Genomic DNA, 144,179 nt, shown 5'->3' on the forward strand with positions numbered 1-144,179 from the left:
ATAAAATAAATAAATAAATAAAATAAAACGCAAGTGAAAAATGTCAATATAAGGCTAGACGGAGGGGCTCATGCCTGTAATTCCAACACTTTGGAAGGCCAAGGCAGACCTAGAACTTTGTAAATCTGAGATTTTGCTCTATGACTTTGTGGATACTTTCTACTAATACCACCTACACAAAATCTTCAACCAAGAATCTCAATTGCATTTATCAACTTGTGTACTTAGATCATCATAACATCTAGATTCATTTGAAGGAAATTTATTGAAGTAAAAGAAATAAGAAGAACTTGATAGCACAAAACAAAGAAAACCCAGAGAGAGAGAGAAGTAGAAAAACCAAACACTGAGTCTTAATCTGTTCTGCCACTAGTCAGCAGCCTGCACAGAGCACTTTAATGTATTATCTGTCCATTAGTTTCCTTGTTTATGAAAGTATATAGTTCCAAAATAGTTCTGTGTTCTGATTTTTGTCTCTCCAAACCACAACCAGTCCCCTGCTCCCTTCTCTCCTCCTCCTCCTCCTTGTTCTTCTTCTCTCTCTCTCTCCCCCGCCTTTCCCTCTCCCACACCCACCCACCTCCCAACCCCTACATACACCTAGGACACCTCCAGCATAGGTTACTACCAATTTTGCTGGGTTTATCTCCTTCTGTCTTTTCCGCTTTGATCTGAGGAATAGCTGAGATTTAGGACAGCAACAAGGTGTACCTCCTTCCAGGTTATAAAACAGGATTTATGATTAGGCTCAAGGCCCCTTCCTAGTCACTCAGTAAAGTCTGTGCACTAGAAAACTGTGGTAGCAGTTTTCTGAGCATTAGAAAACTATGGTTCTCACAGAGGCTGGATGAGTCAACACTGCCATCTGGCGGCCTCTTGGAGGGTGATGTGGAGCCTGGCTTTCATTGAAGAATGAAGGTCCCTTTGATTTCCTGAACCTCAGCCAACTCTCCAGCAGGTTCTCACTGCAGAAGAGATCAGGCCATTGGTCAGCTTGAGGACAAAGTGGGAAGATCACACTTTCGATCACCTATACTTTCTAACAATCAGCCCTGTGGACATCTGCTCATGCCCCATGCTGTTTTAAAAATATTTTCCCATTATAGAAATATTTTTCAAAGATTATTCAGACAAGGGAGAGAAACTTGGCAGCTAAACTCATTCAAGAGTGGAGCAGATGCACATGAAGCTCTGTCTGGCGGAGGCACAAGACACCGAGCCTGGCTGGGAGGGTGCTCATGACAAGAGTGGGGCCACAGGCCTCTCCTTTCATTGGACATAGTGGCCATACAAAGTGGCTGCCTTGAAATGCACCCACATACACTATGGATCCTCCCGGTGTAGGGAGAAAACTAGCACAGTATGTCAACAGATAAATCAGTAGTGATCCTGTGGGTGAAGCTATGCACCCATATTCTTCGTCCTGCTGAGCAGAACTCAAGGGTGAGACACTTGTATTCCTAACTCCACTTGCCTTCAGGCTCCTCCAACATTCCAAATTGCCCATGGACAGAGCTACTACCCCTCCATAGAAGTGACAACTTGAAATAAAGGATTTGAAGCTCCTTCCCATGTTTAGACCCAGGCCTGCTGCTAGGAACTCCAGAGCAGGGATGGAAAGAAGTTTGCACTGCTCACAGATTTAATGTTTCTCTCACAACCAGACGTAGGCAGCAGGATGGATTTTCAATTAACACCAACAAACGGATCACTCCTGGGTCCTTTAAACAAGTTCCATGTCTCTTTATAGGTTTTAGGTGCCTCCTATGTGTCCAAACTTTGTATAATGGATATATAAGAAAAGTAAATGGGAGGGGCAATATTTAAGAAATAACAGCAAACAATTGCATTCATATTTAATATAAACTAAGTATCAGGTTAATAGACGCTCAGAAGAAGTTCATAAAATCTAGAAAAGTTGGGAAAATCTCAATAGAGAAAATAAAACTTGATCTGGACTTTAGGAGTATGATTTATAAAGTTCAAGAGGACAGTACACGAAGTCTGAAGAATGAGAATATCACACCCACTTAACAAAGCAGCTGAAGAAGTATGTTGAAGAGGTAGGGAGTTGGGTGGGGAGGCGAGAATGGCGTGGAGGGATCTGAAAACTATCAACCTTAAATAATGAGATTCAGAAAATATGATTAAGTAGAGGGTTAATTCGAGTGCAGAGCTTGAGAATGGCCACCTGGAAACACTGGCTCTAAACCAGTAAGGTTAATGTTTCAAAGTGGGGAAGTTAAGGTTTCACTTAGAAATTTTGGCAGGATCACATTTTCCATACAAGTCCAGTGCATTCGCCACAGCAATTTGATTGGTTACAGATTGCCGCTCATCCCAAGATTACTTTATTACTCTGTGAGGAGGAGTAGTGATTTGAGGGGTCTTATATCTGGTGCCCTTTTGTCTTATTTACAGGCAGAAAAAAGGCAGAAGTTGCGCCTGCATGCCACATGACTCAGGCTGCATAGCCACGTTTCTTTCAAGGCTCAGAATAATTTAAAGTTCCAACAGCTTTAAGTTTGAAGTAATTTCACAAAGTGAAGAAGAATGACTTGGACTTCATGGAGTAGTGAAGACCACTGATAGGTACTGAACAACTCTGGTGGGTTTGCACTCAGACAAGGGAGGCTAAGATGCAGAAGGTGCAGTGAGGCAGCAGCCATCTGCTCTTGTGCTGCTGAGCAGAGCATGATGGGCTGTCACCGCTCATGTGTGTTCCTTACCTGCTGACTCACCTGGTGGCATGGCTGCACATGGGGTCCCAGCTCCTGAAGCTCCTGTCAGGCCCTTCTGCAACTTCTCCCAAGCTCTTGGGCCAGGTGCATGTCTAGCCATGAAAAAGGAGGCCAGTACCTGATCACTGAAGTGAAAGTTCTAAGGTAGTGGGACTGCCACAGGTGTCCCCCATGGTCCCAGGTCACAATCCAGTATGTTGACCCTCCTCCTTTTGCACCATCACCCCTTTGACAGCCTGTGCTATGGGTTTTAGGCTCTTAGCACCAAACAGAAACAGGCTCACATAGATCATCTAATCAGCTCCTCTTATGTGAGGCCAAACTCTGTGATAAATCTTTTTATGTCTCCTAGGGCTTCTGATTGAACCTGTCTGATGAAGAGTTAAAGAAGTTCTCAAATTGTGTATGCATAAGAATCACCTGGGATTTCTAGCTCAGAGACTGGGACAATAGGTCTGTTGAACCTAGGAGTTCATTTTGAACAACTGCTCTATGTAATTCTGATACAGGGAATCTCCCAGTTACAGTTTGAAATTCACAAATACAAGGAATGAGAGACCTAGAATCAGAAAGCATTAATACACTTTTGGGCCATTAAGTGTTCACCCAGGTAACAGGTACAGAAAGGCAGAAAAAGGAAAACTATCAGGGTAATAATTACGCTTTTTTTTTTTTTTTTTTTTTGGGACAGGGTCTTGCTCTGTCACCCAGGCTGGAGTGCAGTGGCGCGATCACAGCCCACTGCAGCCTTGACCTCCTGGGCTCAAGTGATTCTTCCAGTTCAGCCTCCTGAGTAGCTAGGACTACAGGCGTGTGCCACCATCCCTGGCTAATTTTTTGTAGAGAGGGGGTTTGGCCATGTTGCACAGGCTGGTCTCAAATTCCTGGGCTCATGTGATTTCCCCACCTCAGCCTCCTAAAGTATTAGGATTACAGGCGTAAGCCACTGTGCTTGGCCAAGACATTTTGGTAAGAAATACTATTTTCCTACTGAATTGTCTACGTTCCCTTGGGTAGGCTTGCAGTCACCGTGACTAGAGCAGGAGCTATGGCCGCATGAGAAATATGGAGGCGCGAGAGTGGTACCTGGCAGTCACAGGCTCAGTATTGTTTCTAACCTCCCAAGGCAGCATAGCCCCACTGAGCAGACTGCTCGAAAGTATTTATGCAATCTGTCTGATAGTTAAGACAAATCCAAACATCTACATGCATTCCGTGTGTATAAATGGAGTCATGGCCAACCTCTCAAGCAGTTTTCCATCAATCATTTGTAATATTACCAGATACTTCCAATCCCCTTGCAGGCAGTAATGAAGAGAAAGTCTCTACATAACAGCAGCTTCTCACTGGAATCTTCAAGGCTAACTCTTAAGAATGAATCATACTTCTAATCTTTATCAAAGGTTTTCTTTTCACACAAGGAATGTGCCTGAATGATCTGTAAAAGCTACCCAAATAACTAGTAGCCAGGTTAGCTCTAGGAGCCATATGCCAAGCACATTCTGGACTGTCATGTTGACTCCAAAGCTGAGACCATGTTCAACGTCTACAGCAATACTGGATTAAAACTGTTAGCTGAAGGTTGTAAAAAAAATCATGAAACACTAATTATGTGCCATCAATCATTACTCAATTTGTAGAACTTCCCTATACACCTTGGGAGGTGAGAACCTTATAGAAAATCCTAGATACACAACTTTATATAAACAGAAAATTCCAAAATGGGAAATCCTTTAGAATGAAGAATATACCTAGTGTATATAAAGAAGGAAAAATGTCGATTTGAAATGGGATAGTCTACAGTTTTTAGTTGGGACATTGGGATAGTTAATTTTAGGTGTCAACTTGACTGGATTAAAGGATATCAAAACAGCAGGAAAAGCATTACTTCTGGGTTTGTCTGTGAGGATGTTTCTGGAGACTGGCCTAGGAGTTTGTGGACTTAGTGCAGATCAGCCTGTGTGAGCAGGCACCATCCAATTGAATGGAGCCCAGATAGCACCAAAAGGCAAAGGCAAATAATTCACTGTCTTCCTCCTCGAGCCAGGGACTTAATTAGCAACCCCTCACACCCAACTCCTTATTTTCAGGACTTCAAGGGTTATACCATCAGTTTCCCTGGTTGTGAGGCCTTCAGACTTGGACTGAGCCATGCTGCCAGTTTCTCTGGTTCCCCAGCTTGCAGACGGCCAGGCATGGGAATTCTCAGTCTCAATAATTGAGTGAGCCAATTTCTTTAATAAACCCTTTCTCATCTCTCTCTATATACAAACATATCCTATTGGTTCTGAGTCTTTGGAGAATCCTCATACAGACACTGTAAAAGAAATATGAACCAGGTGTTACCACTGTGTCCCCAATGCCTGTGATAGTGAGTGATAGTATTGATGTTTGTGCAATAAATGTTTACAATGTGTATCTACTAGAAGCTTTTCATATTTGAATTAAATTATTTATAAAAGGCAAAATAAACAAAAGTGGTATCTAAGATTAACCACCAACTTAGTAAAATTCCATTTACACCACAGGTTGTTCTGGTACAAAGCAAACAATAACTCCCATGTTACGTATAATTTGACTTGTTCAATAACAAGAAAAGTACTCAAATTATCATAATGGAGTTAAAATGTATTTAATAGATCTAAAACAAAAACTTTGGCTCTTTCAAAACTTAGGTCTCAATTATAACATTACTAAAGTGCTTGTAAAAATTATCCCAGATTTCCGGCTAAAGCTTGTATAAAGGCCTATTTTTTTTTTTACAATTTTATTTTGGTTGAAGATTTTTCTCCAAAATAGCTATTCCAGACCACTTAACAGTCCCAGAAGTGAAAAATCTTAAGATATTTCATTTATAACCATTAGAGTCTTAATAAAACCCTAGTAAATACTCTCCCTTCTGGATGGTTTAAAGGTCCCTTCAGGCAAGCTGGCTGAATAAACACCAGAGCCCTCTTCATAAGTTTGCCCAAAAGGTCAACTTTTACAGAGAAATTCCTAGCTCATTAGGGTAAGGGAAAACTAACATGACCTGTTTTCATTACTTAAAATGCAAAAAAAAAAAAAAATCTTGGAAAAATAGAAAAGGGTGGGAAAAATGAAGAAAATTAAAAGAAATTCTACTTCCTATATCTGTCCTGCTTAGAGAAGACAAGTTATAGCAAAATGAGTTACTTCAGGTTTCTCTTTTAATAAACAAAACCATCCAAGCTACAGTTCCAAAGTACAAAATCAACCAGTTCTGAACTGACTGGTGATAACAGCACACAGATCAGTCCTTCCTTAAGGGAACAGTCTCCTCCCTGATGCCTTCTTTGGTCACTATGCAGATCCGGAGTGCGTCCCCAGTGTACACGTCTCTCTCAGCCGCAGAAATGAAGACATCTTTCACCAGCCGCATGGCTCTGTCCAAGGACAGTGGAACATGCTCCACATTCTGCATGTTCTTAAAACCAACCTGGTGGGACAGGAAACTTGGGTGAGATGTCATGTGACAGTAAGCACAAAGGAAAGGTTCAAGTTTCTTCCAATACCCTCATGTGTACGAGGATTTGTGATGAAAATACTACACAAAATTAAAATGTCCCTCAGACTGAATAAAGACCCTTCCAGACCTGGATGAATTACACACATCAGAAATCTGACAAGGATTCCCTGGCAAAGCTCCCACTCTTGAGAAGCACATGACCTAGAGAGGTGGACATATACAAGCAAAGTGATGAGAGAATTGTTATAACTAAGAAGAAAATAAGAGCCAGGAGAGACCCAACAGATGTCCACTAAGTCTCCTAGAAGATAGGCTTCAGCAAAAAGCACTTTTAAGTAGGTGAGCGCTGAAGGCTACACTGAAGAGCATAGAACATTCCAGACTGAAGATGTGGGATGGAGTCAGGAAAAGCACATCTTTTCTGAGAAAAGCAGAGTTAGGGTCTGGGTGTAGTGGGGTGACAGGAGACGAGGTCAATAAGCAATAAGCAGAGGAGTAGCTATATATGACCATCCTTCAGCAAACTGAGCAGGATGAATTAGAGAAGTAAGCTTGTAGGCAGAAAAGATGTTAGGAAATAAATCCAATAATCTAATAATGTAGGTCTGAATTTAGCCAGCAGTAATCAAAAAGAGGAACAAATTAGAAATACAGGTGACCTTTGAATAACACAGTTTCCAACTGCTCAGGTCCACTTATATATAAATTTTTTCAATAAACATACTGAAAAGTTTTTGGAGACTTGCAACAATTTGAAAAAACTCAAGATGAGCCAAGTAGCCTAAAAATATCTTAAAAATTAAGAGAAAGGTATGTCACAAATGTATAAACTACATGTAGATACTAGCTATTTTATCATTTACTACCATAAAATACACATAAATTGATTATAAAAAGTTAAAGTGATCTCTCAATGTTCTCCTTTGTTTTTCATTGTGTTTGGTGCAATATTATAAACCTTAAATAACAAGTGACCCAAACAAAGTGCTATTAGTGATGCTGGAAGTGCTCCCCAAGAAGCAGGGAAAGTTATGACATTACAAGAAAAAGCTGAATTGCTTGATATGTACTGTAGATTGAGGTCTGCAGCTGTGGTTGTCCATCACTCCAGACAGATGATTCTCCTTGTAAACAGATGATGTAAACTTACAGTATCAACAAATACAGTATTGTAAATGTATGTTCTCTTCCTATGATTTTCTTAGTAACATTCTCTTTCCTGTAGTTTATTTATCGTAAGAATACAGCACAAAATACATATGTAAAATACGTGATAATCCAGTTTACATTATTGGCAAGGCTTCCAGTCAACAGTAGGCTTATTAGTAAAGTTTTCTGGGAGTCTAAAGTTATATGTGGATTTTCCAGTGCTCGGGGAATTGGCGCTCCAATCCCTGTGTTGTTCAAGGGTCAACTGTCTGCTTGGGAGTTCAAGTACAGTATTGGGTAACACAGAAAGGGTGGGTAAGAGGGAGAAAGGCGTTTTTATGATCTTCAGGTAAAGATGGCAAGAGAATTAACCACTACAGACATAAAAGAGTTGGAAGCCATGAGAATACAGGAAAACAATCAAAACCATGAGAGTAGGTAAGGACCCACAAGAAAGTAGGGAGAACACAGAGAGAGACCATAACGTTTCTGTAGGACACATCTGCCAAACTCAAACAGTAATTTATAAGAAAGTCTTTATACCTTGGCTCTCCTAAGCTAATGAAGAGGAGAACTTGGAGGAAAGCACTTCAACTGAACACCATGACAAGCTGGACACAGTATCATTACCTGGTTGTCAAGCAGGGGCTGTAGCATGGCACTTGCTGAGCCTCCAGCCTTGAAGGAGTCTCTCTGGTAAGACCCTACTGGGTCAAAGCTGTATACAGCCCCCTTTCCTTAAAGAAGAAAACAATATTCATAAGGATGGCATCCAATCACAATCCCAAATCATCGCAAAAATAAATCAGGTCAAAACGTGACACAAAACAGACTATCACCTCGGCTAAAACTTCAGGGAACAGTTGGAACACAGTCACTGTTGCACTGGTGACAGCTGCAGCACACACACTGTTGCACAGGTGACAGCCAGAACACAGTCACCATTGCACAGGTGACAGCCAGAACACAGTCACCACTGCACAGGTGCCACCCAGCAGACAGCCCCAATCCCTGTGTTGGTGTGTTGTTCAAGGGTAAGCTGTATGCTTGGGAGTTAAAATACAACATTGAGTAACACAGAAAGGGTGGGTAAGAGGGAGAAAGGCATTTTTATGATCTTCAGGTAAAGATGACAAGAGAATTAACCACTGCAGATGTAAAAGAGTTGGAAGCCATGAGAATACACGAAAATAATCCAAGCCATGGGAGTAGGTAAGGACCCATAAGAGAGTAGGGAGAACACAGAGAGAGATGGTAAGGTTTCTGTAGGGCACATCAGCCAAACTCAAACAGTAATTTATAAGAAAGTCTTTATTTCTTGGCTCTCCTAAGCTAATGAAGAGGAGAACTTGAAGGAAAGCACAACTTATGTATATAGACAGGTCCAAGGGACACATCCGCAAGACAAAGTAAAATGAAGATAATTCTGTAACTTGTAAAATACAATACTGTTTTTGTTTAAAAGAATAAGAAAACTATTTGTTTGTACAAGCACAAAAAAGTCTGGAAAGATAAATAACAAACTGTGGTTGGTCATCTTTGAGCACAGAATTAGAGGCAAGAAAAGAAGGGAATTAATTCATATGCTTCTATATTGAGTTTATTACAAAGAACACAGGTAATTCTACAATTTTTAAAAAGGCCTGTTAGAAAAACAACTGTGTTCTGGGTATGAGAAATCACGAGTCATTTACAAGGTATGATTTTTGAAAAACATAACTGATTTGGAAAACACATTATATACCAGAACTCAGTACCCTGGGAGATGTGATATAGGGACAATCTCCTTACTAACCATGTACAACTGCCACTGTTAGCTTTGTATGTGTTCTACTACAGAACTGCGTAAACTTGGCCAGGCGCGGTGGCTCATGCCTGTAATCCCAGCACTCAGGGAGGCCAAGGTGGGCAGATCACGAGGTCAGGAGTTTGAGACCAGCCTGGCCAACACAGTGAAACCCCGTCTCTACTAAAAATACAAAAATTAGCTGAGCATGGTGGTACGCGCCTGTAGTCCCAACTACTTGGGAGGCTGAGGCAGGAGAATCGCTTGAACCTGGGAGGCGGAGGTTGTGGTGAGCCGAGATCACGCCACTGCACTCCAGCCTGGGCAACAGAGCGGGACTCGGTCTCAAAAAAAAAAAAAAAAAAAAGAATTGTGTAAACTGAATTCTTTGAGGAAGAAGGCACAATCTGAAGTCACCTAAGAAACTGTGGGAAGTATTTTTGCTGGAAGCAAGCTTGGGACAAGACATGAGATCAGCAGGCAATCCACTAACCTCAATACACAAAAAAAGAAAGAGATGTAAGGTGTAAAGGCAGAAAAATGATTGTATCTCTCATGAGGATGGCAGGCCACAAGTAAACTGAGGCCCAAAAGCTTTACCCAAGGAAGGAACCAATCTCAGAAAACCACACACAACAAATTTAAAAAAACAAACCAAAGAAAAGGTGGGCTATGTCCAAGAACATAGCTTTAAAGACCCCCTAGCAGAAGCAAGAGAGACACTAGTAAAATCAGTATAAAACAGCAAAAATCAATAGATAAATAAAAATAAAAATAAATGTAGAATGGCATGAATCTTGACTACAAAGTGCTTTTCCTCATCAAAGTAAAATCCAAAAAGCACAATCATTTCAATGTAAAAAATAAAACCAGACAAGTCTTAAAAGAAATACAGCTAAGCTTTGGATGGGAGAAGTTTTTCTAACAAGGCAAGAAACTGAATATCATAAAGAAATGATTGACAGATCAGACTGTATGAAACACAGAAATTTCTGTGTAGCAAAAGGCACCACCCAAAAGAGACAAATAACACTCTTGGAAGCATCTATAATATTACAGACATTTGACACAGTTGAATGTAGTTCTTGAAAATCAATAAGAAGAAAACTAACCTGCAAATAAGGAAATGGGCAACGGTTAATATATGCATCAGTCTCCAAAGAGGAAATTTATAAAGTCAATAAACATATGAAAACATGCCCAAAAATATATATAAATGAAAACAATAGACTGTTCAATGGGCAAAAATATGTTTCAAAATGTGTTAATTCTAATACTGGGAAGGTTACATAAAATCCGGTACTCGGGGTCCTGGTGTGTCCTGCAGAAAGGGTACAGTCAACAAAATACAAAAAAAAAACTTATCTGATCCAATATTTCAACTACTCGAAGTTTATTCTAGCAAGACAAGCATAATTGGAGAAGTAAACAAAAATGTATGTACAAGGATGTTCATCATTTTGTTTATATTAAGAAGACAGGAAGCCAAAATGCCCTTTAGAGGACTGGTTAGGTAAATGATGGTATGTGTTACAGCAGCAAAAACAGAAGAAAAAAAATTTTTTAATTAAATACAAAAATCATTATGCACATAGCTTAGATCTTCTTGATAATACATAATGTATAGTTACAGAAAAACAGATACCAAAGTCCTACTTACATAAACCTGCATGAGTGTACGTATAAACATGTACTGATTGTTTTCACTACAGAAAAACTAAAGCCACTTTTAATTTGGGAGAAAAATTTTTAAAAGGCATGAGAGCAGCTAAGAGATTAAAGACAGGTTAGTGCAGACAGCGGTTGACACCAAGGGAAAGAGCTGTGGACCTTGCTGTCCTGAAGGTTTCAATATGGAACACTGCTCTCCATGTCCCTGCATCCACCAACACAGAAGACAGTAAAGGAAGTCTCCTGAGACATTAGCAGAGGCTCTGGACTTAAGGGACCAGGCTCTAGAGTGGCAAAACACATGAAATGGAAAGCTGATGTAAACAAAACATAGACCTTCAGCCCCCTTCCTCCTCCGAGGCCTAAAAAGCTGCCAACCAGGCTTCTCTTCCTGTAGTCCCACTTCACCCCAGGAAAAAAGATTAAAGAAATTCTTCATCTGAAGAAAATGCTGCTTACTTAAGCATCCAGTTAATGGCTGTCAGTTGACAAGCCAGGTCAACAAGCACCTTCATAATCAAATTTTGGTACAACACTCTTCAATGTGAATGGACAGCAAAAAAAAAAAAAAAAAAAAAAAATCAGAAATTTGAAGGAAGCCTCTAACATAGAAGACAGAGGTCAAAAATGAACATACAACATGAAAAAAAAAGCATTCTGATGAAATACAGAAAACTGCAAAGAAAGTAAACAGGACTTTTTTTAAAAAGACAAAAAATAAGAACGAGCTCTTGGAAATTAATGACACCAGAAATAAAAGCAATCAGTAAAGGATGAAAAGCTAAAATTAAGGAAATCTACATAAAGTAGAACAAAAAAGACAGACATGGATAACATGTGGAGTCAAAAATAAAGTGCCGGGTCATAATCCAGGTGGCTGTGGAGAAGGTGAGAAGGGGTAGGGGAGGAGGAGAGGAAAGAAGGTGGAGAAAGAGGACAAAACAAATGAGAAACTCTAGGCAAGGAACATCACTATACAATTTCAGAACACCAGGGTAAAGAAAAGATCCTAAAAGCAAAGTCTCAAAAAGGTCCCGTTTTGTTTTTTTCAGAAATCTTTTAGAAGGTAAGCCTCTAAAATAAGGAAATAAATCAAGAAAGAGGAGAGCACAGGATGTGGGGGAATCTCAGGATGGCAGTGGTCCATCCTGGAGCAAGGGGAAAAGGGATCCACCTAGTATGTGAGGTCTGACAACCAGATGAATTGTACTCAGAGAATGTACAAGGAACTGACAAAAAGTTTAAAGAAATCTGAGCCAATTAGAGATAGTTAACTTAGGAAAAAAATAAAAACAAATTACACAAGAAAGAAAATATTAATGCATGCTACTTGGCGCAACAAAGATCAATATCTATCTAGTCATAATAAAAACATTAAAGGTCTATGTTACCAAAAGTGTAATGTGTTAAAGGAGGATGCTAATGAGGAAGAGGACACAAAAGAGCTAATAAGAACCATCATCTACCAGAACAAAACACCAAAAGATATCTCAAAAGAGTGCAGTACAAATACAGAGTTTTGGAAAATGGAGGTAAGTACCAGGAAATACAGGTAAAAGAGCTGAAAACTGTCTTAGGGCAATGAAAAAAAAGTTAGAGGCCTGCTTTATTATTCACACAAATTCCTCTATAAAATAAAAATTAGTTTAAAGAACACTTAAGGCCGGGTGCGGTGGCTCACGCTTGTAATCCCAGCACTCTGAGAGGCTGAGGCGGGCGGATCATGAGGTCAGGAGATCGAGACTACGGTGAAACCCCGTCTCTACTAAAAACACAAAAAATTAGCCAGGTGTGGTGGTGGGCGCCTGTAGTCCCAGCTACTCGGAGAGGCTGAGGCAGGAGAATGGTGTGAATCCGGGAGGCGGAGCTTGCAGTGAGCCGAGATTGCGCCACTGCACTCCAGCCTGGGCGACAGAGCGAGACTCTGTCTCAAAAAAAAGAACACTTGAAAGCCAACCAGACAGACAAGCTTAGAAAGACAGTTCTAGAGACACCTGAGGTTGTCACCAAAACTAGCAACACTGTTACATGGAAATCAAAGAACAGGGCTTTGAAGCGAAACAAAAGCCAAACCTGAATCTTAGGTCTGCTGCTTAGTAGATATCAGCTTTCCCAGATTAGACTCTCTAACTCTCAGAAAAACTCAAAGGGTGCTGTCTGGCCTGCTGAAATTCAATGGCAGCTATTTTTAATGTTGCTAAAATCTGAATCTATTAATCTGACATTAAAGCCAGGCATAACGTAGTCAAAAAAGACACCAGAAGCATCCAGCATGCTAAGTTAGGCAAATTAATTTGTAGCTAGACTCTAATTACCCAGGTTAAAGGTAATTCATTTCTATTTTTACTATTTCTACACTTTACTTTTTCTCTTGGTTTTCAAGTAAGGTTGAAAGCCTTAAAAAGAAATTGTGTCAACCTGACTTGTCTACACCTAAACCATGGCAGCTAAAATGATCAGAATGTTCCCCGAGGCTGTGTATGGGGGCGGATGTTGAGTCAGAGATCGCGCATGCAAAGAAAACGCTCACGAAACAGAAAGGGATCGGAGTCAACACCCGAGAGGCAGGGCGCTGAAGTGAAGCTTGACCCTTTCCTCTTAGAATTTTCCCTCACAAGATTTAGGGTCCCCAGTCCCCTTGCTTTCTATCTGTGTCCAACTGAGACGCTCTGTGATGTGGCCAGCTGCATGTATTACCCTGGAGGCTCTGACCCAAGCCAAGGCCTGCCTTGAACATTCCCAGGCACTGATAATGTTGTTTAGGCTATTGCTTGAAACACTGAGAAATTGCCCCTGTTGCTAAACACATAGCAACTATCCCTGGCCCCGAAACAAATTCCTTCAACACTCAAATCAACTCCCTCACCTTGGACACATCTTTTCCTGCTGTCTGCTGAGAGGACTGCTGCAGCACTAAATGCTTTTGACTGATTACCCTGAGATTTAGTGTTCTGGAACCCCAACTAGGTTCAGGGCAGTCCCTTACAGGAATTCCTCTGCCCCCACTTTTAGGGCAACTTCAGCCACAGGTTCAGCCAGAAGGAACACAGAAGATGGGCTTCCTCCAATGATATCCGCGTCTAGACACTTCTGTAACTTCTTATCTCAATGGACTACTCTAAATGGTGACACAGATCTGTCCTGGGAGATTGTACTTGTATTTGGTTTTTAGATGCAACCAAAAGCCAATCCAAATGAGAACTGGTGGAAAACACTGGTGCCATGTGGGGTAATGCAGCTCTGGATCAAAAACAGGATGGAATATTAAGTAACAAGACTTAATATTCTCAGGGAATCCTGGTCTGACTCTGACAAAAAATCAAAGAGGTGTTTCAAAAAGTTCTGAAAACACTGGAGTAGATGCTTATTATTAATTACCCCAAATGACTTCTAAAACCTTTAAAGAACTTTTTTGAAGTGTATTTGTTAATAAAAAAATTTTCAATACTCAGAATCACGTTTAGGTCAAGCTTTCTAGGTCGATTTCTTTCTATAAGATAAAAATGCCTAATTATTTACTACTAACTCATGCAAGATCCTGAGAAAATAGTAAAACAACTGGCTGCTCAACATTCACTATTAGAGCTTTAATACGACTTTGGATGTCATATATTAGCCTCAGTTTCTTCATCACTTTCATTATCAGAAATGAAATGAGAATTGTGTCAGATGGTATTTATGGTTCTTTTCAACTCTAGATGGAGATACACACATCTAGGGAATAATAACTCCTCCCCCGACCATGTTCCAGAAAGAAGGAATTCTACCTTCTTCATCAAGTCCACCGATGATGTTGTAAACATAGTATGGAAAGAAGCGCCTTGAATACAGGATCGTAGACAGCATTGCCGCAATTGCCCCCGTAGTCATAGCCTTATTATTAGAATGCTTATACATCTGCAATTATCGATAAAAGTCACAGGCATGTAGAGGCAGAGGCCATTATAGACTAGAACAATCAACAGTATAAAGTGAATAAATAAATGCATACCACAGTGAAAGGGGAAAGCATGCCTATTTCCTTCATGATCAACCAACACAGTATTACTAACATAAAATTTTAAGGGAAGGAATGCCAAGTTTGCCCTCAGCTCTGTGGTTTAAGGACTGTATTTTCCATACCACCCTTATCTCAGGTATTGCAAATCCAAGAGCTAATGTGCATGAAAGGGCACATGAAGTGGCCTAAGGAAGATGGGTTTAAATCCATCTCTCTCCCTCATTCTGCATATAGACCGGGGTCAACAAACTACCCCTGTAGTTTGGCTCAGGGGCCAAATCCAGCCTACCCCCTATTTCTATGAATATTGTCCGTGGCTGCTTTTTCACTACAAAAGCAGATCAAATGGCCCATAAAGCTGTAAATATTTACTATCTGGTCCTTTACAGAAAAAATTATGCCAATCCCTGATCAAAGCTAAATGTAAGTCCCTCTCTTTGTGGAGCAGATCTCTGTGAGAACAGAAGACATAGGGCAGCACTATTACTCTGCATGATTTTAATACACAGCAGTGGTCGTGATCCTTAAAACACCTACAGTAGAGAACGCAAGCATCCAAAACAGGGTCTTAGCATGATAATACAGTGACTGCAAATCCTAGCTTTACTATACCGTTGGGAACCCTACATTATCCACTGCTAAAGAAACTTTACAAAAATTATAAACATAAAATGAATTCAAGATCACCAATTTTTGTTAACCATATAGCAAACATCTCTAATGAGAACCCTAATGGCCAGGCATAGTGGCTCACACCTGCAATCTCAACTGAGGCGGGAGAATGTTTGAGCACAGGAGATGAAGGTTACAGTGAGCTACAACTGCACCACTGCACTCCAGCCTGCGCAACAAAGTGAGACGCTGTCTCTAAATAAATAGACAGACAGATGCCTAACTAGCACCATAAAACTAAACAATGACAGCCAAAACACTGAAAAATGATTAGAAATGAACTACAAGTAACGGATAAGTTTTTTATACAGGAATGTCTTTCCGATATAAAAAAAATTATTCATAGGCCGGGCACAGTGGCTCACTGCTGGCCTGTAATCCCAGCACTTTGGGAGGCTGAGATGGGTGGATCACCTGAAGTCAGGGGTTCGAGACTAGCCTGGCCAACATGGTGAAACCCCATCTCTACTAAAATACAAAAATTAGACGGGGGGGTGGGGTGGTGACAGGTGCCTGTAATCTCAGCTACTCGGGAGACTGTGGCAGGATAATCACTTGAACCCTGGAGGCAGAGGTTGCAGTGAGCCAAGATCATGCCATTGCACTCCAGCCTGGGCAACAAGAGCAAAACTCTGTCTCAAAAAAAAAAAAAAAAAAAAAAAATTCATTCCATTTCATTTCAAAACCAAGCACCAACATTTATTTACTTCACCACCTAATAAAGTATGAGAGAAAAACTTCAGGAAGGGGTGTATATTATGTTGAATTCACCATTCCTTGTTTTATTAACAATATCATGTTTACTTTTGTCTTCTAACGCCCATTTATAAAATAAGCATTAGGAATTATCATATAAATATGCCAATAAATGTAAATCACTATAGCTTTCAATGTAAGTTTCTAAAAAAGCATTAACAATTGATAAATACTGAGTGAAATCCTTTCTACACATTCAAAAAGCATGGGTCAGTTAAACAAATACATTATATACTCCAGTAACCACTCATAAGTGTAAATCATCTCAAGTGTTATTCATGAATAGGCAAAACAGAATGGGATCACTCCTGACTTCTGGCAGCTGGCTAGCAACTGAAGCCTGTGAGGTGACAGAAGTTAATGGCGCATGTTGTGCCTCTCATCCAAGCTCCTGGCTTATTCATTCTTTCGTATTTCTACTCATGCATCCTGCCAACTAAGAGCACGGCACTGCAAAGAGGAAAAGGTTGTCAACTGATGGTGATGCAAACCAAGCTCCTGTGTCAAATCTTTCCTGGGCTCTCTCCTGCCACAGAAATTGATTTGCTTTGTTCTTCAGGGAAGAGTATCTTCAGAAGAAGAACTCCTCCCAGGCTCCTTCTAAAAGGGTAGAGAACCCTTCATATGATACAAGACTTTAACAAATGGAATGTGCTGCTGTTTCACATTATGTTACTTTAATGACCCTGCATTAATGATATCATTTCATTTCTAGCATACATTTATAATTCATCTACTAACCTAGTGACTCTCTAGCTATTTGACCAACAGTCATGCTGTAGGCTTAAAAGAATTTAATGAATTACTATTAATTTAAAATAGTGTAGAAATGTACAAAAGCATCTACCTTTAGTCTTGCTTCAATAATCTTTGTCAGCGTAAGACAGTCTCCATGAAAACCGCTGCATCCAATGACTGTTTTGTCTGTTCTGTAAAAAGCACATTTCAGAAAATTGAGCTGGTTAGATAGTAGAGCAAAACATATCTTTGGCAATTTTAAATTTAAAATTCTGATTCCCATTATTCCCTAAATGGTAATGGGACAAACAGCCACTTATTCCAGATGAATTACAGGTGGGACAAAGACTTTAAAAATGCAACTATGAATGGACTAAATAAATCATGGGTGAATTTTTTTTACTATCTTGGGCTGAGGAAGATAGGTAGGTAGGTTGATTGACTGATTTTTGAGATGGAGTTTCGCTCTTGTCACCCAGGCTGGAATGCAGTGGCACAATCTTGGCTCACTGCAACTTCCGCCTCCTGGGTTCAAGCAATTCTCCTGCCTCAGCCTCCCGAGTATCTGGGATTACAGGCACCCACCACCACACCCAGCTGATTTTTGTATTTTTAGTAGAGATGGGGTTTCACTATGTTGGCCAGGCTGGTCTCGAACTCCTGACTTCAGGTAATCCACCTGCCTTGGCCTCCAAAGTGCTGGGATTACAGGTGTGAGCCACTGCACCCAGCCTCGTGAAGGTAGATTTAAACAACACAATCCAAGGGCCACACAGAAAAATTTCACACATTTGACTACATAAAATTCTACAGGGAAATTTATGAATAGCTTTTTAAAATCCTAAGAAAATATATTAGTAGCATCTACCACCAAAGTCTAATTTTAATTCTACAAAGATTCTTACAAATAAGAAAAGCAATAACAACATAAAGGAAAGATGGGTAACATTCTATGAACAGACAAGTCACAGAAAAAAGAGACATTAAGTCACCATAAACATAAGAGCCTCCATGTTACTCAGAAATCCAAATCTAAAAAAGAGACTATTTCAACGAATTATACTGGCTAAAAATGCCTAACTAAATGCTGGAGAGGTTGTGGAACCATTGAAAACTGATTAACTTGTTAGATGGTCAATTCGGTGGTATCTATTAAAAATTTAAATACACACCACTTTCAACAATTCTATTGCTAGAAATCCATCTTGTCAATATACTTATGCAAGTATGCAAAGGGATGCTCTAGACTCACCAGTGAGTACTCATTTAAATAGCACCCCAAAACAAAACAAAACCTAAATGTCCATCTGTATGGAAAGGATTAAAATTTGGTACAGACATACAAATTCAACTGTGTACTTCAAAAATTAATTCCTAGATCTTGATAGGAATCTATAAAGAAACCTGAACAGTATTTTGAAGAGGCCACATAATTCCTTTTGGAAACTTATGAATGACTCGCACAAACCATACCTGTCCTACTAGAAGAGCAGCTGACACCTCTGGGGTCATCACTAACATCACCTGATCTATCCCTACCACCAACCCCACTGCACTGAGGTGAAGACGTCCAATCCCCTATCAGGCTTTACTGCCTTTACTAACAAGATGGGTTGACAATACCAACAGGGAAAGGCAGAAATCTTAGAACTTCAAGATGCTTTTCCCAAATATCCAGGTGCATCAAAGGAATGGGAGTTTTCATGCAAAGAATACAGTCTCAAATAGGTTTGGAAGAGGCAAGCTTAGTTCTAGGTCAGCCCCACAGGACATGAGATGAGGGATATATATAGGCATTCGTTAATGCTGTATTGTTCTTATTCTCTATAACTGACATGTTTCATTAAAAAAAAAAAAAAAAAAAAAGATGCTCACTTCAGCAGCAAATGTAACTAAAGCAACATTTAAAAGATGAGTAAAAGCTAGTATGAGGATGGTATCCATAAAGTTGTTTTAAAATCTTATTTCTAATATTTACTACTTTCAAGTTGTACAAGTGTCGTCCTTGAGGAGAAAAAAAGGTAACACGAGCACCATAAACAGAAAGCAGAAAGGGGCTATCAAAAGATGCAAGTGGAGAGAAAGAGAACTGGGAAGATGAAAACAAACTTCATTGCTTTTTAAGATGTGGGCCATCCCTGGGACCAGGAAAGACAACGTATCTTTTCTTCTGTACCTACTTCCTACAATACAAGGAGCGTCCGTCCAAAGGACTTAAACCTCATAAGTCCCATTCCTATTACAGTTCAAGTTTAATTAACCCAGGAATTCATGACCATTTATAAGCATTTCCAAAACTGTTAAATACAGACCACTGCTAATCTGCAGTATGTACTCAGGTGATTTATGCAGGTTTTTTTTTTTTAAGTTTTGGCTTTATTTTCATGTTTTACGAAAAACGTAGCTAGCCTATTAAAACTGAGCTGTGGATACAATTGCTTAGGATATTTCTAAAATGAATGTTTCAGGTAAAAAAAAAAGTGGGGAGGCAGATTTTAAAAAAATTTCATTTAATGGATTAATGGTGCTGTGGTTTGAATGTTCCCTTCAAAACTCATGTTGAAATTTAATTGCCATTGTGATGGGAGTTGGGACCAGGTGTTTAGGTCCTGAGGGCCCAGCCCTCACGAATGGACATTATCACAGCAGTGGGTTCGCTCAGTCTTCTTTCTCTCTCTGGCCTTCCACCATGTTAAGACACAGCAGGAGAGCCCTCACCAGATGCCAGCCCATCAATCTTGGATTTCCCAGCCTCCAGAACTGTAAATCAACAAATTTCTGTCCGTTATAAGTTACCTAGTGTGTGGCATTCTGTTACAGCAGCATAAAATGGACTAAGACAAATGTATAGATGGAAAAAGTGGTGAAGTAATTTTAGTAAAATACAAACAGTAAGATCTAGGTGATGGCATGTGGGTTTTCATTATGAAACGCTCTTACTTTTGCTGTATATTTGAAATTTTTCATGGTAAAATGCTGGGGTGAACACATTTAGGTTACCAAAAGCACTTTTGGTACCCTGAATATAGCAAATATTATTAAGACTGCACACTGAATTATTAGGAAACATTAACTTAGAAAATGGTTTTCTAATAAAAATGCTCCCAACAGCAACTTAAAAACTCATGAAACAATCATTTAGAAGTAGAAACTCTCACAGCATTAAATCATTACAAAGGCATTGTGAAATGTCTTTAGAAATATTTACTTACAATTTGTAACATTTGGGGCTATCCCGCGTATGAACTGAAAACCCTTCACTCAATCGAGTATCAGAAGCAACAATTGCAAAATCTTCTCCAGCAATTGCCAGTACAGTACTGGGGAAAAAAGAAAAAAAATTAATTCTCCAGGGTGGTAATCCTATCTCTACAAATAGAAGAATGCTCCATAGCACATAATGGGATAAAATACTCTAGATGTCAACAAAAACATGATTCAAATGGGAAGAAGAAAGATGAGTGGGAAGAGAATGAATGCCTGGCTACGAGTTGCCTGGGAAAAAAAAAATTATTAATAAGCCGAAATCAGGGCAAAGTCTCCTTGGCAGGAGGTAACAGAAAAGCCAATGAATTATCATCACCAACACATTAAATACTTACTTGCACAAGGTACTACTAATACAGAACAACTAAATACCACATCTGTGCCCTTGAGGATCAGGTATAGACAGCGGTACTACAACGCAAGCTGTATGAGTTTAGAGAAGATGGGATTTTTTTTTCTTTTTTCATTTCTTTATATCCAAGTCCTTATATAATGCCTATATAATGCTTATTTCTTTATACCCAAGCCCTTACATAATGACAAATAAATGGACAAACAGTAAATTTTTCCCTCTGTGGCTGCACAATTTGACAGCTTATCAAAGAGACTTATAGTAGAATTCCAAAAGCAGACTGCCTGGGTTCTAATTGTGGCTTTCCCATTTAGCAGATGAGACTGTGGGTAAGTTACCTCTCAAAGCCTCAATTTCATCATATATACAACAGAGATCACTTCAGTTGCTACCTCATTAGGGTGTTCAAAGGATCAAATATATAAAGCCCTTACAGCAGTCCCTGACATATAGCTGGTCCTCTAGTAAGTGTTAGCTGTAAGTGCTATGGCAGTGGAGTATGACTAAGCACCTGGGCTCTGGAATTACATGAGACAGTAGCTCTTGCTACTTACTAGGTATGTGATCTTGGGCAAATTCTCCAAATGCAAGTTGATGATAACAGTACCTGTGTCACAAGGTGTGTATATTTGGGTGTGTATATTTTAATGTACAAGGCTTGACTGATAACTATAACCACTGCTTCAATGCAATAGTGGAAATTAAAGGCATGGTGCCTCACAGATGTAAGCACTCGGGAAACTTAAGCCACTATTTTTACTGAGGAGGGATTTGTGCTAAAGCTCTCAAGTAGAAAAGGATGGCATTCCAGGTAATACAAACAGCAAGCAATGGCAAAAACAGGTAATAATTCAAATAGTACATACATTCAAGCAACTCATTCAGGCAGCCCTTTTTGCATAAGCACATGTAGTGACGTAAGGTTTATGTGATGGACAGGGTTCCTACTGTAGAAAATCCCAAATGCCAAGCTAAAGATTTTGGAATTTTAGCAAGAAATCTTGCAGGTATTCTGAGCAAGAATGATCTGTAGTTGTAACTACTCAGGAGGCTGAGGTGGGAGGACTGCTTGAGCCCAGGTGTTCAAGGCTGCAGTGAGCTATGATCGTGCCTGGGCATTAGAGTGAGACCTGGTCTTTAAAAAAGGAATGCAAGAGAGAGAAAAGTTCCATTTATAAAGTGGGGTTTTAGGAACACTACTCTGAGAATAACATAGTATATGAAATGGGACGGAAACACCGTTCTAATACTACTAATGCAATAGTCAGGTAGCAGGGTGAACAGTAAATCCAAAATCATCACAAACACACAAAATAGACAAGTTTTTATACATACGTAAATGTTTTAGGAACTGGGAAAACCAATTATGACATCCAAAATTTAGAACTTAGATGAGCAGAATGATGGCATAATTATAAGAAGTATTTTAAAGGAGAGGAGAGGAGGCCGAGCATTCTGGGTCACACCTGTAATCCCAGCACTTTGGGAGGCTGAGGCGGGTGAATTGCCTGAGATCAGGAGTTCAAGACCAGCCTGGCCAACACGGTGAAACCCATCTCTACCAAAAATACAAAAATTAGCTAGGCGTGGTGGCAGGCGCCTGTAATCCCAGCTACTCAGGAGGCTGAGGCAGAAATGCTTGAACCCAGGAGTTAGAGGTTGCAGTCAGCTGAGATCACACCGCTGCACTCCGGCCTGGGTGACAGAGTGAGACTCTGCCTCAAAAAATAATAATAATAAAAAAGGAGAAAAGGAGATGGAGGGTAATAATTAGCTTGCTTTTTGTTTTGTTAGCTGTCTTGAGTTATCTTGAGAGAAGAAAAACCAGTTAGAAATGTTTTACTGAAGAAGCCAGAATCGAGGGACTCATGAGAGGCAGAAATGGAAAACCAGATTTGGGAGTAATCCTCCCAGCAATGAGACATGAAAGAGTGCTGAGCGATAAACAAGGCGGCTAATGACTTGTTTAACTACATTTAAAGACAGAGTAGAAAAAGAGAACGAGGCCTTATTTTGTGGAAGCAAAGGCTGCCTGAGAGCCAGCTGCAGTAAACACTAAAGAACAATGACTGAGAAAAAGTAATCAGAAAGTTCTAAGTAATTTTTAGGGCAGTAATGGCTTAAACTGGATTACAAGGGATTAAAAAGTGAGTAATGAGTAGGGCACACTGAACACTGAAAATTCTTATTTATAGAGAATAGCCTCACGAAACGGGTCCAATAACCCTCCCTACAATACACAACTTAATTAGTCATCACAGGAAGTGTTAAGGTGTATAACGGAAAAGCATCCATAAACTCAGTGGTGAAATAGCTATGAATTAAGTCCTGGCTCAACTTCACACCAGCTCTCTGACCCTGACAGTTTAACGTCTGATATAACCCTAGGATGCTAATACCATCTAAGATTCACTTTTCATAAGGATTAAATAAGATGACGGCTTGCAATTTACAAAATGCATCTCTCTTGAGTCTCACCAAAAACAATGAAGCTAAGGAAGACAAGGAAATTTTGGTTCAAGAAGTTCAGAAGTACCCAAAGTGTCCTTTAGTGGCAGAACCAAGGCAAATATCAGACTTTCATTATCTTTCTAACACACTCCAAAAATGTGCATTTATATTTCAAATTTATGAGGAACCAATTAACATTTTTGCTTTGTTTTTAAAATTTATTTTTGTAGAGATGGGGTCTTGCTATGTTGCGCAGGCTGGTCTTCAACTCCTGGCCTCAAGTGATGATCCTTCTGCCTTGGCTTCCCAAAGTCCTGGGATTACAGGTGCGAGCCACAGTGCCCAGCCAATATTTTTTGTTTTAAGAACCATCGGTTCGTTCAAATTGAGTGTGTATATTTTAATGTACAAGGCTTGACTGGTAACTATAACCACTGCATCAATTTACAGCTCTTCCCTGTCAAGAGTCTTAAACAGAGCATCTTTCTATAACCCTAAATTTCTGGCGTGCCACCACGGAAAATTATACTACTCAAGATAAAGCTGGTAATTAAAATAAAAACCAAAACTTGAACATAACATACAAGAACACACATACTAAAAGGTCCATCTTCTGAGTATTTTGTTTTCCTGAACTTAAGCTAAACGTTAAAAAAAAAAGCACTTATCTATGAAACTAAGTTTGCTCAGCCAATCCCACCTTCTATTTGAAATAAAACAAAATGATTAAACTGCTACAATTAGAAATAACAGAAATCAGGCGGCTACAATTTTAGACGTTTCGGCTACCAACCCAGCTATGCATCTAACAACACAGACCAAACAATCCTAACTTCTAAGTTTCAGACGCTAAACCTCTACCCTCGCCTGCTGGCACAAGAAACGTGTACATGAGGTCCAGTTTTAATGGTCTTCCACAGAGCAGAGGCTATGTTTCAATTTCTACTTTACTTTCTTACAGCAGCAAGGAGCATGGAGTGACGGTCCACATAAAAACTCAAATGACAGGACTGTAACGGGAAACCCTAAAAACCAAGGCTGTATCGCAATCACCAAGTAAACTTGAGCAAAGCGAGCCTGAAGAGGGAAACACAGGGCATGAGAGGATGGCAGGGAGACCGGCCTTGTGCGGACCCAGTCAGCTCAGGGTTCTGAGGCCTGCAGGGGACCGGGGCAGCGCCTTCACGGCGGTGACTCCTAAATAGGCTTCAGCAGATGGGGGAAGGGCGAAAGTGAAAGCGGCAGCTCTCTGGGGTTTTTACCCTCCGTTGAAAACGTAGGGCGAAAATCGCAGCTGCAAAGGGCCCGCGGCTCTGTGCGGTTCCATCCCCAAGTCTCTGCCAGGAGCCGAATACATGGCTGTAGAGGACAACATCGCACGGCTGCGCCTGCGGATCCGACACCTGCTGTCTCACGGCGAGATGGCTGCCTTGACCGGACGTTACGCCACTTCCGGCTTCTCTTGAAATTCGCTCCCGGCCTCTCTATCTCGCGCTAGTCGTTGCTCCTGGAGGGCTACACGGCCGCTTGTCCCTTTGGTAGTTGAGTCCCGCCCATTCCAAAAAAGCTGACAGAGATGTAAAGGGTTTTTTTTGTTTGTTTTTTGGTTTCTTCCCGCTAGAAGAAAACATTGGAATTCACCCCAATGGACAAAAATTTAAGTCTGACTGTACAAAAAAATTGTCAGAACTATGGCGCAACGGCAACTCGAATAACGGCGGGAGCGTTAATTGTCCTGGCTAATAAAAAATGTATATAACATTTCGTATCCTTAAAGAGCTCACAACCTCACTGATAATAAAAAGTACAAAGAAAACAAGCAGTATAACATATGATTACGCCACAATGAACTACAGAAGGGAAAATCAAGGCGTGCTGAAGTCCCACTAAGAAGCAACTGCGGATAGAGCCATGTGACAACAGTGCATGAAATGGGAGTGGCAGAACTGAATATAAATGCATGTGTAAACACAAGCCGTTTGTTTTGCTTAGTGTTCCTTGTCATTCTACACTCTTGAAGATCAGCTAGCGTTCTTGCTGACAGGTAAGGAACACGCGCTTACCGAGTGCCAAGCACTGCTCAGGCATTGATTCTGTCAATCTCTGTCAAACTCCCGACAGCCCACGGGTAAGCAGTGTTATCATTATTCAAGCTTACAGAAAAAACTGCGGGGGAGAGGTCAGGTAACTTGCCAAAGGTAACGCCGCTGGTTGCTTTAAACAACAACAACAACAACAACAACAAAACACACACACACATATACACACACACGCCATTTAAAAATCGATCTTTCCTAAGTCCAGCAAGGGCCAATTAGAGACGGCTGTGGCACGGCGGCCCCACCCCGGAACTCCTCAAGAGCTTCGCCCCTCCTTACCTTAAGCTCTGCGCCTATGGAAACACAGGAAGTGACCTATGCCCACACTTCGCATGGCCTCGGCCCTAGTGGGAGCAACTCGCTGAAGCCGAGGGCAGAACTGGCGGAAGTGACATTATCAACGCGCGCCAGGAGTTCAGTGAGGTCGGGCAGGTTCGCTGTGGCGGGCGCTTGGGCCGCTGGCTGTTTAACTTCGCTTCCGTTGGCCCGTAGTGATCTTTGCAGTGACCCAGGTAACAGCTTGTACTCTTTTCTGACGGTTCGGGCGGAGGCGACCACTGCATTGAGGCCATGGGAGCAGTGGTGGAGAAGAAACTAGGAATTGGCGCGCGTGCAGGCCCCTGGGGGGACGTTCCTCCCTCTCGTGCTGCCGCCGTTCCGGCCTGTAACGGCCACTTGGCCGCCGCTCCCGCCTGGTGCCCTACTCTGCCGTGTTGCGCAAGCGGCTTCCCATCGTGCGATTGTGGGGCTCAGGGTACTACTGGCTGGCTGGGCGGCGGCAGGCGGGACAGGACAGTCCCTTGCATCGAAGACCCTAAGTTTACCCTGCCCTGTCCTGCCATCCGCTTCTTCTCCGTGTTAGAAGCAGATTCACCCTGATCTGTGCCCGCCTGTTTTGCTACCAACGTTGAGACTTACTTTGTCAGAAGCCTGAGACAGCGGGCACGGTAGCGCTTAAGATATAATACACACCACTTTATTTACAGGGTCTCCCATCTCTCGGTTCAGGCCATCATGGTTTTCTAAATCTCTAGGTAGGCTTTTCTGTGAAAAGACTGTGCTTCATTTAGTTATACAGACACTAGAAGGCTATGCAGAATTAATTTGATTGCCTGCAAAAAATATTGGATTTGATGTTTCCATTTCCAAGAGATGAAGATACCCAGCAAACAACTTTTCTGAGGATAAATTAGTGCAGTAATCACTGTGTGGTTTCTTCTGTAGACTTATTTGCAAAAAGTGGCCTGAAGCCACCGAAGGTCCTGGATAAATCTCTAATCATACTTATAATGGCTTTAAATTCTGCCATCATTATCTCTTGCCTCAACCTTAGATTCCTGAAACGGAACTTCCAGCCTCCAGTTTTACTCCTCTCAAATTCATCTAGTGTTGCCAAATTAGATCTATTCGTACTGCACTTCCAAAATCCGTAACTGTTATTATTGCCTATGCAATAACATTTAAAACTCCTGATAGTATGAGCCCACCAATATGTGCTGTCTCATCTCCTGCAGTGACCTTCTATACAGTCATGCTAAGCTTGTCGCCTGCATACTGCATGCTTTTTCAATCTGTTACCGCTTTCTGCTTGATTTCTCTTTTGTCTGAAGCCCTGATTTGTAAATTCCTACTCACCTTGTGAGACCCAAGTTAGATGGTCCCTGCTTTGTGAAAACACTGCCCTCTCTTCACAGTGATTGGCTGTTAGTCTATATTGTCTTCTCTTCCACGGGTGCATATGGGCTCATTCATGATCACATACTGCATTCCAGGCATAGTGCTAGATGCAGAGATCACAAAGACATGTAGGCTGGTTTTTGCATTCAAGGAACTTAGTTTAGACCATACCTGCTATTATAATACTATGTTTTACAGTAATTATTTGCATAACCTTCATATTGAACACTTTGATGCCAAGGACTATATCCTCCTATCTTTATATCCTCATCTGCAGCACTTCTGTTATTGTTATTATAGGATAACTGTCAAAAAAAAGTATAATTTAAAAAATATCTGATATATTTATTTCCAGAAGTAGAGCTTGCTTTCTTTTTTGGTCTGTTTTTCAGCGATGAGTATGTAGGATAGATAGTCTTTGGGGGCCTTTGCCCTTTCAAAGTGATCGTCAGAGTCTTTCATACATTCAGCAAATATCTGAGTGTCTGTTCTGTACCAGCACATGCTTGAAGTACATATGCCTGAAGGATCTTTGGACATATAATTTGTAACTTTGAGACCTCTAAGTTCTATGTGAGAATATGTTGGTATAAACTCATTTCAGATGTGTCGTGAGTAAAGCGATGATGATTTAAGAAAAGTCAGATAACAGGCATAGTTTGCATTAATGTGTTCTAAAGAGGTAAGGTTATTACATTTATAAAAATTCAGGGCTTTATCTCTGTGCAGCTTTTCTCTTACAGTTTCATTACAGTAGGAGCTTGATAAATGATTACTCTGAAGTATATTGGATTGAATTTAATATTTACTTAATTTTTTGCCCAAGACATTGTAGAGGATGTAAAATTGGAATATTTAAAGATCTGAACTTTGCCTAACAGTGCTGTGTATACAGTGCTTAGTAAATATTCTGCTCTGATATTACATTTTGCTTAGGAATTAGTTTTCTAGGTGTTTTTCCTCAAAAGTTTTTAATGCTGGTTATGACAGCTCGATTTTGAGCATTTTTCGAGTATTTAAACATGTAACAAAATGATTTTTGTTTTGTTGGCGATTTTACATGCAATCACCGGTAACATGGAAGGAATAAGACTTTAGGATTATAAGGTAAAAACAAATGTATTCCAAAATAGCTTCATTGGTTTTCATGTTTGTGTTTTGTATAGCCATAGAACTGGCTTATAGGACCGTACAGGCTACCTGGATCCTTAAATTAAACTTAAGACTTTTTTCCAAAGCAGCATCACTGTTTCTTGGTGTGTGAAGATAACCCAAGGAACTGAGGAAGTTGCTGAGAAGAGTGTGCTGGAGATGCTCTAGGAAAAAATTGAATAGTGAGACGAGTTCCAGCCCAAGGGTTTCTGGTTTGCCAAGAAGAAAGTGAACATCATGGATCAGAACAACAGCCTGCCACCTTACGCCCAGGGCTTGGCCTCCCCTCAGGTAATACAGCAGGAGGGAGAGAATAGGGAGGGCGGAAATCTGAACTGCAAGAGATGGTATCAAAAGGCAGGGAAGGGCATTTAATGATCTGTTTTTGAAAATGATTGAATATATTTTTTAAGCCTTATTTTGTTGAGAAGTTCTATTAGGCTTTGAATAGGCACAATGGTGTTTATTTGGGGAGTCTGTTTGGAAGCTAAGTTATATATTTATAAAACACCTAATATTTTGATAAACACATGAGAATGTTCCAAATGATTATATAGGGTCTTTGATTTTGAAAATCACCCTCACCAAATTATTTTCTAGTTTTATTTTTCCCCTTTTACATTTGAAGTTCTCAACCACCCATCTACTTTAAAAATTTTTCAGCCTGGGTGTAGTGGTTCACGCCTGTAATCCCAGCACTTTGGGAGGCCAAGGTGGGGGGATCACCTGAGGTCAGGAGTTCGAGACCAGCCTGGCCAACGTGGCGAAACCTCATCTCTACAAAATATACAAAAATTAGCCAGGCGTTGTGGCGGGTGCCTGTAATCCCAGCTACTTGGGAGGCTGAGGCAGGGAGAACTGCTTGAACCCGGGAGGTGGAGGTTGCAGTGAGCAGAGGTCGTGCCACTGCACTCTAGCGTGGGAGACAGAGCGAGACTCTGTCTCAAAAAAAAAAAAAAAAGCAATAACTTTTGTTGAAATATAATTTACATACAAAAAAACTCATTTTAAGTGTCTGTTTTGATAATTATATAATGTATAAGTTACAGAACATTTCAATTACCTTAAAAAGTCCCTTCTTCCCCTTTATAGTCACTCTGCTGGCCCCAGGTAACTACTGAATCTGCTTTTCAATGCTGAAGATTAGTTTTGTCTATTCTAGAATTTCATATAGATGGAATCATAGTATATGCTTTTTTGTGTATGTTTGACTTCTTAGCCCAATATACTGTTTGTATATCAGTAGTTAATCCATTGTATAGCTAAGTATCACTCCACTGTTTGGATGTTCCACAGTTCATCCATTCTCCAGTTGCTCACATTTGGGATCTTTCCAGTTTGGAGCTATTATGAATAAAAGCACTGTAAACATTTGTGTAGACTTTGAATGCACTGTTTTTACTTCTCATGGGTAAATACTTAGGAGTAGGATTGCTAGGTCCTATATTGGTGTATGTATAACTTTATAAGAAACTGCCAAACTGTTTTCTGAAGTGGCTGTATTGTTTTGCAGCATAAGAGATTTAAGTTGCTCCACATCCTAACCAACACTTCGTGCTGTCAGTCTTTCTACTTTTACTCTAGTGATTGCTTAGTAGTATCTTATTGTGGTTTTGATTTTTATTTGCCTGATTACTAATGTTTCTGAGCACCTTGGCAAGTGCTCGTCAGCCACTCATACACAGGCCCACCTCACTTTACTGCACTTCACTTTACTGCATGTTTGACAAATTGAAGGTTGTGGTAAACCTGTACCCAGCAAGTCTTGGCGTTATTTTTCCAACAGTGTGTACTCACTTCATGTCTTGGGGTTAGATTTTGGTAATTTTTGCGGGATTTCAAACTTTTTCATTATTATCTGTTATTGTTATCAAACTTTTTCTTTTTCTTTTTTTTTTTTTTTTTTTTTTCCAGACAGTCACTCTGTTGCGCAGGCTGGAGTGCAGTGGTGTAGTCTTGGCTCACTGCAACCTCCATCTCCCGTGTTCAAGCAATTCTCCTGCCTCAGCCTCACGAGTAGCTAGGATTACAGGCATGCACCACTACACCCAGCTAAATTTTGTATTTTTAGTGGAGACGGAGTTTCACCATGTTGGCTAGGCTGGTGTCAAACTACTGGCTGCAAGTGATCCATCTGCCTTGGCCTCCCAAAGTGTTGGGATTACAGGCATAAGCCACTGTGCTCAGTCAAACCTTTTCATTATTATCTGTTATTGTGATCAGTGATCTTTGATGTTACTATTGTAATTATTATTGAATGCCATAAACTGCACCCGTATAATACAGGAACTTAACTGATAAATGTCTACAATCTGACCAGCCATTCCCCCATCTCTCTCCCTCTCCTTGGTCTTCCCTAGTCCTTGAGACACAACAATATGGAAATTAGGCTAATTAATAACCTTACAGTGACTTTTAATTAAGTGTGGAGATGAAGGGAAGAGCTGCACATCTCTCATTTTAAACCAAAAGCTAGAAATGATTATACTTAGTGAAGAAGGCATGTTGAAAGCTGAGACAGGCTAAAAGCTAGGCCTCTTGCACCAAAATAGTTAGCTAAGTTGTGAATGCAAGGGAAAAGTTCTTAAAGGAAATGAGAAGTGCTGCTCCAGTAAACCCACAAGTGATAAGAAAGCAAAACAGCCTTATTGCTTATATGGAGAAAGTTTGACTGGTCTGGATAGAAGATCATACCACCCATACATCCCCTTAAGCCAAAGTGTAATCCAGAGCAAGGCCTTAACTCTCTTCAATTCTGTAAAGGCTGAGAGAGGAGAGGAAGCTGTAGAAGAAAATTTTGAAACTAGCAGAAGTTTATTCATGAGCTTTAATAAAGGAGAGAAGCCTTCTCCACAACATAGAAATGCAACGTGAAGCAGCAAGTTATCTGGAAGATCTAGCTGAGATAATTGATGAAGGTGACTATACTAATATACTAAATAATGGATTTTTAATGTAGATGAAACAGCCTTCTACTGGAAGAAGATGCTATCTAGGACTTTTATAGCTAGAGAGGAGAAATCAGTGCCTAGCTTCAAAGCTTCAGAGGATTGGCTGACTGTAGTTAAGGGCTAATAGAGCTGGTGACTTTAAGTTGAAGCCAATGCTCATCTACTGTTCTAAAATCATAGAGCCCTTAAGAATTACGCTAAATCTACTGTGCCTGTTCTCAGTAAACAGAACAACAAAACCTGATGAGAGCACGTCTGTTTACAGCATGGTTTACTGAACATTTTAAGCTCTTTGAGATCTACTCAGAAAAAAAGTTTCATTTCAAAATATTACTCACTGACAGTGTAACTAGTTGTCCACAAGCTCTGATGGAGAAGAACAAGGAGATTAATATTGTTTTCATGCCTGCTTAAATAATATATCCATTCTTCAGCCCATGGATCAAGGAGTAATTTCAACTTTCAATTCTTACTATTTAAGAAATACAGCAGGGCATGGTGGCTCATGCTTGTAATCTCGGTACTTTGGGAGGCCAAGGTGGAAGGATCACTCAAAGCCAGGAGCTCGAGACCAACCTGGGTAACAAAACAAGTCCCTGTTGCTACAAAAAAAATTTTTTTTTTGAATTAGCTGGTCATGGTGGCATGTGCCTGTAGTCCCAGCTACTTGGGAGGCTGAGGCGGGAGGGTCACTTGAGTCCAGAAGTTAAAGGCTACAATGGAGACCCTGTCTCAAAGAAAGGAAGCAGGGAGGGACATATGCTGTAGCTGCCATAGATAATGATTCCTCTGATGGATCTGGGCAAAGTGAATTGAAAACCTTCTGGAAAAGATTCACCATTCTAGATGCCATTAAGAACGTTCGTGATTCATGGGAGGAGGGTGAAATATCAACATGAATAAGAGTTTGGAAGAAGTTGATTCCAACCCTCATGGATGACTTTGAGAGGTTCTAGACTTCAGTGCTAGAAGTTACTGCAGGTGTAGTGGAGATAGCAAGTGAACTAGAATTAGAAGTGAATCTGAAGATGTGACTGATTTGCTGCAACTTTTTGATAAAACCTGAACAGATGAGGAGTTGCTTCTTGTGGATAAGCAAAGAAAGTGGTTTCTTGAGATGGAATTGACTCCTGGTGAAGAATTGATGACTTTAGAATATTACATAAACTTAGTTGATAAAGCAGCAGCAGGGTTTGAGAGGATTGACTCTAATTTTGAAATAAGTTCTAGTGTGGGTAAAATGCTGTCAGACAGCATCCTATGCTACAGAGACATCTTCAGTGAAAGGAAGAGTTAGTCGGTGTGGCAAACTTCGTCAGTCTTATTTTAAGAAATTGCCACAGCTACCACCCTGATCCGTCAGCAGCCATCAACGTCGAGGCAAGACCCTCTGTCAGCAAAAAGATGATGATTTGCCGCAGGCTCACATGATTGTAGCATTTTTAGCAATAAAGCATTTTTAAATTAAGGTATATGCATATTATCAGACATAATGCTACTGCACACTTAATAGACTACAGTGTTAACATAACTTTTGTAGACACTGGGAAATAGAGATGGTCTGGAACCTAACCCGCAGTATCTCTGAGGTATGCCTGCATCTTCATTTGTAATATGTCCTTCACATCTTTTGCCCTTTTTTATTATTTTATTTGTTGATCTTCTTTTATGGAGTTGTCAGAGCTCTTTATTATTCTGTTTACCAGTCCTTTCTCAGATGTATGTATTGTAGGTATTTTTTTTCCCAGTCTGTGGCCTGCCTTTTAATTTTCTCAGTGGTGTCTTTCAAAGAACAGAAGTTTTTAATTTTTCCGAAGTTCAGTTTATCAATTTTTCTTCATGTTTATCTACCATGTGGTATTAAAGAAGAAAGCAATATGTATAAGAATAGCTGGTTCTTCCATAATTAATGTTTAATAACCCCATTATTCTCAGAAGGCATCTGTCTTTGCACATCTCACCTGCCGTTCCACCAAGAAAGTTCCACAAACACTTAGCAGCAGCTGGCCTAACCTATTTTTCTCCTTGCTTTCCACAGGGTGCCATGACTCCCGGAATCCCTATCTTTAGTCCAATGATGCCTTATGGCACTGGATTGACCCCACAGCCTATTCAGAACACCAATAGTCTGTCTATTTTGGAAGAGCAGCAAAGGCAGCAGCAGCAACAACAGCAGCAGCAGCAGCAGCAGCAACAGCAACAACAGCAGCAGCAGCAGCAGCAGCAGCAACAGGCAGTGGCAGCTGCAGCCGTTCAGCAGTCAACGTCCCAGCAGGCAACACAGGGAACCTCAGGCCAGGCACCACAGCTCTTCCACTCACAGACTCTCACAACTGCACCCTTGCCGGGCACCACTCCACTGTATCCCTCCCCCATGACCCCCATGACCCCCATCACTCCTGCCACACCAGCTTCGGAGAGTTCCGGGATTGTACCGCAGCTGCAGTGAGTACTTGGTGTTTTATGTTTCCTCTCACTTAGGAGTCCCTTTGAGTTGTGTTCCTGCTCTGTTTTCAGATGGATCCTTTTATTAAGGGAGGGAGTGGCACTAACAGTAATTGTGTATCAGAATTTGCTTTATCTCACACTTGGGAAAGGGAAGCAAAGCTCTTAGTCAGTGTCCTCAGTAAAAGGCTCTTAACAGGTTTAGAAATGTGGTCATTTGGCCGGGCGCGGTGGCTCACGCTTGTAATCCCAGCACTTTGGGAGGCCAAGGCGGGCGGATCACGAGGTCAGGAGATCGAGACCACGGTGAAACCCCGTCTCTACTAAAAATACAAAAAATTAGCCGGGCGTGGTGGTGGGCGCCTGTAGTCCCAGCTACTCGGAGAGGCTGAGGCAGGAGAATGGCGTGAACCCGGTAGGCGGATCTTGCAGTGAGCCGAGATTGCGCCACTGCACTCCAGCCTGGGCGACAGAAGGAGACTCCGTCTCAAAAAAATAAAAAATAAAAAAAAAAAAAAGAAATGTGGTCATTTGTGTTTACATACCTGAGCCAATAAAATTTAATCTTTCACTGTTGTTATTATATTATAGGCATTTCCCTGTATCTGATATCGCTAAATCACAATGTTATGTAGTCTCTTTCCCTTATGCTATTTTAGGTCTTTAGTCACAATATCAGTATAATTTCTGGTAGTTCTTGTTTTTTGTTTTTACCATGGGGGCTGCATATAATCTTTGAAGGTTTGTGTCCTTCCCACAAAATGAGGATGACTGTTCTTGTCGTAAATGGATTTTTCTACCTAAATGAAGTGGGTTCTATATGTAACAGTGTAGTAGGGGTAGGAAATAATTTCATCTTCCTGAAAAACCAGCAATATTTCCAAATAATCCCAGTCAATAAGAAGTGTATAGCTTTTCATTTTAGAAAGCTTATGACCAAATTAAAAGGTTACTTGCAGTCTCTGCATCTCATCTCAGTTTTCTTGTACAGACACCTTCCTCCTTCATACTCCCTTTAGATCTAGTATTTCCTATTTGCATTTATTCACCTTGTTACATATGTGGTTGTTGTTTATAAGCTATCTCTGATCATTTTTGGAACTAAGTGTGTGTAATCGTGGATGCTGACTTTCACCCAAAGACCTAAATCTTGCCTCCACAATTTTGTTTCACCCCCCCACACAATTTTAAAAACAGAGTAATTTTAGTGATTTTAGAGAGAGCCCTTTTTAGCTCACCCTTATCTATACCGCTCCCATGCGTCCAGCATGCTTGTCTGACTCCCAGGAATATTTAAGTTTGCATTTCTGATTTAAATAATAAATTATAAATAGTACAGTCAGGTGTTTGTTTCTTGCCAGTGCCTTTGTTGTTCTGATACTCCCCAGAGCATCCAGTCATCCCCATTCCTGAATTTCCACTATCTACTAAGAACCCTCCTGGGTGGTAATTCAGTGCCCGCTCAATCTTGTAGGCTTAAGAGGGATTAAGGTAAATATTTAATTAATGAAAATATATAAGAATACATTTAACAATTATGTGACTAAAGTTGTGATAGACATACTAAAATCTACTTGATATAGTTCATAAGTGGACAAATGCTAAAGGCAGATGTGTATACAACGGTGATTGGAAGGCAATAAGATGATATGGAAACGAAAACATTCATTGTGTGGATCAACCTAATTGGCTTTACAGTTGTGTATCATAGACTGCCATTCTCTTTTGAAAAAAATTATGAGCCATCAAGTTTTCAAAAGTATTGCCTTTTGACAGTACAAGACAAAGAACCAGGAGCAACAATGACCTAAAACCTCTTTGAACCTACGTCTTTGAAATCTGGACTCAATATTCTTGGGATGCTGATTTCCAGGGCCATGCCAGACAGTTGTTGAGCAGTTAATTGCATTCAAAGGGCATTGCCCATTTCAAGTATATATACTTTCATAAGCAGAAAAATGTACAATGAAAATGTGGGTTTGTTTAAATTTTTATTAAAATTTCTAATAGAGTTGCTTTTTAGTATGTCTTTATTCTTGTATAAGTTATTCATTAAATGATTTAAGAACACTGAGAAATGAAAGGGGTCAGTGGACCCAGATGCCTCCGTTTATCCTTATTTACTGAGAGTTAATTAGAAGAGAAAGCAGGGTTTTGCTTTTTTTTTTTTTTTTTTTTTTTTTTTTTTTTGCTAAAGACACTTAGCTCTTGTTTTTCAAAAGATACTTACTTTGAGAGAACTGGGCAGTTCATGCCTGCTTGTTTTCATTATAAATAGTGACTTAGGAGTAGGGTGGTGGTGGTGGCTTTTCAGAGCTCACAGATGAGAATTGAGTTTGTCTGTGAGAAGGCTAAGAGCAGGCTCTGGAGACAGACAGACTCAAATCCTGGCTCCTCCACTTGGGAGCCATTGCATCCTGAGCAAGGTGCACTACCTTTAAGCCTCAGCTTATTTATCTAAATGTGTGAATACTGGTAACTTCTACCTCAGTGCATTATAAGTATTAAATGGAATAATCTATCTAAAATGCTCAACATGTGCATGATACTTGTTAAACAATAAATGTGAGCAATTAAAAAAAATTAAAGCCTGGTTGAAATAATGAGATGTCTGCATAATTTCTAACACCTCATCCAATGAAAGTTAAGTAATTTAAATAGTTGTGTTTTCTTTTTAAATTTCTTACAGAAATATTGTATCCACAGTGAATCTTGGTTGTAAACTTGACCTAAAGACCATTGCACTTCGTGCCCGAAATGCCGAATATAATCCCAAGGTTAGATTTAATGGATTTCTTTTTTTTTTTTCTTTTTTGTGTTTGCCATGTCTCTGTATTTTAATGTATTTCACGCTGTATAACAAATGTCTGTAGATCAGGCCAGGCACAGTGGCTAATGCCTGTAATCCCAGCACTTTGGGAGGCTGAGGAAGGAGAATTGCTTGAGCCTAGGAGATCAACACCAGCCCAGGCAACATGGCAAGACCCTGTCTCTTAAAAAATCGGCCGGGCTTGGTGGCTCACACGTGTAATCCCAGCACTTTGGGAGGCCGAGGCGGGCAGATCATCTGAGGTCAGGAGTTCAAGACCATCCTGGCCAACACAGTGAAACCCCGTCTCTACTAAAAATACAAAAATTTGCCAAGAGTGGTGGCATGCGCCTGTAATCCCAGCTACTTGGGAGGCTGAGGCAGGAGAATCACTTGAACCTGGGAGGCAGAGGGTGCAGTGAGCGGAGATTGTGCCATTGCATTCCAGCCTGGCAACAGAGCGAGACTCCGCCTCAAAAAAAAAAAAATCTGTATATCAAAGAGTTTGTGTTATGCTTATTCCTTGACACCAACAAAATGAAGATCTAAAGTAAAATGTGCATTGTTTTGTATCTTTTATTGAGTGTCTGTGATATAAGAATCCCTGGGAATACAGCAGTCTATAAAATAAGCTAAGTTATATATATATTGTATTGGGATCATGTGAAGAATTTTGTATATGTATAGGGATGATGTTTGCCAGCTATAGTAGGCAAAGTAATTTGGATAAACATTAGCTGGGTTGAGAGAAGTGTTAAGTAATGGACTTAGGGTGCATTTTAAAATGCTTGAAACATAATGCCTAAGATCTGAAAGATAGCTAAGGGTCTGAAAATCACTGTTTAACCACTCATAATGAGTCTGTATGACATGTACCATTCTAAGAATTAATCTTTCATCTATTATAATCACATTTACTTGAATACAAATGTAAAGTAGAAACAGAAGCACTGGTGTTTATTGAGAACATAACCAAATTTTGCAAACATTTCTCTTGATGGAATGCTCATGTGAAAGAACATACAGATCTTGGTATAACTTGGTAGTCACAATTGATTATTTTCTGCTCCTTATGCAAAGGAATATTCGTTACATGTGGTGTATGCAAATCCTTTACAGATATACAGGACAAATATTTTGATAACTAGATGTACTATGTCCTTCCTACCAGTTGTGATTTTTTGTCAATGGGTAGTTCTCCTAACAAAATTGAGCAGTTTGGCATGACCTCACTAATTATTCTCTCTGACCATTTTAGCGGTTTGCTGCGGTAATCATGAGGATAAGAGAGCCACGAACCACGGCACTGATTTTCAGTTCTGGGAAAATGGTGTGCACAGGAGCCAAGAGGTAGCCGTAAGAAATTCATTCTTCTGGCCTATGGGTTATGAATGAAAAGGTGATATCTCATTGTTTTTAGGTTATTAGGTTAGCACTTTAACATGTTATTATTGCTTTCTTATAAAAACCATTTTAATAAGATTCTATTAATTTTATTTTTATTTATTTATGTATTATTTGATTCTATTTAGATAGCAGTGATTTCATTTTCTTAAAAATTAGATATGGGCAGGCGTGGTATCTCACCAAGGCAGGCAAATCACTTGAGGCCAGGAGTTCGAGACCAGCCTGGCCAACACGGTGAAACTCCATCTGTACTAAAAATACAAAAATTAGCCAGGCGTGGTAGTGGATGTCTGTAGTCCCAGCTACTTGGGAGGCTGAAGCATGAGAATCGCTGAAATCTGGGAGGTGGAGGTTGCAGTGAGCTGAGATCATGCCACTGTACTCCAGCATGGGAGACAGAACAAGACACTTTCTCCAGAAAAAAAAAAAAAAAAAAAATTAGGTAAGCTGTAATACAACATCAGAACTATTAATAAAATTCCCTTTATGTGAAAAATGTTGTAAATAACACAAATACATCTTGAAATGGAAGAAAAATGATAAGAATGAAAACACTTCTAAGCTAATGATGTAAGGGCTTTGCAGACCTTACTGGACCTGGCAGCGTGACAGCACCACGTGTTGGCCACAGAAACCTGCCGTCTCACTGGAACTAGCTTTCATTATGAGTGTTTGAGTTGTGCAGATCTTAAGGAATGCACCCATATTATAAAATGTCATTGCCTATATTCTCCATCTGAAGTGATCCTGTCTGAAGGTTAGTGCTCTGGGGACCTGACTATTCTAAACAGAGCTCATATACCTGGTAGGAGTCAAAAACTAGGGGGAAAATTAGTGACATTAGCTTCATAAATGAACTGAACAAATAAACTAAAACTTTTTTTTTTTTTTTTTTTTTTTGAGACGGAGTCTTGCTCTGTCACCCAGGCTGGAGTGCAGTGGCGCAATCTCAGCTCACTGCAAGCTCTGCCTCCTGGGTTCACGCCATTCTCCTGCCTCAGCCTCTCCGAGTAGCTGGGACTACAGGCGCCCGCCACCACGCCCGGCTAATTTTTTGTATTTTTAGTAGAGATGGGGTTTCACCGTGGTCTCGATCTCCTGACCTCGTGATCCGCCCGCCTCGGCCTCCCAAAGTGCTGGGATTACAAGCGTGAGCCACCGCGCCCGGCCACTAAAACTTTTTAAATGAAAGAGTATTAAATGTACCTGGAGGTATCAACACATAGAAGGGGCTGTGGATGTCTTTGCTTATTCTGAAGTTTGAAATTGTCTTTCAGTGAAGGGAATGCCATTGGTGTGGACATTCTGGCTCCTGGTCTCCGAGTTTTTTCAGAATGCAGGACAAGGATCTGTTCTTACCTTTCACTTCCCCTTGGCCACAATATGCAGTAGTAACCTTTTTAATTAAGAGCCTTTTTGTTTGCTTGTTTTCCCCTGCATGGAACATCAGAAACTTTTGGTTTATCAAGGCAAGCTTTTCATGCAGCATTTAGCCTTTTTGTCCCAGAGCATCTGAAAACTGAATATTGTATATCTAGTTGGATGACTATTTCATCAAGACAAGAAACCACCAGTAAATTTACCTGAAAATTAAAAGCATAGCATATATATGTATGCTTGATTTTTGTTCTTCCTGATCCCCTGCATCTGATAGTCTTTTAACGGTAATATTTTGACATTCTTTTTTTTTGTTGTTGTTGTTTTTGAGATGGAGTCTCACTCTGCGCCCAGGCTGGAGTGCAGTGGGGCGATCTCGGCTCACTACAAGCTCCGCCTCGTGGGTTCATGCCATTCTCTTGCCTCAGCCTCCTGAGTAGCTGGGACTATAGGTGCCCGCCACCATGCCCGGCTAATTTTTTTGTGTTTTTAGTAGAGACGAGGTTTCACTGTGTTAGCCAGGATGGTCTCGATTTCCTGACCTCATGATCCGCCTGCCTCAGCCTCCCCAAAGTATTGTGATTACAGGTGCGAGCCACCGTGCCCGGCCTGCCTGCCTGCCTTCCTTTTTCTCTTTTCTTTTTTCTCTTCTCTTCTTTCTTTCCTTTTCTTTCTTTTTTTTTTTTTTTTGGCGGAGTCGCCTAGGCTGGAGTGCAGTGGCACATTCTTGGCTCATTGCAACCTCCACCTCCCAAGTTCAGATGATTCTCCTGCCTCAGCCTCTGAAGTAGCTGGGATTACAGGTGCCTGCCACCACGCCCGGCTAATTTTTGTATTTTTAGTAGAGATAGGGTTTCACCATGTTGACCGAACTGGTCTCGGAACTCTTGACCTCAGGTGATCTATCTGCCTTGGCCTCCCAAAGTGCTTGGGATTACAGGTGTGAGCCACCACACTTGGCCCACATTCTGCTTTTCTTATGTAAGCTCTGAACTGCTAAGTCATAGTTTTATTCAACAAATGACATAGGAATGTCTATTCATGATGAGTCTTGGTATAAAAGAGGATAGAATTAGTGAATACATTGTTCAATAATAAATCTCATCAACATTTTTTGATCAAAATGAAGTTTGTTAATTTTCTTCTCAGTAGAAATGCATGGGCTAAAATACATAAATAGTGATGATTGATGACAGTGATAATTCACAGCCATAAAATCTAGGGCTACAATAATTTGGCGGATTGAAAGGTCATTTTGGCAGGCCCACAGTTTTCTGTCAAGGATCCAGGAATACTTTAGAAGGAATTGTGAATGTCTGTCAGTCTTTTCTCCTATTGCAAGAAGGCTGACCACTTTACACTTTATTAGTTTACTGTTTTGGACTTTTTATAAGTTATTAGTTTAAATAAGTATTTTAGCTGGCTCTGAGTATGAATAACTCACTTTTTTCCTTTCCCTAGTGAAGAACAGTCCAGACTGGCAGCAAGAAAATATGCTAGAGTTGTACAGAAGTTGGGTTTTCCAGCTAAGTTCTTGGACTTCAAGATTCAGAACATGGTGGGGAGCTGTGACGTGAAGTTTCCTATAAGGTTAGAAGGCCTTGTGCTCACCCACCAACAATTTAGTAGGTAAGTCTGAAATGTATTATGATTGCCCTTGGCAACAGTTCATTTATAATCTAAACATTGTTCAGAATAAAACACATGCAAAATATTCAGTATATGAGAACAGTTGACATGGTTATAGTTGTATGTATTCTTGCATTGTCTTCCTGATGTTCTCAGTCATATTTATCACCCTTACCAGCCTCTGCTTCCCTTGGCACTTAGCGGTACCCATAACTCCCCTTTACTGGAATGAATTTGATTCTACTTCTGTATGTTTTATCATTTTATTGCTGAATACACTTGGAATGCATGAATTGAACCTAACCTTTTGTATCAATTTTTTTTCCCAGTTTGGATCTTCTCTTTTAGTCAACATTGTGTCAGATCTACCAGCAAAGTGTGAAGTTGAGCCATAGGAACAACTTTCTGTTATCTTCCCTGCTACTTGCAGGTGAAGACTCACAGGCAGGCAGCCCTGCCCACCTCACTGCTTCATCTCATGGTCTTCTGGTGTCTGTTCACAGGCACATTAGTTATGTGTGCCCCTTGGGCTCACTTGGTTCCTCCTGCCCTGGGCCTTTGCACTTGCCGCTTTTATGCCTAGTACACTCATTGCCCTTTTCACCTAGGAAGCTCCCACTTGAGTTCCGTATGTCTACCCATTGCACTCTTCCTCAGAGAAGCCTGTCCTGAATTTTGTCTTAGGTCAGACACAGAGAAACAGAGGCATCCTGTTTTCAGTCTCTCTGAACTGAGAAAAATGAGATTACTAGGTTTAGAAGAATATGTACCAGGCCTGGCCTGGTGGCTCACGCCTGTAATCCCAGCACTTTGGGAGGCCGAGGCAGGCAGATCACTTGAGTTCAGGAGTTCAAGACCAGCCTGGCCAACATGGTGAAACCCCGTCTCTACTAAAAATACAAAAATTAGCTGGATGTGGTGGTGCACGCCTGTAATCCCAGCCACACAGGAGGCTGAGGCAGGACAGTCACTCGAACCCAGGAGGTGAAGGTTGCAGTGAGCCAAGATCGTGCCACTGTACTCCAGCCTGGGCGACACAGCAAGATTCCGTCTCAAAAAAAAAAGAATATATACCAATAGTCCATTCAGTCAGACAGCTTAATCAGGTATAGGTTAATTCTCAGGCTAGTATATAAGTTTGATTAAATTTCCTGACCACAGTTGACAGCTAGAGAATATTTCACTTTAAGGAGGTGAGATATGATTAAAAGTTAAACTGTCAGTATCGGATCTTCGAAGTAAATGATTATTAGGACTGTAATAGTAATTATTAGGACTGTAAAAGTAAAGGATTATTATCTGCATTAGATATCATTATATCTAATGATATAGAGACTGCAGACATGACTACAGGGCTCTTTTTCTTAAATCAGAAAATCCAGATTCAATAGAAATAGGGTAAAGTGATAGGAGGACAAATAGCCTCCCATCCAATGGTTATCAACAGATGACTACAAGTCAGCCTCACTTGCTTTAATTATTCTATCCTTTGATGCTGTTTGAAGAACTGTGCTTTACCTCTTGACTGGTTTGCTTGTTTATTCAGTATTTTTCCTTGTACAGGTCCTCATTTTATCTAAAAGCACACAAAGCTCTTAATTTCTAAACTGTTTTTGCAATTTTCCTTCCAGTTATGAGCCAGAGTTATTTCCTGGTTTAATCTACAGAATGATCAAACCCAGAATTGTTCTCCTTATTTTTGTTTCTGGAAAAGTTGTATTAACAGGTAAGTTATAACAGGAAGTAGTATCTGAAAGTTCGTAAGTGTTGTGAGTATGGCATTTTCTCAGTGCTGAAAAGAAATTTCAGTTTTGGGACAGTGGGGGCTAGCTTCTTGTACAAAGGCTTCCCACCCAAAGTCTGACGAGAAACCTGCGCACTAAAGGCACAGTGAGAGCAGGGAAGTCTGACCACAGCTCTGCAAGCAGACTTCCATTTACAGTGAGGAGGTGACCATTGCATTGAATAAAAGATGGTGTTTTCACTTGGAATTAGTTATCTGAAGCTTTAGGATTCTTCAGCAATATGATTATGAGACAAGAAAAGAAGATTCAGAAAAGAGTTTAGTTGAAGGTAGCAATTGGGAGAAGAAGATTCAGTTGTTATCATTGCCGTCCTGCTTGATTTATGGCCTGGTTCAGGACCAAGATGAGAAGTGTGAATACATGCCTCTTGAGCTATAGAATGAGACGCTGGAGTCACTAAGATGATTTTTTAAAAGTATTGTTTTATAAACAAAAATAAGATTGTGACAAGGGATTCTACCATTAATGTTTTCATGTGTGTGCCTTAATCTGACTGGGTATGGTGAGAATTGTGCTTGCAGCTTTAAGGTAATAATTTTACCTTCTTAATATGTTAAGTGCCATTTCAGTCTCTCATCTCTACTCCAACTTGTCTTCTTAGGTGCTAAAGTCAGAGCAGAAATTTATGAAGCATTTGAAAACATCTACCCTATTCTAAAGGGATTCAGGAAGACGACGTAATGGCTGTCATGTACCCTTGCCTCCCCCACCGACTTTTTTTTTTTTTAAACAAATCAGTTTGTTTTGGTACCTTTAAATGGTGGTGTTGTGAGAAGATGGATGTTGAGTTGCAGGTTGCGGCACCAGGTGATGCCCTTCTGTAAGTGCCCACCGCGGGATGCCGGGAAGGGGCATTATTTGTGCACTGAGAACACCACGCAGCGTGACTGTGAGTTGCTCATACTGTGCTGCTATCTGGGCAGCGCTGCCCATTTATTTATATGTAGATTTTAAACACTGCTGTTGACAAGTTGGTTTGAGGGAGAAAACTTTAAGTGTTAAAGCCACCTCTATAATTGATTGGACTTTTTAATTTTAATGTTTTTCCCCATGAACCACAGTTTTTATATTTCTACCAGAAAAGTAAAAATCTTTTTTAAAAGTGTTGTTTTTCTAATTTATAACTCCTAGGGGTTATTTCTGTGCCAGACACATTCCACCTCTCCAGTATTGCAGGACAGAATACATGTGTTAATGAAAATGAATGGCTGTACATATTTTTTCTTTCTTCAGAGTACTCTGTACAATAAATGCAGTTTATAAAAGTGTTAGATTGTTGTTATGATACCTTGTAAGAGTCATGTGATCATACTGTTTTCCACAAAGTTGTATTTGAGATATAATGCCTGAAACCATTTTGGTGTTTGTTCCAGTCAATATTTCATCGTATGCTGCAATGAAAACAGATTAACGATCTGAGAACTCACAGTTGCTCGGGAAATGTGTATTTATTACCTTCCATATATTGAGCAACTCCTGTTTTCTAGGTATTTTGCATACAGTGCCTGGAATCCTCACAAAACTTCAGTTAGGTTTTGTTCCTCTGTTGGAGGTGAGGAGATAAGGGCCCCAGCTGAGGGACTTGGCTAAGGTTACACGGCTAGTAAGTGGTAAAAATGAGTGAGTCCTTCAGGTGTAGAAGCTGGTGCCCTATCCACAGGCTGCCAACTCTGCAGTAACTTTTTTTTGCTTGTTTTGCAGTTTTTTTCTCATGGACTATCAGGTGGACATTTGTGGGTTCTTAGGTTTTATTGTTAGGGTGGTTTTTTTTTTTTTTTAATTGTAAAAGTACATCTTCAGCTGATTCAGAGGAATAAAATCAGAAAGGGGAGGTCCTTCCTTCCTTTCTCTTCTGCCTCTTTCCCCAAGATAATGACCAGATTAGTGGGTATCTTCTAAGCTCTGTTCTGTCTGTCCTCTGGGCATGGCATTTGATCCCATTTTTGGAAAAAAAAAAATGATAATACATTCAATTTTATAGCTTTCCCTTTTTTCAGTCAATATATCATAAACCTATTTCTATGATTGGGAATCTAGGATACTCTTCTTAGGTACCTTCACTTACTGAGCTATTCCTGTAATTATGGTCATTTACATGACCTCCAGTTTTTCAATATCATAAACAGCGCTGCAGGGAACATCCTTGTATGTGTATTTTTTGGATGAGTGCAGGTATTCATGTAGTAAACTTTCCTAGAAGAGGAACTAAAGACTATACATTCTGAGTTTTTTAATCAGTTGATACCAGATTGCAGTCCAAAGAGAACGGTGTATGAAATGCCCTTTTCTTGCATTTCCCAGTCATTAGTGATGCCAATAATGTATGGATTAATTGGAAAGACATATTCCAATATTATCTCCTATCTAAGAAAGAAGTATCTCTTCATGTATGCAGGTCTTATGTTCCTCAGTAAAGTTTTATAATTTTTTTCACACAGGGCTTTTATATTTCATAAGTTATTACTTCCTTAATTCCTAAGTATATTATCATTTCTGTTTTATTACTGGAAGTTTTTAACACTTTAAAATTTATTGTTACTATTTTTCTCATTCCAAGTTTACTGAACTCCTATTACTGCTGATTTAGTTGATTGCATTGAAAGTTCTAGGCATGTAATCATCTGTAAATAGTAATTTTATGTTTTCCTTTCCAACATTTATTTTTCCTATCAGTGCCTAGGACTTTAATGTATATAACTTAAAAAAAATCATCTCTTAACAGTTGTAGCTACAGATACAGGAAACCTAACAAATGTATAGCATAATGTATTATTCAAAGGCAGACACCCTTGCAGCCACCAACCAGGTCAAGAAACAATTTTGCTATCTGTCCTAGAAGCCCCTCCTTATGGTTCTATCCAGACACACACTCCTGGCTTCCCTCAAGTAGTAACTATTATCCTGACCCTGACACATTTAAAGATAATTGAAGTTCCTTGTCCATTTCTTTTCTTTCCAATTTACAGGCCATTTAATGTTTAGAGCTTCTCATAGTCTGGGGTTTGCTAGTTGGAAATTCATGGTGTAGCTTCCCTATTCTCTATTTCCTGCATATTGGAAGCTGCTGTATAATTCCTAGATCTATTAATTCATTAGTGGGTTGCAAAATGACATTTTACTCATTTCTTTTTCATTTATTAATTTGAATACTTTTATAAAGTGTTGTGCTCCATATAGCAGGATAAATACTTGCTTCTTTCCCCTTTTAAGTTTTCAAGATAAAATGAGTTCATATTAATATGTCCAATTCAAAGCTCATAGGGTTTTTATTTAACCAATTCTATATCCAATTCAAATTCAAAGCTCATAGGGTTTTTATTTAACCAATTCTATATCCAATTCACATTCAAAGCTTATAGGGTTTTTATTTAATCAATTCTGTATTATACTCTTTCTTCCACACTGAGAATTTTTAATTCTTAAAGACATAGGGGATGAGGAATTAGAATATCCCATAATTACTCATTTACGTATATACTTTATCATTATCTGTTATATGTGCAATTTTTTTGAGACACGGTCTCACTCTGTTGCCCAGGCTGGAGTGCAGTGGCACAATCATGGTTTGCTGCAGTCTCAAACTCCTGGGCTCAAGTGATCCACCTCAGCCTCCCGACGAGCTAGGACTACAGGTGCACACCAACACACCCAGCTAATTTTTTTACTTTTTGTAGAGACAAAGTCACTCAACTGTTGCCCAGGCTGGTCTTGAACTCCTAGGCTCAAGCCATCCTTCCACCTCCACCGTAACATTCTTTTTTTTTTTTTTTGAGAAGGAGTCTCGCTCTTTCACCCAGGCTGGAGTGCAGTGATGCGATCTCGGCTCACCGCAGGCTCCGTCCCCCAGGGTTCACGCCATTCTCCTGCCTCAGCCTCCCGCGTAGCTGGGACTACAGGCGCCCACCGCCTCGCCCGGCTAATTTTTTAGTATTTTTTAGTAGAGACGGGGTTTCACCGTGTTAGCCAGGATGGTCTCGATCTCCTGACCTCGTGATCCGCCCGCCTCGGCCTCCCAAAGTGCTGGGATTACAGGCGTGAGCCACCGCGCCCGGCCGCTCCATAACATTCTTAAGAGTAACAAAAATACTATCACCCATATGATTGCCAAAAACACTTAAAACTTTTTTCTTTTGCTGTGATATCTGAAATTGTCAAAGGATATTCAGTATCTGAAATAAAAAGGCAAAGCTGAATATGCTGCTTTCTACAGCAGAGGAGAGCTGCTGTGGCTGAACAGTATCTGAACCAAGCAGATCTTAAAATTTTGTAGGTGTTGAGAAATGGTGGATGCATGGACTGGCACCGTCTGTGGAGCCATGATTATGTAGGTGAGACTTGCTCATTATCTTGTAGTGTTTTAAAATGTCTTCACATTTCTAAAGGCAACTTGCTTAATGCATTTTTTAATTTAAATTTTTTATGTTGTACAGTTTATTTTAAATATAGTTGCTATTTTTTAACACAGATGCCAAGTCAGTGCTGTGAGATTTTCTTTCTGGTGATTTGGACCAGTTTGTCTCCCTCTTGATACATCCGTCCCAAATGGAAGGGCCCTGTAAACTGTTATGATCATTTCCAGAGGTTGACTGGGATATACACCGGTGACAGCTTGCCTGCGCACGCCAAAATACCTGCAAGAATGTCCACATCATCTGGTGATGTCCCCCAATAACAGTTTTTACCATAGAAAGACTGTAACATGTTTGCTTTAAAAGCCCTTAGCAGTCGTAACGTACTTACACATTCTGCCTATGAGGAGTAATACATAATTTTAGATATGAAGGCCCCACTAGTCCAGGTTTCCTTACGCCACTGTGCTTCCTACTAAGTGTTGGGACCAACTCTTGTCACTAGTTGATGACAACTTACTCCAGTAGCCACAGGCTGTGACACCATAGTTCTAGGTGATTCTCATAGATTTATCCATCCCAGGTTGGAAACTAGTATCCTCTAGCTCTTAAGTAGCTGATAACCTCCCCATGGGAGAAACTCCATACTGCGGTTTCCCATATGGTGTTATGTATAACTGTCTTACACAATTAATACAAATTGCATATATATACTTACATAATATGGACTACTAGGACAGAACTTTCTAAATTACAAATAAAATAGCCAAGTAGACAATTACATTAGCAAATGATGTTACCTATGAAAACGTGAGGATTTATGGTGGCAATGCATTGCAGTTAACAGGGATGTGTTAGGGGACAATGTGAGCCAATGTAGATTACGGAAATAAGCCTGAGAAATTTATCAGAATTAGCCGTCAGTATTCAAGCACTGATCAGCAGCAATGTGTCTTTAGGGCAGGCATCACTGGTGCTGAGAGAACTGGGAATTGTCCATTTTGAGCTGCTAGGGGATGGAAGAAACCTTAGTGTAGTCTTAGGAGCCACTTGCTTAAACAAATGTATCAGAAACATAATAGGCCAAGGGTCAGCCCTTTGAAAACTGACTTCAGGGCCTTCCTTTCCTCAGGCTGCTGCCTCCTAAGCCAGACCCTTATTTTGGCTTACATTCCATAACCCTTGTATATGCGATAGGGAACCTGTGTACAATGCTTGACATGGAAAGGGAAGACCATCGCCTTTTGCCTTTCAGTGTCTCATCTGTAAGCAGGACCGCTGGCTGACCAAGATCAGTTCTGAAGGTAGAGCCTCTTTAAATTCCAGTTCTGTGATCACAAAGCCACTGTTGTTCCTGATCCTGCCAACTGTGATACTGCTGCTTCAGAATTACTGGGTTTCCTGTTCATCATACTCACCAACCTGAGCTTTGGTATTTTTCTAATATTCTGGGCTTCCGGTACATACTAGAGCCTGTGATAATCAGCTAATGATCAGACAAGTTTGTTGGAGTTTTACCTAAGTATTTTTGTGTTTTAAAAAACTTAGGGTGGGAAATGCTCTCAGAATGAGATGGTTTGACTTCATTAGGCACATAACCCGTTTTTATTATAAAAAGAAATGCACATATAAGTAGAAAGAGCATTTTAGTTAGTCCCACCATTCGCTGGTAACCAGTGCACTACGTGTACATCTTTGCAGATGGCTGTGCACACATACACATAGTTTTACAAGAATAGGGTCATACCATGAATACCACCTGTAATGGTATGTCTGTTGTCAACATAGGTGTTATAATTAGGACTGTGTAGCCTTCCACTGTGGATGTACCAACATTTATTTAATTCCCTGTCACTGGACACTTTTGTTTCACTAATAAGTAGACACTGTGTAAGCAATCCCTCAACATCTCTGCACCTCTATTTTTGGTATAAGTCTTTCCTTAGGATAAAATCCCAGAAATTGAATTGCAAGGTATAAAAGATTATTAACATTTTTCAAGGCTTTAAGATGCCTTTACGGTGTATCTGTTACATCCTGCTTCCACACAAATTCTTCTGTATAGCCAGTGCCCAGGCTGCAGCTCTCAGCACAGGTGAAGACAGCCAGGATGCCCCAGTCAATGCTCTTGCCCAGTCTGTCAGCCTTCAGGTAGTTTAGGAGCTGAGGCATGACCTGAGAAGAGGGTGACACACAGTTAGAAAGCTACTTCACAGCAGGGAGCACTACTTTTAAGAGACCTTCTCAGCCAGGATGATTATAGGGATCTTGGTCTTTCAATCCTCATACAACAAAGCAGGATTATAGACATCATTATACAATTAACATGTTTAACAATCTAAAACTTCCTTATGACTTCAAAGCCCCTCTCACCTTTTGTTTGGTCTTTTGCATTTGAGAAAGAAGTTCAAAAGTGGCTGTTAATGAATTATTTTCATTACTAATATGCCACTCAAAAGGGCTGAGGCTTCTATTTGGGCAACTTTTACTTTGTATCATTGCAGATATTGTTACTCTCGACTCAAGAAACACTAATTACTAGTAATGAATACAGAAAGGACATCTGTCAATGTAGTTATAGAGGCCAGAGAGGAATCTTAGAAGTAGTCTAACTGAAAGAGTGAATAGGCAGAATAGCCACCCTGATATGGAATCACTTTATACAAATCCTGTCACCTCAATTTGCACATTGAGAGCTTTGGCACTAAGAACAAAGCAGAGTTTTGTGTATGGTCCTCATAATTCCTTTTATCCAAAGAAACAAACCAATATGAGTTATGACTTTGGTAAGGTTAGTGAATCCGTAACTCAAGAGCATTCCCACCCTACCCAAATGGATTTTGATGCTAACAAACCCTTTTGGGCATGGGAGGACATTTATCTTTAATGCTTCTATCCATTTGTTCTAAGAAATCCACAAACCAAGATTAAACAGTAAAGACTCCTCTCATAAAGTATGGAGTCAAAGACTTTAATTAATGGAACAAGAAAGGAAGGTATAAGTTATTTAAAATAACAAAAATTAACAGAGACACTAATAATAATGATATAACCACACTGGAGGTGGAGAGCAGTGTAGATATCCTCATCGTCACAGAAGTCAGTCAACAGACAGTGTCTGAAAACTAGGAAACAGAAAAAAACAAGACAGTTCCTTCCAGGGAACTAGCCCCAAGGTGAGGCAGGAAACTGATGATTTTCATTATAGGGCACCCTTCTGTACTGCCATGTTGACCCATGTGCACAAATTACCTTGGTGAAGTTTTTAATGTTTAAAAAACAATCATGGTGATTACACACTAAAATGGTCCTTATTTAAGGTCATACCTGGAATTCCAATATTCTCTTGGCACCACAGGGGCAATCTGGAATATCCTTTTCTTGAGGAATATTTTCACCAGAAATCCAGATGGGGGCAATACCTCTACCATATCTAAGAATCTAAAATCAATGAAGATCATGTTCAAATAATCAATACCTTACCTAAAAGTTTCCAATGGTAACATGCTATCTACTCCATGAATGTTCCTCCTCTTGATGTAGCACTGACCCAAAAGGCATGTCACAGTTCCGCCATCAGACCTGGCTATGCCAGTGTGCCATTAATGCCTTCTCAATCACCTCAAAGTGATTATTTCAGCTTATCTGACTCAGAGGGCATCAAAGTATATTTCCCAGATGATGCTTTTACTACCTAATGTTGGAATCTTAATCCTATGAATATATTGTGAAGGGACTAAGAATGAGCCTCTGCTCTGATTGCAGAATTCTGCCCAGAGTCTGTGCCTACCTTCATAGTTAAAAAATTTTAGGAGGGACAAATACCAAGTGAAACATAGTGTTTTGAAAACTACTACAAACATAAGTAAATTTCACTGTAATAAGCTTCCTACAGCAACTGAGTGGTTTTCTGTATTATGTCTAAAAGCATATGCGTTGCTAAAAACTGCCTTAGTGTTTAAGACCTAGATCTATTCTTCCTATAAACCCCTTGTGTATTTATTTGAACCAGTGACTGGTTTATGGGAATTTAGTTTTCTTTCGTGATTTACGTTTATGGTAGGGGAGGTTAAGGAGAAAATGTTAACACGTCACATTTTACAAGCCAAAGTTACCTGTTGGAAATGTGCAAAAATAACCTTTTTTCTTTTTGGGGGTGGGGCGGGCAATGGTGCCTAAACCTCTGTACTTTAGGCAATATCTCATTCATCTCCCATCCCTGATGCTTGCTTTAGAAAATGAACCCTGTTTGATAAACAGTATAACCTTTAGTCTTTTAGTAACTATTAAATGGATCAGCACTGCAAAACACCTTTCTACATGGCCCATCTGTGTGAGGAACTCCTCTAACAAGATAATAAAAGCCTGCTTTTATAGGCTCCTAAGGAACAGACTAATGTTGCTATGAAGTTTTTTCTTCTCACAGATTATACTCATAAAACATGGCCTGAAGAGAACATAATGAGGAGCTATGAGTTCCACTTTACCTGTTCTGGTTCAAGGGCTATCTGAGTTTTAAACTTCTGAAAAATTTTATCTTCTCTGGATTCATGTTTTGCCATGGAATCCAGTTCTTCCTCAAGTGCTTCACCTGAAAAATCAACGTAACTATTATGAAAAACAGGAGTAATCCCCACAACTTGACAATTCACACATGGAGAGGGGACCCACTTTTAATCAGAAAGCTTTCCCTATTTATTCACTTATTCAAGTTGGACCATCTGAATTTCCAGGTACTCCATGCAACTCTATTATATGGACTTCCATTTAGTGCATCTCCTTAAAGCTTCAAAATTACAGAATGGTCAAGGGCTTAGGACTGCCCAGCACATCACAGGACACCCAACAAATGTGAGCCCTTCTTATCATTAGTATCCTCAGCTGGTAGGCTCGCTCACTCAGTCATCAAATGTTCATTTCCGGCCTGGAGCAGTGGCTCACGCGTGTAATCCCAGTACTTTGGGAGGCCGAGGCGGGCAGATCACCTGGGGTCAGGAGTTCAAGACCAGCCTGGCCAACATGGTGAAATCCCATCTCTACTAAAAATATAAAAATTAGCCAGACGTGGTGGTGGGTGCCTGTAATCCCAGCTACTCGGGAGGCTGAGGCAGGAGAGTCACTTGAACCCGGGAGGCAGAGGCTGCAGTGAACCAAGATGGTGCCATTGCACTCCAGCCTGGGCGACACAGTGAGACTCCGTCTCAAAAAAAAAAAAAAGTTCATTTCCTGCTCCACATTCCTTCCTGGGATTACAGCCACCCTAAGCCACTGCTGTCCCCAACAGACCCATGTCTCTGAGTATATCCATTAGTCTTTGTAATGTACATTGAAATAGAACTGATACACCTTGAGTCAGAGAAGCTAAAATAACTGCTTTGATGAAACGGGAAAGGCACTGATGGTGTTCACTTGCACCATCAGGTCTGATGGAGGAAGTGTAGGATGCCTTCAGATTGATGTTCCATCAAGTACACGTGGAAAGTTTCAGTATAACCGTTAGGACACTGTAAACACTGTTCCCTCAGGCCCTACTGCCTCCTGCCAAGTCTCAGGTAAGACACAACTACCTCCAGGAAGCATTTTTCTTTTTAATTCTCCTTTTATTTTGGAAAATTCTGAACATACACAAAAGTGGAAATACTATAATGAACCGCCACATACCATTAATCAGCTTCAACACTATCAAGTCCAGTGTTTCCTTTCTCTGCCACTTCCATTACTCTGAAGTAAATCCCACACATATCACTTCATTCATAATTATGTACCCCTAGAAGGCAAACTCTTTATTTACCAATTTGAAAATGAGTCTGTTCCCAAGTATCCTACAAAGATGATTACTGAGTTTTTTTAAAGTATCATTTTGAACGCATTAAACATATCTGATGCAGTTAGTGTCCTTGTGGATGTTCAAACTGTCCATCTTTTGCAAGCAGGAGCCTTTTCATGTTGCTTGAGTTCTGACATGGCCCTAGTAATCCTTATCCTTAATCTTTGGTATGACCATGTTCCCACATTATATGAACATTTCCTGACCCAGTTCTGGAATCAACCACCTCTCCAAAGAGCCTGGAGTTCCTTTTAGTACTGATTGTGTCCTTTGGTACGTAGACACAATCAACATTATCTTGCTGCTACACCCAACATCTCAGTTCTCAGTTACACCAACATAATGACTCATTTCCTCGATCCCCAGTACACACACAACCATCTCAAAATCACAGCAACAGTCTAGTAACAACATGTTTATTCAAAATACTAACACTGTTACGTTCTTTTCATTCTCAGGGTATATTCCACTAGAGATATACTGTCCTATGTTTTGAAGTCACCTAGAAGAGTTCTTAGTGTGGTTATATGACTACATCAAGAGTTTTTTACTTTTGATGATTAGGGACTGCTTTTGAAAACTTACTTTACTCCATAATCTTAAAATACAGAGTTCCACAGTCACATTTACACTAACAAGGCATATTTGAAGTCCAGCTTTCATCCTTGATCCTCCTACTCTAGGGTCTCCCTTCTCCTAAAGGTAAGCATTTTCTTTATCATTTTTATCGTACAGGTATGAACACACGTGTGGCCCCTTCCAGGCAGTCTTCAGTGATGTCACGTGTTCCCATGGCACCTGTATTGCACTCTTATCAGTCATTACATGGACTTTAACTTCCCCAAGTATTATTTGGGCTCCTCCATGAGACTGTGAGCATCTGACCACTGGAGTGTTGTTTCCCATTATATCCCTGTTATCAAGCACAAGGTCAGGCACAGAGTAAGACTCAAACATGTTTTGGAAGGTATGACTGGTATGAACTACAAACCAATAAGCTAATGTTTTCATTTTGAGTCTATAAATCTAATTTTGTGGTGGTTTTGTGTATGGCTCAAGGCTCAAATTGTAAAATTTAATATTATGTGACCAAAGAGAGTTATATCCAGAACCTCAATTTCCTCACCTTCAAAATGGGGCAGTTTCTGACTTACTGGTCTGCTGTCACGATTTTAATGAGCTCATGCACAAACAGCCCTTTATATAAGATAAGTGCTGGATAAATGTTGGCTACTATAATAAAATAAGCCTCTAAGATACTTGGTCAGCATAAGTACTACCCAAGAGTATGCACCGTAAGTAAACTGACAAAATTGTGTATCTACAACTGGCCAGATGAAAGAGAAACTTTTAAGGGGCCCTTCTGCATGCCCGACACTGTGCTAGGCACTCCTCACACTATCCCGACCTGAGAAACAGATCTGCGACCCAGAGGAACTTACCAAGTCTCCAGCATCTTGTGCAGCCCTACTCATGGGACCATCTGGATACCCACCCTTGTCTTTACAGGGAGCAGAACACACCTCGTATGTGTCAGAAAGCAAAGTCCAGGAAGTATATTTTCACCTGAGGCAATATCTGAAAATTGTATGCTACAGCCTCCAAAGTGAGTCTTCCTCTCAGTACCTCTCTTCTAGACACACTGAGCCCTTTCTTCCAAGCATTATGTTTAACCACTTAATGAATGAAGTCCTGAAACTGCTTACCCATGCTCCCTATAATCTCTGAGTAATCTTCCTTTTCCACAACCTCAGGCATAATCTCATCTTCTGTTTCTATTACAATTTCAAATTCTGGAAAAAGGAAGTTGTGGTCTGGAATTATATGGTCCAGATGATCTGAAACAAAAAGGAAGCACTATTAGTAATCATTTAGTTTTGAAGAAAGTCTAATAATTTGCTGTCTCTAAAGTACTATATTCCTTATAGTTCTGGCATTTTAGATAAAGGGTCATAAATTAAATGCCTATATGGTGACATTATTCAGTGATTCAGACTTCACAGCCTCTTTTTTTTATAAAGGTGTTCCAGGTATGAGAAATTTTGAAGTACTATACCTTTCCTAATTTTACCTTTAAAGTTATCCTGGAAATATCTAGGTTGACAAAGGCGATGAAACTGAAGTGAGACAAAAAAAAAAAAGATTACTCACCTGGTTGTGCACAAGCCTGCTTATGTCCCAGTCTCCAGTCTAGAGTCTGATGCTCCTTGCTGCAGTAATATGCTTTGTGGCATCTGGAGCACGTTTTGGGGCCTAAACAGCCACAAACCCTGCAGAGATGAGGACCAGACTTAAGCTGGAGACACACTGATTCTCCTGTTTCTGGGGGAGGATTCTCAGAAGGTGGCTCATATGAGTAAAAATCGTTTTTCCTGGGTAGTTGATTCCTAAAAACTAAAAAAGAATGCAGAGAAAAGTTTTATCTTCAAACAAAACAGCAATTCACATATTTCATCCTCTACACGTAAAACTGAAAAGACTTCAAAAAAAAAATAAAATAAATGAAAGTTTTTGCTTTCAGGGATAAGCTTTTAAAATGCAGAAACTAGATTTCGTCCGGTACGTCCGGTACACGCAACTGAGTTGCCTCCTGGAGGTGGTTTGAGTTAATCAAATTAATAAGACTGCTCGTTAAGAACGACTGCCAAAAATACGAAAAAGCTACTGGGACCCATCTTTCCAAGACAATTTCTGTTATCTGAATTAACACCATACCTGGTACCCGCTGATTAAAAGCTGGGGGTACCAATGCGCGTGGGCACAGAAGCTTATGTAGTAAAAATGAGGACATCCCGGAAGGGCCCGGGGAGGGACCTCTGAGGATGGGGCGGCAGCGGTGCTTTCCGCCGTCCCCCTCGTCGCTCCCGGACGGAATTAACGCCGCGCACGCGTCGGAGGCATGGCCCCGTCCCGACCCCGTCTGGCGGCTCACCTCGCAGGCCGGCACAGCACGGCTGCTCGCGGCAGCAGAAGAGGAAGATGCAGCGGTGGAAGGCGTCCGCGCGGCCGGGCAGCGGCGCGTATACCTGCAGCAGGAAGGAGAGCGGGCGGCCGCACAGCTCGCAGGCCAGGGCCCGGGGCCCCGGCAGCCCGGCCGCGCCCAGCCATGCCGGCCGCCCGCCCACCTTGCTGGGGAACTGCTCGCTGCGCAGTCGCCACGCCGGCGCGGACTCGGCGAAGCCCAGCTCCACAGGTCTGGCCCCGGCGACAGCCATAGGGGGGCGCCGGCTGGCGTGGGGCGCAGCCCACAGCTGGGTCGGAAGGCGGAAATCGGGCGCCGGGCCGGAAGGCAAGAGGCGGGCACCTTTCCGGAAGACAGGAGGCGGGAACGCGTCTGACGAGAGCGGCCGCAGGACCCATGCGAGGGAACCGGGCAGAGGAAATCTCTCGGCGTTGGCCCCGCCCCTGGCGCCTCTGCTTGGGAGCCGCTTTCCTGGCGCCTCCGGGTGCTCTGGGATGGTTCTGGTCTTTGGGAGAGTCGCAGCTGGTGACGGCGCTCCGCCTACCTCTGCACATGTCCTGCTGTGGGCCTGCGGGTGGCCGCCAGGGAGGCAGAGCCCTCCTCAAACCTTCCCTGCTGGTGACCTCCTCAGGATGTGGGAAACCTGTGCGCTGGCCAAGTGCTACCCAAGAGTAGGCAGTGAAAGATAGTGAAGGTTGTTGAACTGGCAAAGTGAGGGTTGTGAAAGATAAATGAAGGTTGAGCAGGTAAAGTGAGGACCCTACAGTGGAAACCGAGAATCCTATGTGCCTGAGGGTAATGAAGAAGCCTCTGCACAAGAGTCTTTTCTGTCAGTCTTAAGGTCTCTGCTTTAATGTTAATGCTGGCTTGCTGTGCCTGAATTCCAAGGGAGGAGTGTATAATGAGGCATGGCCAACCCCCACTTCCCATCGTTGCCTGAACTAGTTTTTCAGGTTAACTTCAGAATGCCCTTGGGCAAGCACAGGGTCCATCAGTGGGTTGGAGGGTTTAGAATTTTACTGTTGGTTTGCAAAGGTCTGAAAGAAACGTACCTCTGTTCTCTCTAAGGACTTCTACTTAGGAGGTTTCGTTTACATAACAGGACCGTGGTTGTCAGCCAGGTCTCCACCCCCATAACCTGTTATGCCACAATACAAACCCCCATTCTGTAACCTCAAGATGGTATATAAGTTTCTGAACCCCATCTGGGGCTTCAGCAAAATCACTCTGGTTCTCCCCCATGCGCATGTTAATAAATTTGTATGCCCTTTTTCCAATTAATCTGCCTTTTGTCAGTTGACTTTTCAGTGAACCTTCAGAGGACAAAAAGGAAGCTTTCCCTTGGCTACTACAGTGGCTTTAATGGAAGTAAAGTCATCAACAACATTTATTTTTGACAAAATCACAGTTTAATTGGCAGTATATTTGTTTTGTTTTTGTTTTATTCGAGATGGAGTCTCGCTCTGTCGCTCAGGCTGGAGAGCAATGGCGCGATCTCGGCTCACTGCAACCTCCGCCTCCCGGGTTCAAACATTCTCCTGCCTCAGCCTCCCGAGCAGCTGGGTGGCAGTATATTTGTAATGGTACATAAAACAATGTCTGTTTTTTAATAAACATTTACATTGTAAACCAAAAGTTAATTCTCCATCAGTTTTTTTTTTTCTTTTTTGAGATGGCATTTTGCTCTGTGGTCACCCAGGCTGGAGTGCAGTGGAATGATCTCGGCTCACTGCAACCTCCGCCTCCCAGGCAAGCGATCCTCTTGCCTCAGTCTCCTGAGCAGCTGGAATAATAGGTGTGTGCCAATACACCCAGCTAATGTTCGTATCATTGGTAGAGACAGGGTTTCACCATGTTGGCCAGGCTTGTCTCGAATTCCTGACCTCAGGTGATCTGCCCACCTCAGCTTCCCAAAGTGCTGGGATTATAGGCATGAGCCACCACATCCGGCATCCATCAATTTAGAAAGTTTATTTCACCAAGGTTAAGGTTGCGCCCGTGACACAGCCTCAGAAGGCCCTGATGACCATGCGCCCTAGGTAATCAGGGTACAGCTTGCTTTTATACATGTTAGGGAGACATGAGACATCAATCAGTATGTGTAAGTTGTACTTTAGTCAGGTAAAGCGGGTCTTGAGGCGGGGCTTCCAGGTCATGAGTAGATAAGAGGCAAAAGATTGCATTATTTTGAGTCCTTGATCAGCCTTCCACTGAATACACAATTTAGTCTGGCTCAGTGAATCATCATTTTTACATAAACAATAGGGGAGGGGAAGCAATCAGATGTGCATTTGTCTCAGGTGCGCCTTAAAGGGATAACTTTGAGTTCTGTCTGTCCTTTATCCACAAGGAATTTCCTTGTGGGCAAATTTTAAGGGAGGTATGTAGCCTCTTATCTTGGCAGGTATCTTATTTAGGAATAGAATGGGAGGCAGGTTTGCCTGACATAGTTCCCAGCTTGACTTTACCCTTTGGTTTAGTGATTTTGTGGTCCTGAGTTTTACTTTCCTTTCACAGAAGTTATACCATAAACGTAATTGAAGAAAATCACTCCTTTCCCCTTCCCTCAACTAGGCCTTGACCATTTTAAGTAAAACTGGCCTTGAAGGTCAGTTAAAACTTAACTGTGGGCCGGACGCGGTGGCTCACGCCTGTAATCCCAGCACTTTGGGAGGCCGAGGCGGGCGGATCACGAGGTCAGGAGATCAAGACCATCCTGGCTAACACGGTGAAACCCCGTCTCTACTAAAAATACAAAAAATTAGCCGGGCGTGGTGGCGGGCGCCTGTAGTCCCAGCTACTTGGGAGGCTGAGGCAGGAGAATGGCGTGAACCCGGGAGGCGGAGCTTGCAGTGAGCCGAGATCGCGCCACTGCACTCCAGCCTGGGGGACAGAGAAAGACTCCGTCTCAAAAAAATAAATAAATAAATAAATAAAATAAAACTTAACTGTGAATGTGTATGTTCCCGGGATCTTTTCCAGTGAGAGATCTCTAAGCATCATTCCAAGCTTTTCTATACTAACTGGCCTATTTGTATGTTTGTTATTTTAGGATTCGTTTTGTTCATGTGTATTTTTATTAGGCAATCACCCATTTCCTCTAGGTTTCCAGGTTAATAGATTTCTCTTATTGGAATTTTAATTTATCCTCTCTAGTTTTCTACATATTTTTTTTTTCTTTGAGACGAGGTCTCGTATGTTGCCCAGGCTGGCCTCAAACTCCTGGGCTTAAGCAATCCTCACACCTTGGCCTCCCAAAGTGCTGGGATTATAGGTGTGAATTACTCTACCCAGCCTAGAATCCTTAGTCCTATATACTTTTGCTGTTTTTTTCATTGCCAACCTGAAATAATAAAAAGGGTCAGAATCCTATAAACCAAAAATAAAATAAGGCCCCCCAACCCTCTGAATGGACTTCCTCCTCTGACACAGATCTTTTACGATTTAACCTGTATGAACCCCAAAAATTGGAGACAGGTCTCAGTTAATTTAGAAAGTTTATCTTGCCAAGGTTGAGGACGCACGACCATGACAGCCTCAGGAGGTCCTGACAACATGTGCCTAAGGTAGTCAGAGCACAGGGTGGTTTTATACATTTTAGGGAGATATAAGACATCAATCAACATATGTAAAATGAATATTGGTCAGGAAAGGTGGGACAACTCAAAGTAAAAGTGGGACAACTTGAAGTGGGGAGGGGCTTCCAGGTCACAGGTAGGTGAGAGACAAACAGTTGCATTCTTTTGAGTTTCTGATTCACCTTTCTAAAAGAGGCAGTCGGACATGCACTTATCTCAGTGAGCAGAGGGATGACTGAATGGAATGAGAAGCAGGTTTGCCCTAAGCAGTTCCCAGCTTGACTTTTCCCATTAGCTTAGTGATTATGGGATTCCAAGGTAATTTCCTTTCACATTTCTCCCGTTTTCTTTTTTAAAATATTTTGGAGAAAACATTTTTGAAGAAAATAAGTTTCCATTCCCAGGTTTTATCTGCTCTCTCATGGCTAGGATGGTTTATTCCTAGAAGGGTAGGTCCTCAGTTATTAGGAAGGCTCATTTTTAGAAGGTTGTGAAGTCTCATGTCCTATGAAGAGAAAATCTGGGGAGGAAGGGAGAACAAAATTGATCTAGGCCACATTACTCTGAAGTCCATACATTAGTATGCAGGTATGAAAGTGGCTTATGTATGTAAATAGGTTCCCATTATTTTCTTCTGAAGTTTAAGTTGTCTACTTCAGTTCACAGGGCTGCATGAAAGTTAGTTTTAAGTGACTTAGTTTAGTGACAGCTTAGTTTTAAGTGACTTTAGTTTAATGACAGCTTAGTTTTAAGTGACTCCAAATTAGGAAAAATGGGGGAAAAAAGAAGGAAAAAAATTGAAAACATTATTTTGAAGACTTGTAACCCACAAAAATTAGAATTTGGTCCAAACTGTAGAAAATGATAAAAGTTGAAAAACATTAGGCAAGACTAGAACCTAGCAACAGGTGGACTATGGATTTTCTGTCTCTAGTTTCCCATTTATACTAAAGACAAATCATGGTAGGTTTGCCTTATTATACTTGGCCTAATTATTTGTATACAGTGCAGAAAGAATGATTATTTTTTAACACTGGTTTTTAAATTGGCTTTGATGGAACTTTGTTCCATAGAAGGTATTTCAGATAAGACTTTTTAAAAGCTGAGGCCAGCCATGGATTTGTGCCATCAAATACCTGTGAGTTGGGTGATCCTCTCCTCTTGAGGTTGCAAGATAAACTTGAGGCTCCTGGGCCTGTCAGAAAGTGACGTTCTTTACTTACCACAGGTCAGGAACCCTGTACGGGAGCTGTGTAGACCAAGTTATGAGGGCAGTTTTTCCAAGGGGGTTTAATTGGCTCCATAAGTCAAGTAAAAGACTTAGTAAAACAACCAGTTTCCCCAGTTGTGTCCTGTTACAAATGAAAACAGATTCTTAGTGCACTTATGCAAATAACTGTATTGTCATCAGTTAAGAATACTTACAAATAGTTTCCAAATTCTGGAGAAATCAGGTAGAGAGAACCAAATGTGCTCCAAATTTTGTTCATAGGAGTATACGTTACTCAATTGTTAAAAGCTGTAAATAGCCTGACCAACATGGTGAAACCCTGTCTCTACTAAAAATAAAAAAAAATAGCCAGGCATGGTGGCGCACACCTGTACTCGCAGCTACTTGGGAGGCTGAGGCAGGAGAATCGCTTGAACTCAGGAGGTGGAGGTTGCAGTGAGCCGAGATCGCACCACTGCACTCCAGCCTGGGTGACAGAGCAAGACTCCATCTCCAAAAAAAATTACCTTGTTTTTATAATCTTTCTTAAATGTATAGCTCACATTTATTTCAATGTTTAAAATGAGGAATATTTGGGGTCTTTATTTAGATGTTTGTTGATGTTTTTGTGACCAGAAATATGTTACAAGAACTTAACTCTTGTTTATATCAATCATCCCATGGTAAATTGGTTTTATTACCGGTAGTGTTGCTTAATGTCACAGTTTCTAAGAACCTATCCATGATAAATGAGGACTTATTGGACTTAATAGTACTGAACTGTACACATAAAAATGGTTCAGATGATAAATTTTATGTTATGTGTATTTTACCACAATTTTTAAAAATGAAAAAAAGAAATCCTGGGGAATGATATGTTCAAAGAAGGCTTTGAAAAGCTCTGATATATTTCAGAAATCTAGACAGCCACACAGGGGCAGGGCTCTGTGCATGGCCATGAAAGACCTGAGGCAGCTGTAATGTTTTACATCTGACTCTGGGGTTCTGTGCAATCAGAAAGTGAAGGCTAAAGCAGACTTGGACTGCCAGAGTGTTGAAGATGTGTCCCAACACATAAGTACCACAACACAAAAGTACCAACCTGCAGTGAGCTATATGATTGTACCATGACACTCCAGCCTGGACAAGAGAGTGAGATCCTGTCTCAAACAAAGAAAGGAAGGAAGGAAGGAAGGAAGGAAGGAAGGAAAAGGAAAGGGAAGAAAAAGGAAGGGAAGTGAAGGGAGGAAGGAAGGAAGAAGAAAGAAAGAGAAACAGGGAAAAGAAAGAAAAGAAAGAGGTGCTTTGGAGAAACCCACAAAAGACTTTAACACTTTAGTTGTGTTTTGAATACTTAGATCCAGCATACAAAGGAACAGAAATTATATTCTTCACAATTATGATTTTCTTTCTCTTTTCTTTCTTTCTTTTTTGAGACAGAGTCTCACTTCTTCGCTGAAACTGGAGTGCATTGGTGCAATCTTGGCTCACTGCAACCTCCACCTCCTGGTTTCAAGTAATTCTTGTACCTCAGCTTCCCCAGTAGCTGGGATTACAGGCATGTGCCACCACACCCGGCAAATTTTTGTATTTTTAGTACAGACAGGGTTTCTCCATGTTGGTCAGGCTGATCTGGAACTCCCGACCTCAGGTGATCTGCCCGCCTTGGCCTCCCAAAGTGCTGGGATTAAAGACATGAGCCACTGTGCCCGGCCAGGTCTCAGATTTTTTAGAAAGTTTATTTTGCCAAGTTGGAGGATGCATACCTATGATGCATCCTCAGGAGGTCCTGACAATATGTGCCCAAGGTGGCTGGGGCACAGCTTGGTTTTATATATTTTAGGGTGACATGAGACATCAATCAATATGTGAAAGATGTACGTTGGTTCAGTCCAGAAAAGTGAGACAACTTGAAGAGAAGGCCAAACAGGGGGCTTCCAGGTCATAGGTTGGTAAGAGACCAATGGTTTCATTCTTTTGAGTTGCTGATTACCCTCTCCAAATGAGGCAATCAGATATGCATTTATGAGCAGACAGGTGACTTTGGATAGAATGGGAGGCAGGTTTGCCCTCAGCAGTTCCCAGCTTGACTTTTCCCTTTAGCTTAGTGATTTTGGGTCCCCAAGATTGATTTTTCTTTTGTAAGGTCTAACATGGTTTCCTATGAGCATTAATTATTCATTGTGTATTTTATTACAAAAATAAGGCACAGATTTTTAAAAAACCATCAATTTCATGAATAGCTATATACACATAATTACACTGAAGTTCAACTAAATTTGGAAACATTCCAGAGTTTATAATAATTATTTGTGATACTTTAAAAGCTAAAGTATTTTTCCCATAAAACATATCAACATCTAAAATCACCCATAGAATGTCCTGCCATTTTTGTTTTTCTGGTTTCCTCATTTTCTGCCAAAGCCTCGCTGAGGAAATTGACTTTGAATATCCTTTTACACTCTTCTGTTTTAGAAAGCATTGTGGTGAAACATTGAATCATCATGGTCACAAGTTCTGTTCACATTCCTTCTTTCTTTGAATATTTTTTCCTAGTGGCCAATATTTGATTCTGTTGTATTATGGCTAAAAGGTAGGCATGAGAACAAAATAAAGACAAGAGGTCTTTGGAATAAGTGATCCAGTCACAATGAATCAATTTGCCATTGGAACATATTTTTACAAAGTCACTCTTCTGAAACTATTTAGCCATGAATTGAAAGAGAGTCTGTAACATTATTTTTTTCCTGGTCTAAGGTGAACAGCATTTTAGAGAATGAACCCAGGACACAACCACAGCACAAGAAAAAAATTTGATAAAAAAGTTTACACATATGTGTTACTACTGTAACATAAAGCATGTAAAGAGCATTTGTTTTGATTTATATATCAGTCTGTATTGTTTAATTTTTTGTGTCATAAATGCTCTTATTTAAAAAACAGGACTATTTAACAGTGTCAAATACTAGTAATTCATGGTATAAATAATTAAACAAGGAAGGGTCCAAAAAATATAACAATGTTTTAAATAAAGTTTTATTTTAAAGCAGTTTTTGACTTACATAGAAACTGCAAAAAAAAGCTGAGATTTTCCTTGTAGCTCTAACCTAGCTTCCTCTTTTATTAACATCTTCTATCAATGTGTCTCACATGGCTTATTAATATCCTACATAATTTGTCACAGTTAAGGAACAAATGCTGATAGACTATTATTAACTAAAATTCATATTTCATTTGAATCCCCTTAGTTCTGTCTTTCCCTGACCCAGGATCCCATCCAGGACCCTGCATGACATGTAGTTCATGTAGTCGTCACCTCCCTGTAGGCTCTTCCTGGCTGTGACAATGTGTCAGGCTTTCCATCTCATGATGACCTTGATAATATTGAGCAGTATTGGTCAGGAATTTTGTAGAATGTTCCCCATTGTGACTAAACATGGAATTTTTCTTATAATTAGACTGGGGTTATGGGTCTGGAAGAAGTAGATCACAGAGGTGAAGTGCTATTCTTGTCACTTTATGTTCTCAAGGTGAACTGTCACCTTTGATGTTCACTTGAATCATTTGGTGGAGCTAGCGTTTGTCAGGTTTCTCCACTGTGTGAGGTCATTTTTCCTCCTTGTCCATACTGCATGTGTTCTTTTGGAGAAAGTCACTATGCAGAGCCCACACTTAGGAAGTTAGTTTGCTCCACCTTCTTGATAGCTGAGTGTCTACATCAATTATTTGGAATACTTTTGCAAAGAGATTTCTATTCAAATCCATTTGCTTATTCAACTATGTATACAAATACAGACACCTAGATAATTACCTTAAGCTTTAGTTATTATTCAGTACTGCAGCCTTATGTTGCACAATTCATTCCTATGTTGGCTGTTGGTAGCTCTTTTTATTGGCTCCTATTTTTCTTTGGCATATTTTAATTTTTTTAGTTCTTACTTTCTGATACTTCAAGATTATCCTGGCTCATATATTTACTGTCCCAGCTCTAGTAGACATTTCTTCAAAGAGCCTGATTCCTTTGAGAATGGTAGTAAAACTTACGTCTGGATGCCAAATGAATACATTGTATCTTGTCTCTCATTAGCAATGCTAGGAAGTATATGTGTGTATCTAACCTATGTATACACACCTAATTATAAAGGTTTCTACGTGGAACTGTATGTGTCTATATTAAACCAAACACAAGTTTATGTTGATCTCTCCACTTGTGATCTACTAACACATGAATCATTGTAGCCTTCTCCTCTTGCTAATTGTAACCTTCCACTTTGACAGTGAGATAACTGGTTCCTACCATCTGTGACTTATGTAAGTCATCGTTTTATTCCAGATACAGATACTGTGGTTTTACAATTGTTCACAGTTATCCTTGTTGGAAAGAACTTTGTAAAATGAAATCTAATTATGAAGTATAGTTAATTTGCATTCAGCCTACAGATTCTATTCATTTTCAAAGTGACTTCATTTTCTTCATTTTTCCCTACACCTTCAGTGACTTTTTCCCTACATTTGTGTCTTAGCCCATTTTGTGCTTCTGTAACAGAATACCTGAGGCTGGGTAATTTATAAGTAAAAAAGTTCATTTGGCTCACAATACTGGTGGCTAGAATGTCTGAAATTGGGCAGTTGCATCTGGCGGGGCCTCAGTCTTTTTCACCTCATGGTTGAAAGTGGAAGGGGAGCAAGGGGGTGCACTAGAGATCACATAGCAAAAGTGAAAGCAAGAGGGAAGCCAAGGAAGCCAGACTCTTTTTAACTACCTACTCCTGCAGGAATTAATCCATTCCTGTGAGAGCAGAACTCTCTATTCATGAAGGATCCATCCCGTGACCCAAACACCTTCCACTAGTCACCACCTCCCCACACTGTCACATTGGGGGTCAAATTTCAACATGAGATTTTGCAGGGACAAACCATATCCAAACCATAGTAATTTGTAGCATAGTTAAATTCTTTTTCACATGATGTATTCTGTCCTGGGATACTCCACATCCTGAATATTTTAATTTAATTTGAATAGAGTTTGATTTACCCATTTTGCTGTAAAATTCTGTGTGTTTTGACAAATGCATAGTGGCAGGTATCCACTATTAAAGAATCACATGGAATCCTTCAAATCCCCACCCCATGCAGCCAGTGGCTTCCCATCTGTGTAGTTTGCCTTCTCCAGAATCTCATTAAATGAGGTCACACTGTGTGTATCCTCCTCAGACTGTCTTCTTCCCCTTAGCAATGTGCATGCAAGATTCACTCATGTCTTTGTGTGAGTTGATAGCTTGTTCCTTTCTATGGCTAAATAGTATTCCAGTGCATGAATGTACCACAATGTGGTTATGCATTTTGGGGAGCAAAACCTTCCTCTTCTAACTTTGTTCCAGGGCTGGAGACCTTCAATTAACTGACAATAGATACATTAGTAGGAGAGACAATACTTGGCTTCTTATTCTACAAGTATCATTGTGGGATAAAATTCATCAGATGGCAGGATCTAGTTTACAAAGAGGTAAAAATAGCCCAAAACAAGAAACAAGACTAGAATCTGATAACCCACAAGGGCTATGGCTTTCCTTTTTAAAAAAATTTTTTGAGACATGGTCTGGCTCTGTTGCCCAGGCTGGAGTGCAATGGTGCAATCCCAGCTCACTGCAACCTCTACTTCCTGGGTGCAAGCGAACCTCCCTCCTCAGCCTCCTGATTAGCTGAGACTACAGGCACATGCCATCATGCCCAGCTAATTTTTGCAGTTTTAGTAGAGGTGGGGTTTTGCCATGTGGCCCAGGCTGGTCTTGAACTCCTGTCCTCCAAAAGTGCTGGAATTATAGGCATGTGCCACCACGCCCAGCTGAGTTATAGTTTTCCATTGAAATATAAAATTTCTCTCTGTAGTAACCATCATTTTTGATCATAGATAATGTAAGATTATTCTTGTTTTAAAAATAAGTCTACCTTTGTTAGATTTTTCCTGAGTATTTATGTAAGTGCAGGAAGAAAAAGAGCTGACCACATAGGTGCTTTCAAGGTTCTTTGCTGGAGGTTTTCTTACAGAATCTCAGATTGGACTTTTAAAGGCCTTATTGAGGCTAAAAGCCAAGCCAAGAACATACTTTCAGATTTCAGCTGCAGTCATTATAGCTTTATGTGAATTCCTCTCTTCTTGATGCCCCCAAAATATCCCCAAATTCCTGGGCCTACCAGGAAATGACCTTCTTTACTAACCTGTAAGGCTGTGAACCCTGTAATGTAGGTACCAGGCTGGCTTTTCTCAGAGGGCTTTGTAAGCATTGGCTTCATAAAATTCAGCCTTAGTTCCTTAAAATTGTTGGTCATAACTGATCTCAGGTACACTATTCCTAAATATGATATTCCAGTAAAAGCCTTGATAATGTAATCAAAGTTTCCAATTATGTCTTGTTATAAAGTAAATAGATTCTTATTGGACTTTTGCTAGCAACTATATTGTCACGAAAATAAGAATATTCAGTAAGATTTTCAAAATTCTGGAGAAATCAGTCAGGAAAAAAAGATAAATGCTTCATTTCTGTTTACAAAAGTATAATCCACTAAATTTTTGTGAGTTATAGTTAGCTTAAGAGAAAGAGATTTCTTAAATCCAGAAACTAGAACATTAAAGAACCAGCAGTGCTCCAAAAAAGCTATAAAATTATAATCAATTTTCATCAGTTCATTCAGTGCCATGTAATCAATTGCAGTCTTGCTGGATCTTGGGTTAGCAGCGTCATGAATCCATCGATTTCTCAACTAGACTTCTGGAGATCTTCGCTGAGTCAAGTGGATGGTCTTAAAGTTATTTAAGCAATATCATCAGAAGCCTGCAACCAGAGTACCTGTCATGGGCTTTTCCATGAGTCTCAGAGGGAGTCCTGTGTTGGACACAAACATTCTGACCTGTAGCTGATTGCAGGAGCTTTCAGGAAAGTATCGGGGGAAATAATATCTAAATGCCAAAGAGTATGAAATGGCTGTGATGAAAGGTCTGATGAGAGTTCATTATACCACAACTGACAAGGATATTAGATTTTTTTGGTGGCATACAATGTTTAAAATAATAATTGAACTTATGACTCATAACACTATACCGGCACATAGCATGGATAAGGAGGGCATTGACAAATTTTCAGTAATTTTATACAATTTCTGAAAACATAACATTTCACCCATACAAATATAACCCAGGGATGGTTAGGTATCTCTTTTTATTTGTATATTTTATATGGTTTTTCTTATAAAAAAATACGTCCTACTTTACTTGCAAAACATGACCTCCTTTTCTTGTGTACTTTTCATAGGGTTGTTTCTAGTTTTTAATACTTAGTAATCTCTATTTTCCAGAGAAACTAGGAAGTAGACAATTTTAAACTGTCATACATTAGCATTCTATAGTAGATTAGAAAATGTTTGAGTATACCATCTCCCAACATCTAGAGGGATATGTTTCCACATTGTACAATTTCTCAGTGTGGTAGACAAAAATATGTTTATTAATGGGCCAAAATATATTTAGTCTCTCTGTAAAAACAAGGAGCCAAAACTATATAAACTTGAATTACTTATGTTCAGTAATTAATATTTCAGTATTATCTTTTTTATAAATGATCTAGATATTCAATGCAAATCTTTTACTTAGCTTAACTTTAAGGTTAAAAATTACCAAAAGTATTTTGGAAACTATTATTAGGCAGATTTACTGTAAAAAATTATTATTCAAATAATGCTTTTCATAAGAATGACAATTAGAATCAAATCTATAAGCTTTAAGATTTTAAGTATGTAGTAAGTATAATATTAGCTTATTTGAGTAGAACTCAAGCAGAATAGAAATTTGTTTTATATTTAATAGTGATAACTCTGAAGACATTGTTGTTTTATTACACCAAAAATATAAAATTGATCTTATTTAACTAAGTTTTATCGAAATTGTGTTAACTTGAAAAACATTTGGATCAGTTCCTACATTTATTGGAGTTTGGGGAATATTTATTTATAAATGCTTGTTTTTGTTTCTAAGCCAAGTTAGAACAGAGCACTTTTAGAGGATTTTATAAGTGAATTTTGCAATGCTTTCCGGAGTGAAGAAAAATCACATATACATAACATACATTAATATACAGACAAACACAAATAGAGGTCTCATAGCTTTCATCCTGAAATATTAGCCATGAATCAGGCATAAATATTCTGATGGTTAATTTTAGACATCTGCTTGATTGATTAAGAGATATTAACATAGCTGGTAAAGCACAGTTTCTGGGCATAAGTGTGAGGGTGTTTCTGGAAGACACTGAGATAAGGAAGATCCACCCTGACCCAATGTGGATGGGCAATGATATGGTTTGGCTGTGTCCCCACCTAAATCTCATCTTGAATTGTAGTTCCTATAATCCCTACATGTTGAGGGATGGACCCTGTGGTAGGTGACTGAATTATGGTGGTGGTTACTGCCATGCTGTTCTCATGATAGTGAGTGAGTTCTCATGCTCCGATGGTTCTATAAGGGGCTTTTCCCCTTTTGCTCAGCACTTCTCCTTACAGCTGCCATGTGAAGAAGGGCTCTTTGCTTCCTCTTCTGCCATGATTGTGAGGCCCCTCCAGCCATATGGAACTGCCATTAAACCTCTTTGTTCTTTTTTTTTTTTTTTTTGAGACAGAGTCTGGCTCTGTCGCCCAGGCTGGAGTGCAGTGGCGCAATCTCAGCTCACTGCAAGCTCTGCGTCCTGGGTTCACGCCATTCTCCTGGCTCAGCCTCCTGAGTAGCTGGGACTACAGGCGCCAGCCACCATGCCCAGCTAATTTTTTGTATTTTTTTGTAGAAATGGGGTTTCGCCATGTTAGCCAGGATGGTCTCCATCTCCTGACCTCATGATCCACCCACCTCAGCCTCCCAAAGTGCTGGGATTACAGGCCTGAGCCACTGCGCCCAGCCCAAACCTCTTTGTTCTTTATAAATTGCTCAGACTCAGGTATTTCTTCATAGCAGTATAAAAATGGACTAATACAGGCACCATTCAATTGGTTGAGAGCCCAGATAGAACAAAAAGGGAGAGGAAAGGTGAATTATTTCCTTCTGAAACTGAAACATCCTTCTTCCCCTGCCCTTGACGTTGGAGCTTCAGAGTTACACCACTGGCTTCCCTGATTCTGAGTCCTTTGTACATGGACTGAGCCATGCTACCAGCTTTCCCTGTTCTCCAACTTGGAGACAGCCTATCGTGGAAGTTCTCAGCCTCCATAATTATGTCAACCAATTCCCCTAATGAATCTTCTATCTACATATATCCTATTGATTATGCCTTTCAGGAGAACCCTAATGTGATTACAATAACACAAAATTCACTAGTTTATATGGGAGACTTGGTTTTTGCCTGTGCCCCATTTTATATTTGTATTATAACTGTTTCTGGAAAATGGAACAAGTTTTTATCTTCTTCATATGAGGGCTAAAGCTTTTTTCTCACCAATATTTTTAGACATTTTTAAGATTTTCTTTTATCTTGACATATAATCTTATGAAGGCTGAGAATTAAAATTTTTTTCTGTTTTACTTTTCAGGCTCAAGTGTTTGCTTTTGCAGATTCTTGAGCACGTTGAGAGCCTCCAAGGCATGGAGGGGGGTGCCTAAAGTTTCAGTGACTATAGGGAGTTGAGAGACTCAACTGGGAAAGGAAAGGTCTAAAGGAGGCAATTTGAGAGATAAAATTTTCTCAAAGGAGCCATTAAAGTTTTAAATAATTCTTAGTAAAGTCATGCAAACAGGAAAGGAAGTAGACAGGATTAGTTCCTTACTGGTGGAACACATAGTCAGCGGAGTTTTGGGAAGGGAGATTTTAGTCAACTGAGAAGTTCCCATGAAAGGAGCAAGATCAAGATCTGATGGAAGGGGAAGAGACACCGTGAAACAAAATCCAGGAATAACTTCCAATCCAAGAGGAGAACAGAGAGGCCTCAAAACTAAAGCTAGGATAAGAAACTTCTAGCCTGAGAGTTACCTTCCAGACAAAGAAGCCTGAGATTCCAACCCAGCTTCAGAGAGTACTCACTCAAAATGTTACTCAAACTTTAGGCTTTTTAATGACTTAGCCATGCATGCAAAAGGCATTCCCTAAGGTGGCACAGAAGACGGAGCCCCTATATCCAAAGATAGTCAAGGAGAAAGAAAGACCCCTGTTGGCAAAGCCAGTGGGCAAAGGCAACAAAAAGGAGACAAGGGTCCTAATGGGATGAGATCCTTTCCGATTTTGGCTTATACAGACTCCTGAGAACTGGGAGGATGACAGCCACAGATGGGGTACCAACATTTCTACTCATTTGATTACAAGTTCTCAGGCATCCAAAATGATTAACAAAATGACAATTTCTAGGGCTTCTGTGGGACAGTATGGAAGGTGTTTTTGAAATTTTTAATGCTGTCAACTGAAGAATGATGAAGTTCATATATTTGGAAAGGAGAGATTTCTTTATTTTTATGTTTATTTATTTATTTTTTGAGATGGAGTTTCACTCTTGTTGCCCAGGCTGGAGTGCAATGGCGTGATCTTGGCTCACTGCAACCTCCACCTCCCAGGTTCAAGCGATTCTCCTGACTCAGCCTCCCAGTTAGCTGAGATTATAGATGCACACCACCATGCCCAGCTAATTTCTTGTTTTTTTTTTTTTTTTTTTTTTTTTTTTTTTTTTTAGTAGAGACAGCGTTTCACCGTGTTGGCCAGGCTGGTCTCGAACTCCTGACCTTAGGTGATCCACCCACCTTGGCCTCCCAAAGTGCTGGGATTGTAGGCATGAGCCACTTTACCCAATGAGAGATTTATTTCCTGTAAAGGGTTACAGCCTGCAGGGTATTCCTTCTGACAGCCTAGGAAGTATAGCCTCCAGCCAGAAGCCAGAAACAGACACTTTCAAAGGAGAGGTAAAGGAAACAGTAATTTATGCTGAGTGGCATGGCCAAATACACATATTTAATAAGCTCTAGGAGGAATCATGAATATTTATGAAAGGAGAAATGCATGCATGTGCAATTGAGTTTCTTGCTTCTTCATGGGTCCCATGTACAAAAACTGGCAGTGTTAGCATGATCCCATGATGGAGTTTTCAGCTCTCTGACATTAAAAGGTGAAGCAGAGGATGTGAAAACTCGCTCTGTGCATCATATGTACGCTGGTGAGAACCTCTCCATCGTGGGTGGTCTCTTATCAGGCAAGAAAGGAGAGGCTGACATCAGTGGTGGAGCCTTTGAAAGGGCTGGTTTCTGTTAAATCCTTAGGGAAGAAAGCCTCATCATGGTTAGCAAAGGAGGGGGTATAACGATGTGCATCTGACCCCCATCATCCCATCCTAGCAAAGCTGAGAACTCAGTTTTGAAAGTTACTCTGGGGTCCCCTCAGCCAAGAGTGGGTCTGTTCAGTCAGTTGGGAGCTTAGGATTTCATTTTCATTTGTCAGTGCTAATGGGAAAGAGTATGCTGTCTCCATGGCAGCTGAATTTGCAGGAAACCCCTTTGAAGGGGTTAATGGCAGTTGTATTTTTCTGGGAGCTCTGCTTTAATTGGATAAAGTAAGTTCTGGTAAGATTTCTTCCTTTATCTTCGGTATCTCAAATGTTTTCATTTACATAATCTTTATATCAGCTTTGATGTCTGAGTGGATTCCCACACAGTCATCTATTGTAAGACTTTCTGATTCCTTTTTTTTCCTTTGGTCATTATGAATAGGGCTTCTGTAAGTAATTGCATGGTAGCTTTTGTTTGGAAATAACATCAAAGTAGTTGTCAAAATACTTAGGAATGTGATTTTTGGATTGTAAGGTGAGACTTGTTTAGCGTTAGAAAAAACTGCCCAACTTGTAATGGGGAGGAAAAAAATTTTCTATGTTTTTGGAATTCTTAGATGGGACCCTCTGTAAAAACTGACAGATTAAAATGAGAAAAACAGAAAAGTTTAAAAACATGTATACCTTATGGATACATGGGAGATACTCACAGAAAAATGAGTAAATCTCCAACAGGTGACTTTCAATTCAAGCATAAATACTATCTTTAACTTAAAGAAAGAAGATTTGAGGTGCAGTAGTGGGGAGTTCACCAGCAAAAGCACAGTAGACAAGGGTAAGGTTTGTTATACAGACTTAAGTCCAGGCGTTCTCCATTGATAAGACTCTTTAGTGATTTAGTTATCCTTCTCAGTGTCAAGAGAGGTAGCTTTTAAATGGGGATTTCCTTGATAGATGTAAATTTTCCTTACACAAGTGTAACTTCTACTTTGTTTTCAGAACTTCCTTTGTTAGAATTTTTTTCAAAATAATCAGCTTGGAATAATTCTTAAGCCAAAGGGACATATATTGGGGTGGCATATTCTGGTTTCCTACCATTATATTTTGGGGTGGCATATTTTGGTCTTACACACTGTGTTCCAGCAGCAATGAAAAGAGTTCTTGTTTTTTCTCCAGCAATTTGTCATTTTTTTTTTTTGAGACGGAGTCTCGCTCTGTCGCCCAGTCTGGAGTGCAGTGGCGCGATCTCGGCTCACTGCAAGCTCTGCCTCCTGGGTTCACGCCATTCTCCTGCCTCAGCCTCTCCGAGTAGCTGGGACTACATGCGCCCGCCACCACGCCCGGCTAATTTTTTTTGTATTTTTAGTAGAGACGGGGTTTAACAGTGGTCTCGATCTCCTGACCTCGTGATCCGCCCGCCTCGGCCTCCCAAAGTACTGGGATTACAAGCGTGAGCCACCGCGCCCGGCCAATTTGTCATTTTTTAAAGAGTTTAGCAGTTCTAAGACATATAGACCAGCTGTGCTATCTCGTTGTGGTTTTCAGTTCTCTAGTATGTTGAGTATCTTTTTGTATGTTTACTTGGCATCTGTAGATCTTCTTTGGTGAGGTGTCTGTTCAGGTCTGTGTGTATTTTTAATTGGGCTGTTTAACTTATTGTTTAGTTTTAACAATTTTTATATATTTTGAATACAAATTCTGAGATCTGTATTTTGCAAATATTTTCTTCAATATGTGGCTTTTCTTTTTGTTCTCTTAACAAGGTCTCTTCCAGAGTATAAACTTTGAATATTAAGAAATCCAAATTGTCATTTCTTCTGTGTATATCAACCTTTTCTGTCAGTTGTTAAAATTCATTACCAAACCCAGAGGCACATAGCTCTTCTTCTATAGTTTCTTCTAGAAATGGTATAGTTTTAGATTTTTAGTGTAAGGATGATTTTGAGTGATTATTTGTGTAAGTTGTAAAGTTTTCATCTACACAGATATCATTTCTTATGGCTTCCAATTAATCATTCTCTCACTATTTTTGGGAAGGACACAGGATAGTGGGCTCCATTAGAATAGATAGCTAGACATGAAGAGGAGGGGGAGCTCCTGAAAAAGGGAAAGCCTGGGAAGGCTCTCCCAGAGGGACCACCAAAAATTCACGTTAGTAGCATCTCTAGTGCTGGAGTGGATGGGCACTTGTCAATTGTGGGTAGGAGGGAGAAGAGGTACCTATGCAGAAAGAAACACCCTAGAACTCCTCTTAAGATGCCCCAATCATCATTCGTTCTGCAATAAAAATGTCAGAATATTGCTAGGTACATGCTGATAAGAACAACAAAGGGGACATTCTTAAGAGAAACCTGGCACCATAAGTACAGATTAGGGCAGAGAAGGACATTCAAAAGAGATGGGCAGGTGCAGTAGGTACAAACGTGACCGCTGTCAGCTGGCCTGCGATGGCGGGAAAGAGGCTGGTGCCAGAGTGGATTCGGATTGATCACCACACATGTACCTCAACCAACAGTGAGGAGGTCCCACGTGCCTAAGTGGGGCAAGTCGGGGACCTAAGGCAGTAGCAGGAAAACCAGACAAAGAAAACAGGTGGAGACTTGAGACAGAGGCAGGAATGTGAAGAAGTCTAAAGTAAAATTCCCTGCACAGGACTCTTAGGCTGTTTTCATGCACGATCAGCCCACTCCTCCCTATTTTTCTACAATAAGCTCTTTACACTGTATTTCTTTTGAATGAAGTTATCTGCCATGTTTGTACTGTCTCTTGGTGAAAATCTTTCTTCCAAGTTAGACAAGAACTGGGACATCAGCTCTCCCCAGTAATAGCTCCATTTCAGTTTGAATTTACAGAACTGATGGGGCTTAATAACTGGCGCTCCAACTTTAAGTGGTGCAGGAGGTGGCCAGTAGTGGACCCCAGCCGTCATACCGGGAGCAAGAGGGCCCTCCATAGTCCCCATCTGCCTGCATGTGGCATGCTGCCACGACACTGCCAGCAAGAGGGCCTGGCAGTGTCACCAGCTGCCAGCAGGGGTATACGATGACTACACTGTGAGCAAGATGGCCCTGCAGTGTCCTTAGCTGCCAGCAGGTGGCGCACGGGCACCACAACATGAGCAAGAGGACCCTGCAGTGCCCTGGTTGCCAGCAGGGGGCGTGATGCCACTACACTGGGAGCAAGAGGATCTTGTAGTGCCCACAGGGGCCAGAAGAGGGCTTGCCCCCACTACACTAAAAGCAAGAGGGCCCAGCATTGTTCCCAGCTGCCAGCAGGGGAGCCAGCCGCCACTACACTTGGAGCAAGAGGGCCCAGCAGTGTCCACAGCGGCCAGCAGGCGAGCATGCTGCCACTACACTGTGAGCAAGAGGGCCCTGCAACGTCCCTAGCTGCCAGCAGGCGGCGTGCTGCCACTATACTGTGAGCAAGAGGGCCCTGCGTGCCCTGGCGCCAGCAGGAGGTGCTGGCCACCACTGTAAGCAAGAGGGCGCTGCAGTTGCCCTAGGCGCCAGCAGGAGGCGCAGTGGCACAGCAACGTGAACAAGCAGGTCCTGTAGTGCCCGGCTTTTCAGATTACTGAGGTTCCATCCGTCTATGCGCCGCACCCCCGGCGACGTGCCTCTCTCTGCCTGGACCGCGTCCACCCCCGCCCCCCGCCCGGCGGCGTGTGAATGTGCACCTGTGTGCCTGCAACGCTCCCCCCAACCCCTGGCCCGGTGGCGTGCATGACTGCGCCTGCGCCGCACCCGCCCCGCCGGCGACGGGCCGCTGTGCATCTCTGCCCTGCGCCGCGCCTCCCCACGGGGGCTGCGCTGCCGCGCGTCTCTGCGCCTGCGCCGCGGCGCGCCGGCCCGCCGCGCGTCTCTGCGCCTGCGCCGCGGCGCGCCGGCCCGCCGCGCGTCTCTGCGCCTGCGCGGGCGCGCCGCGCCTCTCTGCGCCTGCGCGGGCGCGGTGCCTTTGCGAGGACGGAGCTGGGTTCGCCGCAGCACAGACCCGGAGGGCATCGCGAGGGCGGAGCTGCGTTCTCCTCTGCACAGACTCCGGGGTACTGCGAAGGCGGAGCAGCGTTCTTCTCAGCACAGACCTGGGCGTGCGGGCCAGGGGCACCTCGAGGGCGGAGCTGCGTTGTGCTCAGCACAGACCTGGGAAACACCGCAAAGGCGGAGCACCATTCTCCTCAGCACAGACGTTGGGGGCGCTGCCTCGCTTTGGGACAACTCGGGGCCGCATCGACGGTAAAATCCTTCCTGTTTGCAGCCCTGAATAATCAAGTTCAGAGACCAGTTAGAAGGGTTCAGTGTGCAAAATGGGAAACCAAAAGCCCCTCTGAATCCTGCCCACCAAAGTTCTCCCAAGCGAAGGCAAGGGGCCACAGTGCCAGGTCCACACTGCAGCTTCGAAACAGAAATGCAGCACTGCTAATGCAGACATGACACCCAAAATATGACACCCACATTACTCATGTCACAAGCACCTGTAATGCTAATGCACTGCCTCAATAAAAAAAATTAATGTAAGATTAGCAATCCCCATGCTGCTGTGCAGTCCTCACACAGTAATCGTAATAATCCACATTAACAAAGTACATACAAACTTAGTAAGGAACCTAGGGTTAGGATTAGAGTTGTCGTCAGGGCCCAGGTTAGGGTTAGGGTTGGGGTTGGGGTTGGGGTTGGGGTTGGGGTTAGGGGTTAGGGTTAGGGGTTAGGGTTGGGTTAGCGTTAGGGTTAGGGATTGGGGTTAGCGTTAGGGTTAGGGTTAGGGGTTAGGGTTAGGGCTTAGGGTTAGGGCTAGGGGTTAGGGTTAGAGTTGGGGTTAGGGTTAGGGGTAGGGGTTGGGGTTAGGGTTAGGGGTTAGGGTTTGGGTTGGGTTAGGGTTAGGATTAGGGGTTAGGGTTAGGGGTTAGGGTTAGGGGTTAGGGTTAGGGTTAGGGGGTAGTGTTAGGGGTAGGGGTTGGGGTAGGGTTAGGGTTTGGTTGGGGTTGGGGTTAGGGGTTAGGGTTAGGGCTAGGGTTAGGGTTAGGGGTTGGGGTTAAGGGTTAGGGTTATGGTTAGGGTAGGGTCGGTTTAGGGTTAGCGTTAGGGTTAGCATTCTAATTACAACCTGGGAGAGGAGGACGTGACACCCAATATCGCAAGGAGTAGAAACACCCTTGTGATACTGTTCTTAATCTTCAGGGAGGAAGAGGATGATATTACTCGAATACAGACAGGTGTACGTCCTCTGTACAATGCTGGTGTACACCCGTCTGTGCAATAGTTGACAATTTCCAGAGGGGTAGATGATATTACTCACAATATGGTAAACAGGCTTTGAGTCCACCGCGGGTCCTAAGAGCCAGGGTTGCAGAGGGGCTGGCTCTTATGCCCCGCCTCGCGGGGGGCGCCTCGCCCCCGTGCGATGGGGGTCCTAAGAGCTCGGGGGGCAGAGGGGCTGGCTCTTACGCACCGCGTCGCGGGGGGCAACTTGCCCCCCTGCGATGGGGGTCTTCCACCCCATGGAGATTCTATTCGGATCAGTATCGTCAGGTGGGTGTACACCTATTGCGATATTGAAAGTAATACCATGCTCTCTCCGTCCCTGGACATTAGGAACACTATCGCAGGTGGGGGTACACCCACTGCGGTATTAGGAGTCATATTAGTATTACTTGTTACTCGTTTACAAGTCACGTTAATATGAATTACCAATATTAATGTTAAGAAATAATTGCTAGTGAAAAGTTTTCGGGTTATTAATATTAATTATTAGGAGCTAATATTACTGTGTTCTAATGAATATGATGAGTCCCAGTTATTAATATCGGGCGTTATTAATAGTTAATAATTTATTGTTATCGTCAGTATGATTCTTCAATATTAATTATCATTGTTATCGGTATTGATTTTAAAAATTATACGATCAGTTATTAATATTGATAATTATTAATATCAATTAATAATTGATATTATTAATTTTGATAAGTAATATTTCGACCTTCCTCACAGTATTATTGGGAGTCATATCATCCTGTGGCCCTGAGGAGAGAAGGCATTTCTCTTTCTGTCTACTGTCTCTGAAGAGGAGGAGGAAGTAAAAGTTGAAAACCAAGAAGATTGAAGTCAGTGGCAAGACCAGCCACTGCCACTGATGAGGCGGCCTGAGGTGAAAAGATGAACCCCCCCCTCCCCTACTCTAAGCACATGTGCTCTGAATCCATCGGGAGCCTTTCAGGTGGAAACTCTTAGAGTTGTAAGCCCTGAGAAAACGCCTAGGAAGTCTGTCTTCCTTCGGGGCGCTCGGCTCTTAAGACGCGAGTCTTCTGACGCCCCTGGCCGATTAAAAGCAACCTCTTCCTTCTTGAATCCGGCGTCTGAGGGGTTTGTGTCCGCGACGAGTCCTGCTCCAGTTTTTGGTTCACATGACCAGGAATCGAACCTGGGCCGCAGCGGTGAGAGCGCCAACTCCTAACCACCAGACCACCTGGGAACTTCAAACTTCATGGGAAATAGATTGCCCAACATTAAAAGTGGGTTGGCCATCACAAGTAAGCCTGGACAGGTCCCTTGTTTCTCAAGTGTGGCACAAGGTAACTGGGAAAGGATACCTAGACCGCTTCCCATACATAGACACTTGGTGACAGCTGGTGCTAGACCCCCCACAGTGGCTAAGAGGGCAGGCAGCAGCAATACTAGTAGCCAAGGGACAGACAGCTAAGGAAGGATCCCGCTCCACCTGCCCAGGGAAATCAACTCCTCAAGTTCTTTTTGACCCAACATCAGAAGATCCATTGCAGGAGATGGCACCAGTGATCCCAGTGGTGCCCTCCCCTTACCAGGGAAAGAGGCTCCCCACTCTTGAGCCCTCAGTGCTTGCGCCTCCGCAAGACAAGCATATCCCTAGGCCACCCAGAGGAAACAAGAGAGGAGGTGATGCCTCGGGAGAAACCCCTCCCTTGGCAGCTCGTTGATGACCCAAAACGGGGATACAGATGCCCCTGACAGCAGCGGTATACTGGGATAGATGAGGATGGTCACGTGGTGGAGAGGCGTGTTTTTCTCTACCAGCCCTTCACCTGTGCCGACCTTCTCAACTGGAAAAACCGTACCCCGTCCTATACCGAAAAGCCACAAGCTCGAATTGATTTGCTCCAAACTATTATCCAGACCCACAACCCCACCTGGGCTGATTGCCACCGGTTGCTCATGTTCCTCTTTCACAGAGATGAAAGGCGGAGAGTGTTCCTAGCAGCAACTAAGTGGCTAGAGGAACACGCACCAGCTGATTATCAAAACCCCCAAGAGTATGGAAGGACCCAGTTACCAGGAACCGGCCCCCAGTGGGACCCAAATGAAAGAGAGGATATGCAAAGGCTAAACCGAGACAGGGAAGCTCTCTTGGAAGCATTCAAGAGGGGAGCTCAGAAGGCCACAAACGTTAACAAGGTCTCTGAGGTCTCTGAGGTCATTCGGGGAAAAGAAGAAAGACCAGCACAATTCTGTTTTTTTTTTTTTTTTTTTGAGATGGAGTCTTTCTCTGTCCCCCAGGCTGGAGTGCAGTGGCGCGATCTCGGCTCACTGCAAGCTCCACCTCCCGGGTTCACACCATTCTCCTGCCTTAGCCTCCCAAGTAGCTGGGACTACAGGCGCCCGCCAACACGCCCAGCTAATTTTTTTGTGTGTTTTTAGTAGAGACGGGGTTTCACCGTGTTAGCCAGGATGGTCTCGATCTCCTGACCTTGTGATCCGCCCACCTCAGCCTCCCAAAGTGCTGGGATTACAGGCTTGAGCCACCGCTCCCAGCCAAGCCCAGCACAATTCTATGAGAGATTGTGTGAGGCCTATCGTATGTATACTCCCTTTGATCCCCATAGCCCTGAAAATCAGCACATGCTTCACATGGCTTGAGTCCGTCAAAGCGCAGAAGACATGAGAAGAAAACTGCAGAAACAGGCTGTGCTTGCAGGGACGAATACATCACAATTATTAGAAAGAGCTAAGCAGGTGTTTGTAAACAGGGATGCAGTAAGCCGTAAGGAACACCGCACAGAGAATGAACGTCAGGCCCGGCGACACCGACCTGCCTGTTAGCTTCAGGAATCAGAGGGCTCCCCCCAAAGAGGCAAGGGAAGGGGGGCCCTGGGAAAGAAACTCAGCTTGGCTGTCAGAGTTGGCAGCGTAACCAGTGTGCTTATTGTAAAGAAATACGACATTGGAAGAACAAATGCCCTCAAGTTAAAAGAAAACAAGGTGACTCAGGGCAGGAGGCCCCGGACAAGGAGGAAGGGGCCCTGCTCAACCTGGCAGAAGGGTTCTTGGACTGAGGGAGAGTGGGCTCAAGTGTCCCCAAAGAGCCTATTGTCAGAATGACAGTCGGGGGTAGAGGCGTTGATTATCTTGTAGATACCGGTGCTGGACATTCGCTAGTAACCGCCCCGGTCGCCCCCTTCTCCAGAAAGACTATTGACATCATTGGAGCCACGGGGGTTTCAGCAAAGCAAGCTTTCTGCTTGCCTGGGACTTGCACTGTAGGAGGACATACAGTGACTCATCAGTTTTTGTCCATGCCTGACTGTCCCTTGCCCTTGTTGGGGAGGGACTTGCTTAACAAGCTGAGAGCCACTGTCTCTTTGACAGAGCATGGCTCTTTGCTGCTAAAGCTACCCAGAACGGGAGTCACTATGAGCCTTATGGTCCCCGGAGAGGAGGAATGGAGACTTTTCTTCACTGAGCCGGGCCAAGAGAGAAGACCAGCTCCGGCTAAGCGGTGGCCAAGAGTAGGGGCGGAAGATAACCCTCCAGGGTTGATATGGGGAGTAATATCATCCTCTCCCCGTTGGGATATTCGGAACCATATCCCAGGGGGTTGTCCACCCTCTGCGATATTGGGAGTAATGTCATCCTCTGTTTCCTTGGATATTAGATACAATATCACAAAGAGGTGTACACCCCCTGTGATACTGGGAGTAATATCATACTCCCCTTCCCTGGATATTAGAAAACAATATCATCAGGGCTGAACACCCCCTGCGATAATGGAAGTAATATTTTCTTTTTTTCTTCTTTTCTTTTTCTTTTTCTTTCTTTCTTTTCTTTTTTTTGAGACAGAGTTTCACTCTTGTTGCCCAGGCTGGAGTGCGATGGCACGATCTCGGCTCACTACAATCTCTGCCTCCCATATTCAGGCAATTCTCCTGTCTCAGCCTTCTGAGTAGCTGGGATTACAGGCATGTGCTACCACGCCCCGTTCAGTTTTCTTTTCTTTTTTTTTTTTTTTTTTGTATTTTTAGTAGAGACTTTGTTTCTCCATACTGGTCAGGCTGGTCTTGAACTCCCGACCTCAGGTGATCCGCCCGCTTCGGCCTCCTAAAGTGCTGGGATTACAGGCGTGAGTGACGGTGTCCATCCACCACTTAGCATTTTCATTTTACATTTGTTGAAGTCACAGATCTCTACACACATTGATTCCTGCTTTATTCTACACTTACATATAAATAAAATGGGAAATAGAAAAGAATAAAATGGGCACAGCATCCCTAAAGTTTCACATTCCGAGACATTTTAAAAATATTTGCTTTTTTGAATTTTGTTTCAATGAAGAAACTGTGGTATACACACACTATGCGGTATTATCCAGCCTAAAAAGGCATAAAATCCTCTCCACTGCAGAAAAAATGGATGAGACTGCAGGGTCTGTATGTTAAGTGAAGTAAGGCAGGCACAGAATGACAAATATTACATGTCCTCACTTAGATGTGGGAACAAAAGAAAATCTTGGCCAGATGTGGTGGCTCAGGTCTGTCATCCCAGCACTTTGGGAGGCCAAGGCTGGCGGATCACGAGGTCAGGAGATCGAGACCATCCTGGCTAACACGGTGAAACCCCGTGTTACTAAAAATACAAAAAATTAGCCGGGCGTGGTGGCGGGCAGCTGTAGTCCCAGCTACTTGGGAGGCTGAGGCAGTAGAATGGCGTGAACCTGGGAGGTGGAGCTTGCAGTGAGCCAAGATCGTGCCACTGCACTCCAGCCTTGGCGACAGAGCAAGACTCTGTCTCAAAAAAAAAAAAAAAAGACAATGCAAAAAATTAGCCCACTGTGGTGGCGTGTGCCCATAGTCCCAGCTACTCGGGAGGCTGAGGCACAAGAATCGCTTGAACCCGGGAAGCGGAGGTTGCAGTGAGCCCAGATTGTGCCACTGCACTCCAGCCTGTGCGACAGTGAGACTCCATGTAAACACAAAACAAAACGAAATTAAACAAAACCAAAAAACAAAACCAGACAGGCACTTCTGACACAGGCTGCAACATGGATGAACCTTGAAGACATTATCGTCAGTGAAATAAAGAAATCCCAAAACGATAAACACGACCAGGCTCAGTGGCTCACACCTGTAACCCCAGCGCTTTGGGAGGCTGAGGCAGGCGGATCCCTTAAGGTCAGGAGTTCGAGAGCAGCCTGGCCAATATGCTGAAAGCTCGTCTCTGTTAAAAACACAAAAATTAGCTGGGCGTGGGTGCGCACGCTTGTAATCCCAGCTACTCGGGAGACTGGGGCACAAGAATCGCTCGAACCCACGATGTGGAGGTTGCAGTGAGCCGAGATCACGCCACTGCACTCCAGCCTGGGCGACAGAGAAAGACTCTGTCCCCCCCCCAAAAAAAAAACAGGAAAACAAATTCAACACGGTATGATTCCACTTCCATCAAGTGCCTAGAGTAGTTAAACTCATAGAGTTGCAAATCAGAATGGTGGCCCCCGGGGTGGGCGAGAGAGAGGAATGGAGAGTTTGGTGAATGGGTGCCATTTCCATTTTGAAAGAAAACTGTTCTGGAGATGACGGCGGTGATGGTTGCTAAACAATGTGAAGGTACTTAATGTCATTCAACTGTCAACTGAAAAATAGTGGAAATTGTCAATGTTTATACCGGCCATTCTAGATGCAATCATATCTATTTACAACTTTTAGTATTGATACGTGGTATATTTTCCCATAATAAAAGATGAAAATGAAAGCAGTTGGATCTTTAGAAAGAAAAGAAAGAAGCGAAGAATACACGAAAGCTTCCTCCTGATTACAGGAAGAGCCCCAAAGCTTCTACGGACACTCCCTTTTCTCTTCTTCTTCCTGCAGTCTTATGAGGAAATCTTTAGAGATTGGGGAGCTTGGGCGACTTTGGCTAATGAGGAGCTCTGTGCCTTGAGCCCCCCAGGCCAAAGAATAGTCAATACTCATTCTGTGCCTCCAGCCCTGCAGTCTGAGCTTCCAGTCCTGGGGGCTCCACACCTGTCACCTGTATCAGGAGGCTCATGTCTCACCCTGTCTTCTTGCCAGCCTTGAGGACGGAGTCTGAGCCTCCATCGTGCACCACGCAAGGAGGACCGTGGACCTGTTCTCCGCGGTCATGGCCTGGCAGGGGGGAAGGGCAGTTCAGCTGAGGGACGTTCGGGAGCCTCGCTTTGTTTCCTCATCCTCAGGACAAACAGGACAGTGCGGTGGGCAGATGGGAGGAGACCAAGCTGCAACCTGTCAGCTCAGCAGACTGTGGAGTTTCTGTTCTTGCTTGTGGTGAGGGGGCCTCAGAAATCTTATTCAAACTTTTGCCTTCCTCCCCCACTGAGTTGTCCTTTTCATAGACACCTCACCCAAGATAGCAGGGAATGAGTCCCTCTAAACTATTCCCTAAGAACAACAAAGATGATGAAGGTGATGATGAGGATAAAGAGGATGAAGACAGACACCAGGGCATCATTAACCCTTACTGAGGGCTTCCTAAAGGCTAGGCTCTGAGCTCTGTGCTCTATGCAGCTTGTTTCATTTCATCTGCATAGTTTCCCAGTTACGAGTGCACATTTCATGATGATTTTACAGACTAGAGAAGGAGCAACGCATTTTCATAGGACTTGTACCAGATCACGAAGTCAAAAAGGGTGAAGTCCAATTTGAACCAGGCAGTCTAAGTCCGGACACATGGCATTTGGCCAATCCTCTCCCTGCATCCAACCTGCCCTCTCAAATCCTTGTCACTCAGGCTGATGCCCCTGCTCACTGTGCCCTTCCCTTTGGGGGTTCCTTGTAGACCACAGCTAGACCAGTGGGTGCCACAATCACTGTGTCAAGTAGAGAAAGGGCAGCTGAGATCACATCAAAGTTTCCAGAAAGAATGGGGACAGGATCATTCGGGACGCATCTCTCCCTTGCCCCTGTTCCTGGCTCTCCTTACAGCTCTCGACTGCCTCAAAGGAGTCATCGATTCGGAGTTTGGCTTCCATTCCTACTGAGGAAGCTGGAAAGCGTTTCAAAAAATGCTCCTCAGACTTGCCCGTGGTTCAGACCTCTGAGCTCTGCTTACAACTTTTGGAAGCTGGGCGCGGTGGCTCACCCCTCTAATCCCAGCACTTTGGGAGGCTGAGGCAGGCGAATCACAAGGTCAGGTGTTCGAGACCAGCCTGGACCACACGGGGAAACCCGGTCTCTACTAAAAATAGAAAAAAAGGAGCCGGGCGTAGTGGTGGGCGACTGTCCTCTCAGCTGCTCGGCAGGCTGAGGCAGGAGAATAGCTTGAACCTGGGATGCGGAGGCTGCAGTGAGCCAAGATCACTCCACTGCACTCCAGCCTGGGCCACAGAACGAGACTCCATCTCAGAAAAGCAAAAACAAAAACAAAACCCAAACCACAACTTTTTGAGAGTTGGAAGACCATGAAGTAGAGTACCCGGGACTTAGAGTCTGGCCATGAATTTGGAATACCACCCTTTCTACTTCTGTGTATGGCAGGCGGTGAGATGTCCATCCTCTGAGACTCAGCACTCTCATCTGAGCTGATTTCTAGGTGATCTAATGGAAGCGAGCGATGATGAAACCGATTGTGGGTGCCCGCTGCGTGATCTCTCTGTGATGGATGTGGAAAGTCAAGGCCAAGTGAATCTCCCATACATTCGTTACTATTTTAAGCTTCAACTCCATATAGTTCAATGGAAATATCCCCTGACCTGAAGTTCCGGTTTCCTTGCATTCCAGACAGGACATTTTCTTTTGTCCTTATCTCAGTAAGTACTGAGTATTGTGAGAGGAACAAGTGAGTCTCTGTTGTTTCTGATTCTCCAGAGCCTGTATCTTGCTTGGCACAGAAGAGGTAGCAAAAGTCAAAATCTATGTTAATTCTTGAATTGACACTTCCTTGGTTCACAACAATTGGCTGTCATCAGTGTGACTTCAACTTACTTGATTCTTTTTGTTTTTTGTTTTTTGAAATGGAGTTTTGCTCCCGTTGCCCAGGCTGGAGTGCAGTGGTGTGAGCCTCTGCCTCCCAGGTTCAAGCCAGTCTCCTGCCTCAGCCTTACGAGTAGTTGGGGCTACAGGCACCCGCCGCCATACCGGGAGAAGTTTTTGTATTTTTAGTAGAGGCAGGGTTTCACCATGTTGGCCAGCATGGTCTTGATCCCCTGACCCCGTGATCCGCCCTCCTCGGCCTTCCAAAGTGCTAGGATTACAGTCGTGAGCCACCGCGTCTGGCCGAACTTTCTGATGAAAACTCTAAGTCCACCTAAGCTAAGGATAGGAGTTGTAGCTGACGTGAATTTTCAAAGAAGACCCACCGATTTGAGGAAGCAACTACTATTCCTGCTGAAGGTGAAAAGCCAGAAAACGGAACGATGACATCACTAGGACCTAACCGGCATGTGGAACCAGTTTCTGCTTAGGAACTATCAACTTTCATTTCATTTCCAGCTGACATGGTCTCAGCTCTTGTTGCCCAGGCTGGAGTGCAATGGCTCGATCTCGGCTCACCGCAACCTCCGCCTCCCAGGTTCAAGCAATTCTCCTGCCTCAGCCTCCCGAGTAGCTGAGATTACAGGCATGCACCACTACGCCCGGCTAATTTTGTATTTTTAGTAGAGATGGGGTTTCCCCATGTTGAGGCTGGTCTCGAACTCCTGACCTCAGGTGATCCGCCCGCCTCAGCCTCCCAAAGTGCTGGGATTACAGGCGTGAGCCACCGCGCCCCGCCTGGTCTCAGCTGCTCTACAGTGTTTATAAATGTTCTAAATCAAGGGAATTTGTATCAATCTAGTAGAATAAAATAAAATAAAATATTTGAGTTCTTAATTTTCTTTAATTAGGATAACCTTTTTCTTCAAGTGAAGAGAACGGCTTTGTTACGTATTTTTCTTCGGACAAGATAGGCTGTATTTTCTAGCAGTTATGCATTTGTTATATATGATGATCTGGTTCTTGGAACATTCTTGAATCTAGTGTCTCTAAGGCAGGCGTGTACAGCAAGAAGTGAAGAACACAGAAATCAATGATGAAAGCATTAGAAGACAAGTGAGTTTGTCAGAACTGCAAAATATTGCTGAGCTTGGATTGCTCTGAAATCTGAAAACGTTACTTGTGAATTGCTTCTATCCAAAATGCAGACACAATGCCGGGTGTTGGTTTACTTGTTTCCCATTTTTCAACCCCCTTTTCTAGGCAAAAGGTGTCCAAACCATGCAGACCCACAGAATCTAACCGATGTCTCTAGATTCCTCCTCCTAGAACTCTCAGGGGATCCAGAACTGCAGCCGATCCTCGCCGGGCTGTTCCTGTCCATGTGCCAGGTCACGGTCCTGGGGAACCTGCTCATCATCCTGGCCATCAGCCCTGACTCCCACCTCCACACCCCCATGTACTTCTTCCTCTCCAACCTGTCCTCGCCTGACATGGGTTTCACCTCCACCACGGTCCCCGAGATGATTGTGGACATCCAATCTCACAGCAGAGTCATCTCCTCGGCAGGCCGCCTGACTCAGATGTCTCTGTTTGCCATTTTTCGAGGCATGGAAGAGAGACACGCTCCTGAGTGTGATGGCCTATGACCGGTTTGTAGCCATCTGTCACCCTCTGTATCATTCGGCCATCATGAACCCGTGTTTCTGTGGCTTCCTACTTTGGTTGTCTTTTTTTTTTTTTTCCTTCTCAGTCTTTTAGACTCCCAGCTGCACAACTTGATTGCCTTGCTAACGACCTGCTTCAAGGGTGCGGAAATTCCTAATATCTTCTGTGACCCTTCTCAACTCCCCCATCTTGCATGTTGTGACACCTTCACCAATAACAAAATCATGTATTTTCCTGCTGCCGTATTTGGGTTCCTTCCCATCTCGGGGACCCTTTCCTCTTACTATAAAATGGTTTCCTCCATTCTGAGGCTGTCATCGTCAGGTGGGAAGTATAAAGCCTTCTCCACCTGTGGGTCTCACCTGTCAGTTGTTTTCTGAGTTTATGGAAGAGGCGTTGGAGGGTACCTCAGTTCAGATGTGTCCTCTTCCCCCAAAAAGGTTGCAGTGGCCTCAGTGATGTACACGGTGGTCACCCCCATGCTGAACCCCTTCGTCGACAGCCTGAGAAACAGGGATATTAAAGGTGTCCTGCAGCGGCCACACGGCAGCACGGTCCAATCTCCATATCTTTTTTATCTGTTCCATTCCTTTTGTAGTGTGGGATAAAAAAGCAGTCAGGTCAAATAAGAAAGATAACACAGGGTGAACACCCACTGTGACATTAGCAGTAATACCTCCTTAGGATATAAAGAACACTGTCACAGAGTATACACATGAGGGGTACACCCACTGTGATATTAGAAGCAATATCTCCCTATAATATGAAGAAAAATATCACAGGGTGATTTTATTCCCAATGTTGGTAATAAAACAATGATAAATATTAAGATTAATAACTAATATTAAAAATGACATTAATAGTAATAATTCTAATCATGCATAATCCTTTCTTTAAAATAATCATTAATGATTAATAACGTTATACTATGAATTAATATTACCATTGATAGTTATTAATGAGACTGATGTTTAATAATTGACAATATTATGACTCCTAATACCGCAGGAGGTGTACACCTGCCTGTGATATTGTTCCTAATATCCAGGGATGGAGAGCATGATATTAGTTTTAATATCGCAGTAGGTGTACACTCACCCTGTGACACTGATCCTAATATCCAGCGGGTAGAGTATGACACGACTGCAACATAGCAATGAATGTACAGCCACCAGGTGATATTGCTCCTAACATTCGCGGAAGAAGCGTATGACGTTACTCCCAATATCGCAGGGAGTGTCCACCCCTTCTGTGATGTTGTTCCTAGTATCCCGAGGGGGAGAGGATGATAATAATTCCAGCATCGCAGGCTGTGTTCACCCACTCTGTGATATTGTTATTAATATCGCAGGGAGTAGAAACACCCCTGTGATACTGTTGTTAATCTTCAGGGAGGAAGAGGATGATATTACTCGAATACAGACGGGTGTACGTCCTCTGTAGAAAGCCGGTGTACACCCGTCTGTGCAATAGTTGATAATTTCCAGAGGGGAAGATGATATTAGTCACAATATGGTAAACAGGCTGTGAGTCCACCGCGGGTCCTAAGAGCCAGGGGGGCAGAGGGGCTGGCTCTCAGTCCCTACCTCGCGGGGGGCGCCTCGCCCCCCTGCCCCTCCTGCCCTGCATATTACGAAAAATATCACAGAGTGGGTGTACACCTCCTGCGATATGGGGGGTAATGTCATCTTGTCTTCTTTTGGATAATAGGAACAATATCACACGGGTTTGTACACTTTCTGTGATATTGGGAGTAATATCAACCTCTCTGCCTTGGAATATTAAGAACAATGTCACAGAATGGATGTACACCCCCTGCGATATTGGGAGTAATAGCAGCCTCTCCTCTCCGTGGATGTTCGGAGTCATATCCCAGGGTGGCTGTACACCTCCTGCTGTATGCACCCTATTTGTAATCTTTTATCCCTCGCCCCCCTCCCTATTAAATAATAGACAAGAAATAATGGGTTTAGAATAAATGAGTTCAAACAAATTGTCAAACATATGTGGGAAAATTGGAATCAGTTTCTGAGGAAAAGCAAAAAACTCAACAGAAATGCTCATAAAGCATCATCCCTTCATGGCTAGAGCTGCCAGGACACCAGAACACCAAAATCAGATAGGGAAATTTTGTAGAAGTCCTAGATGTACTAATTGTTCTGTGAATACACAGAGATGTAATTATAACTGTTACCTGCATGTAGAGTAAAGATGAGAAGGGATTGGTCATGGTGACAGCTACCTCAGGTGTTACAAGGCAGACGTGGTTCCAGGACAGTATGTGTCAGGGCAGAGGGGTCCTCGGAGGCTATTAGAAGCTGGTCATGGCACAGACATTGTAAGTCATATGGTCTCATTACTTTCGATGACGAAACCAAAATTGCTTTTGCATCAGCCTAATACAACGGCCTGGCAAGAGCACAGGAAAAGTCCCTGTGGTGTTAGATGGGGACCTCTGATGCAGCACAATTCCTTCATCCCCTTCTCCAAAACCCCCTCTTCCAATTCCACTGAAGAGAAAATCCGATGGAAGTCTGGTGTAAGCAGGCTCAGATATATCTACCACTATAGATAGTAGAGGTGACTCACAAATCCAAGCCTATCAAATACATCACTAACAAATTACATGTTTAATTTTTTTTTGAAATTAGGGATCATGATATGAAAGTTATCAGAATCAAAACTGTCACTAATGTTTAAAAGGAAAAGAAAAAACCTGGACAAATAGATTCAGAGAAGGCCTTGAAGAGAGGGTTCTCATGCTTCTAGGCCTGATAACAAAAACTATCACAAAATACCACAAAAACCACAACCTTGCACAAAGGCCATAGCAACCTTACACAAAATACACTTCTGTGAGGACATCTATCCAGCAACCACCCGCCCAACCTTCAACTGACATCGACCTTGTTGTTGATCTGTATAGTTGAAGATAACTATATCGAAACAATTACATAAGCCTCTTCATTTTTCCTTTATTTGTTTCTACTCCCCCATGCTTCCAGGTTGATCGTTTTTCTTTTAAAGACCTTGTCTTCCTTCACCATTTGAATCTACATAGTTTCTTTTGTCAGGCATGTTCCCATTGCAATGTCCTCCTCCCTAAGGTGTGTCTTTTTCCATCAGAGAGCCTTTCTCTGTTTTCTAGGTTTACAATGAGAAGGGCTCTAAAGCATTTTTGTAAAATTTTTACTGTCTTCCTAGGAACAAATCACTGACTTACAATATTGATATTGACTTATTTACATTTCTGGGGATGAGGAATTAAAGATTTCACAAATTTTCTTCTTGAGAAGATCCAAGTTTTCACGTGAGCAAAGCTGAATATGTAAATTGATATGGAAATTATGCTGCAGATATTATAGTCAAATGTTTACTTGTATTTAATTTGTTACACATGAATATTGCATATGTGAGATAATATACTAAGAAATTATCACATTTAATGAAATGCTTTAATCAAATTCCCGATTGAATTTTTGATATCAATATCTTTTTCATTATTTAATCCATCTTTAGAGTGAACAGGGCTGTCTAGGCCAAAGTCCTCACTTCTATCTACATTGTCTGAGTTACAGAACTTTTTGAATTTATTATGTTGTCACAGGAAGTTTCCTATTGCTTGTTTAAAGGAGTCTCTCTCAATATGATGCAGAATCCAAAAGCCCGGAAAGGTGTATATCCTGAGTTTCTGTTACCGGAGCCAAAGGTTGCCAATTTCTTGTAGATCCTGCTACAGTTAAACTTCATTTAAGTAATCATTAAAAGCTGCATTTATTCCCTCACTTGAAATTTTGATTTCACACTATTAGGACTAATTCTCTAAGTCTTTGCTAAGTAATGTTCCTCCTTTTCTTGTAGCTTCACTCTGATGATCTCTATATGCAACATCAATTGATATAAAGTACATTCAGGGCAAGAGAGTTTCCTTAAATATTACTTCGTTATTCAAAATAATCACAAAAGCACTCATCGTAGGAAAACTTGTGAGGATTCATATATAGGGAAATACTTTTTCTAAGGCATAATTCTGTAAAGAAATTCACCTTAATTTGAATATATATGGGAAAATATCCTTGTTCACTAGTAGTCTATATTCACTGTTTTCTTCCCTCATAGACCAGCCAGTTCACTATTATTCTCCAAATGATGTGTGCCTCTGTAGAGTCTAGGCTATCTGCATACCTAATTTTTCCCACAAATTACTGTTTTGAATTGCACTGAATTCAATTCAAGGGGATGTCATTTATAAACAGTGCAAATATATACTGCACAAGGGATCTTAGAAATCATATGCATGGTTTGATCCATAAGCTCATATGAGCGTGCAATGTCAACTTTTTTCATGTTTTTTTAAACCCACTTAAATTCTATTTTAAGCCACCATCTGTCTGTGCTCTTAGGGCAGTTAGCCTTAAATCATTTTAAGATGCTCCCCTCTAAGTACTGTGATAGTGATAGAGATGTCACCAGTCAGGTGTCCTAGGAAACCGACTCAGAGTTGGAGATTTGCATGCAAGGAAGTTGAAATGGATATTCCCAACACCTGCGAAGAGTGAAAGCAATAGGATTGGGCAGAGCACGAAGCTGGCTGGAATGCAATCACTATCATGGCCGCAGCCCGCTCTACAGGGATCTTGGTGAGTTTACCTAATGAGCTCAAATTGGAGCAAGCAAGCCAGGCCATTATATTTCTGTACCAAGCAGTTCTCGGATGTGGGATGCCTTGAGAAGGGACATGAACTTGGGTGAAGGAACTTTACTGTGCTGTGAGTGTTGTTGCCAGGAGTCAGCTGTCAACACTCCCAGGAGACGGGGAATTATGCTTTAGTCACTGAGGTGGCACCTAGTGCCAGACCACAGCCTTGTTAAACAGAGCCAGAATTTGGAGGATGGATGGTGGGTTTAACATTCGGGGCTTGACATCTTGTCCCCACAAGCTGCTGCTGGCCTATTCCTTGTCCATTTCTGTGTGGCCTGTTTAGGCCCACCGGCTTCCTGCTTCTTCTTTACCATATCTGGAATGCAAAAGTCTACTCGTAATTTGGCCCATGGTCCCTTCTGCTTAGACATATCCTTGTAGCTATTTTTTTTAAAGATGACTATGCCTTCTAGAATATTTCTAAGAAACTGCCTAAGTCACCACTGCTACCAAGAGGCCTTTGCTTTTTCCTCTTCTTAACTATGGGAAAGGAAGGTAGGAGTGTAGGGAGTATTTTCTAACCTGGAAAAAACTCATTTTACCCTATATAATTTTTGTTAGCGAATTCCTTCTTTGCACTTACTCCACAATCTTTCCAAATTCTCCCAAATGCTCAAGCTTTTAAAAAACAAAAGACAGAAATGATAGCAGGTTATTATTTTTTCCACCAAACCTTTTGTTTCTATTCCTTTACGTCAATGAGCTTAGAATAACTGCTCCTGGAACTGGGAAAGGGACTTGGGAAAAGAAAGAATAAAAAAGCTCTCAAAGTTTAACATCACAAAACATTATAGTCACTGTTATTTTATATTTATTTATTTATTTATTTATTTATTTATTTATTTATTTATTTTTGAGATGGAATCTTGTTCTGCCACCAGGCTGCAGTGCAGTGCTGCAATCTCAGCTCACTGCAACCTCCGTGTCTTGGGTTCAAGAGATTCTCCTGCCTCAGCCTTCTGAGTAGCTGGGACTACAGGCGCCGCCACCACACCCAGCTAATTTTTGTATTTTTAGTAGAGATGGGTTTCCCCGTGTTAGCCAGGATGGTCTCGATCTCCTGACATTGTAATCCACCCGCCTCGGCCTCCCAAGGTGCTGGGATTACAGGCGTGAGCCACCGCGTGTGGCCTTGTTTTGTAATTTTTACATCGTATATCCCCTGCGTTAGACCAAGAGCTTGTAAAAGCCAGAAGACATACACCATTTGTAGTTCAATTAGAGATGTTTATTGATAAAACTGATTCTTCAATCTGAGGGTGGTATTTGTAGTTAGAGTAATGTAGATGACAATCTAAGTTATGTTCTATAAACTGTGTCACTGACATCTCAATGTACAGCTAACTTTAATTTTTTAGAAGCAGAGGAGTGGGTTGTATAGGTTTAGAAATATATCCATCAAGCTAGTTAAGTGAGATGGATTCAAACCTTCAACTCACTGGAATATTTACCAAATTGACTATTCATTATCTAAGGAGCCATATAAACAAGGTACTTTCTAAAATTCAAAATTATGTAAGGTTTTATTTCCTTTTTATGCTGTTATGAATTGGATTGTAGAGGTTATAAGGTGAAATAAGATTACTTTTACAGTAAAACATACAACACATTGTCACAAGAGGGCAGCCTTTGAACATGAATTGCTTCTCAGGCATCCTTGAAATTTTGAGAGTTACTTTAATTCACACAACTAAATAATAAAACACTACAGAGGATCGAGGGGTGGAGCCAAGATGGCCGAATAGGAACAGCTCCCGTCTCCAGCTCCCAGCCCCAGCGACACAGAAGACGGGTGATTTCTGCAATTCTGCTTGAGGTACCGGTTTCATCTCACTAGGGAGTGCCTAACAGTGGGTGCAGGACAGTCGGTGAAGCGCACTGTGCGCGAGCCGAAGCAGGGCGAGGCATTGCCTCACTCGGGAAGCGCAAGGGGTCAGGGAGTTCCCTTTCCTAGTCAAAGAAAGGGGAAAAAGACGGCACCTGGAATATCGGGTCAGTCCCATCCTAATACTGCACATTTCCAACGGGCCTGGAAAACGGCCCACTAAGAGATTGTGTCCCGCACCTGGCTCGGAGGGTTCTATGCCCACAGAGTCTCACTGTTTGCTAGCACAGCAGTCTGAGATCACGCTGCAAGGCGGCAGCGAGGCTGGGGGAGGGGGGCCCGCCATTGCCCAGGCTTGCTTAGGTAAACAAAGCAGCCAGGAAGGTCGAACTGGGTGGAGCCCACCACAGCTCAAGGAGGCCTGCCTGCCTCTGTAGGCTCCACCTCTGGGGGCAGGGCACAGACAAACAAAAACTCAGCAAGAACCTCCACAGACTTAAATGTCCCTGTCTGACTGACAGCTTTGAAGAGAGTAGTGCTTCCCCCAGCATGCAGCTGGAGATCTGAGAACGGACAGACTGCCTCCTAAAGTGGGTCCCTCACCCCTGAGCAGCCTAAATGGGAGGCACCCCCCCAGTAGGGACAGACTGACACCTCATTCAAACGGGTACTCCTCTGAGACAAAACTTTCAGAGGAACTATCAGACAGCTGAATTTGTGGTCTCACGAAAATCCGCTGCTGTGCAGCCACCGCTGCTGACACCCAGCCAAACAGGGTCTGGAGTGGACCTCTAGTAAACTCCAACAGACCTGCAGCTGAGGGTCCTGTCTGGTAGAAGGAAAACTAACAAACAGAAAGGACATCCACACCAAAAACCCATCTGTACATCACCATCATCAAAGACAAAAAGTAGATAAAACCACAAAGATGGGGAAAAAACAGAGCACAAAAACTAGAAACTCTAAAAAACAGAGCACCTCTCGTCCTCCAAAAGAACGCAGTTCCTCACCAGCAACGGAACAAAGCTGGATGGAGGATGACTTTGATGAGTTGAGAGAAGAAGGCTTCAGACGATCAAACTACTCTGAGCTACGAGAGAAATTCAAAACAATAGCAAAGAAGTTAAAAACTTTGAAAAAAAATTAGAAGAATGGATAACTAGAATAACCAATGGAGAGAAGGGCTTCAAGGAGCTGATGGAGCTGAAAGCCAAGTTTCGAGAACTACGCGAAGATTGCAGAAGCCTCAGTAGCAGATGCGATCAACGGGAAGAAAGGGTATCGCTGATGGAAGATGAAATGAATGAAATGAAGAGAGAAGGGAAGTTTATAGAAAAAAGAATAAAAAGAAATGAACAAAGCCTCCAAGAAATTTGGGACTATGTGAAAAGACCAAACCTACGTCTGATTGGTGTACCTGAAAATGATGGGGAGAATGGAACCAAGTTGGAAAACACTCTGCAAGATATTATCCAGGAGAACTTCCCCAATCTAGCAAGGCAGGCCAGCATTCAGATTCAGGAAATACAGAGAATGCCACAAAGATATTCCTCGAGAAGGGCAACTCCAAGACACATAATTGTCAGATTCACCAAAGTTGAAATGAAGGAAAAAATGTTAAGGGCAGCCAGAGAGAAAGGTTGGGTTACCCACAAAGGGAAGCCCATCAGACTAACAGCTGATCTCTCAGCAGAAACTCTACAAGCCAGAAGAGAGTGGGGGCCGATATTCACCATTCTTAAAGAAAAGAATTTTCAACCCAGAATCTCCTATCCCGCCAAACTAAGCTTCATAAGTGAAGGAGAAATAAAATACTTTACAGACAAGCAAACGCTGAGTGATTTTGTCACCACCAGGCCTGCCCTAAAAGAGCTCCTGAAGGAAGCACTAAACATGGAAAGGAACAACCGGTACCAGCCACTGCAAAAACATGCCAAATTGTAAAGACCATCGAGGCTAGGAAGAAACTATAGCAACTAACGAGCAAAATAACCAACTAACATCATAATGACAGGATCAGATTCACACATAACAGTATTAACGTTAAATGTAAATGGGCTAAATGCTCCAATCAAAAGACACAGACTGGCAAACTGGATAAGGAGTCAGGACCCATCAGTGTGCTGTATTCAGGAAACCCATCTCACATGCAGAGACACACACAGACTCAAAATAAAGGGATGGAGGAAGATCTATCAAGCAACTGGGAATCAAAAAAAGGCAGGGGTTGCAATCCTAGTCTCTGATAAAATAGACTTTAAACCAACAAAGATCAAAAGAGACAAAGAAGGCCATTACATAATGGTAAAGGGATCAATTCAACAAGAAGAGCTAACTATCCTAAATATATACGCACCCAACACAGGAGCACCCAGATTCATAAAGCAAGTCCTCAGTGACCTACAAAGGGACTTAAACGCCCACACAATAATAATGGGAGACTTTAACACCCCACTGTCAGCATTAGACAGATCAACAAGACAGAAAGTTAACAAGGATATCCAGGAATTGAACTCAGCTCTACATAAAGTGGACCTAAGAGACATCTACAGAACTCTCCACCCCAAGTCAACAGAATATACATTTTTTTCAGCACCACACCACACGTATTCCAAAATTGACCACATAGTTGGAAGTAAAGCTCTCCTCAGCAAATGTAAAAGAACAGAAATTATAACAAACTGTCTCTCAGACCACAGTGCAATCAAACTAGAACTCAGGATTAAGAAATTCACTCAAAACCGCTCATCTACATGGAAACTGAACAACCTGCTCCTGAATGACTATTGGGTACATAATGAAATGAAGGCAGAAATAAAGATGTTCTTTGAAACCAACGAGAACAAAGACACAACATACCAGAATCTCTGGGACATGTTCAAAGCAGCGTGTAGAGGGAAATTTATAGCACTGAATGCCCACAAGAGAAAGCAGGAAAGATCCAAAATTGACACCCTAACATCACAATTAAAAGAACTAGAAAAGCAAGAGCAAACACATTCAAAAGCTAGCAGAAGGCTAGAAATAACTAAAATCAGAGCAGAACTGAAGGAAATAGAGACACAAAAAACCCTTCAAAAAATTAATGAATCCAGGAGCTGGTTTTTTGAAAAGATCAACAAAATTGATGGACCGCTAGCAAGACTAATAAAGAAGAAAAGAGAGAAGAATCAAATAGATGCAATAAAAAACGAAAAAGGGGATATCACCACCGATCCCACAGAAATACAATCTACCATCAGAGAATACTACAAACACCTCTATGCAAATAAACTAGAAAATCTAGAAGAAATGGATAAATTCCTCGACAAATACACCCTCCCAAGACTAAACCAGGAAGAAGTTGAATCTCTGAATAGACCAATAACAGGTTCTGAAATTGTGGCAATAATCAATAGCTTACCAACCAAAAAGAGTCCAGGACCTGATGGATTCACAGCTGAATTCTACCAGAGGTACAAGGAGGAACTGGTACCATTCCTTCTGAAAGTATTCCAATCGATAGAAAAAGAGGGAATCCTCCCTAACACATTTTACGAAGCCAGCATCGTCCTGATAGCAAAACCTGGCAGAGACTTAACCAAAAAAGAGAATTTCAGACCAATATCCTTGATGAACATTGATGCAAAAATCCTCAATAAAATACTGGCAAACCGAATCCAGCAGCACATCAAAAAGCTTATCCACCATGATCAAGTGGGCTTCATCCCTGGGATGCAAGGCTGGTTCAACATACGCAAATCAATAAATGTAATCCAGGATATAAACAGAACCAAAGACAAAAACCACATGATTATCTCAATAGATGCAGAAAAGGCCTTTGACAAAATTCAACAACCCTTCATGCTAAAAACTCTCAATAAATTAGGTATTGATGGGACATATCTCAAAATAATAAGAGCTATCTATGACAAACCCACAGCCAATATCATACTGAATGGGCAAAAACTGGAAGCATTCCTTCTGAAAACTGGCACAAGACAGGGATGCCCTCTCTCACCGCTCCTATTCAACATAGTGCTGGAAGTTCTGGCCAGAGCAATCAGGCAGGAGAAGGAAATAAAGGGTATTCAATTAGGAAAAGAGGAAGTCAAATTGTCCCTGTTTGCAGATGCATGATTGTATATCTAGAAAACCCCATTGTCTCAGCCCAAAATCTCCTTAAGCTGATTAGCAACTTCAGCAAAGTCTCAGGATACAAAATTAATGTACAAAAATCACAAGCATTCTTGTACACCAATAACAGACAAACAGAGAGCCAAATCATGAGTGAACTCCCATTCACAATTGCTTCAAAGAGAATAAAATACCTAGGAATCCAACTTACAAGGGATGTGAAAGACCTCTTCAAGGAGAACTACAAACCACTGCTCAATGAAATAAAAGAGGATACAAACAAATGGAAGAACATTCCATGCTCATGGGTTGGAAGAATCAATATCGTGAAAATGGCCATACTGCCCAAGGTAATTTATAGATTCAATGCCATCCCCATCAAGCTACCAATGACTTTCTTCACAGAATTGGAAAAAACTACTTTAAAGTTCATATGGAACCAAAAAAGAGCCCGCATCGCCAAGTCAATCCTAAGCCAAAAGAACAAAGCTGGAGGCATCACGCTACCTGACTTTAAACTATACTACAAGTCTACAGTAACCAAAACAGCATGGTACTGGTACCACAACAGAGACATAGATCAATGGAACAGAACAGAGCCCTCAGAAATGATGCCGCATAGCTACAACTATCTGATCTTTGACAAACCTGACAAAAACAAGAAATGGGGAAAGGATTCCCTATTTAATAAATGGTGCTGGGAAAACTGGCTAGCCATATGTAGAAAGCTGCAACTGGATCCCTTCCTTACACCTTATACAAAAATTAATTCAAGATTGATTAAAGACTTATATGTTAGACCTAAAACCATTAAAATCCTACAAGAAAACCTAGGCAATACCATTCAGGACATAGGCGTGGGCAAGGACTTCATGTCTAACACACCAAAAGCAATGGCAACAAAAGCCAAAATCGACAAATGGGATCTCATTAAACTACAGAGCTTCTGCACAGCAAAAGAAACTATCATCAGAGTGAACAGGCAACCTACAGAATGGGAGAAAATTTTTGCAACCTACTCATCTGACAAAGGTCTAATATCCAGAATCTACAATGAACTCAAACAAATTTACAAGAAAAAAACAAACAACCCCATCAAAAAGTGGGCAGAGGACATGAACAGACACTTCTCAAAAGAAGACATTTATGCAGCCAAAAAACACATGAAGAAATGCTCCTCATCACTGGCCATCAGAGAAATGCAAATCAAAACCACAGTGAGATACCATCTCACACCAGTTAGAATGGCCATCATTAAAAAATCAGGAAACAACAGGTGCTGGAGAGGATGTGGAGAAATAGGAACACTTTTACACTGTTGGTGGGACTGTAAACTAGTTCAACCATTGTGGAAGTCAGTGTGGCGATTCCTCAGGGATCTCGAACTAGAAATACCATTTGACCCAGCCATCCCATTACTGGGTATATACCCAAAGGACTATAAATCATGCTGCTATAAAGACACATGCACACGTATGTTTATTGCGGCACTATTCACAATAGCAAAGAGTTGGAACCAACCCAAATGTCCAACAACGATAGACTGGATTAAGAAAATGTGGCACATATACACCATGGAATACTATGCAGCCATAAAAAATGATGAGTTCGTGTCCTTTGTAGGGACATGGATGAAACTGGAAAACATCATTCTCAGTAAACTATCGCAAGGACAAAAAACCAAACACCGCATGTTCTCACTCATAGTTGGGAATTGAACAATGAGAACTCATGGACACAGGAAGGGGAACATCACACTCCGGGGACTGTTGTGGGGTGGGGGGAGGGGGGAGGGACAGCATTAGGAGATACACCTAATGCTAAATGACGAGTTAATGGGTACAGGAAATCAACATGGCACATGGATACATATGTAACAAACCTGCACATTGTGCACATGTACCCTAAAACCCTAAAGTATAATAATAAAAAAAATAAAGAGTATTAGAAAAAAAAAAAGATAACTATGAAAAAAAAAAACACTACAGAGCATCTAAGAAGATACTTTGACTTATGCATATTGTTACTTTTTTATTACTGGTAGTGGAAGATGTAATCTATAAGGAAGGCAAGGGCTAAATTTGTTTTATGTAAAAAGAAATTTCTTTGGGTTGTAGCTTTCAAACATCAAGATAGTAGGTCAATGTCTAAATGAGTGTATCAAAGTTCTCACACTAGCACATGTAAGTCCACCTCTTATCTACCCAAAATTCTAACCAAGCAAAGGCAAGGTGGAAGAACCAGACAAATGTAAGTGCCTAGGATACATAAATGCCACTGGATTTTATGTTTTTAATTTTCAACCTCCCAAGTTTCACTAAGAGACATGTTATTTGGAGAGGTTGCTAAAGTGTAATTGCATGATGTCTCTGTGTACGGTTGGTCTGGACCTCTCTCTGTCCAGTGGTTGCCCTCAACTGGTTAGAGCCACTTCTCTGAAGATCATGCTTATGTCCCTGGAGCAGTCCACAGCACTATCAATGTCTGACCTCCACCTTGTTCCAATTAAGATTTCTGTACTTACTGAATTGGAAAACATACAGGTGTTTTCTGCCTGGTCACCTGTGGTTTCACAACACTCTCCCCCTCCCCACCACTGCCCCAGGTGATTTTGATGCCAGCCAAAGTGTGAGAACTACTGGCAGCTCCTGGCAGAGAGCAACAAAGTCCCAAACCCTCTGCGCGATTTCAAGACCCGTATCTGCTTTTCCGCTGTATGTCCTTCTCCTTCTCACAGCTGAGCCCACGCCTCCTCCCTCAGCACTTGCAGGCTATGCTTTCCAGCCTGTGTCCAGGATCAGTCCTGACGTAAGGCACGTGGGGTTTAAGGAGTTCTCTCTTCAGTCTTGTTTCTGCACCATCTCTGACAGTTATATTCTAGTTGTAATCATGGGGCTTCCTCCTTTTGTTTCCAGTCCCATGCTCGTTTTCTCTATCACATTCTACCTTGTAATAACCTAAATCTTCTGGTGGGCAAGCTTCTTCCTCAATCCAATTTGTGTTTATGAGTTCCTGCTTTGGGGATTGGCTTCGTAATCCAGGTATTGCTACTGCCTTGAATGCGGAGACTGCATCCTTCTGTCTGGATTTCTTGAGTTTCTGGATCGTAAATCTTATTAGGGCCCCCTTTTCCTAGAATTGGAGCCTCTACTTTGTTCTTGCTACTTTAGTTCACCCAGAAATCTCGATCTCTGCCTAAATTTCAAAGTGTTGGCTAGTTTAAATATCCTTTTGTGAGACTTTTGTCTTCCTGAAGGGTGATTTTTTCATCTTACATACAATTGCTAATCCTTTTATCTTGAATGAAATTGAAATAGTTTAATCTGTGTTACCAGCAACAAGAACCCCTTTTATGAGATGGAGAAGGCAGGTCAGTCTCATAACATGTGTCCCCCTCTGTGTGTTGAGTTTATGTCAGAGCCAGGCTCTTTCCTACCTGATGTCTCTCACCAAATTCCAGTGTTTATGTCCTAGGAGGTGCCCAATAAATTCTAGAGTTGATACAAGCTGTAATTTTAGAGAAATTCAATTAAGTTGCTTAATTTAAGTAAAAGTTGCTTAAATTAAGCAACTTAATTGAATTTCTCTAAAATTAAGCCCAAAGCAAGTAGAATTAGATTATATACAACCTAATCAACTTTTTTTTTTTTTCTAAGGATGACCAAGATTTGGGCTTCAGTGACAACAGTTGTCCCCTAAATATTTATACTCAAAATCTGGAATCACCAGTACAATGTTGAATAGAGGTGACGAACACAGACATGCTTTTCTTGTCCTAATTTATGTGGTTTAATCATTTACACATTCACTATTAAATATAATATTGTTTATATGTTTTGTTATGGATGCTTTCCATCACTTCGAGAAAATTTCTTTTTCTAGCTTGCTGAGAGTTTTTTCTTTAAATCAGCAATAGGTATTTCTCCAAATGAAATACCCAAGTGACCAACAGGTACATGAAAAAAATGCTCAGCATCACTAATCATCAGGGAAATGCAAATCAAAACCACAGAGATATTGCCTCAAGCCTGTTAGAATGGTCTTATTAAAAGAAAAAGATAATGAGTGTTAAGAATGGGGAGAAATTGGAACACTTGTACAGTGTTTCTGGGAATGTAAAGCTGTGCAGCCTCTATGGAAAGCAGTATGGTGGCTCCTCAAAAAAATTAAGAAAGTAGAACTACTATATGATCTGGCAATCTCACTTCAGGTTATTTATCTGAAAGGATTGAAATTGGGATGATTCTCTGATTCTCAGGCTCATTGCAGCATTATTTACACTAATGAAAATGTGGGAATAAGGTAAATGTCTATTGGCAGATGAATAGATAAAGAAAATGTGGTATATTCATGCAACGGAGTATTATTCAGCTTTAAAAACAGAAAGCCCTGCAATATGCAACATGGATGAACCTAGAGGACATTAATGCTAAGTAAAGGAAATCAGTCACAGAAGGACAAACTGTGTGATTCCACTTGTATAAAGTATCTAAGATAGCCAAATTCATTAGAATCACAGATTAGAATGGTGATAGCTCTTTAAGCTGAAATCAGTTTTGCATTCCTGGGTTTTGTAGTTTTGGTATCAGAATTCTGACTCATAAAACAAGTTTGGAATTTCCCCCTTCTTTATTTCTGAAATAATTTAAACATTTTAGTTTTTTCAAATGTTTGAAAGAATTCACCAGCAAAACTCTTTGGATCTGGAGTTTGCTTATTTTTTTATTTTCTTTAGTTTTATGTTTTTATGTGCAAGTATTTGACAATTAATTACTTTAATAAATGTCAATTCATATGTTCCATTTAATCTTGTGAATTTTTCTATAAGTTTTTTTTCCAAGGAATTCACCCTTTCATCCAAGTAATGAAAATTGGTATAAAATGTTTCACAATATTCCATTATCTTGTTAATGTCTCTTGTGTCTACAACTGTACAATCTCATTAATCCCTGATATTTATAATTTGCATTTTCTTTCTTTCTCACAGAACTAACTTTTGGCCATGTTAATTTTCTCCTGTGTCTGTTTTCTGTCTCATTGATTTCTAATTTCTGTTCTATTTCCTTTCTTCTACTTGTTTTGGACTTAATTTGCTCTCTTGTTTTAGATTTTGTTTTTAAGGTAGAAAATTAGTTCACTTGTTTTGAACTTCTCTTTTTTATAATAAGCATTTATACAAAAACTTTACTCTGGGTCTGCTTAACTTTATCCCACACATTTTGATATAGTATATTTCTATTTGTATTCAGTTCGATGTATTTTAAGGTGTTACTTATGATTTCTTCCTTGAGCTGAAGGGCATTTTAAGGTGTATTTAAATCTTCCAGTAGTGTAGACTTTCCTGTGTAGCTTGTTTTTACCCATTTCAACTCATTTTCATTATGGTCAGAGAGCATACTTTCTATGATTACAGTGTTTTGAAACTTCTTGAGGGATATTTTGTGGTCTATAGTCTATTGATAAATGTTTCACGTGTAGCATAATAGAACATATATTCTATCGTCTTGGTCAATATTGATTAGGTCAAGCTGTTGTCAAAATTATTTTATCTTAACTTTCTTTAGTTATTCTATCAGTTAGCAATACAGAATTATGTCTTCATAAGTACTTGACATTTGATCATTATGAAATAGCTTTCTGTTGTAATATTGCTTGTTTGGAGGTCTACTTTTTCTTCTATTAATATAGCCACATAAGATTTCTTGTGCTTGTTGTTTCCATGGTATACTTGGAAATTATTTTACTCTCAGCTTATCTATATCATAATATTTGGCATGCATCTCTTATAGGTACTTTTATTAATGTCTATTGGCAGATGAATAAAGATAATGTGGTATATTCATACAACAGAATATACCGATGGACAATCTGTGTTTTATTTGGAGTATTTAAATTACATTTGAAATAATTATTGATAAGGTTGGATTTAAGCCTACTATTTTGCTTTTTTTTTCTTTTTTTGTTTTTTTTTAGACGGAGTCTCGCTCTGTCGCCCAGGCTGGAGTGCAGGGGCGCGATCTCAGCTCACTGCAGGCTCCGCCTCCCGGGTTCACGCCATTCTCCTGCCTCAGCCTCTCCGAGTAGCTGGGACTACAGGCGCCGCCACCACGCCCGGCTAATTTTTGCATTTTTAGTGGAGACGGGGTTTCACTGTGTTAGCCAGGATGGTCTTGATCTCCTGACCTCGTGATCCGCCCGCCTCGGCCTCCCAAAGTGCTGGGATTACAGGCCTGAGCCACCGTGCCCAGCCTCTTTTGTTCTTATGTTGTATTTGTTCCATCATTTTTTGCTCCTCTGTTCTTTCTTTCATGCCTTTTTATATTAACTGAACAATATTCGGCGTTCCATTTTAATTCCTTTATTGGCATTTTAGAAGAATGTCTTCATATGATGTGGTGGTTCTCTAGGGATTATAATCAGCACCCTGGGCTTATCGCAGTCCACTTACTGTTAACAGTCAACGTTTTCATGTAACATAAAGAAATGTTGCAGCAAAATTGTTGCATTTAGTCTCCTGTCAGAGCTATTAATTTAGAATAGTTTACATACATTATCAACAGTACATTTAATTTTTTATTTAAACCATCAGTTGTTTGTTATAAAACTAAAAGAAAAAAGCCTTAGTTTTTCATGTTGATGCACTTGCCATTCCTAGAGCTTCTCCTTGCTTCCTGTAGTTCAGAATTTCCATCTGTTGTTATCTTTCTTTAGCCTCAAAAATTTCCGTTTGCATTTCTTGTATTTAGCTCTGCTAATGACAAATGTCCGAAGCTTTCTTTTATCTGAATAAATCTTTATTTTCTCAAGAATTACTTTCTCTAGTTATAGAATTTGGAGTTGACAGGTTTTTTTTTTATTTTGAAGATGTGGTTTCATTGCTTTTTAAACTGTCATTTCTGATGACAGGTCATCTGTCTATTTGTTTCCATGTATGTACATTATTTTTCTCCCTCCCTGTAGCTACTTTCAAGATTTACTCTTTTTTTGCCCAGTGGTTTGACTATGGTATGTCTGCATTTGGTTCTTTATTTTTATTCTGTTCTTTGAGTTTCTTAAACTTGTAAGTTGATCTATGCTGACAATTAGGAAAACTTTTGGTCTTTACTTTTTCAAATAGCTTTTTCTGTCTCATTTTCTCCTTCTCTACTCTTTCTAGGACTCCAGTTATATTAGTTCTAGACTGGCCCTATTTTTATTATTTTTCTTCCTCTGTATTCTTAACTGAATTAGGAAATTGTTCTTTATCTGTTTTTAAGTGCACTGATAGCTTTTTCTGCCACCTTTAATTTGCTGGTATGTGCGTACGATGTCATTTTTATATAAGATATTGTGTCCCTCAGTTCTAAAATTTGTCCCATTATTTCTTTATCGTTTTTACTTCTCTGTTGAGATTCTCCATATATTCACTCTTATGACTGTCTATTCCTTAAATCCTTGAATATGCTTACAATAGCTTATTTTAAATTTCTAATCTTCTAATCCCAGCGTGTGGGCCATTTCAATATCTTAATCCATTGTTTACTTTTTTCTTATGCATCATATTTTCCTGGTTCTATGTCTAGACAGGTTAAATTATATGTTAGATTATGTGGATGATATTTTGTAGAGATAGGTTCTTTTATTTTCCTTTGAAGAGTGACTCTTTTCTAATATTGGTCTTCTTTGTGCAGTCAAACACCAAACTTTTACTCCTGAGCTATATGCAATGATTGAAATATCTGCTCTGTACTAGCAATTTAGCTGTTGTTTTCTGCTGGATTCTATGGAGTCTCTTTTTATCAATGTGAAATGTAGCAGCCGTCATATATCTGAATGAAGTTTAAGTGCTGATTTTAGATTTTTCCTCTGTGACATTCTCCTCTGTGACTTTCACTTGTGTGAGATTTCCTCCCATGTCATTCAAATTTCCCAGTTCTTCTTTTCTGTCAGCCTGGAACTCTGTGCTCTTATTCCTCAAGCTAGTAAAACTCACTGCTTTACTCGTAGACATCCAATTTTGCACAGACCAGGGAGTGTCATCAGGTGTGAAGCTGCATTGATGCAAATTTAAATCATTGCAATTTTTCTTTATTCAATGGTTAAAAACTTCATCAGTGGTCAAATATTCTACTATTTCTGCCTATTTTCTGTTTCTTATTACCATCAAATGTGTATTTTTTTTTTTAGAGTTTATAGTTTTTTTCCCTGCATTTGAGTTAGACATGAGCTACTACCACATTTTGTAATTCAAACTTTTTGTCTAACAGTGTTTTAAAAAACTCTTTATTTGGAGGGAATTCTCAAATTTCTAAATACTCTACAAACATTAGGATTGGGGCTCATATTCCCAGTTTCCCTTGTAGCCAGATGTGCGCATGAAACATGGCCTCAGCTAATTAAGCATACCCACATATTTGAAAGTAAGAAAAGTGTTAAGAGGAACTATAGATATCATTTTAGTTGATGCAAGGATGGAAAAAAAAATAACCAACTTTCACTGGTAAACTTTGTCTTCAATTATTGTTTTCCTGTGGGAAGTGGCTAATTTTCTGGCCTAGAGGTGGAATTGGTGTCTTGGTAACAATTGATTTGATGATAACCTGCGTTCATCTTTTTTAAAATTGCTGATCCACCATTGTTTCTGGTGCTGTTTTATACTTATGCAGTGTATAATCTCTGATGCAAAATTTAGTTCTTTGTTTCTCAGCTTAAACTGGATTTTGATGAGCAGTTTTCACCTTCAAATGAAAGAAATGGCTTTGGTTGATGTTAGACAAAAATAACAACAAGAGGGAATTAAAGAAATACGTTTGTCACCTTGTGACATTACATAAATGAAACTTTGAAAATTCAACAATACTGCTTTATAAGAAAATAGAAAGTTTCTACTGTTTTTCTTTATTTTCAAAGCTATATCATTAAATGAAATTTCTGCCTCATGGAAGATTTTTCGAACTATGTAACAATAACATACAGACCATTAGGAGAGAAATGAATAAAGACGGAAAGAAGTAGGCATTGTGTGGTAACGTAGATGGCGCACAGTTGTGTGCCTGGAGCCCTAATACATTTTACCATGGAATTTATACAATAAATGTTAGTTTCCTGTGAACCTGCTAATTAATATGACTTCTGCAAACATTTCATTAACCTGAACAGTTGAGGTTTCCTGTAGACAGACTGCATGTATTCTCATCTTTAACCTTTCCATAATGTTCTCTAATTAGAGATGTCACTGGTTCTCAAGAGCAAAAGAACAGCAGTAGCTTATAAAGTTACATTATTTGTTTTTTACTAATATGTAAAGTGATTTTGTCTTTCATTTCACCTGTAGAGCTAATTATGTATTCTAGGTTAACAAAAATTCCAGATCATACCATCATGAGTTTAAACTTTACAATGAACTCGTTATTTCCATTTATTACTAGCCTGCATTATAGCAATATTTAGCTAATGAATTCTCAAAATAGTTCTTGAAAGGTGAAAGAGTGCCTCAAGTAAATGGTGTAATTATTTATTTCTCAGAATTTTAAATTCAGTGTTCTGTTTAATCTCAAAGGGATACCAATGAAGTTAGGGCGTAAGGACTCTGTGGTTAATAAAATGGCAAGAATTAAAAAGGATTATTACATTTTTTCCTCATACTATGATGGCTACAATTTTTTAAAACAGTAGAAATGTTTAATTTTTAAAGGCCGCTAGTGTCTATTTTATGCAAAATGTGAGCTCCCCAGTTCAACCTGTTGTTTGAAATTTGACCAGATTTTTCTTGCTCTTGTTCAGGACAGTTATTAAACAGTCCAGGCAGGCCTCCGGAGTTACATATATGTATGTGGCTCTGTGTGTATATATACACAGAAGTACAAGTAGCATATAATCAATTTACATAAGACTTTTGCTTTTGATGAAAATTCTTCTAAAAGTGAATATAAATTAATAGCATATGGAGCCTACAAAAATTGTCTAATAGGCAAGTAGTCAAAGATAATCTGTGAACAAAGAGTTTGCTAAAACATACTTTTTTTTTTTTTACATGTAATAACATTGTATCGAAGGGTTTCCAGAATTACATAATGTTATAGGGCACTTATCCTGAGACACACAAAGGAGACAAGGGGTAGAGCTAGAATGGAAGGGAAAATAAAGGACAAATAGAGATAGATACTTAAGTGGAAATGTTTTTATAAGAAAATCATCAAACAGGTGGTAATTTTAAAACATGGCTTTTCCAGGCAGCAAATTTTCTGAATTTATTGCAAAAGAAGATAAATCACGTGTCTACGTAGATCATGCCAATGAAATGAACAATAAAAGTTACTTATTAGAATATTGAAAATGGTTGATAATAAATTATTTATATTTATGGTAAGAGCAATAAACTTGATTTTTAGGGGGTTCAATGACTTCCTGAAAATATCCTTTCACAGATTTTCTCAGAGTGTCTAATTGGCAAAAGCACAGCTCCAAATAGCTCTTTCTGTCAACGTCTACAGAACATTTACAGTTTGATTTCTGAAAGTTACCATTTCTACTGATCTTACAAATTTGTAAAATGAATGCCCACCAGGACAAAATATTAAGTGATAAAATTAATTGGATCCTACAAGTGAAAATCTAGGCAAGGAAAGTCTTCTTCCTTCTTAATGAATGATTTTTATGTCTCTTTATTCATGTCCTTCTAGGTATAGCAACACTCTGCAGACCTTCTTTTGAGGCATTTCACCACCAGAGTAAGTGTGATGTATGACTAATTAGTCCACCCACAGGGGGCTGGTGAAATTATATTGGAAGTTATTTCCTAACTGGCATATCTTGGAGTAAAATTAATCTAATAACAGCTCTCATAAGAGAGCATAAGCTTAAAAGACCATTTTTCATTCAACTTTACCAAACAAAGTGCAAATTTAGGACTCCAGTTGTGAAGTTTGGTTGTGTGTGGATTGTACAGTGAAGGTACCAGTGGACAAGAGTTGCTCATCAAGCAAGTTTATACAAAAGCTTTGGGACAAGTCCAACTCTAGATAAAATTCTAAAGGATTTCGTGCCTGTGTTCAGAGTTCCTTTTTCTCTCTCCAAGGTAACCCACATATCAAAAGACATATGGGTTGTGGGTAGAACTTCCTAAAATTGCTGGTGAGAAGTGTGCCATGCATAAACATACTTCACTAGCTTGAATTTTCTATTAGACTCACAGGCAACAATTACAATCCTGTATGTTGTTCTATCTCCACACACTCCTGTACATAGAAAGATCAAGTAACATCCCTGGTTAAGATGTGTACAGGTTACAAGACATGTCTAAATATATTCACCAAGAGGTTTATTATTTTCACAGTGGCATTCACTAAATCAGTTGTCAGTGCAGCAATACTGAAGGAATAAGCAGGGTCTTTACTTTATCAAAGTTTGGAGTCAACCCCAAGTTAGATCACTAAAGCACATAACTGTAGATAAGGTCACTCAAAAGCACAAATCCAGGTTATAAATATTCAGTTGTCATTTATATGCATTTAGCAATTTGAATGCTGGGATGTGTAGCCCAGAAAATCAATCGACATGGAACTATTGAAGAGGCATGCATGGCACCTTCACTTTGAATCTCTTCAGACTCAGGTTAAACAGGAGACACCGTAGCTCATGTATCCTGCAATAACCCTTCCTCATCGCCTTTTTATCTACGAACCTGCCCTTTTCAATGTTATCTATATGCCTGGAGGTATGAATACCCTTGATCTTGGTAAAAAATGGTACCACCCGTCAGCAAAATCTCACTGATCAGTGTCTATGTTACCTCACCGAGTTAGCCTTTTGTGTTGTCGTGGCCCAGGATGACAATGTTGGCACAATCCAAACCAGTATTGGAAAGTTAATGTTGGATGCGTCTTTGACAATTGATGGAATGACCTGAAATCAAATGTGAGGCAGTGGAGACTCAAGAATGCTATTCAGGCAGTTAGTGATCTGTGGAGATACTAAATGAAATATCTGGAAGGAATTGTAATCTTGCAACTATGCTTTTATGTGTTTTTTGACATAAACGGTTTCTATTTATGATGGAGCTGCAGAGTGCATTTCCCATGAAGTTCCCTCAGTGTTAACTAACATAGTCATGTGTCACTTAATGACAGGGGTATGTCTGAGAAATGCATTGCTGGACAATTTTATTATTGTATGAACATCACAGAGTTTGCTTACACAAACCTAGATACTATAGCTGATTACATACCTATGCTATATGGTATAGCCTATTCCTCCTAAGCTACAAACCTGTGCAGCATGTTACTGCACTGAATACTGTAGGCAATTGTAACACAACAGTTAAGTATATCTATATGCTTACTTATATCTATACAGTAAGTGTATCTATACATGTCTAAACATAGAAGAGGTACAGTAAAAATACAGTGTTATGATTTTATTGCACCACTGTCATGTGTGTGCACCATCCTTGACCAAAATGTTATGTGATGTATGACTGTAACAAAAGAATTAATTAAAGATAATATTGAAGTGCCTATTGAAATTTCAATGAAGGAAGGAATATTTGTAAATTCTGATTGCCTTAAGTGGGAGTTGACTTTCTTCCTGTTTCCACGGTTGTTCTTGTGAAAGGGCATAGCTTTCCAAAGACCTGAAATCTCCGACAAATCTTGCAATTCTCTATTGCCTGCATTATGAAGGTCACCTGGTATCAAATGAAGCAAAATGGTAGATTATAAAGACCTGTACTTTCTTGTCAGTTCCTAAACATAGCAAGCATTGGTCTGTCTTGAACATTTCTGCGGTTATAAATTAGCCTTGGGTCATGATTGTCTGCCTTTTTATCATAGACAAGATTTAATTTAGGAGATGTCCTTTTAATGTGTTATGTGAATAGTAAGTGCCACTTATGAAGCCCTATTTTCTTCCAGTCATTTTAATTGTCGAATCTATCCAGTCAAGATGCATTGTTAGAGGCTTCACTGACGACACCGTCTGTGTGTGTGTGTGTGTGTGTGTGTGTGTCTGTGTACATACATATGATTGAGCAGGATTTAATGTAAGTCAAAACAATCTCAAATTTCTTAGGACAATACAGATTCCTTGGCCATTCCCTTGGAGCTCTGGGTTGAGGAGCTGGTGATGTGTGTTTCTTTTGCGTGTTCTACAGGTTATCCCTATGCAGGCCTTCCTTGGGCTTGGTTTTGGAACCAGTGATGAGGAATATCATTAGAATTGTTGTGCTCAAAAAGATTCCTCCATTCTTCTGTATAAGCAATGGCAATTTTCCCAGACCAATATTTCTTCTTTTGAAATGGTAAATTTTGAATAGTAACAGGTTAGTATAATCCCATAAAATAACAAAGTTTGAGTTCTATGAACTGTGTTTTATGCTAAATCATCATTTACTCCTTGTATGATCTTTTTTTTTTTTTTTTGAGATGGAGTCTCACACTGTCCCCGAGGCTGGAGTGCAGTGGCATGATTTTGGCTCACAGCAAGCTCCACCTCCCGGATTCACACCATTCTCCTGCCTCAGCCTCCTGAGTAGCTGGGACTACAGGTGCTGCCACCATGCCTCGCTAATTGTTTTTTAAGATTAAGGGCAAAATCAAAGCTGCTCCCCTATATTATATTCATAAACCAGAATGATTAAAGCAAGCTATTTATTTATTAGAAGCAAATACTCCAAATTTAGCATCTGAGACATGACAGCCTTTCAAAAGACATCAATTTACTTTTTAGTGTCTATAGCTATGTTTGTATTCATGTTATTGGTGTCCGTAATATTTCATTAGATGTTCTGGGCAAATCGATAAATGAAAATAATGTATATGATAAGGAGAACAATCTAGGCCACCTGGAGGCCCCTTACAACTCAGCTGGTGAAGCAATAATGCCTGGGTGTAATAGTGAGCAACAACCTTTCAAACGTGTTGGGCAGTTTTCAGGCAGCGGAATATGTATGCCAATCCAGGCAGCAAGATAAGTGGAGGCCAGTTAAAAGATCAGGCTGTGATTACACGTTTTTTGTTTGTTTGTTTCTACTGAGGAAATATAACACTTACTTATTATTTTCTCCATCTATCCTGCTATTTTGTCAAAACCTTTCATGTAAGTTACTACCAAACACTGGGTTATCCAAGATCTGTGGGTCGTATTCAATATTTGCTTTTCCCTCCACTACTAACACATTTGATTCCCTTTGTAACTTTCTCCCGTTTCTCCTTTCAGCCTGTTTTCTCCAACCACACTGAGGTTATGAGCCTCCCTATGTACTCTCACACCCTGTTTCATCTCATAGTGGAAAAACAAATATATTCATATAAAATTACACAGAAGCATTCTGTGAAACTTCTTTCTGTTCCGTGCATTCAACTAACAGAGTTAAAACATACTTTTGATAGAGCAGTTCTGAAACACTCTTTCTGTAGAAAATGCAAGTGAACATTCGGAGCGCTAAGAGGGTAATAGTGGAAAAAGGAATATCTTCAAGTATAAACTACACAGAAGCATTCTGTGAAACTTCTTTCTGATCTGTGCATTCAACTAAGAGAGTTGAACCTTACTTTTGATTGAGCAGTTCTGAAACACTCTTTCTGTAGAAACTGCAGGCAGACATTCGGAGGGCTAAGAGTCCTACAGTGGAAAAAGGAATATCGTCAAATAAAAACTACACAGAAGCATTCTGTGAAACTTCATTTCCTTCTGTGCATTCAACTAAGAGAGTTGAACCTTACCTTTGATTGAGGAGTTCTGAAACACTCTTTCTGTAGAAACTGCAAGTGGACATTCGGAGCGCTAAGAGGCCTATAGTGGAAAAAGGAATATCTCCAAATAAAAACTACACAGAAGCATTCTCTGAAACTTCTTTCTGTTCTCTGCATTCAACTAACAGAGTTGAGCCTTACTTTCGATTGAGCAGTTCTGGAAAACTCTTTCTGTAGAAACTGCAAGTGGACATTCGGAGCGCTAAGAGGCGTATAGTGGAAAAAAAATATCTTCAAATAAAACCACACAGAAGCATTCTGTGAAACTTCTTTCTGTTTTGTTCATTCAACTAACAGAGTTAAACCATACTTTTGATTGAGCAGTTCTGAAACACTCTTTCTGTAGAAAACGAAGGTGGACATTCGGAGGGCTAAGTGGCCTATAGTGGAAAAAGGAATAACTTCAAATAAAAACTACACAGAAGAATTCTGTGAAACTACATTTTGTTCTGTGCATTCAACTAACAGAGTTGAACCTTACCTTTGATTGAGCAGTTCTGAAACACTCTTTCTGTAGAAACTGCAAGTGGACATTCGGAGCGCTAAGAGGCCTATAATGGAAAAAGGAATATCTTCAATTAAAAACTACACAGAGGCATTCTGTGAAACTGCTTTCTAATTTGTGCATTCAACTAACAGAGTTAAACCATACTTTTGATTGAGCAGTTCTGAAACACTCTTTCTGTATAAAATGCAAGTGGACATTCGAGCGCTAAGACGGTAATAGTGGAAAAAGGAATATCTTCAAATATGAACTACACAGAACTATTCTGTGAAACTTCTTTCTGATCTGTGCATTCAACTAATGGAGTTGAAACTTACTTTTGATTGAGCAGTTCTGAAACACTCTTTCTGTAGAAACTGCAAGCGGACATTTGGAGGGCTAAGAGGCCTACAGTGGAAAAAGGAATATCTTCAAATAAAAACTACACAGAAGCATTCTGTGAAACTTCATTTCCTTCTGTGCATTCAACTAACAGAGTTGAACCTTACCTTAGATTGAGCAGTTCTGAAACACTCTTTCTGTAGAAACTGCAAGTAGACATTTGGAGCGCTAATTGGCCTATAGTGGAAAAAGGAATATCTCCAAATAAAAACTACACAGAAGTATTCTCTGAAACTACTTTCTGTTCTCTGCATTCAGGTAACAGAGTTGAGCCTTACATTTGATTAAGCAGTTCTGAAACACTCTTTCTGTAGAAACTGCAAGTGGACATTCAGAGCGCTAAGAGGCGTATAGTGGAAAAAAAAATCTTCATTTAAAACTACACAGAAGCATTCTGTGAAACTTCTTTCTGTTCTGTGCATTCAACTAACAGAGCTGAACCTTACTTTTGATTGAGCAGTTCTGAAACACTCTTTCTGTGGTAACTGCAAGAGGACATTCGGAGGGCTAAGTGGCCTATAGTGGAAAAAGGAATATCTTCAAATAAAAACTACACAGAAGTATTCTGTGAAACTTCATTTTGTTCTGTGCATTCAACAAACAGAGTTGAACCTTACCTTTGATTGAGCAGTTCTGAAACACTCTTTCTGTAGAAACTGCAAGTGGACATTCGGAGCGCTAAGAGGCATATAGTGGAAAAGGATATCTCCAAATAAAAACTACACAGAAGCATTCTCTGAATCTTCTTTCTATTCTCTGCATTAAACTAACAGAGTTGAGCATTACTTTTGATTGAGCAGTTCTGAAACACTCTTTCTGTAGAAACTGCAAGTGGACATTCCGAGGGCTAATAGGCGTATAGTGGGAAAAGGAATTTCTTCAAATAAAACTACACAGAAGCATTCTGTGAAACTTCTTTCTGTTCTGTGCATTCAACTAATAGAGTTGAACCTTACTTTTGATTGAGCAGTTCTGAAACTCTCTTTCTGTAGAAACTGCAAATGGACATTCGGAGTGCTAAGAGGCGTATTGTGGAAAAAGGAATATATTCAATTAAAAACTACACAGAAGCATTCTGTGAAACTGCTTTGTTATCTGCCCATTCAACTAACAGAGTTGAACCTTACTCTAGATTGAGCAGTTCGGAAACACTCTTTCTGTAGAAACTGCAAGTGGACATTCGGAGCGCTAAGAGGCGTACAGTGGAAAAACGAATATTTTCAAATAAAACTACACAGAAGCATTTTGTGAAACTTCTTCTTGATCTGTGCATTCATCTAACAGAGTTGAAGCTTACTTTTGATTGAGCATTTCTGAAACACTCTTTCTGTAGAAACTGCAGTGGACATTCAGAGCGCTAACAGGCCTACAGTGGAAAAACGAATAACTTCAAATAAAAACTACACAGAAGCATTCTGTGAAACTTCTTTCTGATATGTGCATTCAGCTAACAGAGTTAAACCATACTTTTGATTAAGCAGTTCTGAAACACTCTTTCTGTAGGAAATGCAAGTGGACATTCGGCGCGCTAAGAGGGTAATAGTGGAAAAAGTAATAACTCCAAATAAAAACTACACACAAGCATTCTCTGAAACTTCTTTCTGTTCCCTGCATTCAACTAACAGAGTTGAGTCTTACTTTTGAAGGAGCAGTTCTGAAACACTCTTTCTGTAGAATCTGCAAGTGGACATTTGGAGCGCTAAGAGGGTAATAGTGGAAAAAGGAATATCTTCAAATAAGTACTACACAGAAGCATTCTGTGAAACTTCTTCTGTTCTGTGCATTCAACTAAAAGAGTTGAACCTTACTTTTGATTGAGCAGTTCTGAAACACACTTTCTGTAGAAAATGCAAGTGGACATTCGGAGCGCTAAGATGGTAATAGTGGAAAATGGAATATCTTCAAATAAATACTACACAGAAGCATTCTGTGAAACTACGTTCTGTTCTGTGCATTCAACTAAAAGATTTGAAGCTTACTTTTGATTTAGCCGTTGTGAAACACTCTTTCTGTATAAACTGCAATTGGATATTCGGAGCGCTAAGAGGCCTATATTGGAAAAAGGACTATCTTCAAATAAAAACTACACAGAAGCATTCTGTGAGACTCCTTTCTGATCTGTGCATTCAGCTAACAGAGTAAAACCATAATTTTGATTGAGCAGTTCTGAAACACTCTTTCTGTAGAAAATGCAAGTGGACATTCGGAGCGCTAAGAGGGTAATAGTGGAAAAAGGAATATCTTCAAATATAAACTACACAGAAGCATTCTCTGAAACTTATTTCTGTTCCGTGCATTCAACTAACAGAGTTGAACCTTACTTTTGATTGAGCCGTTGTGAAACACTCTTTCTGTACAAACTGCAATTGGACATTCTGAGCGCTAAGAGGCCTATATTGGGAAAAAGAATATCTTCAAATAAAAACTACACAGAAGCATTCTGTGAAACTTCTTTCTGATCTGTGCAGTCAGCTAACAGAGTTAAACCATACTCTTGATTGAGCAGTTCAGAAACTCTCTTTCTGTCGAAAATGCAAGTGGACATTCGGAGGGCTGAGAGGCCTATAGTGGAAGAAGGAATATCTTCAAATAAAAACTACACAGAAGAATTCTGTGAATCTTCATTTTGTTCTGTGCATTCAACTAACAGAGTTGAACCTTACCTTTGATTGAGCAGTTCTGAAACACTCTTTCTGTAGAAACTGCAGGTGGACATTCGGAGCGCTAATGGGCCTATAGTGAAAAAAGGAATATCTCCAAATAAAAACTACACAGAAGCATTCTGTGAAACTTATTTCTGTTCTGTGCATTCAACTAACAGAGTTAAACCTTACTTTTCATTGAGTCGTTTTGAAACACTCTTTCTGTAGAAACTGCAATGGTGCATTCGGAGCGCTAAGAGGCCTATATTGGAAAAAGTAATATCTTCAAATAAAAACTACACAGAAGCATTCTGTGAAACTTCATTCTGGTCTGTGCATTCAACTGACAGAGTTAAACCACATTTTTGATTGAGCAGCTCTGAACACTCTTTCTGTAGAAAATGCAAGTGGATACTAGGAGCGCTAAGAGGCGTACAGTGGAAAAACGAATATTTTCAAATAAAACTACACAGAAGCATTCTGTGAAACTTCTTTGTGTTCTGTCCATTCATCTAACAGAGTTGAACCTTACTTTTGATTGAGCATTTCTGAAACACTCATTCTGTAGAAACTGCAGTAGACATTCGGAGCGCTAAGAGGCCTACAGTGCAAAAACCAATATCTTCAAATAAATACTACACAGAAGCATTCTGTGAAACTTCTTTCTGTTCTGTGCATTCAACTAAAGGAGTTGAAACTTACTTTTAATTGAGCCGTTCTGAAACACTCTTTCTGTAGAAACTGCAATTGGACATTCTGAGCGCTAAGAGTCCTATATTGGAAAAAGGAATATCTTCAAATAAACACTACACAGAAGCATTCTGTGAAACTTCTTTCTGATCTGTGCATTCAACCAACAGAGTTAAACCATACTTTTGATTGAGCAGTTCTGAACACTCTTTCTGTAGAAAATGCAAGTGGACATTCGGAGCGCTAAGAGGGTAATAGTGGAAAAAGGAATATCTTCAAATATAAACTACACAGAAGCATTCTGTGAAACTTCTTTCTGTTCTGTGCATTCAACTAACAGAGTTGAAACTTACTTTTGATTCAGCCGTTCTGAAACACTCTTTCTGTAGAAACTGCAATTGGACATTCTGAGCGCTAAGAGGCCTATATTGGGAAAAAGAATATCTTCAAATAAAAACTACACAGAAGCATTCTGTGAAACTTCTTTCTGCTGTGTGAATTCAGCTAACAGAGTTAAACCATAGTTTTGATTGAGCAGTTCTGAAACACTCTTTCTGTAGAAAATGCAAGTGGACATTCGGAGCGCTAAGAGGGTAATAGTGGAAAAAGGAATATCTTCAAATATAAACTACACAGAAGCATTCTCTTAAACTTCTTTCTGGTCCGTGCATTCAACTAACAGAGTTGAACCTTACTTTTGATTGAGCAGTTCTGAAACACTCTTTCTGTAGATACTGCAATTGGACATTCGGGGCGCTCAGATGGTAATAGTGGAAAAAAGTAATATCTCCAAATAAAAACTACACAGAAGCATTCTCTGAAACTTCTTTCTGTTCTCTGCATTCAACTAACAGAGTTGAGACTTACTTTTGAAGGAGCAGTTCTGAAACACTCTTTCTATAGGAACTGCAACTGGACATTCGGAGCGCTAAGAGGGTAATAGTGGAAAAAGGAATATCTTCAAATAAATACTACACAGAAGCATTCTGTGAAACTTCTTTCTGTTCTGTGCATTCAACTAAAGGAGTTGAACCTTACTTTTGATTGAGCCATTCTGAAACACTCTTTCTGTAGAAACTGCAATTGGATATTCGGAGCGCTAAGAGGCCTATATTGGAAAAAGGACTATCTTCAAATAAAAACTACACAGAAGCATTCTGTGAAACTTCTTTCTGATCTGTGCATTCAGCTAACAGAGTTATACCATACTTTTGATTGAGCAGTTCTGAAACACTCTTTCTATAGAAAATGCAAGTGGATATTCGGAGCGCTAAGAGGGTAATAGTGGAAAAACGAATATCTTCAAATATAAACTACACGGAAGCATTCTCTTAAACATCTTTCTGGTCCGTGCATTCAACTAACAGAGTTGAACCTTACTTTTGATTGAGCAGTTCTGAAACACTCTTTCTGTAGATACTACAATTGGACATTCTGAGCACTATGAGTCCTATATTGCAAAAAAGGAATATCTTCAAATAAACACTACACAGAAGCATTCTGTGAAACCCCTTTCTGATCTGTGCATTCAACTAACAGAGTTAAACCATACTTTTGATTGAGCAGTTGGGAACAGCCTTTCTGTAGAAAATGCAAGTGGACATTCGGAACGCTAAGAGTGTAATAGTGGAAAAAGGAATATATTCAAATATAAACTACACAGAAGCATTATGTGAAACTTTTTCTGTTCTGTGCATTCAACTAACAGAGTTGAACCTTACTTTTGATTGAGCCGTTCTGAAACACTCTTTCTGTAGAAACTGCAATTGGACATTCTGAGCGCTAAGAGGCCTATATTGGGAAAAAGAATATCTTCAAATAAAAACTACACAAAAGCATTCTGTGAAACTTCTCTCTGATCTGTGCATTCAGCTAACAGAGTTAAACCATACTTTTGATTGAGCAGTTCTGAAACACACTTTCTGTAGAAAATGCAAGTGGACATTCGGAGCGCTAAGATGGTAATAGTGGAAAATGGAACATCTTCAAATAAATACTACACGGAAGCATTCTGTGAAACTACTTTCTGTTCTGTGCATTCAACTAAAAGATTTGAAGCTTACTTTTGATTTAGCCGTTGTGAAACACTCTTTTTGTAGAAACTGCAATTGGATATTCTCAGCGCTAAGAAGCCTATATTGGGAAAAAGCATATCTTCAAATAAAAACTACACAGAAGCATTCTGTGAAACTTCTTTCTGATCTGTGCATTCAGCTAACAGAGTTAAACCGTACTTTTGATTGAGCAGTTCTGAAACACTCTTTCTGTAAAAAATGCAAGTGGACATTCGGAGCGCAAAGAGGGTAATAGTGGAAAAAGGAGTATCTTCAAATATAAACTACACAGAAGCTTTCTCTGAAACTTCTTTCTGTTCCGTGCATTCAACTAACAGAGTTGAACCTTACTTTTTTTTTTTTTTATTATACTTTATGTTTTAGGGTACATATGCACAATGTGCAGGTTTGTTACATATGTATCCATGTCCCATATTGATTTCCTGCACCCATTAACTCGTCATTTAGCAATAGGTATATCTCCTAATGCTGTCCCTCCACCCTCCCCCCACCCCACAACAGTCCCCGGAATGTGATGTTCCCCTTCCTGTGTCCATGAGTTCTCATTGTTGAACTCCCACCTATGAGTGTGAACATGCGGTGTTTGGTTTTTTGTCTTTGCGATAGTTTACTGAAAATGACGTTTTCCAGTTTCATCCATGTCCCTACAAAGGACACGAACTCATCAATTTTTATGGCTGCCTAGTATTCCATGGTGTATATGTGCCACATTTTCTTAATCCAGTCTATCGTTGTTGGACATTTGGGTTGGTTCCAACTCTTTGCTATTGTGAATAATGCTGCAATAAACATACCTGTGCATGTGTCTTTATTGCAGCATGATTTATAGACCTTTGGGTGTATACCCAGTAATGGGATGGCTGGGTCAAATGGTATTTCTAGTTCTAGATCCCTGACGAATCGCCACACTGACTTCCACAATGATTGAACTAGTTTACAGTCCCACCAACAGTGTAAAAGTGTTCCTATTTCTCCAAATCCTCTCCATCACCTGTTGTTTCCTGATTTTTTAATGATGGCCATTCTAACTGGTGTGAGATGGTATCTCACTGTGGTTTTGATTTGCCTTTCTCTGATGGCCAGTGATGATGAGCATTTCTTCATGTGGTTTTTGGCTGCATAAATGTCTTCTTTTGAGAAGTGTCTGTTCATGTCCTTTGTCCAATTTTGATGGGGTTGTTTGTTTTTTTCTTGTAAATTTGTTTGAATTCATTGTAGATTCTGGATATTAGCCCTTTGTCAGATGAGTAGGTTGCAAAAATTTTCTCCCATTCTGTAGTGAACCTTACTTTTGACTGAGCTGTTCTGAAACACGCTTTCTGTAGATACTGCAATTGGACATTCTGAGTGCTAAGAGTCCTATACTGGAAAAAGGAATATCTTCAAATAAAAACTACACAGAAGCATCCTGTGAAACTTCTTTCTGATCTGTGCATTCAACTAACAGAGTTAAACCATACTTTTGATTGAGCAGTTCTGAACACTCTTTCTGTAGAAAATGCAAGTGGACGTTCGGAGCGCTAAGAGGGTAATAGTGGAAAAAGGAATATCTACAAATAAATACTACACAGAAGCATTCTGTGAAACTTCTTTCTGTTCTGTGCATTCAACTAAAAGAGTTGAACCTTACTTTTGATTGAGCCGTTCTGCAACACTCTTTCTGTAGAAACTGCAATTGGATATTCGGAGCGCTAAGAGGCCTATATTGGAAAAAGGACTATCTTCAAATAAAAACTACACAGAAGAATTCTGTGAAACTTCTTTCTGATCTGTGCATTCAGCTAACAGAGTTAAACCATACTTTTGATTGAGCAGTTCTGAAACACTCTTTCTGTCGAAAATGCAAGTGGACATTCGGAGCGCTAAGAGGGTAATAGTGGAAAAAGGAATATCTTCAAATATAAACTACACAGAGGCATTCTGTGAAACTTCTTTCTGTTCCGTGCATTCAACTAACAGAGTTGAAACTTACTTTTGATTGAGCAGTACTGAAACACTCTTTCTGTAGATACTGCAATTGGACATTGTGAGCGCTAAGAGTCCTATATTGGAAAAAGGAATATCTTCAAATAAAAACTACACAGAAGAATTCTGTGAAACTCTTTTCTGATCTGTGCATTCAACTAACAGAGTTAAACCATACTTTTGATTGAGCAGTTCTGAACACCCTTTCTGTAGAAAATGCAAGTGGACATTCAGAGCGCTAAGATGGTAATAGTGGAAAAAGGAATATCTCCAAATAAAAACTACACAGAAACATTCTCTGAAACTTCTTTTTGTTCTCTGCATTCAACTAACAGAGTTGAGTCTTACTTTCGAAGGACCAGTTCTGAAACACTCTTTCTGTAGAAACTGCAAGTGGACATTTGGAGCGTTGAGAGGGTAATAGTGGAAAAAGGAATATCTTCAAATATAAACTACACAGAAGCATTTTCTGAAACTTCTTTCTGTTCAGTGCATTCAACTAACAGAGTTGAACCTTACTTTTGATTGAGCAGTTCTGAAACACTCTTTCTGTAGATACTGCAATTGGACATTCTGAGCGCTAAGAGTCCAATATTGGAAAAAGGAATATCTTCAAATAAAAACTACACAGAAGCATTCTGTGAAACATATTTCTGATCTGTGCATTCAACTAACAGAGTTAAACCATACTTTTGATTGAGCAGTTCTGAACACTCTTTCTGTAGAAAATGCAAGTGGACATTCGGAGCGCTAAGAGGGTAATAGTGGAAAAAGGAATATATTCAAATATAAACTACAGAGAAGCATTCTGTGAAATTTCTTTCTGTTCTGTGCATTCAACTAACAGAGTTGAACCTTACTTTTTTTGTATTTTTTTTATTTTTTTTATTTTTATTATACTTTAGGGTTTTAGGGTACATGTGCACAATGTGCAGGTTTGTTACATATGTATCCATGTGCCATGTTGATTTCCTGCACCCATTAACTCGTCATTTAGCATTAGGTGTATCTCCTAATGCTGTCCTTCCCCCCTCCCCCAACCCCACAGCAGTCCCCAGAGTGTGATGTTCCCCTTCCTGTGTCCATGAGTTCTCATTGTTCAATTCCCACCTATGAGTGAGAACATGCGGTGTTTGGTTTTTAGTCCTTGCGATAGTTTACTGAGAATGATGTTTTCCAGTTTCATCCATGTCCCTAGAAAGGACACGAACTCATCATTTTTTATGGCTGCATTGTTTTCCATGGTGTATATGTGCCACATTTTCTTAATCCAGTCTATCGTTGTTGTATATTTGGGTTGGTTCCAACTCTTTGCTATGGTGAATAGTGCTGCAATAAACATACGTGTGCATGTGTCTTTATAGCAGCATGATTTATAGTCCTTTGGATATATACCCAGTAATGGGATGGCTGGGTCAAATGGTATTTCTAGTTCTAGATCCCTGAGGAATCGCCACACTGACTTCCACAATGGTTGAACTAGTTTACAGTCCCACCAACAGTGTAAAAGTGTTCCTATTTCTCCACATCCTCTCCAGCACCTGTTGTTTCCTGATTTTTTAATGATGGCCATTCTAACTGGTGTGAGATGGTATCTCACTGTGGTTTTGATTTGCATTTCTCTGATGGCCAGTGATGAGGAGCACTTCTTCATGTGTTTTTTGGCTGCATAAATGTCTTCTTTTGAGAAGTGTCTGTTCATGTCCTCTGCCCACTTTTTGATGGGGTTGTTTGTTTTTTTCTTGTAAATTTGTTTGAGTTCATTGTAGATTCTGGATATTAGCCCTTTGTCAGATGAGTAGGTTGCAAAAATTTTCTCCCATTGTGTAGGTTGCCTGTTCACTCTGATGATAGTTTCTTTTGCTGTGCAGAAGCTCTGTAGTTTAATGAGATCCCATTTGTCGATTTTGGCTTTTGTTGCCATTGCTTTTGGTGTTTTAGACATGAAGTCCTTGCCCACGCCTATGTCCTGAATGTTATTGCCTATGTTTTCTTGTAGGATTTTAATGGTTTTAGGTCTAACATATAAGTCTTTAATCAATCTTGAATTAATTTTTGTATAAGGTGTAAGGAAGGGATCCAGTTGCAGCTTTCTACATATGGCTAGCCAGTTTTCCCAGCACCACTTATTAAATAGGAAATCCTTTCCCCATTTCTTGTTTTTGTCAGGTTTGTCAAAGATCAGATAGTTGTAGCTATGCGGCATCATTTCTGAGGGCTCTGTTCTGTTCCATTGATCTATGTCTCTGTTGTGGTACCAGTACCATGCTGTTTTGGTTACTGTAGCCTTGTAGTATAGTTTAAAGTCAGGTAGCGTGATGCCTCCAGCTTTGTTCTTTTGGCTTAGGATTGACTTGGCGATGCGGGCTCTTTTTTGGTTCCATATGAACTTTAAAGTAGTTCTTTCCAATTCTGTGAAGAAAGTCATTGGTAGCTTGATGGGGATGGCATTGAATCTATAAATTACCTTGGGCAGTATGGCCATTTTCACGATATTGATTCTTCCAACCCATGAGCATGGAATGTTCTTCCATTTGTTTGTATCCTCTTTTATTTCATTGAGCAGTGGTTTGTAGTTCTCCTTGAAGAGGTCCTTCACATCCCTTGTAAGTTGGATTCCTAGGTATTTTATTCTCTTTGAAGCAATTGTGAATGGGAGTTCACTCATGATTTGGCTCTCTGTTTGTCTATTATTTGTGTAGAAGAATGCTTGTGATTTTTGTACATTAATTTTGTATCCTGAGACTTTGCTGAAGTTGCTAATCAGCTTAAGGAGATTTTGGGCTGAGACAATGGGGTTTTCTAGATATACAATCATGTCATCTGCAAACAGGGACAATTTGACTTCCTCTTTTCCTAATTGAATACCCTTTATTTCCTTCTCCTGCCTGATTGCTCTGGCCAGAACTTCCAGCACTATGTTGAATAGGAGCAGTGAGAGAGGGCATCCCTGTCTTGTGCCAGTTTTCAGAGGGAATGCTTCCAGTTTTTGCCCATTCAGTATGATATTGGCTGTGGGTTTGTTGTAGATAGCTCTTATTATTTTGAGATACGTCCCATCAATACCTAATTTATTGAGAGTTTTTAGCATGAAGGGTTGTTGAATTTTGTCAAAGGCCTTTTCTGCATCTATTGAGATAATCATGTGGTTTTTGTCTTTGGTTCTGTTTATATCCTGGATTACATTTATTGATTTGCGTATGTTGAACCAGCCTTGCATCCCAGGGATGAAGCCCACTTGATCATGGTGGATAAGCTTTTTGATGTGCTGCTGGATTCGGTTTGCCAGTATTTTATTGAGGATTTTTGCATCAATGTTCATCAAGGATATTGGTCTGAAATTCTCTTTTTTGGTTATGTCTCTGCCAGGTTTTGGTATCAGGACGATGCTGGCTTCGTAAAATGTGTTAGGGAGGATTCCCTCTTTTTCTATCGATTGGAATAGTTTCAGAAGGAATGGTACCAGTTCCTCCTTGTACCTCTGGTAGAATTCAGCTGTGAATCCATCAGGTCCTGGACTCTTTTTGGTTGGTAAGCTATTGATTATTGCCACAATTTCAGAACCTGTTATTGGTCTATTCAGAGATTCAACTTCTTCCTGGTTTAGTCTTGGGAGGGTGTATTTGTCGAGGAATTTATCCATTTCTTCTAGATTTTCTAGTTTATTTGCATAGAGGTGTTTGTAGTATTCTCTGATGGTAGATTGTATTTCTGTGGGATTGGTGGTGATATCCCCTTTTTCGTTTTTTATTGCATCTATTTGATTCTTCTCTCTTTTCTTCTTTATTAGTCTTGCTAGCGGTCCATCAATTTTGTTGATCTTTTCAAAAAACCAGCTGCTGGATTCATTAATTTTTTGAAGGGTTTTTTGTGTCTCTATTTCCTTCAGTTCTGCTCTGATTTTAGTTATTTCTAGCCTTCTGCTAGCTTTTGAATGTGTTTGGTCTTGCTTTTCTAGTTCTTTTAATTGTGATGTTAGTGTGTCAATTTTGGATCTTTCCTGCTTTCTCTTGTGGGCATTTAGTGCTATAAATTTCCCTCTACACACTGCTTTGAACGTGTCCCAGAGATTCTGGTATGTTGTGTCTTTGTTCTCGTTGGTTTCAAAGAACATCTTTATTTCTGCCTTCATTTCATTATGTACCCAATAGTCATTCAGGAGCAGGTTGTTCAGTTTCCATGTAGTTGAGCGGTTTTGACTGAGTTTCTTAATCCTGAGTTCTAGTTTGATTGCACTGTGGTCTGGAGACAGTTTGTTATAATCTCTGTTCTTTTACATTTGCTGAGAAGAGCTTTACTTCCAACTATGTGGTCAATTTTGGAATAGGTGTGGTGTGGTGCTGAAAAAAATGTATATTCTGTTGACTTGGGGTGGAGAGTTCTGTAGATGTCTATTAGGTCCACTTTATGTAGAGCTGAGTTCAATTCCTGGATATCCTTGTTAACTTTCTGTCTCGTTGATCTGTCTAATGCTGACAGTGGGGTGTTAAAATCTCCCATTATTATTGTGTGGGAGTTTAAGTCCCTTTGTAGGTCACTGAGGACTTGCTTTATGAATCTGAGTGCTCCTGTGTTGGGTGCATATATATTTAGGATAGTTAGCTCTTCTTGTTGAATTGATCCCTTTACCATTATGTAATGGCCTTCTTTGTCTCTTTTGATCTTTGTTGGTTTAAAGTCTATTTTATCAGAGACTAGGATTGCAACCCCTGCCTGTTTTTGTTTTCCAGTTGCTTGATAGATCTTCCTCCATCCCTTTATTTTGAGTCTATGTGTGTCTCTGCACGTGAGATGGGTTTCCTGAATACAGCACACTGATGGGTCCTGACTCCTTATCCAGTTTGCCAGTCTGTGTCTTTTCATTGGAGCATTTAGCCCATTTACATTTAATGTTAATATTGTTATATGTGAATCTGATCCTGTCATTATGATGTTAGTTGGTTATTTTGCTCGTTAGTTGCTATAGTTTCTTCCTAGCCTCGATGGTCTTTACAATTTGGCATGTTTTTGCAGGGGCTGGTACTGGTTGTTCCTTTCCATGTTTAGTGCTTCCTTCAGGAGCTCTTTTAGGGCAGGCCTGGTGGTGACAAAATCGCTCAGCGTTTGCTTGTCTGTAAAGTATTTTATTTCTCCTTCACTTATGAAGCTTAGTTTGGCGGGATAGGAGATTCTGGGTTGAAAATTCTTTTCTTTAAGAATGGTGAATATCGGCCCCCACTCTGTTCTGGCTTGTAGAGTTTCTGCTGAGAGATCAGCTGTTAGTCTGATGGGCTTCCCTTTGTGGGTAACCCAACCTTTCTCTCTGGCTGCCCTTAACATTTTTTCCTTCATTTCAACTTTGGTGAATCTGACAATTATGTGTCTTGGAGTTGCTCTTCTCAAGGAGTATCTTTGTGGCATTCTCTGTATTTCCTGAATCTGAATGCTGGCCTGCCTTGCTGTATTGGGGAAGTTCTCCTGGATAATATCTTGCAGAGTGTTTTCCAACTTGGTTCCATTCTCCCCATCATTTTCAGGTACACCAATCAGACGTAGGTTTGGTCTTTTCACATAGTCCCAAATTTCTTGGAGGCTTTGTTCATTTCTTTTTATTCTTTTTTCTCTAAACTTCTCTTCTCTCTTCATTTCATTCATTTCATCTTCTATCAGCGATACCCTTTCTTCCAGTTGATCGCATCTGCTACTGAGGCTTCTGCATTCTTCGCGTAGTTCTCGAAACTTGGCTTTCAGCTCCATCATCTCCTTTAAGCCCTTCTCTCCATTGGTTATTCTAGTTATCCATTCTTCTAATTTTTTTTCAAAGTTTTTAACTTCTTTGCTATTGTTTTGAATTTCTCTCGTAGCTCAGAGTAGTTTGATCGTCTGAAGCCTTCTTCTCTCATCTCATCAAAGTCTTCCTCCATCCAGCTTTGTTCCGTTGCTGGTGAGGAACTGTGTTCCTTTGGAGGAGGAGAGGTGCTCTGTTTTTTAGAGTTTCCAGTTTTTTTGGTCTGTTTTTTCCCCATCTTTGTGGTTTTGTCTACTTTTTGTCTTCGATGATGGTGATGTACAGATGGGTTTTTGGTGTGGATGTCCTTTCTGTTTGTTAATTTTCCTTCTACCAGACAAGACCCTCAGCTGCAGGTCTGTTGGAGTTTACTAGAGGTCCACTCCTGACGCTGTTTGGCTGGGTGTCAGCAGCGGTGGCTGCAGAACAGTGGATTTTCATGAGACCACAAATTCAGCTGTCTGATAGTTCCTCTGAAAGTTTTGTCTCAGAGGAGTACCCGTTTGAATGAGGTGTCAGTCTGTCCCTACTGGGGGGGTGCCTCCCAGTTAGGCTGCTCAGGGGTGAGGGACCCACTTTAGGAGGCAGTCTGTCCGTTCTCAGATCTCCAGCTGCGTGCTGGGAGAACCACTACTCTCTTCAAAGCTGTCAGTCAGACAGGGACATTTAAGGCTGTGGAGGTTCTCGCTGAGTTTTTGGTTGTCTGTGCCCTGCCCCCAGAGGTGGAGCCTACAGAGGCAGGCAGGCCTCCTTGAGCTGTGGTGGGCTCCACCCAGTTTGAGCTTCCTGGCTGCTTTGTTTACCTAAGCAAGCCTTTGCAATGGCGGGCGCCCCTCCCCCAGCCTCGTTGCCGCCTTGCAGCGTGATCTCAGACTGCTGTGCTAGCAATCAGCAAGACTCCGTGGGCATAGGACCCTCCGAGCCAGGTGCAGGACACAATCTCCTAGTGTGCCGTTTTCCAGGCCCATTGGAAAAGCGCAGTATTAGGACGGGACTGACCCGATATTCCAGGTGCCGTCTGTTTCCCCTTTCTTTGACTAGGAAAGGAAACTCCCTGACCCCTTGAGCTTCCCGAGTGAGGCAATGCCTCGCCCTGCTTCGGCTCGCACACAGTGGGCTTCACCGACTGTCCTGAACCCAATGTTAGACACTCCCTAGTGAGATGAAACCAGTACCTCAAGCAGAAATGGAGAAATCACCCGTCTTCTGTGTCGCTGGGGCTGGGAGCTGGAGACCGGAGCTGTTCCTATTCAGCCATCTTGGCTCCACCCCGAACCTTACTTTTGATTGAGCCGTTCTGAAACACTCTTTCTGTAGAAACTGCAATTGGACATTCTGAGCACAAAGAGGCCTATATTAGGAAAAAGAATACCTTCAAATAAAAACTACACAGAAGCATTCTGTGAAACTCCTTTCTGATCTGTGCATTCAGCTAACAGAGTTAAACCATACTTTTGATTGAGCAGTTCTGAAACAATCTTTCTTTAGAAAATGCAAGTGGACATTCGGAGCGCTAAGATGGTAATAGTGGAAAAAGGAATATCTCCAAATAAAAACTACACAGAAGCATTCTCTGAAACTTCTTTCTGTTCTCTGCATTCAACTAACAGAGTTGAGCCTTACTTTTGAAGGAGTAGTTCTGAAACAATCTTTCTGTAGAAACTGCAATTGGACATTCGGAGCGCTAAGAGGGTAATAGTGGAAAAAGGAATATCTTCAAATAAATACTACACAGAAGCGTTCTGTGAAACTTCTTTCTGTTCTGTGAATTCAACTAAAAGTGTTGAACCTTACTTTTGATTGAGCAGTTCTGAAACACTCTTTCTGTAGAAACTGCAATTGGATATTCGGAGTGCTAAGAGGCCTATATTGGAAAAAGGACTCTCTTCAAATATAAACAACACAGAAGCATTCTGTGAAACTTCTTTCTGATCTGTGCATTCAGCTAACAGAGTTAAACCATACTTTGATTGAGCAGTTCTGAAACACCCTTTCTGTAGAAAATGCAAGTGGATATTCCGAGGGCTAAGAGGGTAATAGTGGAAAAAGGAATATCTTCAAATATATACTACACAGAAGCATTCTCTGAAAATTCTTTCTGTTCCTTGCATTCAACTAACAGAGTTGAACGTCACTTTTGATTGAGCAGTTCTGAAACACTCTTTCCGTAGATACTGCAATTGGATATTCTGAGCGTTAAGAGTCCTATATTGGAAAAAGGAATATCTTCAAATAAAAACTACACAGAAGAATTCTGTGAAACTTCTTTCTGATCTGTGCATTCAACTAACAGAGTTAAACCATACTTTTGATTGAGCAGTTCTGAACACCCTTTCTGTAGAAAATGCAAGTGGACATTCTTAGCGCTAAGAGGGTAATAGTGGAAAAAGGAATATATTCAAATATAAACTCCACAGAAGCATTCTGTGAAACTACTTTCTGTTCTGTGAATTCAACTAAGAGAGTTGAACCTTACTTTTGATTCAGCCGTACTGAAACACTCTTTCTGTAGAAACTGCAGTTGAACATTCTGAGCGCTAAGAGGCCTATATTGGGAAAAAGAATAGCTTCAAATAAAAACTACACAGAAGCATTCTGTGAAACCACTTTCTGATCTGGGCATTCAGCTAACAGAGTTAAACCATACTTTTGATAGAGCAGTTCTGAAACACTCTTTCTGTAGAAAATGCAAGTGGACATTCGGAGCGCTAAGATGGTATTAGTGGAAAAGGGAATATCTCCAAATAAAAACTACACAGAAGCATTCTCTGAAACTTCTTTGTGTTCTCTGCATTCAACTAACAGAGCTGAGCCTTACTTTGAAGGGGCAGTTCTGAAACACTTTGTAGAAACTGCAAGGGGACATTCGGAGCGCTAATAGGGTAATAGTGGAAAAAGGAATATCTTCAAATAAATACTACACAGAAGCATTCCGTGAAACTGCTTTCTGTTCTGTGAATTCAACTAAAAGATTTGAAACTTACTTTTGATTAAGCAGTTCTGAAACACTCCTTCTGTAGAAATTGCAATTGGATATTCGGAGCGCTAAGAGGCCGATATTGGGAAAAAGAATATCTTCAAATAAAAACTACACAGAAGCATTCTATGAAACTTCTTTCTGATCTGTGCATTCAGCTAACAGAGTTGAACCTTACTTTTGATTGAGCAGTACTGAAACACTCTTTCTGTAGAAACTGCAGTTGAACATTCTGAGCGCAAAGAGGCCTATATTGGGAAAAAGAATACCTTCAAATAAAAACTACACAGAAGCATTCTGTGAAACTGCTTTCTGATCTGTGCATTCAACTAACAGAGTTCAGCCATACTTTTGATTGAGCAGTTCTGAACACTACTTCTGTAGAAAATGCAAGTGGACATTCGGAGCGCTAAGAGGGTAATAGTGGAAAAAGTAATATATTAAAATATATATTACACAGAAGCATTCTCTGAAACTTCTTTCTGTTCCGTGCATTCAACTAACAGAGTTGAACCTTAGTTTTGATTGAGCAGTTCTGAAACACTCTTTCTGTACAAACTGCAATTGGACATTCTGTGCGCTAAGAGGCCTATATTGGGAAAAAGTATATCTTCAAACAAAAACTACACAGAAGCATTCTGTGAAACTTCTTTCTGATCTGTGCATTCAGCTAACAGAGTTAAACCATACTTTTGATTGAGGAGTTCTGAAACACTCTTTCTGTGGAAAATGCAAGTGGACATTCGGAGTGCTAAGATGGTAATAGTGGAAAAAGGAATATTTCCAAATAAAAACTACACAGAAGCATTCTCTGAAACTTCTTTCTGTTCTCTGATTTCAACTAACAGAGTTGAGCGTTACTTTTGAAGGAGCAGTTCTGAAACACTCTTTCTGTAGAAACTGCCAGTGGACATTCGGAGCGCTAATAGGGTAATAGTGGAAAAAGGAATATCTTCAAATAAATACTACACAGAAGCATTCTGTGAAACTTCTTTCTGTTCTGTGCATTCAACTAAAAGAGTTGAACCTTACTTTTGATTGAGCTGTTCTGAAACACACTTTCTGCAGAAACTGCAATTGGATATTCGGAGCGCTAAGAGGCCAATATTCGAAAAAGGATTCTCTTCAAATAAAAACTACACAGAAGAATTCTGTGAAACTTCTTTCTGATCTGTGCATTCAGCTAACAGAGTTCAAACATACTTTTGATTGAGCAGTTCTGAAACACTCTTTCTGTGGAAAATGCAAGTGGACATTCGGAGCGCTAAGAGGGTAATAGTGGAAAAAGGAATATCTTCAAATATAAACTACACAGAAGCATTCTCTGAAACTCCTTTCTGTTCCGTGCATTCAACTAACAGAGTTGAACATTACTTTTGATTGAGCCGTTCTGAAACACTCTTTTTGTAGAATCTGCAATTGGACATTATGAGCGCTAAGAGTCCTATGTTGGAAAAAGGAATATCTACAAATAAATATTACACAGAAGCATTCTGTGAAACTTCTTTCTGATCTGTGCATTCAACTAACAGAGTTAAACCATACTTTTGATTGAGCAGTTCTGAACACTGCTTCTGTAGAAAATGCAAGTGGACATTCGGAGCGCTAAGAGGGTAATAGTGGAAAAAGGAATATATTCAAATATAAACTACACAGAAGCATTCTGTGAAACTTCTTTCTGTTCTGTGCATTCAACTAACAGAGTTGAACCTTACTTTTCATTGAGCCGTACTGAAACACTCTTTCTGTAGAATCTGCAATTGGACATTCTGAGCGCTAAGCGGCCTATATTGGGAAAAAGAATATCTTCAAATAAAAACTAGACAGAAGCATTCTGTGAAACTTCTTTCTGATCTGTGCATTCAACTAACAGAGTTAAAAAATCCTTTTGATTCAGCAGTTTTGAACACTCGTTCTGTAGAAAATGCAAGTGTACAATCGGAGCGCTAAAAGGGTAATAGTGGAAAAAGGAATATATTCATATATAAACTACTGAGAACCATTCTGTGAAACTTCTTTCTGTTCTGTGCATTCAACTAACAGAGTTGAACCTTACTTTTGATTGAGCAGTTCTGAAACACTCTTTCTGTAGAAACAGCTATTGGATATTCTCAGCGCTAAGAAGCCTATATTGGGAAAAAGCATATCTTCAAATAAAAACTACACAGAAGCATTCTGTGAAACTTCTTTCTGATCTGTGCATTCAGCTAACAGAGTTAAACCGTACTTTTGATTGAGCAGTTCTGAAACACTCTTTCTGTAGAAAATGCAAGTGGACATTCGGAGCACTAAGAGGGTAAGAGTGGAAAAAGGAATATCTTCCAATATAAACTACACAGAAGCATTCTCTGAAACTTCTTTCTGTTCTGTGCATTCAACTAACAGAGTTGAAGCTTACTTTTGATTGAGCCGTTCTGAAACACTCTTTCTGTAGAAACTGCAATTGGACATTCTGAGCGCTAAGAGTCCTATATTGGCAGAAGGAATATCTTCAAATAAAAACTACACAGAAGCATTCTGTGAAACATCTTTCTGATCTGTGCATTCAACTAACAGAGTTCAACCATACTTTTGATTGAGCAGTTCTGAACACTCTTTCTTTAGAAAATGCAAGTGGACATTCGGAGCGCTAAGAGGGTAATAGTGGAAAGAGGAATATATTCAAATATAAACTACACAGAAGCATTCTGTGAAATGTCTTTCTGTTCTGTGCATTCAACTAACAGAGTTGAACCTTACTTTTGATTGAGCAGTTCTGAAACACTCTTTCTGTAGAAACTGCAATTGGACATTCTGAGCACTAAGAGGCCTATGTTGGGAAAAGGAATATCTTCAAATAAAAACTACACAGAAGCATTCTGTGAAACTTCTTTCTGATCTGTGCATTCAGCTAACAGAGTTAAACCATACTTTTGATTGAACAGTTCTGAAACACTCTTTCTTTAGAAAATGCAAGTGGACATTCGGAGCGCTAAGATGGTAATAGTGGAAAAAGGAATATCTCCAAATAAAAACTACACAGAAACATTCTCTGAAACTTCTTTCTGTTCTCTGCATTCAACTAACAGAGTTGAGCCTTTCTTTTGAAGGAGCAGTTCTGAAACACTGTTTCCGTAGAAACTGCAATTGGACATTCTCAGCGCTAAGAGTCCCATATTGGAAAAAGCAGTATCTTCAATTAAAAACTACACAGAAGCATTCTGTGAAGCATCTTTCTGATCTGTGCATTCAACTAACAGAGTTCAACCATACTTTTGATTGAGCAGTTCTGAACACTCTTTCTTTAGAAAATGCAAGTGGACATTCGGAGCGCTAAGAGGGTAATAGTGGAAAAAGGAATATCTTCAAATAAATACTACACAGAAGCATTCTGTGAAACTTCTTTCTGTTCTGTGCATTCAACTAAAAGAGTTGAACCTTACTTTTGATTGAGTCGTTCTGACACACTCTTTCTGTAGAAACTGCAATTGGATATTCGGAGCGCTAAGAGGCCTATGTTGGAAAAAGGACTATCTTCAAATAAAAACTACACAGAAGCATTCTGTGAAACATCTTTCTGATCTGTGCATTTAGCTAACAGATTTAAACCATACTTTTGATTGAGCAGTTCTGAAACTCTCTTTCTGTAGAAAATGCAAGTGGACATTCGGAGCGCTGAGAGGATAATAGTGGAAAAAGAAATATCTTCAAATGTATACTACACAGAAGCATTCTCTGAAACATCTTTGTGTTCCTTGCGTTCAACTAACATAGTTGAACCTTACTTTTGATTGAGCGGTTCTGAAACACTCTTTCTGTAGATACTGCAATTGGACATTCTGAGCGCTAAGAGTCCTATATTGGAAAAAGGAATATCTTCAAATAAAAACTACACAGAAGAATTCTGTGAAACTTCTTTCTGTTCTGTGCATTCAACTAAAAGAATTGAACCTTACTTTTGATTGAGCAGCTCTGAAACACTCTTTCTGTAGAAACTGCAGTTGCATATTCGGAGAGCTAAGAGGCCTATATTGGAAAAAGGACTATCTTGAAATAAAACCTACACAGAAGCATTCTGTGAAACTTCATTCTGATCTGTGCATTCAGGTAAGAGAATTAAACCATACTTTTGATTGAGCAGTTCTGAAACCTTCTTTCTGTAGTAAATGCAAGTGGACATTCGGAGCGCTAAGAGGGTAGTAGTAGAAAAAGGAATATCTTCAAATATAAACTACACAGAATCATTCTCTGAAACTTATTTCTGTTTCGTGCATTCAACTAACAGAGTTGAACCTTACTTTTGGTTGTGCAGGTCTGAAACACCCTTTCTGTAGATACTGCAATTGGACATTCTGAGCGCTAATAGTTCTATATAGGAAAAAGGAATATCTTCAAATAAATATTACACAGAAGCATTCTGTGAAACTTCTTTCTGATCTGTGCATTCAACTAACAGAGTTAAACCATACTTTTGATTGAGGAGTTCTGAACACTCCTTCTGTAGAAAATGCAAGTGGACATTCGGAGCGCTAAGAGGTTAATAGTGGAAAAAGGAATATATTCAAATATAAACTACACAGAAGCATTCTGTGAAACTGCTTTCTGTTCTGTGCATTCAACTAACAGAATTGAACCTTACTTTTGATTGAGCCGTTCTGAAACCTTCTTTCTGTAGAAACTGCAATTGGACATTCTGAGCACTAAGAGGCCTATATTGGGAAAAAGAATATCTTCTATAAAAACTACACAGAAGCATTCTGTGAAACTTCTTTCTGATCTGTGCATTCAGCTAACAGATGTAAAACTTATTTTTCTTTGAGCAGTTCTGAAACAGTCTTTCTGTAGAAAATGCAATTGGACATTCGGAGCGCTAAGATGGTAATAGTGGAAAAAGGAATATCTTCAAATATAAACTACACAGAAGCATTCTGTGAAACTTCTTTCTGTTCTGTGCATTCAACTAACAGAGTTGAACCTTACTTTTCATTGAGCCGTACTGAAACACTCTTTCTGTAGAATCTGCAATTGGACATTCTGAGCGCTAAGCGGCCTATATTGGGAAAAAGAATATCTTCAAATAAAAACTAGACAGAAGCATTCTGTGAAACTTCTTTCTGATCTGTGCATTCAACTAACAGAGTTAAAAAATCCTTTTGATTCAGCAGTTTTGAACACTCGTTCTGTAGAAAATGCAAGTGTACAATCGGAGCGCTAAAAGGGTAATAGTGGAAAAAGGAATATATTCATATATAAACTACTGAGAACCATTCTGTGAAACTTCTTTCTGTTCTGTGCATTCAACTAACAGAGTTGAACCTTACTTTTGATTGAGCAGTTCTGAAACACTCTTTCTGTAGAAACAGCTATTGGATATTCTCAGCGCTAAGAAGCCTATATTGGGAAAAAGCATATCTTCAAATAAAAACTACACAGAAGCATTCTGTGAAACTTCTTTCTGATCTGTGCATTCAGCTAACAGAGTTAAACCGTACTTTTGATTGAGCAGTTCTGAAACACTCTTTCTGTAGAAAATGCAAGTGGACATTCGGAGCGCTAAGAGGGTAAGAGTGGAAAAAGGAATATCTTCCAATATAAACTACACAGAAGCATTCTCTGAAACTTCTTTCTGTTCTGTGCATTCAACTAACAGAGTTGAAGCTTACTTTTGATTGAGCCGTTCTGAAACACTCTTTCTGTAGAAACTGCAATTGGACATTCTGAGCGCTAAGAGTCCTATATTGGCAGAAGGAATATCTTCAAATAAAAACTACACAGAAGCATTCTGTGAAACATCTTTCTGATCTGTGCATTCAACTAACAGAGTTCAACCATACTTTTGATTGAGCAGTTCTGAACACTCTTTCTTTAGAAAATGCAAGTGGACATTCGGAGCGCTAAGAGGGTAATAGTGGAAAGAGGAATATATTCAAATATAAACTACACAGAAGCATTCTGTGAAATGTCTTTCTGTTCTGTGCATTCAACTAACAGAGTTGAACCTTACTTTTGATTGAGCAGTTCTGAAACACTCTTTCTGTAGAAACTGCAATTGGACATTCTGAGCACTAAGAGGCCTATGTTGGGAAAAGGAATATCTTCAAATAAAAACTACACAGAAGCATTCTGTGAAACTTCTTTCTGATCTGTGCATTCAGCTAACAGTGTTAAACCATACTTTTGATTGAACAGTTCTGAAACACTCTTTCTTTAGAAAATGCAAGTGGACATTTGGAGCGCTAAGATGGTAATAGTGGAAAAAGGAATATCTCCAAATAAAAACTACACAGAAACATTCTCTGAAACTTCTTTCTGTTCTCTGCATTCAACTAACAGAGTTGAGCCTTTCTTTTGAAGGAGCAGTTCTGAAAAACTGTTTCCGTAGAAACTGCAATTGGACATTCTCAGCGCTAAGAGTCCCATATTGGAAAAAGCAGTATCTTCAATTAAAAACTACACAGAAGCATTCTGTGAAGCGTCTTTCTGATCTGTGCATTCAACTAACAGAGTTCAACCATACTTTTGATTGAGCAGTTCTGAACACTCTTTCTTTAGAAAATGCAAGTGGACATTCGGAGCGCTAAGAGGGTAATAGTGGAAAAAGGAATATCTTCAAATAAATACTACACAGAAGCATTCTGTGAAACTTCTTTCTGTTCTGTGCATTCAACTAAAAGAGTTGAACCTTACTTTTGATTGAGTCGTTCTGACACACTCTTTCTGTAGAAACTGCAATTGGATATTCGGAGCGCTAAGAGGCCTATGTTGGAAAAAGGACTATCTTCAAATAAAAACTACACAGAAGCATTCTGTGAAACATCTTTCTGATCTGTGCATTTAGCTAACAGATTTAAACCATACTTTTGATTGAGCAGTTCTGAAACTCTCTTTCTGTAGAAAATGCAAGTGGACATTCGGAGCGCTGAGAGGATAATAGTGGAAAAAGAAATATCTTCAAATGTATACTACACAGAAGCATTCTCTGAAACATCTTTGTGTTCCTTGCGTTCAACTAACATAGTTGAACCTTACTTTTGATTGAGCGGTTCTGAAACACTCTTTCTGTAGATACTGCAATTGGACATTCTGAGCGCTAAGAGTCCTATATTGGAAAAAGGAATATCTTCAAATAAAAACTACACAGAAGAATTCTGTGAAACTTCTTTCTGTTCTGTGCATTCAACTAAAAGAATTGAACCTTACTTTTGATTGAGCAGCTCTGAAACACTCTTTCTGTAGAAACTGCAGTTGCATATTCGGAGAGCTAAGAGGCCTATATTGGAAAAAGGACTATCTTGAAATAAAACCTACACAGAAGCATTCTGTGAAACTTCATTCTGATCTGTGCATTCAGGTAAGAGAATTAAACCATACTTTTGATTGAGCAGTTCTGAAACCTTCTTTCTGTAGTAAATGCAAGTGGACATTCGGAGCGCTAAGAGGGTAGTAGTAGAAAAAGGAATATCTTCAAATATAAACTACACAGAATCATTCTCTGAAACTTATTTCTGTTTCGTGCATTCAACTAACAGAGTTGAACCTTACTTTTGGTTGTGCAGGTCTGAAACACCCTTTCTGTAGATACTGCAATTGGACATTCTGAGCGCTAATAGTTCTATATAGGAAAAAGGAATATCTTCAAATAAATATTACACAGAAGCATTCTGTGAAACTTCTTTCTGATCTGTGCATTCAACTAACAGAGTTAAACCATACTTTTGATTGAGGAGTTCTGAACACTCCTTCTGTAGAAAATGCAAGTGGACATTCGGAGCGCTAAGAGGTTAATAGTGGAAAAAGGAATATATTCAAATATAAACTACACAGAAGCATTCTGTGAAACTGCTTTCTGTTCTGTGCATTCAACTAACAGAATTGAACCTTACTTTTGATTGAGCCGTTCTGAAACCTTCTTTCTGTAGAAACTGCAATTGGACATTCTGAGCACTAAGAGGCCTATATTGGGAAAAAGAATATCTTCTATAAAAACTACACAGAAGCATTCTGTGAAACTTCTTTCTGATCTGTGCATTCAGCTAACAGATGTAAAACTTATTTTTCTTTGAGCAGTTCTGAAACAGTCTTTCTGTAGAAAATGCAATTGGACATTCGGAGCGCTAAGATGGTAATAGTGGAAAAAGGAATATCTTCAAATATAAACTACACAGAAGCATTCTCTGAAACTTCTTTCTGTTCCGTGCATCCAACTAACAGAGTTGAGCCTTACTTTTTAATGAGCAGTTCTGAAACAGTCTTTCTGTAGATATTGCAATTGGTCATTCTGAGAGCTAAGAGTCCTATAACGGAAAAAGGAATATCTACAAATAAAAACTACACCGAAGCATTCTGTGAAACTTCTTTCTGATCTGTGCATTCAACTAACAGAGTTAAACCATACTTTTGATTCAGCAGTTCTGAACACTCGTTCTGTAGAAAATGCAAGTGTACATTCGGAGCGCTAAAAGGGTAATAGTGGAAAAAGGAATATATTGAAATATAAACTACACAGAAGCATTCTGTGAAACTTATTTCTGTTCTGTGCATTAAACTAACAGAGTTGAACCTTACTTTTGATTGAGCAATTCTGAAACACTCTTTCTTTAGAAACAGCAATTGGACATTCTGAGCGCTAAGAGGCCTATATTGGGAAAAAGCATATCTTCAAATAGAAACTACACAGAAGCATTCTGTGAAACTTCTTTCTGATCTGTGCATTCAGCTAACAGAGTTAAACCATACTTTTGATTGAGCAGTTCTGAAACATTCTTTCTTTAGATAATGCAAGTGGACTTTCGGAGCGCTAAGATGGTAATAGTGGAAAAAGGAATATCTCCAAATAAAAACTACACAGAAGCATTCTCTGAAACTTCTTTCTGTTCTCTGCATTCAACTAACAGAGTTGAGCCTTACTTTTGAAGGAGCAGTTCTGAAACACTCTTTCTGTAGAAACTGCATGTGGACATTCGGAGCGCTAAGAGGGTAATAGTGGAAAAAGGAATATCTTCAAATAAATACTACACAGAAGAATTCTGTGAAACTTCTTTCTGTTCTGCGCATTCAAGTAAAAGAGTTGAACCTTACTTTTGATTGAGCCGTTGTGAGACACTCTTTCTGTAGAAACTGCAATTGGATATTTGGAGCGCTAAGAGGCCTATACTGGAAAAAGGACTATCTTCAATAAAAACTACACAGAAGCATTCTGGGAAACTTCTTTCTGATCTGTGCATTCAGCCAACAGAGTTAAACCATACTTTTGATTGAGCACTTCTGAAACACTCTTTCTGTAGAAAATGCAAGTGGACATTAGAAGCGCTGAGAGGGTAATAGTGGAAAAAGGAATATCTTCAAATATAAACTACATAGAAGCATTCTCTGAAACTTCTTTCTGTTCCGTGCATTCAACTAACAGAGTTGAACCTTACTTTTCATTGAGCCGTTCTGAAACACTCTTTCTGTTGAAACTGCAATTGGACATTCTGAGCGCTAAGAGTCCTATATTGGAAAAAGGAATATCGACAAATTAATACTACAAGAAGCATACTGTGAAACTTCTTTCTGATCTGTGCATTCAACTAAAAGAGTTGAACCTTACTTCTGATTGAGTCGTTCTGACACACTCTTTCTGTAGAAACTGCAATTGGATATTCGGAGCGCTAAGAGGGTAATAGTGGAAAAAGTAATATATTCAAATATAAACTACACAGAAGCATTCTCTGAAACTTCTTTCTGTTCCGTGCATTCAACTAACAGAGTTGAATCTTACTTTTGATTGAGCAGTTCTGAAACACTCTTTCTGTACAAATTGCAATTGGACATTCTGTGCGCTAAGAGGCCTATATTGGGAAAAAGTATATCTTCAAACAAAAACTACACAGAAGCATTCTGTGAAACTTCTTTCTGATCTGTCCATTCAGCTAACAGAGTTAAACCATACTTTTGATTGAGCAGTTCTGAAACACTCTTTCTGTAGAAACTGCAATTGGACATTCTGAGCACTAGGAGGCCTATGTTGGGGTAAAGAATATCTTCAAATAAAAACTACACAGAAGCATTCTGTGAAACTTCTTTCTGATCTGTGCATTGAGCTAACAGAGTTAAACCATACTTTTGATTGAACAGTTCTGAAACACTCTTTCTTTAGAAAATGCAAGTGGACATTCGGAGCGCTAAGATGGTAATAGTGGAAAAACGAATATCTCCAATTAAAAACTACACAGAAACATTCTCTGAAACTTCTTTCTGTTCTCTGCATTCAACTAACAGAGTTTAGCCTTACTTTTGAAGGAGCAGTTCTGAAACACTGTTTCTGTAGAAACTGCAATTGGACATTCTGAGCGCTAAGAGTCCTATATTGGAAAAAGGAATATCTTCAAATAAAAACTACACAGAAGCATTCTGTGAAACATCTTTCTGATCTGTGCATTCAAATAACAGAGTTCAACCATACTTTTGATTGAGCAGTTCTGAACACTCTTTCTTTAGAAAATGCAAGTGGATATTCGGAGCGCTAAGAGGTTAATAGTGGAAAAAGCAATATCTTCAAATAAATACTACACAGAAGCATTCTGTGAAACTTCTTTGTGTTCTGTGCATTCAACTAAAAGAGTTGAACATTACTTTTCTTTTTTTTTTTTTTTGAGACGGAGTCTCGCTCTGTCGCCCAGGCTGGAGTGCAGTGGCGCAATCTCGGCTCACTGCAAGCTCCGCCTCCCAGGTTCACGCCATTCTCCTGCCTCAGCCTCCAAAGTAGCTGGGACTACAGGCGCCCGCCACTACGCCCGGCTAATTTTTCTGTATTTTTAGTAGAGACGGGGTTTCACCTGTTAGCCGGGATGGTCTCGATCTCCTGACCTCGTGATCCGCCCGCCTCGGCCTCCCAAAGTACTGGGAATACAGGCGTGAGCCACCGCGCCCGGCGAACCTTACTTTTGATTGAGTCGTTCTGAGACACTCTTTCTGTAGAAAATGCATTTGGATATTCGGAGCGCTAAGAGGCCTATGTTGGAAAAAGGACTATCTTCAAATAAAAACTACACAGAAGCATTCTGTGAAACTTATTTCTGGTCTGTGCATTCAGCTAACAGAGTTAAACCATACTTTTGATTGAGCAGTTCTGAAACACTCTTTCTGTAGAAAATGCAAGTGGACATTCGGAGCGCTAAGAGGGTAATAGTGGAAAAAGAAATATCTTCAAATGTATACTACACAGAAGCATTCTCTGAAACATCTTTCTGTTCCTTGCATTCAACTAACATAGTTGAACCTTACTTTTGATTTAGCAGTTCTGAAACACTCTTTCTGCAGATACTGCAATTGGACATTCTGAGCGCTAAGAGTCCTATATTGGAAAAAGGAATATCTTCAAATAAAAACTACACAGAAAACTTCTGTGAAACTTCTTTCTGATCTGTGCATTCAACTAACACAGATAAACCGTACTGTTGATTGAGCAGTTCTGAACACCCTTTCTGTAGAAAATGCAAGTGGACATTCTTAGCGCTAAGAGGGTAATAGTGGAAAAAGGAATATATTCAAATATAAACTACACAGAAGCATTCTGTGAAACCTCTTCCTGTTCTGTGCATTCAACTAACAGAGTTGAACCTTACTTTTGATTGTGCCGTACTGAAAAACTCTTTCTGTAGAAACTGCAATTGGACATTCCGAGCGCTAAGAGGCCTATAGTGGGAAAAAGAATATCTTCAAATAAAAACTACACAGAAGCATTCTGTGAAACTACTTTCTGATCTGGGCATTCAGCTAACAGAGTTAAACCATACTTTTGATAGAGCAGTTCTGAAAAACTCTTTCTGTAGAAAATGCAAGTGGACATTCGGAGCGCTAAGATGGTATTAGTGGAAAAGGAATATCTCCAAATAAAAACTACACAGAAGCATTCTCTGAAACTTCTTTCAGTTCTCTGCATTCAACTAACAGAGTTCAGCCTTACTTTTGAAGCAGCAGTTCTGAAACACTCTTTCTGTAGAAACTGCAAGTGGACATTTGGAGCGCTAAGAGGGTAATAGTGGAAAAAGGAATATCTTCAAATATAAACTACACAGAAGCATTCTCTGAAATTTCTTTCAGTTCTCTGCATTCAGCTAACGGAGTTAAACCATACTTTTGATTGAGCAGTTCTGAACACTCTTTTTTTAGAAAATGCAAGTGGACATTCGGAGCGCTAAGAGGGTAATAGTGGAAAAAGGAATATATTCAAATATAAACTACACAGAAGCATTCTGTGAAACCTCTTTCTGTTCTGTGCATTCAACTATCAGAGTTGAACCTTACTTTTGATTGAGCCGTTCTGAAACACTCTGTAGAAACTGCAAATGGACATTCTGAGCGCTAAGAAGCCTATATTGGGAAAAAGAATATCTTCAAATAAAAACTACAAAGAAGCATTTTCTGAAACTTCTTTCTGATCTGTGCATTCAGCTAACAGAGTTAAACCATACTTTTGATTGAGCAGTTCTGAAACACCCTTTCTTTAGAAAATGTAAGTGGACATTCGGAGCGGTAAGATGGTAATAGTGGAAAAAGGAATATCTCCAAATAAAAACCACTCTGAAACTTCTTTCTGTTCTCTGCATTCAACTAACAGAGTTGAGCCTTACTTTTGAAGGAGTAGTTTTGAAACACTCTTTCTGTAGAAACTGCAATTGGACATTCGGAGCGCTAAGAGGGTAACAGTGGAAAAAGGAATATCTTCAAATATAAACTACACAGAAGCCTTCTGTGAAACGTCTTTCTGTTCTGTGCATTCAACTAAAGGAATTGAACCTTACTTTTGATTGAGCAGTTCTGAAACACTCTTTCTGTAGAAACTGCAGTTGCATATTCGGAGAGCTAAGAGGCCTATATTGGAAAAAGGACTATGTTCAAATAAAACCTACACAGAAACATTCTGTGAAACTTCATTCTGATCTGTGCATTCAGGTAAGAGAGTTAAACCATATTTTTGATTGAGCAGTTCTGAAACACTCTTTCTGTAGAAAATGCAAGTGGACATTCTGAGCGCTAAGAGGCCTATATTGGGAAAAAGAATATCTTCAATAAAAACTACACAGAAGCATTCTGTGAAACTTCTTTCTGATCTGTGCATTCAGCTAACAGATGTAAAACATACTTGTCTTTGAGCAGTTCTGAAACATTCTTTCTGAAGAAAATGCAATTGGACATTCGGAGAGCTAAGATGGTAATAGTGGAAAAAGGAATATCTTCAAATATAAACTACACAGAAGCATTCTCTGAAACTTCTTTCTGTTCTATGCATTCAACTAACAGAGTTGAGCCTTACTTTTTAAGGAGCAGTTCTGAAACAGTCTTTCTGTAGATACTGCAATTGGACATTCTGAGCGCTAAGAGTCCTATATTGGAAAAAGGAATATCTACAAATAAAAACTACACAGAAGCATTCTGTGAAACTTCTTTCTGATCTGTGCATTCAACTAACAGATTTAAACCATGCTTTTGCTTCAGCAGTTCTGAACACTCGTTCTGTAGAAAATGCAAGTGTACATTCGGAGCGCTAAAAGGGTAATAGTGGAAAAAGGGATATATTCAAATATAAACTACACAGAAGCATTCTGTGAAACTTCTTTCTGTTCTGTGCATTAAACTAACAGAGTTGAACCTTACTTTTGTTTGAGCAATTCTGAAACACTCTTTCTGTAGAAACAGCAATTGGACATTCTGAGCGCTAAGAGGCCTATATTGGGAAAATCATATCTTCAAATAAAAACTACACAGAAGCATTCTGTGAAACTTCTTTCTGATCTGTGCATTCAGCTAACAGATTTAAACCATACTTTTGATTGCGCAGTTCTGACACTCTCTTTCTGTAGAAAATGCAAGTGGACTTTCGGAGCGCTAAGATGGTAATAGTGGAAAAAGGAATATCTCCAAATGAAAACTACACAGAAGCATTCTCTGAAACTTCTTTCTGTTCTCTGCATTCAACTAACAGGGTTGAGGCTTACTTTTGAAGGAGCAGTTCTGAAACACTCTTTCTGTAGAAACAGCAAGTGGACATTCGGAGCGCTAAAAGGGTAATAGTGGAAAAAGGAATATCTTCAAATAAATACTACACAGAAGCATTCTGTGAAACTTCTTTCTGTTCTGTGCATTCAACTAAAAGAGTTGAACCTTACTTTTGATTGAGCCGTTCTGAAACACTCTTTCTGTAGATACTGCAATTGGACTTTCTGAGCGCTAAGAATCCTATATTGGAAAAAGGAATATCTTCAAATAAAAACTACACAGAAGCATTCTGTGAAAATTCTTTCTGATCTGTGCATTCAGCTAACAGAGTTAAACCATAGTTTTGATTGAGCGGTTCTGAAACACTCTTTCTGTAGAAAATGCAAGTGGACATTCGGAGCGCTAAGGGGGTAATAGTGGAAAAAGGGATATCTTTAAATATAAACTACACAGAAGCATTCTCTGAAACTTCTTTCTGTTCCGTGCATTCAACTAACAGAGTTGAACCTTACTTTTGATTGAGGAGTTCTGACACACTCTTTCTGTAAATACTGCAATTGGATATTCGGAACGCTAAGAGGCCTATATTGGAAAAAGGACTATCTTCAAATAAAAACTACACAGAAGTATTCTGTGAAACTTCTTTCTGATCTTTGCATTCAGCTAACAGAGTTAAACCATACTTTTGATTGAGCGGTTCTGAAACACTCTTTCTGTAGAAAATGCAAGTGGACATTTGGAGGGCTAAGGGGGTAATAGTGGAAAAAGGAATATCTTCAAATTTAAACTACACAGAAGCATTCTGTGAAACTTCTTTCTGTTCCGTGCATTCAACTAACAGAGTTGCACCTTACTTTTGATTGAGCAGTTCTGAAACACTCTTTCTGTAGATACTGCAATCGGACATTCTGAGCGCTAAGAGTCCTATATTGGAAAAAGGAATATCTTCAAATAAAAACTACACAGAAGAATTCTGTGAAACTTCTTTCTGATCAGTGCATTCAACTAACAGATTTAAACCATACTTTTGATTGAGCAGTTCTGAATACCCTTTCTGTAGAAAATGCAAGTGGACATTCGGAGCGCTAAAAGGGTAATAGTAGAAAAAGGAATATCTTCAAATATAAACTACACAGAAGCATTCTGTGAAACTTCTTTCTGTTCTGTGCATTCAACTAACAGAGTTGAACCTTACTTTTGATTGAGCCGTTCTGAAGCACTCTTGCTGTAGAAACTGCAATTGGACATTCTGAGCGCTAAGAGGCCTATAATGGGAAAAAGAATATCTTCAAATAAAAACTACACAGAAGTATTCTGTGAAAGTTCTTTCTGATCTGTGCATTCAGCTAACAGAGGTAA

At 40.4% G+C, this 144,179-nt stretch overlaps 3 protein-coding genes across 12 annotated transcripts; 1 reads left to right on the plus strand and 2 right to left on the minus strand.

The window, feature by feature from the left end:
• Positions 1 to 5,911: 5,911 nt before the first annotated feature.
• On the minus strand, positions 5,912 to 24,682 carry PSMB1 (proteasome 20S subunit beta 1). The gene is made up of 6 exons (XM_055269867.2): positions 24,333 to 24,682; positions 20,213 to 20,320; positions 17,110 to 17,191; positions 14,602 to 14,731; positions 8,008 to 8,114; positions 5,912 to 6,198 (listed from the first exon to the last, which is right to left on the minus strand). Exons 1-6 carry the CDS (start codon positions 24,443 to 24,445, stop codon positions 6,013 to 6,015), a joined length of 726 nt encoding a protein of 241 aa, XP_055125842.1. The 5' UTR covers positions 24,446 to 24,682; the 3' UTR covers positions 5,912 to 6,012.
• Positions 24,683 to 25,472: 790 nt separating this feature from the next.
• Positions 25,473 to 43,692, plus strand: TBP (TATA-box binding protein). 3 transcript variants are annotated; one of them, XM_055269865.2, is made up of 8 exons: positions 25,473 to 25,681; positions 28,088 to 28,289; positions 32,988 to 33,394; positions 36,084 to 36,171; positions 37,462 to 37,553; positions 40,449 to 40,616; positions 42,248 to 42,342; positions 43,023 to 43,692. In XM_055269865.2, the coding sequence occupies exons 2-8, from the start codon at positions 28,236 to 28,238 to the stop codon at positions 43,100 to 43,102; spliced, it is 984 nt and encodes a 327-aa protein (XP_055125840.1). In that variant the 5' UTR covers positions 25,473 to 25,681; positions 28,088 to 28,235; the 3' UTR covers positions 43,103 to 43,692. The 3 variants fall into 3 exon arrangements, with proteins under 3 accessions (XP_055125840.1, XP_055125839.1, XP_055125841.1); XM_055269864.2 differs by having other exon boundaries at positions 25,560 to 25,681; positions 28,085 to 28,289; XM_055269866.2 differs by lacking the exon at positions 25,473 to 25,681 and adding an exon at positions 25,824 to 26,203.
• A 3,116-nt stretch (positions 43,693 to 46,808) lies between these two features.
• On the minus strand, positions 46,809 to 56,829 carry PDCD2 (programmed cell death 2). 8 transcript variants are annotated; one of them, XM_055269856.2, is made up of 7 exons: positions 55,723 to 55,901; positions 55,530 to 55,623; positions 54,749 to 54,991; positions 54,304 to 54,435; positions 51,258 to 51,361; positions 50,098 to 50,211; positions 46,809 to 48,945 (listed from the first exon to the last, which is right to left on the minus strand). In XM_055269856.2, the coding sequence occupies exons 1-7, from the start codon at positions 55,810 to 55,812 to the stop codon at positions 48,787 to 48,789; spliced, it is 936 nt and encodes a 311-aa protein (XP_055125831.1). In that variant the 5' UTR covers positions 55,813 to 55,901; the 3' UTR covers positions 46,809 to 48,786. The 8 variants fall into 8 exon arrangements, with proteins under 8 accessions (XP_055125831.1, XP_055125830.1, XP_055125832.1 ...); XM_063624008.1 differs by lacking the exon at positions 46,809 to 48,945 and adding an exon at positions 49,726 to 49,895 and having other exon boundaries at positions 55,723 to 55,883; XM_055269855.2 differs by having other exon boundaries at positions 55,530 to 56,829.
• Positions 56,830 to 144,179: the final 87,350 nt, after the last annotated feature.

This window comes from Symphalangus syndactylus, chromosome 2, assembly GCF_028878055.3.
Source record: "Symphalangus syndactylus isolate Jambi chromosome 2, NHGRI_mSymSyn1-v2.1_pri, whole genome shotgun sequence".
NCBI lineage: Eukaryota > Metazoa > Chordata > Mammalia > Primates > Hylobatidae > Symphalangus > Symphalangus syndactylus.

What these genes read in the sequence shown, in the direction of transcription:
- PSMB1 (XM_055269867.2), bottom strand. Translation starts at nt 24,445, where the DNA reads ATGTTGTCCTCTACAGCCATGTATTCGGCTCCTGGCAGAGACTTGGGG. An exon ending in TTATTGAAGCAAGACTAAAG is followed by an intron (nt 14,732 to 17,109) that starts GTAGATGCTTTT and finishes CGATAATTGCAG; the next exon opens with ATGTATAAGCATTCTAATAA. An exon ending in AGCCCCTGCTTGACAACCAG is followed by an intron (nt 6,199 to 8,007) that starts GTAATGATACTG and finishes CTGTCCCACCAG; the next exon opens with GTTGGTTTTAAGAACATGCA.
- TBP (XM_055269865.2), top strand. Translation starts at nt 28,236, where the DNA reads ATGGATCAGAACAACAGCCTGCCACCTTACGCCCAGGGCTTGGCCTCC. An exon ending in AGGGCTTGGCCTCCCCTCAG is followed by an intron (nt 28,290 to 32,987) that starts GTAATACAGCAG and finishes TGCTTTCCACAG; the next exon opens with GGTGCCATGACTCCCGGAAT. An exon ending in TGGAAAAGTTGTATTAACAG is followed by an intron (nt 42,343 to 43,022) that starts GTAAGTTATAAC and finishes TTGTCTTCTTAG; the next exon opens with GTGCTAAAGTCAGAGCAGAA.
- PDCD2 (XM_055269855.2), bottom strand. Translation starts at nt 55,812, where the DNA reads ATGGCTGTCGCCGGGGCCAGACCTGTGGAGCTGGGCTTCGCCGAGTCC. An exon ending in GTGCTGTGCCGGCCTGCGAG is followed by an intron (nt 54,992 to 55,529) that starts GTGAGCCGCCAG and finishes ATTCTTTTTTAG; the next exon opens with TTTTTAGGAATCAACTACCC. An exon ending in TAGCCCTTGAACCAGAACAG is followed by an intron (nt 50,212 to 51,257) that starts GTAAAGTGGAAC and finishes CATTGATTTTAG; the next exon opens with ATTCTTAGATATGGTAGAGG.